The 105,095-nt window shown below is 39.5% G+C and overlaps 9 protein-coding genes across 16 annotated transcripts; 6 read left to right on the top strand and 3 right to left on the bottom strand.

Moving 5' to 3' along the window:
* Positions 1-9,734: 9,734 nt before the first annotated feature.
* On the top strand, positions 9,735-19,734 carry gusb (glucuronidase, beta). The gene is made up of 12 exons (XM_044141396.1): positions 9,735-10,003; positions 10,546-10,731; positions 10,843-11,024; positions 11,158-11,300; positions 12,681-12,868; positions 13,228-13,380; positions 14,129-14,307; positions 15,654-15,800; positions 16,859-16,943; positions 17,946-18,122; positions 18,564-18,699; positions 19,478-19,734. Exons 1-12 carry the CDS (start codon positions 9,812-9,814, stop codon positions 19,627-19,629), a joined length of 1,920 nt encoding a protein of 639 aa, XP_043997331.1. The 5' UTR covers positions 9,735-9,811; the 3' UTR covers positions 19,630-19,734.
* A 10,082-nt stretch (positions 19,735-29,816) lies between these two features.
* vkorc1l1 (vitamin K epoxide reductase complex, subunit 1-like 1) lies at positions 29,817-40,886 on the bottom strand. The gene is made up of 3 exons (XM_044141395.1): positions 40,575-40,886; positions 35,571-35,680; positions 29,817-32,704 (listed from the first exon to the last, which is right to left on the bottom strand). Exons 1-3 carry the CDS (start codon positions 40,763-40,765, stop codon positions 32,478-32,480), a joined length of 528 nt encoding a protein of 175 aa, XP_043997330.1. The 5' UTR covers positions 40,766-40,886; the 3' UTR covers positions 29,817-32,477.
* A 3,243-nt stretch (positions 40,887-44,129) lies between these two features.
* Positions 44,130-45,159, top strand: LOC122845223 (nuclear protein 2-like). The gene is made up of 2 exons (XM_044141393.1): positions 44,130-44,458; positions 44,858-45,159. Exon 1 carries the CDS (start codon positions 44,195-44,197, stop codon positions 44,423-44,425), a length of 231 nt encoding a protein of 76 aa, XP_043997328.1. The 5' UTR covers positions 44,130-44,194; the 3' UTR covers positions 44,426-44,458; positions 44,858-45,159.
* Positions 45,160-45,589: 430 nt separating this feature from the next.
* znhit3 (zinc finger, HIT-type containing 3) lies at positions 45,590-48,001 on the top strand. Of its 2 annotated transcripts, none has more exons than XM_044141392.1 (5): positions 45,590-45,780; positions 46,472-46,503; positions 46,582-46,647; positions 47,527-47,604; positions 47,715-48,001. In XM_044141392.1, the coding sequence occupies exons 1-5, from the start codon at positions 45,686-45,688 to the stop codon at positions 47,903-47,905; spliced, it is 462 nt and encodes a 153-aa protein (XP_043997327.1). In that variant the 5' UTR covers positions 45,590-45,685; the 3' UTR covers positions 47,906-48,001. The 2 variants fall into 2 exon arrangements, with proteins under 2 accessions (XP_043997327.1, XP_043997326.1); XM_044141391.1 differs by having other exon boundaries at positions 45,592-45,780; positions 47,524-47,604.
* Positions 48,002-48,019: 18 nt separating this feature from the next.
* On the bottom strand, positions 48,020-66,438 carry LOC122845219 (unconventional myosin-XIX). 3 transcript variants are annotated; one of them, XM_044141382.1, is made up of 25 exons: positions 62,517-62,596; positions 62,340-62,440; positions 60,832-60,979; positions 60,597-60,745; positions 60,391-60,504; positions 60,085-60,217; positions 59,735-59,804; positions 59,549-59,651; positions 59,373-59,469; positions 59,210-59,286; positions 58,179-58,269; positions 57,895-58,060; positions 57,009-57,082; positions 56,805-56,926; positions 56,586-56,699; positions 56,104-56,280; positions 55,883-56,020; positions 55,231-55,338; positions 55,083-55,153; positions 54,928-55,001; positions 53,060-53,202; positions 51,117-51,246; positions 49,957-50,042; positions 49,540-49,863; positions 48,020-49,460 (listed from the first exon to the last, which is right to left on the bottom strand). In XM_044141382.1, exons 2-25 carry the CDS (start codon positions 62,397-62,399, stop codon positions 49,347-49,349), a joined length of 2,883 nt encoding a protein of 960 aa, XP_043997317.1. In that variant the 5' UTR covers positions 62,400-62,440; positions 62,517-62,596; the 3' UTR covers positions 48,020-49,346. The 3 variants fall into 3 exon arrangements, with proteins under 3 accessions (XP_043997317.1, XP_043997318.1, XP_043997316.1); XM_044141383.1 differs by lacking the exons at positions 62,340-62,440; positions 62,517-62,596 and adding an exon at positions 66,352-66,438; XM_044141381.1 differs by having other exon boundaries at positions 62,340-62,597.
* Positions 62,962-65,273, top strand: pigw (phosphatidylinositol glycan anchor biosynthesis, class W). Of its 2 annotated transcripts, none has more exons than XM_044141390.1 (2): positions 62,962-63,063; positions 63,550-65,273. In XM_044141390.1, exon 2 carries the CDS (start codon positions 63,553-63,555, stop codon positions 65,044-65,046), a length of 1,494 nt encoding a protein of 497 aa, XP_043997325.1. In that variant the 5' UTR covers positions 62,962-63,063; positions 63,550-63,552; the 3' UTR covers positions 65,047-65,273. The 2 variants fall into 2 exon arrangements, with proteins under 2 accessions (XP_043997325.1, XP_043997324.1); XM_044141389.1 differs by having other exon boundaries at positions 62,964-63,102.
* Positions 65,944-73,848, top strand: ggnbp2 (gametogenetin binding protein 2). Of its 4 annotated transcripts, XM_044141386.1 has the most exons (14): positions 66,390-66,481; positions 66,739-66,797; positions 66,907-67,027; positions 67,448-67,528; positions 68,182-68,435; positions 69,662-69,760; positions 70,010-70,123; positions 70,231-70,440; positions 71,439-71,613; positions 71,690-71,878; positions 71,966-72,263; positions 72,360-72,505; positions 72,594-72,806; positions 73,095-73,848. In XM_044141386.1, the coding sequence occupies exons 3-14, from the start codon at positions 66,935-66,937 to the stop codon at positions 73,296-73,298; spliced, it is 2,076 nt and encodes a 691-aa protein (XP_043997321.1). In that variant the 5' UTR covers positions 66,390-66,481; positions 66,739-66,797; positions 66,907-66,934; the 3' UTR covers positions 73,299-73,848. The 4 variants fall into 4 exon arrangements, with proteins under 4 accessions (XP_043997323.1, XP_043997319.1, XP_043997321.1 ...); XM_044141388.1 differs by lacking the exons at positions 66,390-66,481; positions 66,739-66,797 and adding an exon at positions 65,944-66,093 and having other exon boundaries at positions 71,966-72,257; XM_044141384.1 differs by lacking the exons at positions 66,390-66,481; positions 66,739-66,797 and adding an exon at positions 65,945-66,093.
* Positions 73,849-76,533: 2,685 nt separating this feature from the next.
* dhrs11a (dehydrogenase/reductase 11a) lies at positions 76,534-96,781 on the top strand. The gene is made up of 7 exons (XM_044141380.1): positions 76,534-76,985; positions 92,123-92,332; positions 94,203-94,297; positions 95,286-95,415; positions 95,578-95,670; positions 95,762-95,827; positions 95,919-96,781. Exons 1-7 carry the CDS (start codon positions 76,854-76,856, stop codon positions 95,958-95,960), a joined length of 768 nt encoding a protein of 255 aa, XP_043997315.1. The 5' UTR covers positions 76,534-76,853; the 3' UTR covers positions 95,961-96,781.
* A 70-nt stretch (positions 96,782-96,851) lies between these two features.
* si:ch211-283g2.1 (sodium- and chloride-dependent GABA transporter ine) lies at positions 96,852-104,494 on the bottom strand. The gene is made up of 13 exons (XM_044141377.1): positions 104,291-104,494; positions 103,873-104,007; positions 102,542-102,746; positions 100,913-101,045; positions 100,035-100,169; positions 99,839-99,942; positions 99,644-99,768; positions 99,426-99,538; positions 98,737-98,877; positions 98,556-98,655; positions 98,378-98,478; positions 98,114-98,281; positions 96,852-97,863 (listed from the first exon to the last, which is right to left on the bottom strand). Exons 1-13 carry the CDS (start codon positions 104,463-104,465, stop codon positions 97,720-97,722), a joined length of 1,779 nt encoding a protein of 592 aa, XP_043997312.1. The 5' UTR covers positions 104,466-104,494; the 3' UTR covers positions 96,852-97,719.
* Between the last annotated feature and the right edge of the window lie 601 nt (positions 104,495-105,095).

Here is a 105,095-nt window from a genome sequence, read left to right as displayed (position 1 = left end):
GATTTCCACTTGTGATCAGTGATAGAAGATGCAATGAATGCCTCTTCCTTTTTTAAATTTATTTCCTCTTTCCGCTGCTGCCCTTTAGCTCAGGCTTTCATGCAGCATTGTGAGTCTTGCATATATATGGGCTAAACATGAAATAAAAATTGCTCTCCTCCAAAATGTTCCAAGCTTTTTCAGAAACTGACATAAAGATGTGATTTTAGAACATGCTGCTTTTGCGGATGTTGTCTAAAATATTTGCCAAATCCCTTATTGCTACGGCGTGTTCACACCGCTTGAGTGTATTTTATTGGGACTCTGTGATACACTAACACAAAGTAGTGGAATTAACCTATGTGTTATTTTCAAATTGTTTCAAATTCAATGAGGAAAATCGTGGTTTCCATTTGTTTTATATCCTCTTTACTCTGAACACCCAAAACAAGAAGTCGCCTTTGAAGTAATAATCACAGAATCCACTGGTGTGTAAATTTTAAGGTTAGTTTAAATGTAGCAGTTCAATAAAAACTTGAAGGGAAGATGGATGTAGTTAAATTCTGGTCGATCATTGAAAGTTGGATCAAACTTTCTATCCAACTTGACTGAGCTTGAGCCACTTTGCAGGGAAGAATGGGCAAGTGCTGACTCAGCAGGACTAAATATATATATATATATATACACGCACCGGCGACTTCATTAGGTACAACTTGCTAGCACACCTCGTTACCATCCAAAAGTCACAGCAGAAATCGAGACTCTTTCCAATCTTCCGTTGTCCGGTTTTGGTCAGCCTGTTTCCTGTTCTTATCTGACAGTAGTGGGGCCCGGTGTGGCCGTCTGCTGCTGTAGCCCAGGCGCTTCAAGCTTCGACGTGATGCTCTTCTCCACACCTCGCTTGTAACAAGTGGTTATTTGAGTTACTGTTGCCATTCTCCTCTGGCCTCTGGCATCAACAAGACATTTGTGCCCACCGAACTGCCCTTCACTGGATATTTTCTCTTTTTCTGACCATTCTCTGTAAACCCTTGAGATGGCTGTGCATGAAAATCCCAGTAGTTCCCTTAAATCATTCACTGAATGCAAAATATAGGAATCATGGAGTCCAGTCAGGACTGCGGGGGGGTTATTACTTCCTCAGCGGGTTGAAAACACGTCTTACTCCCTCTGCACATTTTCACGGTGCATCTGCAGCCAGCATGACGCCGCCTGCTCTAACCGAGCGCTGCTGCAGGAGAGCAGCCGGGAGTAAAAACCTCAGAGGAACACTCGGCTCTTCTGCAGGCTCCTGATCGCAGCCCGGGCTTTGGCAGCGAGAGCCGCTGGCAGGCGGTGAGACGCAGCAGGAGTAAAGCGAAGACTTCCTGTTCTGTCATCCATGCGCCCACTCAAACTAATCTGCTACCTCCGTGTCTTTGGGCTTACTTTACCCTCCATGTTCCAGAGAAGAGGCTGATTCATGCTATGATGAACAAAAAATAAAAAAAATCTGACAACAGTTTCACATTGTGAGCTTAAGCAAACAGCAATAGAGTGGCTATATTAGACAGCTGCACGGTTCAAACAGACGGTTAGATAAAGACTCGACTCACTTTTACTGTCGTCCAATGCGTGCTTTTCAAACACATGAGGTTTTTCACATAACAGCCACAAACTTCAAAGTTTTTTTTTACTGAGGTCTTCCGGGGAATTAAAAAGAAATTGGAGCATATTTGTAAGGAAGGAGGATGTTTTTTACCTGTAAAAATTAGTATTTGCAAGTCTGCTAGTATATAACCATGCAAATCTGTGAGAGGTATATTAATTATACTAATGCGTTTTGCCCAATCTTTTACAGAAAGTAACTTAAACTCAGTCCGACTGGGTGGAGAACATCTGAGAACAGTAATTTGCAGTCGTGACGGACTTTCAACCTGACTTATGCTCAAGCTTTTCCTGTTCTAAACAAGCGGATGAATCTTCCACACCTCTGGCTGCATAGAGTTGTTGTCCTGCTGGAAGGTGAATGTTCACCTCAGCCTTGAGTCCTTTGCAGCTTCTAACAGGTTTTCTTCCTGGATTTTCCAAAATTCAGCTCCACCTATGTTTCTGACCAGCTTCCAGAATATTCTCACAGCATGACGCTGCCACCACCACATTTCTCTGTCAATGGGATGATTTATTCTGCGTGATTTGTAGTGCTCATTCTCCAAAATAGTGTTTTGTACGCAGGCCAAGTTTTGCTGGACTCCCACATTGCCTTTGACATGCTGGAGACGGGTTTGTTTACAGTTTTATTTCAGGCATGGTTTTCTTCTTGTCACTTTCCACAAAAAAAAAAAAAAAAAAAAACACTGAGGCCTTCACAGTACAGCTGGATTTATATTTAAATAAAAAGATTGCAAACAAGATAGACTAATTATTAATTTGGTATCACAGTGAAGAGGGCATGGAAAGAAATACACACCATACTTTTCAGATTTGTATTAGTAATAGTTTTGAAAATATTGTAGCATTATCGTTTCACTTCCCAGTTGTGCACTGCTTTGTGTTTGCAACATTAAACCCCAATAAAATCCCCAATAACTTTGTGTGTTAAAGTGACAAGATATGAAGACGTTACATGTTTCATGTTGAGACCAGCAGACAGAGGATGAGGAAATGTCCACTTCCACCTTCTAACACATGTTCACCGGGCCCAACTGTCAGAACCACCAGCGAGCCAAAAGAGAGATTTCCTTCCATCTGCTCTGGCTGACACTGGAGAGTGAGACATACTGCGGAGGCATCCATCCAAAAACAAACACACACACACGCACACACACACACACACACACACAGGCAAACACACGCATACAGACTTAAAGCAGCTCACCAAGGCAGCATCGTTCTCTGTGTGCCGTGGAGCAACGCAGGCCGTCCCTTCTGGGTGTTTATCAGAAGTGTCGCCCAGCATCGAATGTTTATCCGAGAAGAGCACGCGATATCGACAGCGAAAAGAAACAGGATGCACAGCTTAGCAGAAACAACCCACAGCTCACTGAATGTAACTAATTAGCTGTCTGCTTCTTCTAATGACACTAGAAAAACGTCTGGGTTGGTATTTTAACCCAAATTCTGGGTTCAGAGGGAAGAACACTTTTATCATTTTGCTGGCAGCATTTTGGGCTCTTTGCAGAAAAATCTTAACTTTATTCACATCTATAAAGAAGATCTGAATAATTTGGGCTATGAAAACACCAGAACCAGCCAACAATCAGTTGCTAAAGTCGGTATCTGCTTTGCTACGTCCAATCAATGATAATTCACAATTTATGGTCTGGGTCGCATTTGGTGAGCTCGAGTTCAAACTTTAATTTGTTTAAAAATAAACTGGATATCTTGACCCTAAATAAAACGTCTTCCTGACATTCACTGATTAAAAAAAAAAAAAAGTTTAATGTCTTTAAATCGCACAAAAAAGTGTTTTTTAATAAATAAATAAGACACCTGGGCATAAAATTTCTAATCTGATTTCAGGTCATTTAAAACACTGAGTAATTCATGAAACCTTTACAATATTTGATAAAAGTGAGATTCTTAGTTTACCCTGAACATATTAGTAACATCTCAACCCGTCTGGCTCTTGTAAACCTGATATCATCTCCCTCATGAGCTGCATATTGTAAATCATTTTCCAGACAGGTAAACATTTTATGCATCATTACATGGAGCGTAGGAATGTTACTATCCAAATGCATCTCAATTTTCTTTCCTAACTACTGCAAATAAAGGTCACCACCACCTTAAAAACATATTAAGAAAATCTAAAGTCTTGTTAAACATCATAAGTTTATTGTTTTTATTCATTTAAACCAAATGGGACCTTGCCTCTTCTTTGGCACCACTTTATTAAATTTAATTCAATCAAAAATAGTAAATTTAATCCAATCATACTCTATTCTAGTCATGAAACAATGCAGTCTAATGCAGTCTTTATTCAAATTGGCAGAAAAACATTATATATATTAATAATAAGTTGAGTTATTAACGTTAAAATGAGTCACTTTAATTCATTCTTTGTGTTGAAAATCCAACACTACTCGGTGAACCTAACTCAGTTAAATTAAATCAGCTCAAGCCTCGGCCCATATTTGACTCAGAACTGGGTCAGCAAGTAATTGGTTTATTTTGAACCCACTGGTTTTTAGAGTGTACTGTTGACTTGTTCATATAACATAAACAGCTCTTGGTTTCCGGGATGTTATCAGTGGATATGCAGCGTCCAGATTTGAACTATGTGGAAAATACAGATTATTAGTCGGGCTGACAGAACCATTTATCTGTCCCAGACTATGTGTGGTACTGGCTGTGCTTGGAGCTCTCCTTCACACTCGGCGTTTCTGTTTTTTTACGTGAACATGAACTTTATTGGAAGAAGTCCCGTATTACTCACCAATCAGAGGATGCCGGATGTGGGAGTCTTGCTATTCTTGAGAAATGAACATGTCAGCGTTTTCCTTCTTTACATACGCGGAGGTAAAAAAAAAAAAAAAAAAAAGGGCCGCTGCAGAGCTGTGAAAAACTTATTAGCAACACATCAGCCGTTTGGGAATTATGTCTTCCTTTATTCTCTGACTGCTGCCTTTTGTGATCCCCCCTCGCCTGGTTATGAATAATAAATGGAAAAATACACTTTCAAGCTATTTTTACCCTCAACTGTATTGATTTTCTAAGGAATGAATTTATTTCTAAAAACATCTACTGGAAGGTCAGCTTTAAAATGTTTTCAAATGATAGTAGAGATAATAATCCATCCATCCATCCATCCATTTTCTTACACCCTTCTTCCCTAATGGGGTCGGGAGGGTTGCTGGTTCCCATCTCCAGCTGCGTTCCGGGCGAGAGGCGGGGTTCACCCTGGACAGGTCGCCAGTCTGTCGCAGGGCAACACAAAGACATACAAGACAAACGACCATGCACATACACACTCACACCTAGGGAGAATTTAGAGAGCCCAATCAACCTGACAGTCATGTTTTTGGACTGTGGGAGGAAGCCGGAGAACCCGGAGAGAACCCACGCATGCACAGGGAGAACATGCAAACTCCATGCAGAAAGACCCCGGCCGGGCATCGAACCCAGGACCTTTTTGCTGCAAGGCAACAGCTCTACCAACTGCTCCACTGTGCAGCCCAGAGATAATAATAATAATTAATAATAAATTTTTAAAAAATCAAATGGAAACTGACACACAAAGCTTCGTGTGTGTGAACCACACATCCAGAACCGCTGGATATGTGTTCCTTTTAAAACACACGACTTTGAACTTCACATGAAATATATGTCGCACGTCGCGAAGTCAGCCACATACACTGACTCAAAACAATAAGCTTTGATGTGATTGTGAGCTCAGTTTTTGCTCCTCCCGTCCATTATGACTTTTTTTAAAATCTCCGTTGCTCTACATTGTGCTTTTTACTCCCCCACCCCACCCCTTCCACCCCCCACACCCCCAAGGGCAACAATGGCGGTAAAGAGAACCAAACAGGCGACGTTTCATGTCTGAAGTGATTAAAAGTTCCTGTAAGTTTATATAGAGACTGATTCCTTTGTGGTGGAGCGATAAGGACGATCTGAGCGAGGCTCAGGTGACGATATCAAGCTGTGTTGTTGTCCTCAAACTTAATACAGACGTGCAAAACCGTTCAAATAAACCTTAGCTTACCTTTACACTAAAATATTCTGAAAAATCCAGCTTGTTATTTTAATAAATTTGTCCAGTGGTGGAAAAATAATACAAAACAGAACAAAAATTACCACATCTACCAATTTTGTCATAAGTCAAGCGCAGCTTAAGCAGCATTTTAAGTTTCTATAGTTTCATCTAGAACTGCAACAAAAAGTGGCGCCATGGGGCCACAGGTTGCTATGGTTATCTCCATAGCAACCATTAGACACAGACTTCATGTCAACCAGAGTTTTGGGAATAAGAAACACGGCTTTTTTTGTTTTTTTTTTGTTTTTTGTCAATTATAAATGTTTTAATTCTACTAAACCCCACAGGGACTTGCACTGCCTGCTTTGGTCAGATGAGACTAAGGTCAAACATTTCAGGAAACAAAAGCTGAACATGTGAAAAACCGTCTCTTGCTCACTCTTTGGACTGTCCACAACGGCTCTTAACAACTCTGACTGAAAATGGTAAACGACTGAAGCTTTATAACTGGATAATAAAACACAAATCCAGCTCTTAGAAATGTTTCAGTCATTTTTTCCAGACCTGTTTTTATTACGATGGAAACTGTACAAATAACATCCCATGTAAGAAAATGTAGCTGTCAGACTTACGTTTCTCTTTATATTAAAACCTAAAAATAAGTATAAAAGCGGTTGCCCTTTAAGAATTACACCAGATTTTCTGTAGTCGATTTTTTTTTTTTTTTCTTCCCCCAAAAGGTCAGGTAATATTTGTGGGACTGAATCTGTTTCCCACAAAGACTGTTGTCTTTGAAATCTGCAGGTTTAGTAGTTTAGCTTCTTCCATTTTTATAATTTATTTAACATCTACCAGGGATAAGTAGAAATTTTAGTAGTATTAGTCTATGTGATTGGGAATGTAGGCTGACTTTTGTTGGATTCTGGGATTGTCTGATAAACCTCTGGGAAAGCTAGATTTTATTGTTCTCCAAGGTTAGGTACGCCGGATATCCAGCTCGGCACAGGAGTGCTGTCAGCCTGGAGGATTTGTTAGACTGCATGGCACCATGAAACAGAAAAATTCTGTTGGCCACTGGGAATAAAGTGAGAATGAATCATCGCTGGGTCTTTCTACTCCATAATGATGCAACACAAATCAGGACAAAAGCAGTTTTCCGGTAGTCAGCCTTTTATTATCGCCTTCTCAGTGTCCAGGTTTAAATCCTATCAGGTTAGCAGAAGAACAGAAGAGGACTCAAAGATCCCTCTCTGTTTTTCTTCTTCCGCTCTTGTGATGCTAAATCTTTCAAACTTTAAAGCAACAATAGTTTCTGTTATGTACTGCCACAGAACGAGTTACTTGATCGTCTTTCTGGTCCAGCCATGCTTAGTAGGACTTTGAATTGAAATGAATTCGTTTAAAATCTGATTGGTCTATGTTGCATCAACACAGCAAACATTGTCTAAAGGCTCTTTACGGGATAAACACGTCCGATTTCATGTGCAGAAATTATTCCAAGCATGGCTAAGCCTGAGTTAAATCCTTTCTGACCCATGTTGGGAACCAAATCATGATAGATGGATCCAGAAGTCAAACTTTTACTTTGAAACATTCCTAATAAATCTGTGGGGAAATGGCTGACAGATATAATGCAGGAAATTAGGCCTGAACTCTCCATTAACCTCACATTCATTTCAGTCAAATGGCAGCATTATGGACTGTTTGGAAGAGCTTGTCACTCTAAACGTTTCTTTATTACAAACATAGGTTTTTTTTATTATTATTATTATTTATTATTATTATTTTAAGGCTTGAAAGAATAAGTTCCCATCCCATGAATTTCACTGGCTTAAATAAATATATCCTGATTTTTTTTTTTTTTTTTTTTTTTTTTTTTTACCAACAAGCTTTTTAAGAAATTTATTAGAGTTTTGTTATTTGAAGGGGAATCTGGGAATCAGGCACTAAAATAAATAAATAACTAATAATAAAGTAGTAAAGTTCATTACTTTCTCAACCTGAAGGACACTATAGAGCTGCTCTCAATCATTAATAAGATATTTGGTTGATATATGCAGCTGTATGTCATTTTTACAGCCAGTCATTTTTACTGTACTTGCAGCATCGCCATGGCAACACAGCCTCTAAAGTATGTGGTTTTCCACTCCAGAACATTAAATAGCTTTTTTCTACGCAATATTTTCCATCACTCATAAGACTTGCATATTTTCATCATGCATGTTATGTTAATATTGAGGTTTAAAGCAGTTATTTAAATCTCCCCCCGCCCCTTTAGGGAGAGCTAATATAGCAAAAAAAAAAAAAAAAAATTAAAAAACAACTGGGATCAAAAGTTTTAATTTATTGTGGGGGTTTTTCTAACCCGCACAAGTCAGAATTGTAGTCATATTCAATGAATTAGAAAACACGTCCAAATGAGTCTCATTTGTCAAATTAAATGTACCTTTGGAAAATAACAACCTCTAAACAGGTATTAAACATATCAAGACCATGTGTCCGACTTCAAAAAAAGTTCTTTCCATTGGTCTGATGTAATATTGTACAATATTGGAACAATGCATACAGCCCTGAACATTTATTTTGTAATTATTGAGAAAGTGTCAGATTTAAACAAGATTTGTTGTTTTTGTCAACTGTAAGTGGGTTTTCAAACATCCATCTGTGTAAATGTAAAATTATGGCTCTCACTGCACATGAAGCCATCCATTGTTCTTAACCTCTTATTAAAAATAGAATGGAAATAAAAAGTTCATTTTCTATGAAATTTCTGCATTCTTCTATAGGACGCATTTGCAACAGTAATGTCATTGAATGCAATTTTTCTTCATAATCATCAATTGTCTATCCAAATCCAATTGACTCTTGAACCCTCAATTCATTGGTGGCAACTCATCTCTGATTACTGATTTCAATACGTCAGCGGATGTGGAGGCGTCATTTGATAAAGTAGAAAATGTGCTAGTGTTTGGCGCCATCTTGTGTAAGTTACACGCAACGGGTGTAAGTCTGTTGTTGAGAGCATCATCTTTTCATCCATCATCTGTTAGGGCAGCAGCATCAGAGCCACAGACCCAAAAAGGCTCAACAACCTGATAAAGAAGGTTGGTTCTGCTCTGGTTCTGTTCTGGGGACATCTGTGCAACCGTGGAGATGATGATCCCAAGAAGGATCCTTCACAAAACCAAGAAAATTATGGACAACACTGACCAACCTCTTCACCAGGGTGTCTTGGGAAAACAGTGTCTTCAGTCAGAGGCTTCAGATTCTTCAGATTCACTACAATACAGACTGCTACGACAGACCTTTCCTGCCAAGAGTCATCACCATCTACAATAACCTTTTGAAGAATCTGAATCAATGAGTTACAACAACATCCCCCACTTCAAAGAGAGAAGTGCAGAGCTGAACCAGCAATGGGAACGTGGCCAGCCGTTTCCTCTGTTGCCATTGCTAAAACTACATGCGGACACATGCCATCGTTCACAACTTCTCTGTCTGTTTGCTGATTGGCCCAGTTAAAATTCTACCGGAGAAATCCATTTCAATGGGGAAAAGCCCAGACGGAGCACAGAAGAGAGATTATAGAAGGAATTGTGTAGGTAGACAATGGACAGGCTACAGACAGACTGCCTTCATGCCCCATTGCTGGAGAACTCAATTATTTATTCCCCCTTTGGGATCAACAAAATATTTTTAAATCTAAATTTAAGCCAAAACAGTCAAATATGGAGAGCTGATATTGCACTGTACTATATTTTTTAGTTTTTGTTTTGAACAAATATGTAGCATACTGCTTTTGTTGGCTTTTTATTAGCATAATCAGCAAACTAGAAATAAAGACTAGAAATATATCACCGTGTGTTTTGAGTCAGTGTAATATTAGCTACTGTTTCTTTTTAACTACTGAAATAAATTAACCTTTCTATTATATAATCATTTCTTTGTTACAAGGTAGGTTGGTGCAGTATAAACAGCTTTATTCCCTGAATCGCATCGGCGTTGATATTTCTGACAGAACGTGAAGGCAACACAACTTACGCAGCTGGGAAGTCACGTGATTCTAGACCAGGTCACGTGACAAAAGGAACTGGGAAACTGTCATTTGAGAAGTTGAAGTTGCCAGCGGTGGATTGACCTGTAAAGCTCAGGATGCTCCGCGTTTTGTGGCTGTTCGCCGCCCTGGACGCGGTGCTACTGCTGGACACAGGCATGCTGTTTCCGCGGGAGTCCTCCTCCAGAGAGCTGAAGGAGCTGAACGGGCTTTGGGCTTTCAGGGCTGACCGATCACCGAACAGGAATCAGGGCTTCGAGAGCGCTTGGTACAAAAGTCGACTAGCAGAGGTGAGTGGGCTTGCAGAAGCGAAGGAAGTCAAACTGACCGTAATAAGGTACTGAAATACTTCGCATACCATAAACTAACTCAACCAATTACAGCTTTTATTACGAATAGTGGTGAATGTTGCACAATTTTTGCATTTAGTTTGGAAAAAGTCGCCTGTTTTCCATGCACCTACAGCAAGCAGGTCTGGGGAAGCATCTAAAGCAAACAAAACTGGTCCAAGTCCAAAACCTTTAGGAACACAAGAGCTGTATTGGTATTTATACAAAAGATGTTGTACACACGAAGAAACTGGAATCTTGTCAAATAAAAATAATAATTTTTAAAAAGTCTTTACGTATTCCTAATAATATGCTTAAAGGACTCACTGGACTTCTACAAAGTTCAGTGAGTGACATATTCCAAGCAGTTTAACTCGCCCACTTCACTAGAGGTGAAAATATTTAATTTTGGCACCAAAATTATTTGAATCTATTTTTGGTTGGTGCAAATGTACTTTTTAGAAATCCACTAAAAGCAACAACTGCCATGTGTGTTGTTCCAGACTGGCCCTGTGATCGACATGCCGGTTCCTGCCAGCTACAATGACGTCACTCAAGACCCCTCACTGAGAGATTTCATTGGCTGGGTGTGGTATGAGCGCGAGGTGACAGTGCCCACCCGCTGGATCACTGATGACGGACTGCGAGTGGTCCTCAGAGTGGGGAGCGCTCACTATTACTCCGTAGTGGTGAGTCTTTCTGAGCGACAAAGAGCCAGGGACTTAGAAAAACTGGGGCAATGAATTTGTATTGGAAGTTTTTAGATCAGTTTTTAACTAGTTTCTTTTTAAATCCACCAGTGGGTGAATGGTGTGAAGGTGACTGAACACGAAGGCGGCCATCTGCCGTTTGAGGCAGAAATAGGCACCTTACTCCGTAAAGACCCAACCATGCCCTGCAGGATCACCATCGCTGTGAACAACACTCTGAATCTGCACACGCTCCCCCCAGGCACCATCCAGTACATGACTGACCGTACGAGGTAAACTCCTCTGTTGTTAACCTCTCATCTCTGCAGTGATCTTTCACATTCAAACCCTTGGTTAATGCCAAACTTCGGCTTCTCTTATGAATCACCTTGAAGGGTTTTGCTAATAAGACTCTTTGATCCACAGGTATCCTGCTGGGTTCTTTGTTCAGAACTACAATTTTGATTTCTTCAACTATGCCGGGATACATCGTCCCGTTCTGTTGTATACCACCCCGAAAGCCTATGTGGATGACATCACCGTTGTTACAGATTTCTTGGACAACACAGGTAAGCTTGGGCTCAAGCGTCTTGGGATTCACTCACACCAACCTTTTTTAGTCCACTTTAATCAAGGTCAAGTTCGTTTGCCTAGAAAGTCTGGTTTATTTGGGGAGACAGAAATGCACAAACTCTGGCCTCCTTTAAAATCTAGATCTTGGTTTGGTTGAAGTGAACTCTGGTGTGGTTTGAATGTGTATTTGAATACCTTTCAGACCAGTGACTACTCCAAAAGCAGGAAGTGAACTACAGCGCAGGGTTTCCTGGGTAAATGCAAACAAAACAAACATAAAAATGATCTCTTACCAAAGACAAAAAGACCAGGGTTTGTACACTGCAAAAACACAAAATCTTATCCAGTATTTATGGTCTAGTTCAGGGGTGGGCACTCCTAGTCCTCGAGAGCCGGTGTCCTGCAACTTTTAGATGCATCTCTACTTCAACACACCTGAGTCAAATAATGATGTCATTAGCAGGACTCTGGAGAACCTGACTGCACTTGGGAGGTGATTCAGGTGTGTTGGAATCCACACACCTGAATCCACATTCAGGTGTGTGGATCCATCCGAATCCAACACACCAGGGTGTGTTGGATTCGGCTGTGTTGGACCAGAGAGACATCTAAGAGTTGCAGGAAGCTGGCCCTCCAGGACCAGGATTGCCCACCCCCTGGTCTAGTTTCTAGTGCAAGTATCTTAATACACTTGAAATGAGACAAAACTAACTGACATGTAACTATTCAGCAAGGTGTTAAAGCTTAAGTAAATAAATCCTTAACATTAATTTTAAAAGTACTAGATCCACTGGTAAAGTTATTCACTTAAAACGAGACATTTTTCTCATGTTGGAAGTTAAAAAAAAAGTCTGTTTGTAGAATTAGTTTTTTTTTATTAATATCAAGCAGCTAATAACTTAAAACAAGCTCCTGTATCTTGGTAAACGCGTGTAAGCTAGTTTTGTCTTCAAGTTCAAGATATTTGCACGAGAAACTATAACAAAAATACTTGGCAAGATTTTGTTTTTGCAGTGTGCAACCGGTAAAATATTGCTACTTCATCTTTGTTTTATACTTTCTGAAGAAGGAAGTTGCTCTCAGTGTCGTCTTCAGAGTTTTTCATGTGGTTTCCTTGGTGGCTCTTGGTGCAGCGCCACCACAGGTGAGGGCGGGGTGGAGCTGGTTTTACACAGTTGAGGTTCTTTTGACGCAGTGCAGCGTGAAAACAAACTGCAGCAGCTGAAAATGTAGCAAGTATTGCAATTTTGGTCCCCAATTGAACCGAGTCCACTTCACTTGTGGTGCTGTGGATATTATCAACATCAAATGACAGAGAGCAGTAATAAAAGCAACAAGCTAATGATGTTATCTCTGTGGTTTCCTCTGGATTCCAGGGTTGGTCAGATATGGTGTGTCAGTTAAAGGAACAACCTCCGCTGCTATGAAGGTGACTTTAATGGACAAAGGAGGCCACTGCCTTGTTTCGTCCAATGAGGCTTCTGGAGTTCTCAAGGTGCCAAATGTCAACCTGTGGTGGCCGTACTTGATGCACCAAAACCCGGGTTATCTTTACTCATTGGAGGTGAGTCATGCTTCGATTTAAATGATTTACCATCACATGAGGGACGCCACCAGGGAAGTGAAACTTAGAAAGTAAGCAGATTAGTAAAGCATCCCTTTTTAAAAAAAAAAATCAGTTGTTACCATGAAGGGCATCTGAGTTGATGCATTGTCCAGTGCTTCCTTCTGAAATGATTAAGAGACTACATGTTTTGTGGTTATTTTAAAACCAGTTTTAGTCCACATGTATACAATAAGGTCAAAGAAGTGCTGTGGAGCACTCCGCTCCTTTTTTAGGAATTAAAATGAAAGATTTTCCTAAAATAAAATCTACAGATTTAAATTTGATGGCAGCCATCTCTGGATCGCTTTCCTGTCCAGGTTCGCCTGAAGGCTACTGATGAGAGCTCAACGTATGAGGATGTTTACACCCTACCGGTTGGCATCCGCACAGTTAACGTCAGCAGCACCCAGTTCTTCATCAACAACAAGCCGTTCTATTTCCATGGAGTCAATAAGCATGAAGATGCCGACGTAAGTACCAGAGAGAAGCTGAATACTGAGACTGAGGACTCATTCTCTTAGTTGGTGCTGAGTTTAAATGCATTGCCTTGAGCTTTCATGTTTGGTAGAAGAACTCATTTTGTATGTGACAGAGCAACAGGATACGGCTCATAACTTTATTTTAGAACAGCAGTGTCAAATACAAGGCCTGTGGGCCAAATCTGGCCCGCCATAGCCATTTCTGTGGCCATCTAGACCTCACAGGAGCTTTAAGAAAACAGTTGGGATTAAATATTGATCAGTCAGATCAGTTTATTTTTATAGGGTCAAATTACTTTTGTCTCATCCAAGATTTTATATCTGCTTAATCTTAAGAAGTACAAATCAAATTCAGAGAAAACTGAGGCCCTTGGAGAACATTAATGATCTTGATGTGGCCCAAAATAAAAACCCCTGTCCAAACTCTGAACATCTCACAGACCCATAGCACTCGACCTATTTCCTCTGTCTTTCATGTCGTAGCTGTTTCTCTGCTGCAGCACATCTGATTATAATGATTGCATTATCTCCTAAGCATGCCATCAAGTTCTATAGATCTGTTTATTGAACTGGTGAGGACGGTGAGCACTGAGGACCGGGAGGGTTGAGCACCGTTCTCTTAGAGCTCTGTTCAGAAGGTTGTGGTTGTAACATTACAGAACATCAAACCTTGCTATATTTTCATGGACTTGGGATGTCGGACCAAATCATTTTGAGCCGGTCCTGCCTTGTGTTGTAGATCCGAGGGAAAGGTTTGGACTGGCCCCTAATAGTCAAGGACTTTAACCTGATGAAGTGGTTGGGGGCCAACTCGTTCCGCACCAGCCACTACCCCTACGCCGAGGAGATTCTGCAGATGTGTGACCGCCATGGCATCGTGGTGATCGATGAGAGCCCAGGGGTCGGCATTAAAGACATGTAAGACCAGGCAGGATGCTGTTTCATCCAATCAAAAGCCAGCTAGTTAGATTTTAGATGCTTGTTCAATGTGTGGGACTTATGTCTTCAAATGGAGGGTTCACCTTTCTAATGGAGATACACAATGATGTGAGCGGGTATTTATGTTGGGTTTAAAGTAGGACTTGGCAATAAATAACTAGAATAGAATAGAAGTACTTTATTCATTCCAGCAGGGAAATTACTTCGCAGTTGCAGCATAAAGACAAGACACAGTAACAACTAGTTGCAGATAAAATAAATATAAAATGCTACAAATTGTAAAGTGCTGTAAAATATAAAATGCAACTTAAGAACAGTCCTTACAGAGAACTATATATAGACACGTGATCAATATGCTTAGATGTCTGATAGAATTTTCAATAATTTCACTGAACTCTGATCCAGAACCACATGGCATTCTGGGGGATGTAGGCAGAGGAAAGGCTTTGGGCGCTCAACCTTTCACAGCTACCTAAGCTGGGTTAGTGGCATCAACCAACTCACTCACTTTCTGGTTGCTTAAAAACAAAAAACTGCGGAAAAGAGAAAAGGTTTCACCACCAGTTTGGCAGCATTTCAGATTTTTTAAACAAAAAATTAATCAATTACTGATATTGACTGATCTGAAACGGTTATATCGTCATGTTTTTCAGCTGTATCGTCCAGCCCCAGTGTAAGGGTCACATTTCACCCCGTTGATGTGAAAGTTGTGACACAGGAAAATGAGTGTGTTGTTTTTCAAACAAAAAATGGTTATGTTTGCATATTAAGATGGCTGATTCATGTAGCAGGAAGTGCAGTTAGCATTAAAACCATAGACTGTCGCCTCCACTGTCCTTTGTTGGGTAGAAGCCCAAATGAACAGCTGACATAATCTTATAGAAAATACTTCTTATTGTCCACAGATTTTGTGCTGCTTCTGATTTTTAATGTCAACTGCCGCAGGTTGCTAAAATGACAAACTTTGACATCACTTCTGTAGAAATGTCTGGTCTAAATGTCTGTTGCTTAAAAATGATCATAATTGATTTCTTCCCTGTCATGTTTTTTTTTTTTTATCATTACAAAATGTGCTTAATCTGACATTCGGGGTTTTTATGTTTTGTCATCTTGCTGTACAAAAGGAGAGGAAGACATTGAATTGCACACTTTAGCAAAGGTTTTCTTGCGAGCACAAAGGAAAAAATGACCTTATTTTATGGAAACATCAAAAATGCAATATTTTTTTATTTTTTTAATTTTTCCCCTGACCTTAGTGGACTTTTGAGAGCTTTGCGCACATTTGTGATCCCTCAAAAGTTGCTCCTATGCTTTTCCCACCACAGTCGCAGTTTTGGAGACGCCTCCCTGACCCACCACCTCGCTGTCATGGATGAACTCGTACGGCGGGACAAGAACCATCCCTCTGTGGTCATGTGGTCTGTAGCCAATGAGCCCGCTGCAGAGATGCCCCCTGCTGAGAACTACTTCAAGTAAGTTATTGTGGCGTTATGGTTTTGTTTTACTCTAAACTTTTACTTCACTTTATTCACTCAATTTTTTTTTTTTTCTTACAAGTTTCAAATTAATTCAGAATGAATTTATTCTCTTAGCACACAAGTGAAAATGAAGCAGGAAGAAGAAAAGAATAAGCAAAAGCTTGTATAATCTTGCCCCTTTAATAACTACAAAATATATGTTCATGGCCATACACATTCGATTAACTGTGAGTTGCAAATAATATATAATTAAAACTGTACTGAAAGAGGGTAAAATGTTTTCCAAAGGGCCGATGGGGAAGCGAGGGCAACAGTGGGTCTTTGGTTTGTAGAGAATATTTACTGCTGCTATGAATAAAAATGTAATATTGCTTCATCTGTATATATTTTCTTTAATATAAGAGTTGTTTGAATTTTGCCTTAACAGATTTCCTTTTTGGTTGCACTACTTCATAGCTCCTTGTGGAGGCGCTAAGTGCACCAGTTAAAGAAACTTGATTTGAAGGCGTGAACCAGAAAAAGAGTTGATGGGGGGGGGGGGGAAATTGATTGAAACATTTACGGATGCCACGTTTTCTCACACTGTGGTTTATTAACTTCTTGATGGAGAGAAGTCCCTGAGTTTGTCAAGAAGTATGAAAAGCATGAAAGATGAAGCAGACTTTGGGATTTATTGGTTTAGCCTCGACTAGTGGAGAACTGTCGGTTTGCCCTTGAGCTGTAATGTGAGGAATCCTGTCAGGCTGGTTACGAAGCCCAAACAGCTGGAGCTCAGAGCTCAGGGCTCACCTGAGACCGCAGAGACCCACCCATCCAATCACTGCTCCCGTCAGACCAACTGTGATGTAGGAAGAACCAAATCGTCTCACGTTTCTCCTGGCACAGGCATGCATGATTACTATAAAGTTTAAAGCTGACTTTAGCAGATTTCTTTCCCTCAGTGTGATGATGTAATCATCCATCTGCGATGTGGCTCAATCCCCTGACGACTCGCTTGCAAAATGGCTCACTGCCGTTTACTTTTTGTTTGTTTTTTTTTTTTTTCCCTGCAGGACGCTGATAATGCACACCAAAGCTCTGGACCCTACCCGTCCCGTAACCTACATCACAGACAGTAACTTCTCACGGGACAAAGGAGTGAGTCCGTCTTCATCTCACTGCTGGCAGTATAAAAAAAAGTTAATACCCTCTGTTTATGTGAAGTCTGGCAACTTTCAGAGCAAAAAGACAAAATCCTACCAAGTATTTTTGGTCTAGTTTCTTATGCAAATATCTGAGTGCACTTGAAATACGACAAAAGTAACTTAAAAGTAACTTTTCAGCATTTAAAGTCAATAATTTCCTAAAGCTTCAGTATTAAAACTGTCACAATGTCTAGAGACAAAAAATTTGTAAAAAATTGAGTTCCTCCGCCTTTTCCCAGAGCTGCTATTGCAGTCTGAAAAATTGCACCGCTCCCGGTTTAAAACCACCAACCAGAGGAACGTCTTGGCGCCGTCAATCAACCTCCTGTACGCTGCGCAAAGTGCTAACGATGGAAATCCAGCTCACCATTACAGGAAGAGGTTTTCTGCCACAATCTGTGGCTATGCTAATTAGCATTAGCATTCTTGGCAGGCTATACTGTGGTGGACCAGCTGTAGCTTAGCTTAACAAGCTAGGGGGATTGACAGCACTAAGACCCTCCTCCTTAGCTGTATACTGCAGCTATAAAATTGATGGAAGAAGTCCTACTTCCACTGGCAGATTATTTCTAAGTATGAGCCAAGTAAGATAATCAGTGATACTAATGCCTTTTTTGTTTTTTTTTTTTGTTTTAATGCAATATTGATTTAAAGAAAATCTTGTATACATTGCTGAAAATTTACTGGCAAGTTAGTTCCGTCTTATTTCGAGTATAAATATGTTTGCATTTGATTATCGTTCATCTCAATAATTTCTGGGACAATTTGTCATCCAGCAAAGTTTATAATTGTGACATTAGATTGGTAACCCTTAGTGCTGTTTATTCCAGAACAATCAACGATTGAATTCTATGGAAGTACGTAGAAAAATATATACTTTTAATTTAAGAATCCTGATTGTGTGTGTGTGTGAGGTTATTTTATTTTATTAGACGTTAATTTGCTCCGCCTCTAGGCTCCCTTTGTGGACGTCATCTGTGTGAACAGCTACTTCTCCTGGTACCACGACCCCGGCCACGTGGAGGTCATCCCTCTCCAGCTCAACACTCAGTTTGAGGACTGGTATGGAAAGTACAAGAAGCCCATCATCCAGAGCGAGTATGGAGCTGATGTGGTGCCAGGGCTTCATAATGTGAGGCGCTACACCCACATGGCATTATGGCATCTTTTCTGGCCTTTTTATTTATGCCTTTTAACACTTTTAGTTGTTTTTTTTGACTGCAACCCTATTAAAAATAATGTGGAATTCTTAAAGGCTTCAGTGCTTGAAAACCAACACATTTAAACATATTTGACCCAGTACAAGTTGGATCCTGTGGATTAGAAACTTCTTCCAGACTTTGTTTTGTTCCCAAGTTTGTTTGTTTTTTTAAATTATTTTAAATTAGGCACAACTAATTTGATCTGATAAACAAGTGTAAGCACATAATTAAAAGCCCAACGGTATTATGCCATTCCTACCCGTTAAATATGTGATCTTTTGTTTGAGACGTCTGCTAAGGATTTGACCTTTTTCATCACCATAGTAACAAGCCATGTGATATTTGAGTCATGCGGTCATATTTCTCTTCAGGATCCCCCGGTGATGTTCACTGAGGAGTATCAGAAAGTGGTCCTGCAGCAGTACCACAGCGTGTTCGACCAGAAAAGGAAGAAGTACGTCATTGGCGAGCTCATCTGGAACTTCGCTGACTTCATGACGACACAAGGTGAACCAGAGCTGCTCACTTTCTCTCTCAGCACTGTTCATATCCTGCTGATCAGAAAAGCCCCAGCCAGAATTATTTGAGGCCACTTTGTTTTTTGTAAAACTTTTACATGCCAATACTGATTTTTTTTTAATTTTTATTTAGCAAAATATAATGGCTTTTAAAACTTTTTTTCCTCTCCTGCCTGCCATGTGTGGCTATTATTTATATTGGGAGCAAAGTGAACATTGTGCAAGAGCAGCTGCTGTAAAACAAGGTTTGTTTGTACTTCCTAGTGTGTGTACTTTAGTTTAGAGACTCCAACTGGTGTCGACATTTCTAAATCCATCCTGTTCTTGAGTGGATGAGTGTTCAGAGCGTTTTTTTTCTGTCCAGCCTTCTTGTTGTCTGCCTGATTGAAGTGCGGACGCGTCTCATCGTGACGTAGACAACCGTTTCAATTTTTGCTTCTTCCTTGGATTTCACCAATACTGAGAGTAGCTAACCTGGAGTCTTCACTCGATAACATCCACACGGAAGAGCGTTACTGTTAATATTACGTTGTAGTTGGAGGGTCCTCTGACGGGTTTTGTTCAGATGAGTCCAAGGTGCATCTCCAATTTTTTTTATTTTTGTCATTTTAAAGATGAATATTACATTTCTTCAAATGAGGATCTGGGCTTCTAGCCTTGATACGGAGGCTCTAGTTAAAGTTTTTATGCCTGCTATTTGCTTCATACACACGAATGCTAATATTTTTATTAATATCTTTTCCGATATTCCTGACCTTTGTTTGCAGGGATCATGCGTGTGGTGGGGAACAAGAAGGGGGTCTTTACTCGGCAAAGGCAACCCAAAGCTGCTGCATTCATCCTCAAGGAGAGATACTGGAGACTGGCAAATGAAACTGGCACCCTGCCCCTCTGGACCAAGTACCCCTGCCCACTGTGAAGCGTTTGGCCCCGCAGGACAACTGGAGCTGTACGGAAAATCATGTCTAATCAAATTGACATCAAGGTCTGCTTCTAATTAAAACATTCTTTGTGTGTTTTTTCACCAGCGTCTATGTGATTATCTAAACTGTTATATTTCTAAATATAAGAAAACAAAACAAGAACAGAGAGAAATGCCAGACACAGTTTTCAGTTCCCCGTATTGGTTGCTGGAATCTCCCACTAGACTGATTTGCAGGCAGGAATTATGAGGGAGAAAAATAAACAGTGACTATAATCACAAAAAAAATTAAAATGTGCTTTAAATAAGGTTCCTAGATGTGATTAGAACATTTTCAGAGGAGAGCAGAACAGGCAAAGCTGCCTTCATGTTTACATTGAAGACACTGGACGGATCCTGCAACATGCTCAGCCAGTAACACTGTTTTCACACAAACCCAGGAAAAATGAATGTCTGTGACTTGATGCAATATTTTATTACATATAAAATATTGTAATGACATTTACATGATGCAATAGGTCAATATTGCATCATATTCACATTGCATCATCCTATGATGTGATATTTTCATAATTATATTCATGTAAATTTGTTGTGATTTGGTGCTGTAGTAAAAAACCTAACAGACAACTTCACGCTTCCAGTCACTGCTTGGGTTTTGTAATATGCAAGCGATGCAGGATTTTTTTTATTTTTTATATAAAACGGAGTTGGCTCAGTTGCAGATGGAAGTAGTCATGGCCTTGGTCCAGATTTACCCCCGTCCGAGTCATCAGTGCTGACATAAGATTTCTCTCAAATTTCAGTACAATAATGTACAAAGCACTTTGTATAAAGTTGAGACTTTGTATAAAACAGAAATAAAGGATTTTCTATATGTAATTTGGGCTGTACAATTAATTTATTTTCTCTACCCAACCACAATTGTGTCTGTCAAATATCAGCTGGAGATAATTTTAGCTTTACAGCGCTAAAACCATTAAACCATCTACAGCATAAAGAAACTACAACTGGCTCTCCACTATTGATGCAAATGATTGACATTTAGACTCAGAAGTTCACTGAAGGCAAGCTGGTCCTCAATGATAATCCATCCATCCATCCATCCATTTTCTAACACCGTTGTCCCTAATGGGGTCGGGAGGGTTGCTGGTTCCCATCTCCAGCTAACGTTCCGGGTGAGAGGCGGGGTTCACCCTGGACAGGTCGCCAGTCTGTTGCAGGGCAACACAGAGACACACAGGACACACAACCATTCACACACACAATTTAGAGAGACCAATTAATCTGACGGTCATGTTTTTGGACTGTGGGAGGAAGCCGGAGAACCCGGAGAGAACCCACCATGCACAGGGAGAACATGCAAACTCCATGCAGAGATAACCAAGGCTGGGAATCGAACCTTGGACCTTCTTGCTGCAAGGCAACAGTGATGATAATGCTGGCTAGTATTTACTCCTCTCAGTGTATAGATTTTTGAAAAGGGTTTTTTTTTCCCTTCTTTTCTGTTTTGGCTTAATTAACTGGGTCTGAGTAAAATACAATAATTGGGGCATTTTCATGCTTTTTCAGCTTAAGGGAGAGATCTGCTTTCTCTCATGTAAACTTTTGTTTTCTGCAGATTGAGGAAACGGAACAAAAGTTTGACAAAACTCCTTAGAAAATTCACATTTAAATCCATCTGAAGCTGCCGCTCCAAGAGCATTTAGGCGTCTCCTCTGATGAGCTTCTGAAAAGAGTGTGTTCACTAATATTACATTTTGCCGGTCATTTTAGCTAATGTAAACTAGAACAAAAACGTATATACAAAGGATGGAGGGGATCAAGAAATTAATCTGAAATTAAATGAACGGGAAAATACCTGGTGTATTTGGTCTAGACTTCTTCCCAGTATTATCATCTGGACTCAAACTATGTTTGCTTTGCAAATCTAAGAAAATGTTGTGAAGTAGCAACGCATCTGGAGAAGCACAAGTCACAGTTGCCTAAGCAAATCAAGGCTGAGTTTAGACATATTACTCTGAATCCTGCAGCCTAGATTCAGTGGGACTAAATTGCTCTTATTAGTTACACTTTAATTTTTTTTTGTAAGGATCTAAGAAAAAATGTCTTCGGCTTTGTTGTTCCAGTTCAATTTGTACTAAAACCTTCTTCAAATTGAGATTCAGTTGTGTGTTTATTTTGTGGGGGGGTTTTTTTCTTCCTATATCAACTGTAGGTCAGTTTCATGATCTGACTGTAGCTTTGCTTATTTTTTCATTTGTCTGTATTCAGGGAATAAACTTAGATCATTTCCATCAATATTTTCTATTCTACTCAGTTTTATTGCTGGACAAATGAATTATTGGTTCCTCTCTGATGTGTAAAGATGATAAAAGTTGGGACATGATTTCTGTTGGAATATGCCAGTCTGACTTTATACAACCAATGTCATGTTACTATGCAAGGGAAAATCTGAATGTAATTTTTTTTTCAACAAATTGAGAGGAAAGAAGTAATTTTATATCTGAATCTCTGCAATAAAGACGATAGAATGACGCTACATTTATCCCTCAGGTTCTGTCCTTCATTTTCTTCTACAGCTAAAATGCTGAAAGTCTGGCTAAATGTTTGCATGATGCTTAAAGGGTTAATAAGAGTGACGTGACTATTGTTGATAGTGGCGTGATCACGGTTGTTATCAGTGCATCTACCCTCATTTGATTTCTGACCTTTGTGTTAAAAGTTCCACCAATGCAGGGAAAATATTATTCCTTTCTAACTTTGACAGCAGTTGTTTGAACTTGCACGTTTTGTTTATGAAACCATTTCCAAATCATTGAATAACTTTTTTTTTTTTTCTAAGTCCACATAATGTTTCACACAGCTGAAGTTTTGCTACATTGCATGAAATAACAGGGGAAACATTTGTTTCTTTCACAAGCCCAATCACAGCCTGAAACGAACTTTAAATGTTTCCAAAGTTGAATTAAAAATAGAAGAAATGAACAAAATCTCAAGTTATGTCAACAAGTAGGAACCTGGTCAAAATAGTGTCATCAATCTTAAAGATATATATTTTTTGAAAGTTTCAAAACATTTTAAATGTTCCATATGTTGATCTTTTGCCAAGTTTTTTTTTTGTTTTTTGTTTTTTTTTTTTTTTTGTTTTTTAAAAAAGAAAATATTTGTTTTTCTCGCCTTCGGAATACAATAATGCAGTGGGATGCCTTTTCTACCTTTTACTACAAACTGCTTGTCAGATGGCTGAAAGTCTATAAATGAGACAACATGCCCCAAACGTCGGATATATAAACTAGCGATATTAAAGACATTTTGTTCGTGGTAACATCAATGAGAGATATATTTACAGATAAACTGAGTTCTGTCTGCATAAAAAAAAACTAAATACCGCGCTATTCATATTTAGCGAGCAAAGGACAAATAAAATCATTTCTCCCTATTCTGGTCACAATCAGAGGAAAATGAAGCTGTAGTTTCCTCTTTCACGGCATTTAACAAACAAAACCTTCAGAAATAATAATAAAAAATATATAACAAAATAAAAAGCAGCGGGTTGAGGCGCTAAAAATAGACCTGACGGCTGCAGACGCCGCAAAGCTGCGGGAGTTGCGCTGGGCGAAGAGAGGCGATCTGCGGTGGCTCCACTGGTAAATGATTTAATTATCCCAACTGTAAAAAGTTTAAATATAGTCTGACATGCGCAGTAAAGTGGCTCCTGACAGATCGTGACTTCATACTGAGGATATGACGCTGCTGTGTGGGCGGTTTGATGTCTATGACGTGTGGACGGACGTCATAGGTCAGGGTCTTTATTTGCTTTTTCCCCCAACTAAACGTCACTTTGCACTCGTTCTTCGCAGAGCCTGTTCTTGCTAGTGTTGCAAAAACCCTGAATATTATCTTCAACCTGACAAATAATGATTAAAAGTAGTCAGAGTTCACCATCCGAGACCCAAAACGTCACCGTGGAAGCCCTGATGGCTGCGGTCGACCCATTTGTCAGAACCCTCACCCCAAAGGAGTGGTTAAGACTGGCAAATGGAAATGCAGAAGCCAGCATCACCTGCGCTCTGCAGGAGAAGTTTGGATCCATCATGGAGATTTTTACCTGGAACATTCTGCTTAGTCAGGAATGTTGCACCATGAGGAACTTGAAGGCGGTTGTGGGGAACAAAGTTCCCGAATGCTTTGCGAAAATCCTGGAGGTCGAAGAAGACATAATTACGGAGAACACACAAAATTTAAACAGGCTGATTGTACAATATCTGCTGGCCAGTGTGAAACACAGCTTGGACTCAGGTGCTACTCCAACAGATAATGTTGAGAAAGCACCTTGCTTGTCAATAGTCAGACTAATGGTTGATGAAACCATCTTGATTATAAAGGACTTTTTGGAACGATCGCCCTCATTTGTTGAAAAAATCAAGGAACCAGCCAACAGTGAATCTTGTGAGCCAAAGTCTAAGACTAAAGGTCTGACAGGAAAGATAAAGAGGTTTTTCAGGAATTTCATTGGTAGACGTTCAGCAAAGGTGGCTCCATTGATCATCCAAGTGGAAGATGTAAAAATGTCAGCAGGAGAGGCTTCTCTTTCTGACATTAAAGGGTGCGTAGCTCAGCCGGCCAAAGACAACGAGGAAACGACGGCCATGGCAGCCGATATTCCTCAAGAAGTCAAGGCAACCGGAGAGCTACAGGAAGAGGAGCCTAATGTTGATCAGATCTCACCTTCTGAGCCAGACAGATTGACAGATTCCCATCCAGGAAAACCTCCAGCAGAAATCTGTGAGAATATGACTCCTGCTGAGGTGGAACTGGAACGATCAGAAACCGAGTCCCTCAGAGAACCAGAGGAAGACCAATCCCTCTGCAAACCTGAGGAAGACCAGTCCCTCAGTGAAGCAGAGGAAGACCAGTCCCTCAGAGAACCAGAGGAAGACCAGTCCGAAGAGGTAAATATGAGAAGAACTGCTGTAAGAAGTCTTGTCAGAGAAGTTATCCAGCAGATTATTGACAAGACAGGAAAGAGCCATTACCCTCTAATACAATATGATTCCATTTGTGATCGACTCTTTGAGAAACTCTGGGTTGAAACAAAACCCAGAGTTCTCAAAATGAGCCCGGAAAAGATTACGCTCCAGGGGAACACCATCTTTAAAGACCTGATGAAGGAGTGCAAGAAGGTAGAGAACATCCTCGTTGTCCTGGAGGCAGGGACCCCGATACTAGAAAGAAACATCCTGGTAACAATGGCAAACCGACTACAGCCGCGGTGGAACCCCTTTAACTCAGTTAGAAAGGCTTTCAGGGAAGTGGTAAAAAACCTGCAAGATAACCTACACAGGCTTTACATTTAGATGTAAATGAGTTACAGCCAAATGTAAAGCCTGAAACTCAGGAAAAATTAGTATAGTTAGGTCATTTTATACTTGTTCATTTTTAGTAGTTAGGTCATTTTATACTTGTTCATATTTAGTAGTTAGATCATTTTATACTTGTTCATTTTTAGTAGTTAGGTTATTTTATACTTGTTCATGTTTAGAAACCCAGAGTAAAGAGTTTGTCTCATTTTACTAAAACATCTTCCTCAACATCTGTGCAGTGAATCCTGTAGGACTGGTTTTTATTTCTGGTCCTCCAGAATTGCAATGCGGCAGCTTTCGTACATTTTGGCTAAAGTAAGTCAAAATGCTCATGTGCTTTTTAGCTTACGTTAGCATTTAGCTAAAATGCTAAATGCAATTTAGCTAAATGCTAAAATTAGCAAATGCTAAAATTAGCATTAGCAATGCTAAATTTAGCTAATCTTATCATTAACAAAAATGAGCTAAATGCTAAATTAGCTAATTAGCACTAAGCTAAAATGCTAATTAGCTCAATTAGCATTTTGACTAATATTTGCCAAAATGCGTAACGGCTTGGCTAATACTAACGTTTAGCAAAAACGTTAGCATTTTTACTAATTTTAGCTCATATGCTCATTTTAGCACGCTGAATGGCGCAAGTCCATGTCAGTCGACGTTCTCGTGATTCTCCTTATGCCGTCGATCGTGCTGCAGCTTTGTATGGCGTCGATGCTAACTTTCAGCGTCGGAACGCCGGGTCCAGACCGACGGGCACACTTTGGCAGGCCCCATTTAAATTTCTTCAGAAATTTTCTAGTTTATAAAATAAAACCTAAAGTTAAAAATGTATTTCCTGAGGGAAATACTGACACAAGAGTTAGAAATTTTGAGATTTTTGAAAATTTGTTGATTTGAAATGTCTCTTTAAAAGGTAAAAAATATTTTAAAATGATCATGTTCAGGGAATTGGGCAGGTTTGCCCCTCCCCACCCCCACCTCATTCTAAAATGCTTCTAAAGCTACATTTGTGGCTTTATTAACGCCATATTTGGTAACCAGCTGACTCTAGGTTGGGCTTCACAGCAGGTAGCCTGACTAGGTAGGCAGCTAATATTCTGCGCAAGAGGTACATTTACTTAAAGCGTCACATCATTCTACATCAAGTCTATTATTAAATGTTATAGAATCACAAAAGTATAAAACCATATGTTGCCAATTGTGGGAATAATTGTTGCTTTCTCTGCTTTTAAATAAACATTAAAGGTTTTTGTTTAGTACTGTGAAACTATTTTGTGCTGAATGATATACTGATAAATTATGTTGCCAATACTGCTATTTGTTTAAATGACTAAAAATGACACTTTCAGAGGGAATGTTTTAATGGTAGATCATTTCAACATAACACTTTACCTGGCCGCCTTAATGTTTTTGGATATATGAATTAGACTTTTTTTTTCCTCCGCACATTTCTACCATTAGTGTAACACTTGTCCATGTAAGAAAATACAACATTTTAAAACATATCTGGCAATACAGAAGCAAACCCAGTAAGTTTTCCTCCACAAAGAATTTTAATAAACAATTTTCACTGACACATGAATTCCAAGCCCTCCAGCCCCTCAACTTTTTTTTTTTTTGTTTGTTGTTTTTTTATATACTAAAATAACTCAATGTTAACAGTCTATACAGCTAAAGGGCAAAATTAATCAAAGAAAATTACAATCTCATTTGAACAGTGTACTGTTTTGAAACAAACCATTCTAATCTAGACAAAAAGAGGAGAATTACATGGTGGGGTTTAGGAACAATAAAACAGTGAACGACAGTGGTTTGACAAGGTCTTCCATCTGGTAATTGGTGAACACATTTCTGCACTGTAACTTTACTGGATGTTAAATCTTTGGGAATTTTCAATTTCTGTGATTCCATCCTTAGGAAGGCAAGCAGAAGTGCCTGGTGCATTTCTTCTTCTTACAAGGCTGTTACTGTTGCTCGTCTTTGGCTCGAGGCCGGGTGATCAAACAGAAGGCACTTTTGTTGGCATTAGTGATGCAACTAACATGGCAGTTATACCTCTAGGCCTAAATAATATTAATAAGAATGGAAAATTGATCGCTCTCACATCAAATAATCCAACAACAAAGTGATCCCTTATGTCCAACATTCCTAACTGTTTTCCTCAAAGTCACTTTTAAGAATTAGTGTAAGTAGGCTTGCATGAGTGGCTACACACTTAGCACAGTCTGGTCTATGTAAACACGACCAGACCCATATTTAGTTCCAGAAAGAACCTGGCAGCTCAATGTCAGTTTGTTTTGCGTTTAGAAAAATAAATAAAAACCCATACTTTTTATAAGTTCATTCCTTATAAAGATGGAAATTGGTTTTACATATAATGTTCCCAAAACGGGCAACGAAAACCAAACGGATGTCAACACAGAATCTTGTCCAAGAGGCTATTGGTTCCCATTCTTTTCTACATGACATAAAAAAGCTACATATTACCCAGACTGGTACAATGCAAAATAAAATAGTCAGAAGCTGAGGCTGGTCATCACTGTTCAGGTTTAAAAAGTCATAATTCCGTTATGTTAAAAATTTGATGTCGCACCATTCCTACATTTTAAATGGTAAATCGTTTACCATCGGTTCCCCTTCCCGCACCTGTTGGGGCGCACCGTTAGTTAGTTTAACCAGCTGTGCTAGATAAAAACGAAAGAGAAGATAAAAGATAAATTTGTCAGTTTGAAACAGTTTCCAGTTGCAAAATAACACAAGCACTCATGTAGAAACGTACAATTCTTCTTAAAGACTTTAAAACAGTTGGCGTAGTATGTCTGTTCAGCAGCTAACGTCAGGCTAGCTAGCAGAGCAGCTAGCCTGACTAGAAAACCAGCTAATAACTTGTTTTACTTCCAATGTATATATTTGATTAAGTACTTTTACTTGAGTTTGTATCGAAATACTTGCTCAGGGTTCCCATGACATTTACATTTACAGATTTTTCACATCATCATCCCTTAGAAGTTCACTTATATACTCCGTTTTTATCCCTCAGCGATCATGAAACACGGTGAATTGGCAGTGTGGTAAAGGGCTATTTCACAATTTTTATGGCATCTAGACAGCTTAAAATGCATAACACTGAAAAGTCTGGACTGAAGGATCCTGAATTTAAATCTTTAAAATCTGTTTGTGACTGGAAATATCGTAATTTCAGAAAAATCTTGGAAAAAATGAAGCATTTTCAATTCTAAGATTAACATAAATCATAAATGTTGGTCTAGTAAGCTGGCAAAGGCCAAGAAAATACGGTGAAATTGCTCTTTTTATATTTGAATGAGTTTCATCTGGCAATAAGAAAAAGAAAAAAAAAACTCAAGTTGTCACAAACCCGATGTCATATAAAAGTAAATCCATGTAACTTTATTTTTCCAGAATTTCCAATAACTTTAAAAATGGAATAAGCAATAAAATCCAGAAATTCCCAACATTAAATACTTAAATATTCATCCTTACTTGGAGAAAGAATTAAAATCCTTCCATACTTGTCAAAACGGCACAAGACAACTGATAAAATTATATTAAAACTAATAATCATTGCTTTTCTGTTTAAAATTGTTACATATTGTTTGTGAAAATCTTGGTATAAGTACTGATACTGTGGCCTTTTTACATCAGCTTATACCAGTGACGTGCGGTCAGGGGAGGCAGGTGAGGCAGTGCCTCACCAGCCATCATGGAAAGAAAGAAAATATATAATCATAAAGTAATTTAAATTGTTATATTCATCCGGTGGTTTGTACTAAAAAATATTTATTTTTCATGTAGCTTCACCAATTTCGATTTTTATTTGTTCAAAATCGCTGAATTTTCTTATTTTCCCATTCAAATGCTTGGAAGCGATGCCGGTGAGGCAGCAGCGAGCTCTGCCTCACCTTGGATTGCGCAACCCCTGGCTCTGCGCTGGCTGCTAAGCGGAGAGAGCATGTTGCTGTACGGCGTCAATAAAATGGTTTAAACAAATTTAATATGTGAACTTATTTCCAATAATTTAGCTTATGTATATAATGTACAGTGCTTTTTGTCACCAACTGTGTTTGTGTAACGTGTTTCGTGTAATGAGCGATTATAAACGGCAGAGAACAGGTTCGAGGTGAGGCAGGCAGTTCTCTTGCCTCATGGCAGGGGGCGCTCAAGATCCCAGACGTTCGTCTTGTTCACTCCTCAACTGCCGAGTAAGTGACAGCGAGCTAGGCTAAACGATTCGGGAAGCAAGTCAAGTGCAGCGATAGATTATAATAGAGATAGTGATTTTTTAGGTAAGGTAAGACAGTAATAACATTTATTTTGTTTTGTTTTTTAAGGAAATGTGTGTTTTGTGAGCTACAGTTTGTATGTGTAAGGATGCAGAAGTGAAACATAACCTGTAAACTGCTGTCAATCTATGCATCTATTTGCAAATCTGATTCTGATGACGTCAGTGCCTCACCAGCTATGAACCTCACCGCACGTCACTGGCTTATACCATGAGAAATCCAGAGCAACCCATGCCTTTTTCATAAGTAATGACAGGATTATGGTCTGCAGAGAAAAGAATGTGTGCCTGGAATGTAAAGGGGGAAAATAATTCAGGCTAAAACACGGTGTTGGCCTCGGAAAATGGTCAACAGTAAACTGAAACAAGCAGTGGGACAAGTTACAATATGCCAGAATAGATTAATTACTTCCAATGGTTTCACAATTCGCCTCTAGAAGCACGTCACTGAAAGCACAGCTAGACATTAATCAGCACCTCAACACTCCCTTCATTTACAACAGGAAGGATGCAAATCGTACTAAGGGAACCACAGGCGAGATGGTTTATTACCACAGATGAATCACACCATTACATTTATTACAGTGACTGTTACAGATCTTTGAAAGTGTAAGACTGTGTTATGGCCATGTGAAGGAAAAGGAAAAGAAAAAAACGATAACCTCTGGATGGAAGAAAAATGAATCTCTAGAAGCTACATCTGCTTTCTCCGTAGAGAGGTCTAGTTCTGCTTTCAGCTATGTTAGATCTAAAACTTGGTGCCATTTAAAACAACAGTGAGGGACTTGGTTGTCTTATCAGAACAAAAAAACCCAAAAACAATCCACATATGGCTTAAACGCAACATTTAGTTCTTTAGTAAATCTAACTCCTTGGTTCACATGTGCAGTTCACATCAACAGTGCACTAGTTTTCGTTTTTCATGGGACCGTTCAACCAACACCCCACCAACCGTATGCGAAAGCCAGGCAATTTTAGTGTAACCGCGAGGCCAAAGACGCCTCCGTCAGTGGGCCACTTCGTCTCATACGCAGACGGTCACAGTGTAGCAGCCTATTGCTACCTCGTGAGACGACGAGAGGGACAAACACTTCAGTGGCATCTTCCAGGCATGGACCGATTATCGTGATCAAAGTATACCAAGGTTTAAAAAAATAAAAAATAAAAAAAAATAAAAATTTCTTGTTACAGTGTTCCTGATTTAGATCATTTTAATGAGATGGCAAAGAAAGAAAGTCAAAGCTATTCTTTGTCTTTGACTCCATGGAGCGTAAAAAAAAGAAAAAAAAAATGCAACGCTTCCCCTCTCACTTATGCTGCTGATCAAAGCCAGTCAGCTACCTTAACCCTAACACGGTCATAAGAGACTGGATCCAATTATTTTTTTATACCGCAGGGTGCATTTTTACCAGTTTTGTGTGTGGTTTCGGGAACTGATGGCCTGACAGGCCCCCCTCACCACTTGCCCACTGTCCAGTCATTTGGCACACTCCTCCTGAGTGTTGCATGGAGGGTTAAAAAGACAAATTGGGTTGTTTGGAACTTTTTCAAAGGAGAAATTGGTGAGCTGCCTGAGCAGGTAGCCTGACTAACCAGCTAATGCTAGCCCACCTTAACTCAAACCAAAGAAAGTGTTTTGTTGACCAGTTTTCCTTGGTGTGTAGCAACAGTTGCTACACACCAACAGCCAGCAGGCTGAAAGAAGTGTACTAAAGTAGCTCTGTCCATAAACTACTGCTTAACACTGCTTATTCCTTACAAGTTGGCAAACTACAAGTGGCTTTTTGGAAGCTAACTGGAGATAGGCTGACTGATTCCCCAGCTAGCACCAGCTTGTTTAGTAGCATTGTTACTCTATAAAAAAACAGAACTGCAAAAAAGGGATTATATTCTGCTTCACAAACACTGAAATTTGTGATACTGTAGTTTTACCGGGAGAGTCCCACACCGGCCCATGCCATTGCTCTTCATTTACAAGAACAAAATGTCCCCTGTGACGATAAAACAATGAGGAAAAATTGGTGTCGACATCAACTCCCTCCCGATTTTCCCCAAAACTAAAATATTCAACAAAAAGTTAATTCACATTAACACTCCTTTAGGCACATAAGTCTCAAAGAATCCCACTTGTGTGGTGGTCAGGAATGCTTTACACACGACGAAAATAAGAGTGAGGGTGCTTTTGAGCAAAGGGTGACAAACCCGCAGATCTGTTTCTGATGCAATTACTTCCACTTCTAAAAACAAAGAGAGCCTTCCGGACCGCAAGCCCGACCAGGCTGTTACGGAGCAGGAAGACGTCCCGAGCGCATCCTGGGACTCATCCACCCAGACGCGACCCTACAGATCTTCTGTCATCCTTTTACCGGTTAAGCTTTGTTGGTTGGGGTTTTGTGTCGTTTATGCCATGATGTAGCCCATTGTATTGCTCGGCAGCTATTTACAGAATTGCAAAAAACATCTGACTGGTCTACACACAGTATCTCACATTGTCCCATGTTTTATTTAGTGGTCCTCATCAAAAAACAAAAAGTACTACAAAGTGTAAACATGGAAGAAAAAAGAAAAAAAAAACAAATCATCGTTTATAAATGGTAATTGTTGCATCGTCCTCTTCTCAACCTGCTGTAAAAACCCTATCTGCAGACTTACACGGTAATCAAATGGGCGTTTTGTTTTGGGGACTTTTTCTCAGCTCCGAGTACAGATGATCTCTATCAATTTCACCGTTTAATGTCCCGTCTCCTCTTCTTCCAGTCTGCGATCCGTTTTTTTTTTTGTTCAGACCAGAGCTGTCCACTATCTCTGCATCTTGTGCAGGTACTTCCACCTCAGCAGCGTTGTGTTTCCCGCCCAAACCCGCAGGCAGCTGGGCCCATGAGTGAGAGGTTAAATGGAGGGGAGGGGGGGAGATCAAATGGAACAAAAGCCATCTTTCACTTACAAATCCTTCAGAGTTTGCAATCAATATTGAGATGTCAGGCCCAACATTTAAGTTAAATTTCTTCATTTTTTAACACACAGCAGAATAAACATTGTTTGGAAGCAAGGTCTCCTGGTGGCAAGTCAAATGTTCAGAGGTTGCGTTACTTTTTCCTCTTTTTTTCATTTAATATTTTGTTATCAGGTTGCTTTTCTTTTTTCTTTTTGACTTTGAAGTCGCGCCCCCTCTCGGAAGCTCAGTCCTGTTTGACCTGAAGCTGCTGCTTCCAGGCTTCATTCAAGTAAACCAGTCGCTTGTAGTTGAGGATAAACAGAATGAAGTTCAGCGCGTATGTGGTGATGCAGATGACGCAGAAGTCCTTTAGGACAAAGTAGAGGATGTAGCCCAGGTAGAGCGAACCCACCACCGACAAGATGGACGTCGTCATGAGGAAAAGGGCGGCCATTGCGCTGACGGTCATTCCTGCGGCAACAAACACAAACGGAGGCTTAGCTGAGCAGAGAGGGACAAAAAGAAAAGAAGCCAAAGCTGATGAGTCTGCGCTTTCCGCCGAGGCGTCGAGACTCAGACAGTTCTCCTTTTGTACCGAGCGCCTCCTCGTGATGACATTCACCTTTAAAAGCTCAGCTGACTGGTCGTTTTGTGTTGTCACATGAACGTGTGGTCACAGACTTTGAAGTCCGGGTTTCCTCAGTGCATTGCAACAGTTGGGAATTATTGTTTTTGTTCAATTCACATTTACAAGAATCCACCAAAACCTGGAGGGTCCATGTTGGGGCTGAAGCAATTCATCAGATTATTCATAATTCCTCGGTTGCTGAAATGATCGTCAACTAATTTAGCTATCAATTGTTAATTGGAACTTAAAAAAAAAGGCTATTTGCTGAGTAGTACTTAAGCCAAAACTGTACAAAAATATATATAAACATTTTGCAATTTAAGGTAAAAACCCTTTTGTCTGTAAATAGGCTTTAGCAAAAACTCCAACGGGCATAGATTTAGCTTTACTTTCTTAATTCAATTCCTTTTTTTTTTTTTTTTTTTTTTTTTAGAATTTGTTTATGTGAATATTTTAATGCATTTATATTGTATAAAGGATTAAATGAAAAATTTGTTGTCATTTTTTTTTAGATGATTACCTATGTGGATTAGAGCTGCAGTTAACGTTTATTTTAGTAATCGAATAAACAGGTTGAGTAGGAGGACAACACATTATCAGGTATGAACAAAGTAAGCCTTAATAATTATAGAATAAAAATGAGCGGACATTTAGTGGATTTTGCTACTTATCCCTGAAATAACCACCATTTGTTGTATGTTCTGACCAACACTGAGGCCCATAACTGTTTGGAGCAGCACAATGTCTCATTCACTGACACGATCCGCGTTTAAAGCTGCGCTTTGCATATTCTGGATTCACAACGTTTAACATGCAAACATATTCGCAGCCCTTGACCAATGAGGATTATCGGAAGCTTATATGATGAGCTTACCGTAATTGTGAATTTTAAAAGTGTGGTGTGCCTTTCTATTCACTTTAATTGGATTCCCCTAAATAAAATCCAGAACAACCAAATAGATGTGACATAACTTCAGTATAAAACCAGCTGTTCTACAGAGGCCTCAAAACCTGGCTAGGCTACGCTCAAACAGCCGATCTTGATGCAAATCAGTTTCTTTTTTTTTTTTTTTGGCATGGTCGTTCAGACTTCTGTTTGAACGGTTTACGTCCCCACTGCGATATGCATGTGCAGAAGAAGAACGGCGACGTCACACAGCATCGCACTGTTTACAGAAGTGATAACGGACTGAGCCTTTATGGATTGTCTTGAAAGCGTTGTCACAAGGTCATAACGACACAAAGGAAGCCAATAAAAAGAAAGCAAAACGAATAGTGACAGACTTTTGTGGAGTATCGACTGCAACTTCTGTGCAGAGGTCTGTAAGGCTGCGAAGTCAGAGCCAATAGGATGAGGCCAGACTTAAAGGTTTTTGGCAACATGCAGATTCCCTCTATCTGACGTAGAAAACCGAGTACATGAAGGAGTGACGCTTTTTGTTCAGCAGGGACAGGGAAGCAGGTCAGGGTTTGTGGGAAAATGGCTGAAGCTAAAACAGGGCAACACCAGAGGAAAACATGTCAACAGGGCTACAATGGAAGGGTTTATTAGCACATTCCTTTGTAATAATGGTGTAGTCAAAGCCCAGACATCCATTTAATTAGAACCGTTTTAAAATGCTCTCCTTTTCAATATTTTTGCAGTAAACACAAAAATGTGTTTTTACTGCAGAGGTAAAAAAAACAACATATCCCACAAGACTTTCAGATTAATATTTGCTTACAAAAGCTGTGCGCCATTTTCTCCAAACATCACAAGAATGCATTTATGGTGAAAAATGTATTTTTATGATGAGAATTTTTGTTTTTTATTGTGTCACTATAAACTCCAGTTAATGTTTAAAGAAAAACAGACGTTATTTTTACTATTTTTTGCACGGTTTTTGCAACAAGAACACCAATAAATAGCAGAAAATTCAAAAATATGCGTGTCATTTAATGATTTCAATCACACTTATTTAACCAAATGCCATCCTGAAGAGGCTTCTTTTAAATAGGAATGTTTTTCAAGATCCAAAACAAGAATAAATCTCAATAGTCATTTTTATTGTTTTTATAATTGCCCACCCTTACCCACTGCTGCAGCGGGGGAAAAAAAGTGAAGTTTACAGTCGTTACATGACAAACAGTTTAAAATTTAGAGGGGTGCTAACTTTTGGACAGGTCAAAGAAAATGGGAGTAATCAAAGTTTTCAAAGCAGCCTCCAGTGTTTCCCACGTTTCTTGGTTGAACTCAGCTGCTGTCGTTTCAGTCACATATGCAGCAACTGATGTGGCTTTAAAAAGAAGCTCTTGTTCGGCATCGAGTCCAGGTTGCCGAGCGAGTTTACCAGCCTAACTCCCATCAACACACCGTGTGTGTTAACGGGAAGACAAGGTGTCTGTGACAAAGAGGCTTTCAAGTTCAAACAAGCTGCACATGAGGAGGAATGTGCAGAATTATTGCTCAGCAACAGCAATGTTTACCTCTAGGGGTCAACCCACTTGATGCTGCTTTCATTTCATTAGATACCCTAGATTTAAAAGGACAAATATCATTTCCATATGGTGGTCTGATATTATTCCAGGGGGCATCTGGGTCAAGTTTGGTCAAATTTAGCTGCAACATAAGAGGGGAGATTTAGCAGAGGCAGTGCCTGAAGTGAGAGGAAACGTCTCCCGAATCTGCGTTGCTCACAACAGGTTGCGTCAACTAAAATTGCATCTTACCTAGTAAGAGCTGAAAAGCATAAAAGAGTATCCCGTAGACACTGTTGGGTTGGTTCAGCGCACTATCGTTCCCAAAAATTGAGCCCAGGAGTCCAAATCCTCGACCCCACCTAGACCAGGAAAAAAAACAAAAACAAAGAGGAGAATTTTATTTCAGGAAATCCAACAAAACAAATCCGAGTAATGTAGGTAACGATGATAAAACATGTCTTTGCAGTGGGGGAATGATGCAACTTCCTGGAATTCTCAGAGAGCAAAATTGACAGAATTAGTGGTTTGTTAACCAGTGGTTCACCCATTATTGATGCTGCAGTAAAAAAAACAAAAAAAACAACAAAAAAAAAACAAAAAAAAACTTGTTTTCTTCTTTAAGGGGGGGGGTTTCCACCTCCTTTTCAAGGAATTTCAGATAGACATCATTTCCTGGAAAACTGGGAATACTACCTTTGAGCAACAATGTGCTTTTCAAGGTGGAGCTGTGCTAAAACATGCTTCCAACTTGAGCCTGGAAAGCTTCACAATCTTTAAAACATCAGCCACGACTATTTGATCACCGTCATGTTTGTCACACCACGAATTAAAACTTAAGCATTAGAGTTCACCAGGTCCATTTGTGACAGATTTGAATTAGGTCTGAAACAATTCATTGGATAAATCGCAATTAATCAATTGCTTAAATTATGGCCCACTAATTTAGTAATTGATTAATCATTAACATGGAGACACGGACTCAAAAAAGGGGTATTTTGTGAAAAGGGAAACTTCAGCGCAGTAATTAAGCCAAAAAAATAAATAAATAAATAAAAAATGCATTTTGCATTTGAGAAAGAAACACCTCAGTCAGTTTTAGCTTCACTAAAATTTTGTTCCAATTTACAAAGCTGCAGTCAGAAAATGTTTCTAGAAAAAAAAAAAAAAAAGAGAAAGACAGCAGGCATCCAGAAAGAGTGTGTGTACTCTCATAAGGACTCCATTAACAGCCAATTTAAAACGTCAGGCACAGAGGTCAGGGTTCGACTCAGTGAAGATGTTCAATAGTAAACACATGGTGACATCGTGTCCTTCACACAGCACAGAAAGTTACTCAAACTACAAAACCTTCTGCATGCGCTAATTTCCTCCAACACCCAAGTTTAACGAGGCGGATAGAATCTTAATGACTGTCCTGAACCAGAAATTATCTTCAAAAGCAACATCTTTGGTGATAAAAGGCTCCTTAAGTAGAAGCGTAACTGGTTGAAACATCCAACTACCCCAGTTATCCTCAACCTAAATCTACCGTTTATAAATTAGAAATAACTTAAATCAAGTTTTCCATCTCCCTTCCGTTGCTCTCAGGTTCTACAGAGGCGTTTGCTGAAGTCACAAACACTTGATTTCAAATTCACAGTTTCCACAGGGGGGTTTTCGAAATATTCTCCATTACATTTCTCTTCTGACGTTTCCATCTGAATCCAAGATCAGAAGTAGCTAGAATCAGTTCAACTGCAAGAGCCAGCTTCAGATCACAGAAACCAGAAAGTTTTGCTAGTTGTTGGGATTACCTACGATACTATTTACGATTAGTCAGTAATGGAATTCAATCAGAGGCTGTAGATACTGATTTATTGAAATAAATAAATTTATTAAATTTTTTTTTGCATTTTATTGAAATAAAAAAAAACCCACTAGTGGCATTAGCTTCAACCTTAAAGTCAGAAATTTGACTTCAAAGGGTTAAAACTCTTAACTTTGCCTTTCATTGGTACTCAGAGGTCAAACATTCAATCCTATTTTGCTTAATAAATATTCAGACCGAGTACCATTAATGTGACGTGTAACAGTTTAAAAAGCCAAATCCTCCTCAAAGCACTTTTTTTATTGCTAAACAACGCCTGTATTTTATCTCATCAGTTTATCAGCTATTTCAGTTTCATCTGTTACATTCTTTGTGACAGGTGTTTCAATGATTGGCCGATAAGTATTTCCTTGACAGCCAAGCTTTTAATAAACCCTTAGCTGACAAGGAAATGCTTACAAAATGAAAGTGTATTTAAAACCTGCAATTTAAAATGCATAAAATAAACTACAGTGAAACGAGTTTGCCAGTTTTAATCCTGTTTAGCTGCGGCCATCGGTTGAGGCAGACCACTTGTTGGTCGTGGCAAATGGTTGCTTGTAATGAGTCAGGTTCTGGTTCTGCAGGAGATTTCTTCCTGTTAACAGCTGTTTCTCCTTTCCACTGCTGCTACACGCATGATCATTACAAGGGATGGCTGTAAAGTCAACAACATAAGTCCAGGAGGAGTGAATTCTGTAAGTCAGTGCAATCTGCTGAGTTTCCTTAGATAAAAACTTTTTAAGCTACTTTGAATAATTAATTGAGCTTACTGTACAGTTTGATAACCAAGATCAAAATGAATGCATGCGTAATCGAACTGAAATTATTTTTTGTAAAGTGCTTTGATGACATTTGTTGTAAACTGGCGCTATATGAATAAACTGAACTGAAAGACGGAAGAAAGATTTCTTCCATTAAAAGAAAAATAACCTGTTATTGTGAATACAAAACATTCATCACCTGATGTGTAGTTGCTTTATTAATACAAACACTGATAACATCACGAGATTCCCTTATGTAAATTACTGAGATTCACGGGCAGGCTTCCAGAACCAACAAATACTGCCAACTTTAAAAATATTCAAATTTTCAATCATAGCATTCCTATGAAAGTCCTGGAGAAACCAGAAGTTTTTGCAGGATTTTAGGGGAGTTCGACTGCATAGTGTTGGCTGTCTGAAATAAGGCTATAACACTTACCCTTTGCTTACAAAAAAAAAAACCATTACATTTTGCTATTTGTTAGGGACAGTCAAGGGAATGTCCCTAAAAACCCATCACTTTATTGAAGGTAAACATTATATTTTTTTTTAAAAACTACATGCAATGAATGTAGGCAACAATTTCATAGGCCAATGTCAGCTTATCAGACTTCTACTGCTATTCTATAAAGTGTAAAATGACAAAAAGTCATAATATTCCATCTCATAAGCACCTGGAAAGTACAGCAAATGCTTGTATATATTATAGGCAGGTCTAGGTATCAACATTTTTATATTCATTAATTTGAGGTAACAATGCCATGGGAACAACACATTTATACTGAAAGTTTTTAATAAATGTTTGGCTAAAGAGGAAATACCTATAGCTGGTTTTTTTTCTTCAGGTTTGAAGAGGGCAGGACTAACTCGACTCATCATCAAACAAATATGCAACAAGTCTTCAACAGTCTGCATTCCAGAGACATTGTGGCCTTTTATTCTGCCATGATGGGTTTTGTCATTTGTGTGTGCTCTGTACAACAACTGAGAAGGCAGGGACTAAATCTGGCTTTTAAATGGGGGATTGTTTCCCTGCAAATCTGGATTGCATTATCCTGAATTAAACAGTGATACTTGGTGTACGGCAGTGGTGTCAAACTCCAGTCCTCGAGGGCCGCTGTCCTGCAGTTTTTAGATGTGCCACAGGTACAAAACACCAGAACCAAATGGCTTAATCACCTCCTCCCTTTGTAGATCAGCTCTCCAGAGCCTTTCTAATGACCTAATTGTTCTATTCAGGTGTGGTGCAGCAGAGGCACATCTAAAAGTTGCAGGACAGCGGCCCTCCAGGACTGGAGTTTGACACCTTCACCATACCATAGTATGTGAAAATGTGGTCTTGGTTGACGACAAAACAAACAAACAAAAACACGTTTTGCACTTAAACTCTTAAATCAATCAGTGAATATAGGTTACTTCAGAAACTGAAATCATTCATTAGTGACAAAAATTACAGTGACGTGCTAAGTCAGAAACCGAGCCCTGGCGCTAAAATAATGGGTTTACTTTTGTCCCCACCAGGCTAAGCATTACTTACTTATTTAAGTATTTTTAAAATGTTTGCTTTTTTTAATAATAATTATCAAGTAATATTTTCAAATTTCCTGCCAACATTAAACATTTTTTAAACACAAAAACAGAACTGACTGCTGGATGAATGACTGCACTAGCACCCAAACACAGGGCTTAGCAAGTTTTCTGGGGGAAACCTTGTATCAGTGATATGCTACAATCAATATTTTACTGTCTTAACTATTCCATCGAAAACTGCCTTTTATTCCCCCCCCCCCCCCCTCCCCTCCCCTCCCCACCGAGTTGCATTTCTTTTAGAATTTGGACAAAAACCCCTTCATGTTGAACCTGAAGACTGCAATCCTTAATATGACAATGGATCAAACGTTTAAAGTCAAAAAGTCTTAAACGAATCAGAAACGACACAAAGTCCAGTCGCAGCAGCAGACCATCAGCTGAGTTGCGGCTGTATGTGTAACTGGCACCAGAGCCTGATTATGCTCAGAAACTGCCCTTCGTTTCTGTAGTTGTCCAAGGTGAACGCTTTCACCCGTGTCAGACTGAAAGCTGGGGACGAACGATAAACGAACAACTGAGCGCCGTCTATTTAACGAAATGCAGCGATAATAAAAAGCCTGAACCACAAGAAATTCTAGTTTTAGTCAAGGGTCTTCCCACAATACAAACATTTCAATAAGCTCAAACTACCTCTTCTTTACTCTCACTAAGCAGATAAAGTTTGGGTTAAATATGTTGGAAAACTACAATTCATAAGTTATTTATCCGTCGTTATTCACTTAAAAGAAAGCCGGCTAAAAGTAACTTACGGTAGCCTGTTTGCTAGCGGTTAGCAACGTTAGCTTTGCCAAGCTAAATAGCTAATGTTGTGCTTGTTAACTACAGGCAGAGAGCTTCTTTATGGAGGTTTTCTGCCTAGCAAATATCTTTCAGCATCCCTGCAGTAAAAAAAAGACAGTTTTACAGTCAAGCCTCTGCGGTCCAAGACAGCAGTCAAACATTAGCAGAATGCATTTGACAGTTTAAAGCGCGCAACCCTTCCCCAGATTGCCACAATAGCAGCCAGCTTTCATTGAGCGCCACAGAAGGCGCTCTTTGCTGAATTCAAATTACCTGGAGCTGAACACTTTCGAGCAGCTGATGGAGGTGCTGACGTCGCACATGGCCTCATAAGTCGGGTCCCGGGCCTTTTCCCTCTCGACGTGAAACGCATACAGAGAAAGGAGAATGCCCAGCAGGCAGACAAGGAGCCGGGCTATTCTTTCCCACCGAGGGGTGGACACTCTCAAGACGGGCGCCGCCATCACTCTCTGGCCTAGCTGGAGACACGCATACACACGCAGCTGGTTCGCCTATGAAGCAGAGCGGCGACGTGGAAAAGCGTCAGGACGCGCCACACCGTGAGGGGCGGGCCGCTACCAAACAGCTATCTGGCGGTTTATTATGGCAAGCAACACGGCTCAGAGTAGTTTTGATTTTTGTAAATGCCGCTTTCAGTACCTCAAAGCTCTCCGGGTGCCACCACTTTGGGAGCCGTTTCGAAATAGTATCCAATGGGACTTTTTCTTCTTTGTTTAATTATGTCATAAAATAAAACAAAAGTAAAAGTCTTATTTCCATTGTTGGAAAAACAAAACAGAAAGGATCTTAGAGTTCAGAACTTAATAATTAAGGCCTCAAAATCCAATATGGCTGCCTTGCATATGAATCTAATCTACTAAGGAATATGGGGATTTTTTTTCTTTTGCGTTACAATAAGCTTACTGCAATATTTGCTGGTCTACTTTGTATACAGTCACATGTCAATTTCAAATATATACACATATAAAGAGCCTCAGTGAAAATGTGTTTATTATTATTAACTCTTTGGTCCAAAAAAACTGATTGAAAATCGATTTATTCACTGCATGTTTACGTCTGTTTGTGTAAGGTTGAGATGGAACTGCACATGAAAACAGCCCTTTAAACCATACCGACTACCAACACAAAAAATACACAATCAAAACTCTCAGATGATTTATTAACCCATGATAATGATTCAGAAACAGTCCAATAGTTTCGATGTATTTTTTCTTTCTTATGGAAAGTTTCTGTTTATATCATAGGTTTGCGATGCATTTCTATCCTAAAGAAAAAGATATAAAACTTCAGATATTTCACAATGAGATAGTAATATACATGGAAAATCTTTATGATAACCTTAAATAATAATAGAAAGTACAATGGTCCCCGTAAGAAAGGCTTACGGTATTCATTTATGTCCCATGAACTGGTTAGTACATTATTGAGAGGGAACGCAAAAGAAAAACAATTTTCCATGTCTCCTAGAGGGTTCCGTACTAATCACATCAGAGGAAAAATATGTATGTATGTTTCTGCACTTCAGACAATTTTTCTCTAATTTAACAATATAGCTACCACAATATTTTTTAAAAAAGACAAAGAAATACATAGTATTGCTAATAATGCTTCCCTTAACAGTGTAACCATTATAGCTAGCCTGATAAGTAAGCACATCAATTAGTGGACAGTCTTCTTTTGAAACTTGAAATTTCATCACAGTTCATTTTTTCAGGTTTATCTCTTTAATATTAAACTTCCCAATGAGTCCGACTAAAGCAGGGGTGCTACCATCCTGCAACTTTCAGACGCTTCCCTGCTCCAGCACACCTGACTCAAACGAATGGCTTGTTAGCAGCTCTGTTCAGAGCTGATCCTGGTCTGTCGGGGTAAGGATGCTTCTAAAAGTTGCAGGATGATAGCTCTCGAGGACTGGACTTGAGCACCCCTGGACTAAAGGCAACAGACGTGCCACCACTGGTAGCACCATAGCTTGAGAACCATGAACATAGAGGTGTGGCTTTAGAACACGTTGTAATAAGTGCTGTAAATCCTATGTGTTTTTTTTGGAGTGTCACAATATCAACCCAGCTTGGTGCAACAGAATTTGGACTTTGTTAGACCCTCACTCACCCAGTCACACTCACTATACTCACCCTTTCATTTAAGGACATATTGACATACGAAGGCCTTCTGAAAACGCTTGTATTTGTACTGAGATTATAAAACAAAATTCAGCTATTTTAGCTTTATTGCTCTGTATTACAAATGTTCTTTAATTAAAATTATTTTTTGCATGAAGACTACTAAAATTAAAAATAACCTTTATTTCCCTATTATTTCTTGCAACTCAAGATACTTTTTGTCAGTTCAAAGCATGTGCAGGACATACAATGAAATCGAAATTGTGTTTGTCTCTCTTCATGATAAATTAAAATACTTTGTACATAAATAAATAAATGAATTTCACAATTCATTAATTTACTTATGTACAAAGTATTTTAATCAAATAATTACACTTTGTTTTATTTATGAGTGTTATTTCCTTCTTGTCGTTTCCTCTACCTTAAAATCACCTTGCGTTGTGAATTTCCTCTTTACATTCCTGTGTCTGCTTCTCAGAGCGACTTAAGCCGCCTTCCTGCGTGCTTCATCATCCAAACAATGGCGGCTGCTGTGAAATGTAAGAAAAAGACAAGTAGGAATAAGCTGAGAGTTTCAATTCAAAGAAAGATGCAGTAAAGGAAAACAAGATAATAACACTATGTAGAAAAGGTATTCCAGAGAAAATTAGGAAAGTCCAAGACTTCTTGGATGCATTTGTACAGAAAGCCATTTGCGTATTTCGTTTTACTATGACAGCTTATGTTGTGTCCCTAAGCAAGTTTGTATTTCAATCATGTTAATGGACTGCTTCACCACTTGAACTTAAATATATTTCATTAGGATTTTAGATAATAAACCAACACAAAATAGTGAACATTTGCGAAATGGAAGGTAACAGTTTTATAAATGTAAATGATAAAAGTGTGCTGTGAATTTGTATTCTGCCTTCTTTACTCGGATTCCCCTAAACTGGCTTCAGGTGTGAGCCAAAGAGTAAAAAGAGTCCAGGTGAGTTTCCATTAATCTAGGGTAAATTTAAAAACAAAGATAGCTCACTAGTCAAAGAGGACGTTGTAGAGCAGGGATTGATAATAAAACATTATCCCTCCCTACTGAAGAAATAACAATTCTGCTTTTCTTCAGTAGGGGAGAGGAAAGCTGGTCAGAACTGATGAGAAGCACGACAACGGCACTAAGCATACAGTCAGAGGTCCAACAAAATAAACCAGATCAAAACATTTGAACATGAGAAAAAAAAATGTCAGTCAAAATTTAGAAACTGTAAGACTTGAAGTTTGATGTTCACAAACACTCTACGTTCAACATGACGTGCTTTCAGCAATTTTGCAAAGAAAAAGTCCTCAGATTTGCAAAACTCTAGAAGACATAAAACACTACTAAAGGTGGACTACACTTTTCTCATTTTACTTGTGAATAAAATCCCAATTATGTTAGTTTATAACTGCTATTAAATCACATTGAATTTTAAACTTAATAATTACAAACTATGAAACAAGTATAACTACGTTTTGCAATGCACTAGGTGCAACTGTAGCTCTCAAACTTTAACAGTGTTGTTTTTTTTTTGCTTTTTTTTTTAACTAATTCAATAAAAAATGATATCCGATATCACATTAGCACACACCAGTAATAACAGCATAATAATAACTACCAAAGAGAAGGTGGCGCTATCACGTGACTTTGCGAATATAAACAAAGAGTGACATCATCTGTTTACTTCCCAGACTCGACTGCAAGGATAAACAGCCGCTATTCCGCGTTTCCAAATGGCGACAGATATGGAAAGACTGGCTTCTTTCGAGGAGGCCTACTACGATCAGTACGACTACTACAACCTGCACGAATACTCCTGCCACGCCGGCGGCAAGGGCAGAACCAAGAGGGAGATCGAGCTGAACACGAACCGCCATTGTCCCGCTGGACACGAGAGGAAGATCGCTGAAAAATATCACAACAGCGAAATGAAGCGCAGAAGAACCAAGAGCGCGTCCTCGTGATGCCATTGGGTTTTTTCCCCTGGATGTTTATAGGTGAGAATCATTGTGGAAATGATTCTAGCGATCTAAACGGGGAGGCGATGTGTATTATTTATTCAATTTTTTTCTCCATGCAGAGATTTTGCTGACTAGTCAAGCTGCACAGGCCGCATGTCTGAGCTGATCTCTGGCAGAACACAGCTGGCCTTGTTTGATCATATTTTGCCACTTTAGATTTGAACATTTGTTATTATGTTGGCGCTATTTTATGACGAGGCTTGTTGGTTAAATGTAGTCCTTGTATGTTAAATGTGAAACATCTGCAGATGTATAAATTCAGGCAATTCAACAGCTTGAAAAATACAAATACCTTGTGTTTATAATGCACAAACTCGACCTATCGCTGAATTGGACGTCTAATTCAAACACCTGTTTATCACTGTTTTCCTGCAGATCAGCTGGATTTCTCATGTTGACCATGGCCACCAGTCTCTGCCTTTCCTGATCTAGCAAATGGAGGTTGTGACATTGAGGGCAATAGCCATTCATCAGTCAGGAGACAGCGCTTCACTCCTAACCTGCCCTGCAACAGGAGCCACCGCTCTCATGTTACAGCTGTGCAACAATATTTAGTGTTGAGCTATATAGGTCAGTTGTGTGTGCTTGATTAACTTTGCTGTATAAATATGGCCATGCGTGTGGGTGAAGATGGTACTACACTGTATTTAAATTAAATAAAATGTCTCAGTTTTAAACTTTTTGTTCTGGATTGTTTATTTGATCTTTTTTGTTTAAAGGTGCTGTAAAAGGCTTAGCGAGAGCTTCTGTGAACGTCAATTTTAAGTGTTGTCAAAGTCTTAATCAAAAGTAAAACATAATTAATTAAGTAAATAATTAAATGTACAACAAAATAATGGAATGTTTAAGCAGCATTGATTGCATGGGTCAAAAAAAACCCACCACCACTGAATACAGTCATTAATGAACAAAGTTTGGTTATTAGCATGATTCTAACGGAAACTGAAAAATAATTTCTTCTTACAGCCCTAGACTGGCTCTGGTGTTAATCCTCAGTGATTAAAATGAAACAAAATGCCTAAATATGAATAATAAGAAGCTCAAGTGTTGTCAGAGAATCAGTAACGCTTTAAATTATCATGATTTCTTTCGCCAACGGAAGTTAATGCTTTTATTGCGAAAAATAATCTTGTCAACCGGAACTACTACTTACTCCGTTACCCTGGTCAACTAAAAGCAATAAAACTAGTATTTTTTTGTTATATGTTCAGCTCTATATCTGCCGGGAAAATGCAAATATGCAGTGTGTGCAGCGAACAGACTCCAAAATACAGATGTCCAACCTGCAACATACGATAGTAAGTAAACGCATCTACATACTTGCGGGACAACTTATCACGTGTTAGCTGATTTTGTTAGCATAAGTAGAAACACCGAAGCATAGTTTATTATTATAATCTGTGTTATAAATGTTCATATATTTCTTTTAATACAACTTTATATTTTTCTGTTAAATAAAAATAGAGGCACATATGTAAGAATACTGTGGCTAAAAACAAGGCAAAACCTAAACAGTTCGTGACTTAAAGCATGTAGATAATCAAACCTGTCGGTGTTTACATATTATGTCACCGTCGTTTCTGTTATTTTCCCCGATAACTAATGTATTATCGCTATAATACATTAAAAAAAGAACACAAAAATTCAACACATGGTACAGGAGCCGGTTTGGGTCAAACTTAGTTGCGATTAGTCTACCTACTGGCTACTATTGAACTGGAAAAATAAGTGTGAATGGGCCAGTTTAAAAAAAACCAAACTTTTAATATTCGTTCACAATTATAAGTTTGGGAATAATTCGGAATAACATGTTTCAAATATCTCATAATTTACCACAATTATATCATAATTAACTATTTATCTTTTCCTCCCTCTCCTTCCCTTTTTTCTATTTTTTATCGTTACTCTGGACTTGGATACTGCGTCTTTGTTAAAGTTTCGCTTGAATTTAATTGAATTGCTTCCTTTTTGTGTTTATAATCTTTGCAGTTGTTCGCTTGGCTGTTACAAGAAACACAAAGGTATGGGAGTTTAAATCCTGTAAGTTTTTATTCGGACCGTGTATTTACAACTGATATTGACAGTTATCTTGTGTTCAGATTCCTGCCTTCCTGTTGAGAAACCTGCTTCGTCAAATCCTGAATCTATAGATGCTACTGGATCTGGTAACGATTCCAAATCGCTAATATTGTTCTTATTCTTTAAAATGCCTATTAAGCATTTGTTTTGCTGTAAAAAAAAAAAAAAATGCTATTTTGGAAAGTTGATTTACACTAAATCATAACAAATGTGCTACATTAACGTTTTCATCCACTAGTACTTTCTTAAAATATTTCCAAAAAGATTAATTTTCTTCCTTGTAAGAGAGGGATTTGTAGTCACCTTCATTCTTTCTCACTAATGAAAACCCATATTTTTCACCAATTGTGTTTGATTTATCTTACAGTAGCTGCAGCGTTTTTTGTTTTTTTTTAACTTTCACCATAAATTTTTAGCTAGATTGGATCTATATTGCTGATCCTTTCATTAAACTTATTTGTCTTTACTAAGGAAAAGATTTAGTGCACTTTTCTTTCATGCCTCTTAACCTTTTGGTGTTCATTTTCTATTTTTAAGCCATATTGCTTTGAGTTTTCCATCCTGGTGTTTTGCCTTCTTTGGTCAACCTCAGATATCTCAAACCTTTGGCTCTTTCAGCTCCTTCAGAGGCTCCATCAAATTTTGCCAGAACTGCTTAAGATTAGATATTGTGTTTTTAAGTATAAAGGTAATTTAAACAGCTGCTTTTATTGATTTTTTTTTTTCAGGCAGAACTGCAAATTACATTGTGATTCCAGAATTTTCTGATATACTTTTGTGAAGGAAAAGCTATTCCATCAAACAGAACAGTGTATCTATTCAGGCCTGGTTCTCAATGCCTTAAAAGTGAAACCACTGAACATCTTTCCAGAATAACAATAATGTATATATATATTTTTGCACCAGTTAATAATAATGTCAAATTTCTATATGTTTTATGTTTTGTTTGCTTAACTTCTCAGCAGAGCCTTTGAGTTTGGACGATCTCCTGCATGAGGACGACGTCATTGACAAAGTGCCACCGCAGAGGCTCCAGTTATTGGGTATCAAACCACTTTTACGTTTCTCTGTAAATGTTAACACGGTTTGAGGGGCGGGGAGAGCGACGATAATATGTCAGCGTTTTTATTTCAATCGTGTTGCTTTCCTACAGGTCAGTCACCAGAGCTCAGAGATCTTCTCTCCAACCCCCACCTGAGGCAGTTACTGCGCTCCATTGACGACGCAGAGAGCAAAGCGTCCGCCATGAAGGCCGCCATGCAGGAACCTCTGTTTGTTGAGTTTGCAGATCAGTGTTTAAAAGTTGTTGAAGGCGAAGGCAACGCATTATTTTCTAATGACTGATTTATAAAAATTAGATGTGCGGCTAGTTTAGCAATACTTACCTCTAGAGACGCTGTATGTAAATAATGTTCAAATAAAGGCTCAAGTTTTCATAGATTATTGATTAAACACATATGCACAAATAATTTATTGACATTTAACAGTTATATAAAATATGTTTTTACAAATTAACATTAAACTGTGACTGTGTGATTCAAGTTTGTATACATGGATCCCTTTGTACCTGAGAAAAACGGCTGATTGAACTAAATTATAAATGACATTTTCATGAATCTGCATCTGAATGAAATGAAAAGGAATTTATTTTTTTTACATATACTGAGTCAAAGCTGTTTATCAGTGCTTTATGGAGGCTAAAAACTGGAAAGTTTAGAACAGACCAGCTACCTTTTCCAGACAAAAAAACTCTTTGGTATATTGTATTTTACATTTACAGGCATTTCGTTGATCTAGTATATGAAAGACTTTGTTTCCAAGAGCAGCAACATTACCACAAATGGTAAATCTATTTCATGCATGCAGTGAATCGGAAGAACATAACTTTTCTGCATGTTGCCACAAAGTTCTGTGGATTTCATAAATTTTCTAAGGCAGACCAGCACTATATGCTCATAGACGTTTGTGGCGTTAATGTGACAAACTGCACTAAGCTATATAGTAAATATGTAAGTCCCTATTTTCTGAGCCAAAGCTGTCAGTTAATGTTATGTAATGGAAAATATGCTGGAGATAAAGCATATAAATATATTGCACTTCTTTTATTAAAACTGAATTTCATAATGCCTAACAGTTACACTGTCAGACGAATGAAGCTGTCGCATGCGCATAAATGCACAAAAAAAAGACTTTGGTCCAAGTGAATTTCATGCAAGTGTCTCCTTGTAAGTCATCTGTCAATGTTTTTAATTTGAAACACAAATTTTAAAAAATTCCAAGCGTTTTATTCCCAACATGACTGCTTATTCTTTTGGAATGTAATTTCTTAAATGAATCAAATGTAGCTTTTCCGTAAGGCCTAATGGGCTCAGACATAATCTCATGCAGGCAGCGGCGCTTTGACTCTATACGGTGCTAAAATTGTGCCATCTTCAGGACATTGTAGGAACTGCAACCAGATTGGTTTTTATGGTTTTGATTAAAAAAAATGCTACAATTAAAATAATCATAATTTATATATTTTAGATATGAATCACATATAAATATTGCTCCAAAAACAATCTCAAATGTGTATAATATTTTTGTGAATTGATGCTGTGTTTATCCATCTGGACCACTTAACTTTTACAAATATTGGTATTTTGGCAAAAAAAATTGTTTGATTTAGTGTTCCACAAAAGATGCAGAGGAGCATAAAATATATATATATATATATATATATATATATATATATATATATATATATATATGTCTTTTTTTAAGTAAACCGTTTCAACTGAAGTTACTATAAAGTCTTCTCCAGCAGGATCTCGTTGAACCCCGTCACGTTGCTCTTCAGGTCCGGCTGCATGTCAGCATACAGAAGGGGCGAACGCTGATAGTGCAGTTTCACAGATCCCTGTTGGGAGAAGAAAAACAAAACTTAAATTAAAGAATCACACTGAAATCCATTTGTAAAGAAGGAATGGTGTCCTCACCCTGGGCCGAGCCCGAATGGAGGCGAGCCCCTGCTTGTACTGGTTGGTCTCCACCTTGTACTCTCCTCTCCTGGACGGCAGGTTGAGGGAGGTCATCACGGAAATCATCTTCTGGAAGCCCGTGGCCGTCAGGGAAACGGTGATGGAGGGTGCCGAGGCCAGAGCCAGGCCCATGGGCCAGCCGCGCACCGGAACGGGCTCCTGGAAGCTGGAGAGCTGCACGGAGCCCCGCTGCCTGACGACAGCGCTCAGCGCCGGGCTGTCGTCCGCCGCCAGGTCCGCCGCATCGTCAAGCTCTGCTTCAGCCAAGGACTTCAACAACGCCTGCCCGAGAAGTTGCACCGTAAAGTCACGTCCCGTGTCCAAGAAAAAAGACAAATGAAAGGAAAAGGGAAAAACGGTGGCGCTCGGTCTCACCCTCCATTTCTTCCAGGTGTTTTGGATCACTGAGGCCGCTCCGTTCCACCTCCGGATCTGCTTCCTGACCAGCCAGGACCTCACAGCTGCACACAGTCCCAAACGTCCAACCGTAAACGGCCGGATCGCTCACGAGTCACTTTGAGGTTAGGGGCGCAGCTAATGACTGTTTCAGTAATCGATTCATCTATTAATTATTCTAAAAGTCACAGATGTTTTATTCAATACTTTTAAAAAAATATAATATTAGAAACGAATCTAGAGATGCAAACAAAGATTTTTTTTTAAATATATTTTACTGCCTAAAATGCAATAACTGTATTCTTTTAGCGTACGCTCGATAATTTATAGCAAGTCTACAATGGAGCATTTGGGCCATGCTGAGGAAAAAAAAAGATAAGAATGAAATCATAATATTATGAGAATAACGGTGTACAAGAATAAAGTCGAAGTATTATGAGAATAAAGCGTAAACAATAAGAGAATACAGTTTTAGTTTTATGAGAACGAAGTCATGATGTTGAAATTTTTTTCTGGTAATACTGTGGTTTTATTCCAGTAATATTGCAACATTATTCTCATAATATTATGACGTTTTTGGATTAACTGATTAATAATTAGGCAGCAAAAAGTGCTTAATAGAATTGCTTTTTTTTTTTACAGAATTTGAACCAGATGAACTATGCTACTTGTGGGATTCTGGGTAAAACTTACTTATTTAAAAAAAAAATTTATTCTTAAATGTAAATATATATATTTTTTGGACAGTTTTGGCTCAATTACTGCTCTGAATGTGTTATTCTTTCAGCAAACGGACTCCAGTTAACAAGTAATCGATTACTAAGTTAAGTGACAAGTATTTCAATAATCGATTAATCACAATTAATCACAATTAATCCAATTAATCGTTTCAGCCCTAGTTGAGATTCATGAAATGACAGAAATGCTAGACGTACTTATCTCAGACTAGCACCGGAAGAACATCAGAAAGTAAGACGACATGTGGCATGTCCTGCTTCTCAGAGGACAACCTGTCTGGACCTCCGTGTGCCGACACCGCATATTCCCAACTCACCGGGTCAGAGTCAGCACTCACAGTGGAATCGAGGCCAGGCGGCTCTGCCTAATTCCTGCCTAGTTCGGAGCGGCAACCAGTTTACCTGCTTGGATTAACGTGGCAGACTGCCGGCGGGCGAGGCGTCGGCGCCGCTGGTGTCGCAGCCAGCAGCACTGAATGGTGAAGGCACACCGAGACAGCATCTTCCCTCTGCGATCCTCCAGCAGGTCGAGCTGTGGAGAGTTTGAAAGATCCGACTGAGTCCAAACGTCACGGCGACAAACTCCTGGCAGTAGTTTGGGGGTCAGTTCATCTCCCGTGTTTATCGTCCCGTGTTTGTGCCTTAAAAATAGTTTCCCCACCACTTACAATTTTTTTTATTAATACATCTCGTTTTGGGATTTCATGCGACAGACGCAAACAAAGTAATGCATAATTGGAAAGTTTAAGGAAATGAAAATCTGAATAATGTGGCATGCACTTTTATTCCGTCTGCTCGACTGTCATTCACCTCAATAAAATCGGCTGCAAACATTTGATTTAAGAAGTCAGCGTTTTTGCATTCGGGTGTCTACAGATGAATATAGATTAGAGCTGCAACTAATTATTTTAGTATTCAATTATTCAAATGATTAATCAAATAATTTATTTGCCTCATTCTGCATTTTTTTTTTCACTTAACCACTAAAATATTAGAAACAGCACACTTATTTCTAATATCACAGTAGTAGTACAGTCTATTTTCTGAAACAAGAAATACGAAAAATATTTTCTTTTTTTTTTTAAATACAAAAGTAAACAGTTATTGCCTAAAATGCAATACCACAGCATTCCTTTGCAGTATCATTTGTGCAGAAATTAATAAATTTTTGCATTAACCGATAAATACTTGGCCTGCAAAAGGTGCTTAATATGACTTTTTTTTTTTTTTTTTTTTTTTACAGAATTTAAACTTTGTCAAGCTAAAACAGCCATTTGAGGAGTTCAGGTAAAACATGTTCATAGTTTTCTTTTTATCTCAAATGTAAAATGTATATATTTTTTGTACCATTTTTGCTTTATTACTGCTCTGATTACGTTGTTCTTTCAGCAAATAACTTTTGTCAGAGCCTTTTCTAGCTAAAGATAAATCAAATACTAAATTTGATTTAGTACTTAGTATTTGCTCTGCATCCCCAGAACCAGAACCAAACGAGGAGAAGCAGCATTCAGCATCTATGCACCACAAATCTGGAACAAACTTCCAGAAAACTGTAAAACAGCTGAAACACTGACTTCCTTTAAATCTCAACTAAAAACCCACTTGTTTAGAGTTGTATTTGAAACGTAATAAATTACAAATTTATTGACGGAACCTGACTTGATGTTGTGTTTTGATTGTTGATTCTGTGTTGCATTGTGTTTTTGTGTTTGATTTGGTGTAAAGCATTTTGAAATGCCTTGCTGCTGAAATTTGCTATACAAATAAAGTTTGATTGATTGATTGATTAAATTACTTGACGATTATTACAATAATTAATTAACCACAATCAATCGTTTCAGCCCTAACATAGAAATATTGGGCTGTGGTAATAGCTAAATACATCTTGTATTAATTAGGACTGTAGACTTATTACTGTTGTTGTTGTTGTGGTTATACATGTTGTTTGTTTCTGTGGTTTCTCGGTTCTCCTTTTGCAGGTGTTCAGACTTCCAGGGTGCTTTCTTGTTTTTCTTTTTATCCTTCTTCCTGTCCTCTGGTCCTACCTCCCTCTTCACTGACCCATCTCACTCCCATTTTTCTCTTTCCGTTTCCTCCTTGTGTCCTCAGTCATTTCTAATAAAGTTATATATCTGGCCTTAATGAAAGAGCAACCAGAAGACAGAAGGGAAGATATAAGAAGTTGTTGCAGGACATTCAGCAAAAAAAGTAAAAGATTTTATTTACGTGTTGCAGCATAAAGGTGGACACAATACACTTCAGGCTTTTTGTTGGTCTGTTGCAGAAAATCCCAATAAAATAGGTAAAATAAATACTTTTGCACAACACTGTAGTTACCCACTCACCATTGGCTGGGTGAGGAAGACCCTTGTCTTCCCGCAGTGCACCAACGACCTGCGTCCGTCACACGACACATTATGCTGGAGCGCCACCCGGAGGAGCTTCTCCACCTCCTGCTGAAGAACGTCGGCGCCGTCGGCGTCGGGATCTGAAACACAGGAATGAGGATGAATAAAGGCTAAATCAGCCCAACAACCCAACAGCGTCTGTGTCAGTGTGAGGAATACTCAGAGCTAATGGAAAACGTTAAAGTGCTTCAAACTCAGAGATGAAGAGTTGTGGCTTCATTAGAGGTGATTTAGGGCTCCGATTAACGGTTATTTTAGTAATTGATTATTCTATCAATTAGTTTGATGTTTAACCCGACGAGGAAAAAATGGGCACATTCTTCAGATTTTTCATTTAACCACTCAATATTATTAGAAATACTTTTTTTTTTTTTTAAACAAACTATTTAATATCAAAGTAGGAGGTGTGGAGCATGTGAAGTAAAAATTGTTTATTTTGTCTCTTAACAATTTTATTTAATTCTTTTACTCATTTGACCACATTAGTTTTGTTCAACCTGTTAGAGTAAGAGGGCTGGAGAGTCTCTGCAGAACCAGTTAGATAAGGTTTCCTGTTGACCAGCAGGCTGATGGTGACAATGCCTCACCATACAGACCACAGCCAGGCGCCAGTATTTGTTAATAGAAAAGAACAGATAGTTTAGATAGACACAGTGTGATGGAATAAGCCTTGAGTCATAAGAAGTTCCTCTATGGAAAATCACCAGCTCAGAGTTTTAAGAAATTGGTGCACCTGCTGGATATTCTGGTTTGACGATGCTCTTGTTATGCAAAAATGTTCCATTAGTAAACCTGATTTTTGGAAACTCTCATATTTGAACAAGAAGATGTTTATCATCCAAGGAGTTAATTGACCCTCCAGTGTGGTTACGTGGCTTATATATTGATCAACTGAAACTGGAGTGACCACATTGTGGAACATGAGATCTATATATTGTGAGGGCTTGCAGCTCGCTGCTGCTGTTTGTTCTCCGTCTGCAGACGAAATAAAGCTTTGCTCTTTGCCAGAGTCTCAGCCTGATCTGTCATCATACAGATTTTTGTCCACAAGCAATGAAAAATGAAAAAGAAAAAAGAATAAAGAGAAAAGAAATCACATTTTTAAAAAGGCAAATAATTTTTTCCATTGCTTTAAAAAAAATTTTTTCTAAAAGTGCAACAACACAGCATTCCTCATTGAACACTTGATAATTTATAGCAAAAAATAAATAAACTCCAGATTAATTGATTACTAAATTAATTGACGGTTAGTTCAATAATCGATTCGTCACAATTAATCAGATTAATCATTTCAGCTTTAAAGGTGAGTGAGTAACGTCAACAAACAAAATATCCAAAATAAAATACAACCAAAAACAATAAGATGGGAATAAAAACATATACATATGAAAAACTATAAACAAAATTTCCCTTCAAACAATATTAATCAACAGAATGGAAATTATTGAGCTTGTGTCAATTTATCATTAATTGACTCACTGCTTATGGCAACAGGCTTAGATGTGAAGCACAGAAATAAGGTGGTGCTGCGAGAACATTAGAGGAAAACAAAAGCTTTAAATAAAAGTTCACAACCCAAAGACAGAGTGGTGAGGCATGCAGAGATGGCGTTTACCTGTAAAGTTCAGAAGATGCTAAAAAGTCTTTCAAACTGAAAAGTCCCAAAAAAATAAGTAGAGAAGTGATTTTACTGAGAAGACAAATAAAAGCTAAGAAGGATAAACCTGCAGATCCAGGTGGAGGAAATAAAATCATTAGGCCTCCCTGATCGACCAGGAACCGATTCAATAATAACATAAACTCACCAGCATCCAGTGGACTTGACGTTGAACATTTCCCGATCGGTCCATAACGCTGAACGAAGCTTTTCAAAGGAATTCTGTGCAACAAAAATTAAATTAGATCCCCCTAAAGCTTAGAAAAATATTGCACTACTAGAGCGTGAGGAGGAAAGCTGCACCTTATTGGAAAGCCTGCAGCGCTGATGTGAATGGTCTCCACGATCCCACAGGCCTCCAGCTGCGAAATAACCTGACGGAGAAGCATCAGACATGTCCCTTTGGTGGACGGCGATGAGACGATGCAGACGTGTGAGCCGGTCACTATACCTCTCTGTTCTTAAAGGTGAGCGGCCTGCAGTCGGAGTTGGGTTTGATGCAGCGGGTGTAGTGAGGAGCCGTGGTGAGGAGGAGCTTCATCAGGTTCTCCAGCGAGTTCTGCATGCAAATCACATCATTTTAGAATCTGTTCATCTCTAATCTCCATTGTTTTTATATCAGATTAAATTTTAATAATTTTTTTCTAACTTTCTTTTTGAAAAAAATTAAATAAAATAAATTCTACATACTCTTTATTTTGTTGGTGTCACTGCTAATTTTATCATACATATATTTTTTTTTGATCAAACTTAATTTTATGTCTTATTATTTTGCTTATCTGTGATGTTGTAATTATTGGGAAGCCCTTCAGTCAGCTGAGGTTGTTTTACAGAAATAAATTGTAATCTTTATATTACAATCAGTAATTGATTAAACGATTAACCAATTACTGAATTAGCTGATGATTATTTCCTGCAATCACAATTAATCTGACTAATTGTTTCAGCCTTGATTGCTACCGGCGTACCATGCTGAGATGCACTGTGTTAACACACACACACACACACACACACACACACATCGGGACTATGGTTAAACCTTTCCAGGAGAAACAGCACAACCCACAGCAAGCATGTTGGTGATAAATGCTTTCGTCGTTTACCTTAAACTTGGAGATCACTGTGACTCTACCGAGTCCCTTGCTATGAGGAATCTCAGTTTCCTTGTCGGAGAAGATCTCACGAAGAAGGAGATTGTCAGATTTCTGAAGCAGGCCAATGAGCTCTGGTGGCACCGGGTCCTGAGAGAGAAAACCTTCGTGAACACGACCGGATGGAGGTTTGGTCACTCTGTTTGAACGAGCGCTAACAGACGGCCTCTTACCTTGTTTTTCTCCACCATGCCTTCTAACTGGTACCTAACTTTGCCCGCGTAATGGGTCACAGTGAAGTGCGGCACCGTGCTGAACTTGTCCCAGCAGATGTTGTCGTTGCCGCCCAGCTCCTTCTCCAGGCGACCCCTCAGCGCTGTCGAGTCCGAGGCTCGGTTCAGACGACTCTCCTTTCATAGCAATGTCAACTTTTTTGTAAGATCATGCAATTGCAAAGATAAAGCTTAAAAATTAAGCTTCATCGGTTAAAAATGAATCAATCTCCTGCGACGTTATTTTGTGAAACCAAAAAAAAACATGGCAACATTCTGGAGGAACTGAATGATGGAGGCAAAACTCCGTTCAGACAATATTAATGAACTGGGAAGAACATCCCAATTTTTCAAGATTTTATCTAGTGGTTAAATTAATTGTTTGTAATCTCTAATTACAAACAATGGAAGTCTCTATAGAGTAAAAATAATTAAACGTTTACCTCATTAAGAAGAGAAAACACACTGACAGGGCTTCCCTCTAAAAGGTCGAGACAACTCTGGTTGTCTTGGTATTTAATGAAGGACCACTCCAAGCCTTCTGACACGTACTCTTCCTGAGGAAAGGCAACAAATAGCACTGATGTTTAAATACCTAAACGTACATCCAAATGTATCCCTACTGACATGTGGTAAAAAAAAAAAAAACTGAACGTCTCTACCTGCTGAGCTCGGAGGTAATGGGCCACAAAGTGCTGCTGCAGTTTCTCATTGGCGTAGTTGATGCACAGCTGCTCCAAGTTGTTGATGTGAAAACACTCGAAGCCGTGCACATCCAGCACGCCTGCAGATTACAGACGACTGTCAGAGCTGGCATGGAGAAGCTGGGGGTCATTCCCACTCTGACGGAGGGAATAAAGCTTTACCTATGAAGTTGCACCATTTGGACTGGTCGGCGCATATGCAGCTGTTGATGAACGTCACTAACCACTCGAATAATCTGGTGGGAAAAGAAAAAAAGTTTAAATATAGGATTAAATATGTTAAAATGGGGATGAGAATTGAGCCATACCACTTCTCCTATTTTACGTTTCGTCACTTATAATCACTAAGTTTAGAGTGGGACTTTATGTGGTACAACAATACTTACTTTTTAAGTGAATTTTTTTTTTTCGCACACTAATCTAAAAAGTGTGATAACATGTACTCGTGTTCAGAATTTAACACCTGAAATTGGGCCTCTGTCTCTTTAAGAAACTCCTGCTCTTTCTGAAACTCCACCTTCAGGAAGTCATCACAACATGCCTCCTCTATTAACCCTTTAACAACAATTTTATCAGTGTTGCACTGAAGAGGAAGCTCCTATAACGAGCTCAGCAGAGGCCCAGTTCCACAAGGTGTTTGCTAACGGCTGCTGGCTAGTCTGAAGGAGCTGAGTGGGGGATTCGCAAGAAAGGGAAGAAGTTAGGTCACTTGAAAACTGCATCTGCGACTTGAAGGCGGTGCTAGGTCTACCAGGGGTTTTGTACAGCTGAATGGTTGCCACGGGAGATAAAAGGATTTCTCAACCAATAAAAGCAACACTCCAGGTATGTTTTTGATGAGGGAATAACATTATATCATGACATAAAGCTCAAAAAAGTAGATTCTTCATAATACTGCCCCTTTAAATTTCTCCTCACAGACTCTCAGCGTCCAGTCTGACAGTTACGTCCAACTTTATGCTGCTCTAAAATCCTAAGGTGACCAATTTCAAATAATACTTTGCTGACTACTTGCTGAGCTACTTAATGATCAACTTGCAGCTCTTACTGGCCGTAGATGACCTTGGCCAGGCAGTCCCGCCTCACTCCACACTCTGCTTGGGAACAGGGCTTCAGAACATTTTGCTTCCCCGCCTTCAGCGTCCTCACTCTCAGACACCTACAGAGCTCCTCCGCTGGGACGCCCAGCAGCTCGCCGGCTCTCTGCAAGAAGTCTGGAAAGTCGTGCTTCATGATGATCAACGCACGAGCAAGCTTTAACTTTCCAACTTTGTAGCTTTTTCTTTTGAGTATTTGTACGATTTGCTGATCGACCTGTGGAATCAAAGCTACCTTCAGAGTCTTGGTGAAGGTCGCAGGGTTGGGATTCATTTGTTGAAGAGCAGAAACTCACATTCCCCAATTGCAGAATCCCCGCTAAAATCTGTGATGAAAAAACATTATACAATATTATTATTATTATTATTATTATTATTATTATTATTATTAATAATTGTGAGCCTGCAGATTCCAATTTTGGCTGATGCTGATTTTTTTTGACTGAAAAGTGGCTACATATAGTGTCAACGTCACTAAGTTGGCAACAGTGGGATGGCCATCAGCTGCACGAACCTGATGGGTGAGTCTGTCAGTCTCACATTAGAACAGCGGCGGTCAAACATTTTGTCACATCGGCCAAAACTGTCAAGTCAAAACATCCTGAGGGCCAAAAAATGTAATATTCTTAACAAAAACGTTTACTCGTGTGATTTGGTTTTCTTACCAACTTAAGAATGTAAAAGTGGAATTAAACAAAAGAAGTAGTCAGGATTTGTTTGAATGAAAGGTGATGTGTAAACATGTTTAGTAGATTTGTCTTATTAAAATAAATATTTATCAAGCGTTTTATTGGAAATATTGTGAAAATGTAGTCAGTTAAAAAAGCTGGATTTAGGTCACTTTGTCTTTGGAACTGGATAGATTTTGTCTCTGCACAAGAATGCAAAGCATATGGTTATTTAAAGACGAATACTTTGTTTTTTAAATAAGATTTTAAATTATCTGCAATCTTTCTGCCACAATTAAAAATAAAAAAGCTTCCATCTGCATCAACCACCTGTGCTGGGTCACTCTTTGGACACCCGTGCATTAGACCGAAAGGGGAGCAGTGGCTGATTTTCAAACCTTTGTGGAGTTAGACAGAATCAGTGGATAACATCAGTTTCACATCTACGTATCAGCCAATCGCCGATCTCCCAAAGTTAAGGAAATTGGGACCAATTTATTGATGCATCACTAATTAATGTGCAGCTAAAGTAGCTTCTATAAAAAGAAGTTACTAGACATTGAATCTTATTCAAATGATTAATTGGCGTTACTCTTACCCTAAATATCTGTCTTTGCCTTTCTGCATCAATTCCGAGGTGAACCATCGCCTCAGTGGTTTCAAGAAAACCATCCTCTGTAAAACAAAAAAACAAAAAACAATTAAGTTATTTGTACAGACGTTATTAGGAGGCCAAAATAGATGTGAAAACAAACACCAACCCTCAATTTGTTTTTCACAATTCGGCAGCCACACAAAACACTGATCGTGTGGCATCTTCCAGTCTGTTCTCTGCTCATCTGTGGCTCCTTTCATCATCTATAAAAACAGCACAAAGCTTTGTAAACTCACCAATTTAGTGCATAAATCACACGGCCATCAGGTGTCGGGGGCTCACCTGGTAGAAGATGTGGAAGTTCCTCTCATTGGCTGGCTGACAGGCCACCCTGGTCTTCTCCAACAAGTACGTTTGCACTGAAGCGCCGACCAGCAGCTGAGTTCTGGATGTGAGGTGAGTCGGACAGGGTGAGCTAACCCGCTGACAGGATGTGAGGTCATGAAAAGCGGAAGGTGCCACTGGTACCTGTTCATCTGCAGCTGGATGTACTTTCCAAAGCGGCTGCTGTTACTGTTGCGCAGCGTGCAAGCGTTGCCTGGAGACAAGAGCGCGCCGATGAATGACTCGTCACACCAGTAAATCTCACTTTAGTGAACTATTGTGAAGTGGATGAAAAATTTTAAATAGGGTTTTTATTTTATTTATTTTTTTCTGAAAAGTGTGCTGTGCATTTATGCTCAACATCTCAATAAAATACATTAAAGTTGGTGGGAGCATGACAACATAAAAAAAAATAAATAAATTAGAGCTATGAAAGAGCAACGTACGAATACTTTTGTGAAGGGAGTGAAAATACATATAGTTTATTGTCGTACCAAAAGCTTCCATCAGAGGATTGGAGTCCAACACTCTCCTCTCGATCCTCTCCACCGCGTCCTGACTGCTGACGGCCTGGGCAGAGGCTGCCACAGTGGCGTAGTATTTCATCAGGCAGCGAGACGTCCATGTCTAGAACAAAGGGAATCATTGACAGGCCAACAGGGACTCAAAAAAATATTTAAGAAATCTGAGTAACAGCAGGGGAACTCCACAGACCTATAATAAAATCAAAAAGGAAAAGCTACACTGATATTTTAAACATCTGTTTGACATGACGGCATTATTGTTATTTGTGAATTTACCTTCCCGGCTCCGCTCTCACCGCTAACAACCAGCGACTGGTTCACTGGCTCCAGCTGACCCTGAATGTTCCTGTAAGCCTCCTCCGCCACAATAAAGATGTGAGGTTTGAACTCCTGGAATCAAAAAGAACCCGGAAAGTCCATATTTAAATAAGAGCCAACAGGTCGGTGACGGCATGGCGCTTTAGCAGCGAGGACAGGAATACCTGAGGCTGAGTAGCGCAGTGATACTCCTTCATCACCTCCACAGAGTACAGGTCTGGAATGGGCTGGAAAGGGTTGAGAGCCACCAAGGTGCAGCCGGCGTGGGTGTAAAACACCTTCGAATTGTACCTGGCCTGCAGGCATTTTAGCACTGGCAGAAAACGCGACGCTTGTTAAGCATTAAACGGAAAAAGTTTTGAATTCTGCTGGAGGATTTGAACATTTTCCACTTGGTACCTGTTGCTGGAGTCACAGGGTTCACTTTGGTGAGGTCATCAAAAGTGTGCAGCTGGTCCTCGTCAATAAGAAAGGCCTGGACGTCGTCCTCCAATGGGTCATTTTGGCTCTGGTCAGGTGAGCGGACTCTCTGGGTATCTCCCTTCACCTGAGAAAATGTTAAAAGATTGATGCAGTTGAAGCCAAATGGATGATGATGATGATAGTGGTTTTGTACATATTATGCTTGTTGTTCCCACAACATGAGGGACATATTTAAAAAACAAACACCTCTCTGCAGAAATAAAACGACTCATGACATTAAGGGTTATTCAGGGTTCCTTCAAATTTTCCATTTTAAAATCCAGGCATTTCAGACCATATTAGGGGACTTTTTATCAATTATTTATGACACTACAAAGTTCATTTAATTGGATTTTAATCATCTTTTTCTTGTAGAAATCTGTATAGGAAACTGGGTTGTTGTTTGCTTTATGCTAAAAGAGAAGGTTGGTTTTTTTTTACATCAGGATGAATCTAAAGTTAATACTATCTAAAATAACTAGAAAGAAACCATTTTAAATATCAAAAATAGTGGGATCTCGTTTTAAAACTAGACGTAAAATACTCTAGAGGTCAAAAAAGCATTTGAGGCAATTTAACATCCTACCTTTTACTTGATTTTTAAGTAAAAAAATTATCAAATACTGTACATGTGGATGCTGATATGTTTATAATCTAAACATGGTGGCAGGGCTTAGTTTGGATGAATTTAATTTAATTAACAGGAAAATAAGACTTGTATTCTTCTGCATTTGAGCTGCTGATCACTGCTTAACCCAACCTGTGATTGATTGATTCATGAATCTCTAATGCGATGTGATTACTACATTTGCACACTCTGTAACCTCGTCTTTTTTTTAAGAGTAAGAAGGCCAGTAAAAAATGCATTACTTAGTCACAAACAATTTGCCCTGACTAATGGACGCCTGCCATATGACCTGAATCTGCTGCCCTTCTTGAAGACTGCCACCTGTTCAAGGTGTTCAGAGACACTTAATCCACTAGTAGGTAGCCTACATCCCATAATACCGCCATTTTAAAACCATGAAGTCATTTATTTAGGAAAGAGAACAGAACAGGTTGTAATTATCAGCATACATAACATGGGATGTTTCAAGGTTTGAAATGTCTATTATAAATTAGTAGTAAGTGTGAACAGTACAAAGAAAGTAACTTTACATTTGCTGTGACACACTGTTTGACAGCTAGAGCTGCAACGTAAAGCAGTGTACATTTATTTTCACCGGGGCAGTTATTATTAATCAGGCGCAGATCGGTCACAGGTATACACGTCCTTCAATTAAATAAAAAAAAAAACGTTATGACTGTCAGTCTGGCGTTCATAAGCAAGAGAAAGTACGGATTTCTGTTGTTTAGGTTAAACATAACATATTATAAGTGTATATACTCAGAAAAATCTCTAAATAAACTCCCGGTGAAAAACTTGTGTTCGGGTCCTAACTTACCGTTGCCCCTCCATTCCTGGGTCCCACAGCAATGTTCCGCCGGTCGGTGGAAGAACGCATTTATTTGATACCTTTGCTTTTCCTGTATCTGGCGTGAAACTCTACCGAGAAAATAAAACCTCTGAGCCTTATTTATGATTCAAATGAGTTGATATTCTATGATAAATAAAACGTTACTTCAATTATTCCTCTGCAGTCAGCAACAACTCAAGGACGACTTCTACTGGTTGTCCCGCTGCCTTCCAGACCAGACTCCCAAACCACACGTCATTCCCGCCCTCTTCCCAGCCATTCAGGGACCGCTCGTTTGAAGCAAAATCAAACCTGAATGCTGTACAACTTCATAAATATTTAATCATTCTAATTGAATACGGGTTCAGTTTGGAACTGTATTTTAAATTTAACATCCAAAGAAGGCCTTTTAAACTTCCACAGCGTGACATTTTTATTTTTTATTTTCCATGTATAAAGTTTTCCACGGGATTTACTATGTAAAAGTAGGTTGCTTTTAGTATTATTATACATTTCTGCATATTTTATGAAATTGTAAGGAAGAGAAATGCGTTTAACTTTCTTTTACGACAGTAAAAATCCAACACTCAAAAAGTGCCAGAAAACTCAGTGTTCATGAATGCATCACGGGTCGCGAATACGGAAGTGAGTGAACGTCCCATCACTGAACAGGTTCTGCACAGCCAGCAAAAATAATAATGCTGTTAAACAGGTATTTATTCATCTTCCGTCTTTAACAGACGAAGTCGTGGTAAGTGCTGGTCAATAAACACCTTGCTGTTTCTGACGTTTCCAAAAAACATGAAACTAATAATTTTGTTGACTTGTCGCTTGCATGTAGGACGCTGCTTTAGGGACCAGAGCATTATTTGCGCCTATTTTATACTTGAAAACTTACGCATTGACTGCTCTTTGCATATGTTTCTTAGCGAATAAGCTAAGGTTTGTGTACAGAGAAGTGTAAATCAGCAAATTAAGATATGTACAGATCATCTTAGCAGGCGACGCTGCGTGATTTCAAGTATTGCACCAATTTCTATAATATTTCAGGATCCCTTTCTGACTACATCTAAGGTTCTCTGAGGGATTTATAGTGAAAGGACAGTTCCTTGACGTTTTCAATAAAGTCTTGATGTTTTCTGGATACACTGCCCCTTGCGTCCTGAAATATAAACTGCTTGTGTTTAAATGTTTGCAGGTTATGGCTCAAAAGGAAGTAAAGGAGGCGTTTGTGAGTAATCTCAACGGGACCAGTTTGGGAGAGGTGACTCTTGGATCGTTTCTCGCTCCGGTTTGTCTGATCCACCGGGCGTTCATCTTAGTCCTCTACTACCAAGCCAAAGGGACTCTACCGCTACCACTTCCACTGATTTCCCATCTACTCCTTGATTTTTCTCTACTCGTCCTTCCCCTCGTATTATCATGCACAATTCTCAGCGATGTTCTTCTCCAGGTCATCGTGTGCCTAACTTTTATTTCAGCTTGCGTGCTCTGCTACATCTATCGTTCCAGCTTCCAATCCTCTGCTCTGCAGCCACAGAAGATCGTCAGCAACTTTCTTCAGTGCAGCGTTCAGTTTCACCAGGTCCCCTTCGTGACTCTCTTCAGAGTGTTTGTAAACGTGAAAACAGCCATCAGCATCCTCGCCGTTGACTTCAGCGTCTTTCCGAGGCGATATGCGAAGACGGAGACCTACGGGACAGGAGTTATGGACTTTGGAGTTGGGGCGTTTGTTTTTGCAAATGCACTTGTCAGTCCTGAGGCACGGAGGAGGGGAGTCACGGGATCCAAGATGAGCCATGTTGCAAAGCAGATCCTGTCTGTCTGGCCTCTGCTTGCTCTCGGTGTGGGGCGGCTGGCGAGCATCAAAATGACCGGCTATCACGAACACGTGACAGAATATGGCATCCATTGGAACTTCTTCTTCACGCTGGCCATCGTCAGAGTTCTAGCTTCTGTTCTTTTGGTTGTTTTACCAGCTGGAAAGTCGTGGCTCTTTGCCCTTCTGATCAGTGGATGTTATCAGTTTGCCCTAGAAACATCCAAACTAAAGACCTTCCTGATGCACAACAGGGACAGAGGAAAGGATTTTGTGCACGCTAACAAGGAGGGCATATTCTCCATACCCGGCTATGTTGCCATCTATCTAGCAGGAGTTCAGGTAGGACTCTACATCATGCAACAAAGACATCAAGTCAAAGATTGCCTCAAGATGCTTTTCACCCTCTCCCTAGGAAGTTTGCTGTCATACAGCGCTTTGTTCGCATGTCAGACACTCGTGGAGCCTGTCTCTCGTCGCTCAGCAAATTTGCCCTTCGTCATCTGGAGTGTTGCTCAGTCGTTGTTTTTCATGTCCTGCCTGTGTCTGGCTGACATGGTCATACTGTTCTCCAAAGGAGCGTCCGCCTGTCGTTTTCTACCGTCGTCCATGAACTTTCTGGAGAAGAAGACGGATTCTCCGGTTTCCAGAAGCAGAGTTGAAGTGGAGAGACTCTGCCTCATCCAGGCCGTCAGCAGGAATCAGCTGCTGTTTTTTCTGCTCTCCAACATCATGACCGGAGCGACCAACTCTGTCGTGGACACGTTCAACTGTAGCAGCTCATTTTCAGTGTGTGTTTTACTGTCATACATGCTTGTGAACTGCCTTGTTATATATGTTTTGCACGTCTGTGAAATTACAGTGAAATTTTGGTAATGTTTGTAAGCGCACCATTTTGCTTGGGTTTGTTTTTTAGAGTTCATTTGAAGCACCAGTTACTCACACTGAAATTCAGAACAATGGCAAACATTGAAGATAGAAGAAAATATTGTCTGTATTTAGTTAGTTTTGTATTTATGCTTGTTTATGGTGATATTGTCTTAAATGTTTTGTGTTTGTATATTTGGGGGACTTACAAAAATAAAGCCTCGTGAGAAAAAGAACTCTGTTATTCTTTTGTGGACAAAACAAAATGACCCTGAAATGTAACAATAACTGAAGCTTGGGATATTTTTATACCTTACCCAGCTTTAAACATCTCCAAAACTGATTTGCGTGTCTGGTGTGTTCCTTGGTCTCCGTAAAACTGTTTGTTTACTAATATTTTAACAAATGTCTACATTTATACTGAAAATAAATTTTGTTCAGGTGGAGTCTATTTGCTTATTAGCTGGCTTCGGAAGGCAATGGTAACACTATTTAGGGGTATCAAAATAAAGAGTGGTAAACACTTGTCATGTTTTCTTTCTATAAATTTATCATTTTCCTTCCATTTTGACATTTTCCACTACTCAGCACCACAAGCAGAAAGAAAAGGGCCCTGAAAACCTAAACTGAAGCTTTTGCTAGTGATGTGACAAAATGTAGAACATGTCCAGTGAGAATGTGTTTATGAAAAACAATAAAATATCTTAGGTTAAAATTGTGTTTTATCATATATTTATAATTTGCATTTTATTGGCCATTTTTGATATATACAATTAAATACTGCACTTAGTATATGATATTTTTACTGGCAAAAACAGTAGAGGGCTATGAATCACAACAATGTCAAAATACATCTTGCAATAAAATTCGGCAACAAATTAAATAGAAGTTCTTCTTTCCTCGCCTGCGCCCCCTGGAGGCAGTGCGTACCACTTCATTCGTATTACGTACCAGTGTAGGGGGGGCAAAGGTGAAATCAGTAATGAAGATTCCGCCACCGCACCAGCCTCACTAACTGTCGCACTTGTTTATTTTTAAGATAAGTTCCAGACGACGGTATGTAGAAATTGTTCAAAAGTTCAACTATGCATATTTGTTCTTTACGAAGACACCATTCTGTTGTCAGTATTTTCGGCATATTTTTTAAAGAAACTCACGGTTGTCGCTAAGTAGCTACTCATAGTTCCAACTTTCTATTAGCTTATATTAGCTCGCTAATGCTAGCTGTGGGGAGCAGCGATGTTAACAAGCAGGTTAGCCAGGTTTGCTATCACCGACAGGGCGAAGTCAAACTGGAATAATACTCCAACCTACCTTGGATGGCGAAAAGGACACCATTTGTGATAAACAACAGTTCGCCCAAATTCAACCGAACGGCATATTTGATTTCGGAAGTTGTATTGTGAAGTGCAGTTAGCTAGAAGGCTAACTTGGAAATCAGTAGGTAATTGTTTAAAAGGCAACAGATGCAGGTGAACGTTCCAAACGCGGCTTTGTAAGCTGAACAATGCTAGAAATACATTTTGTAAAGCTAATTATTTAGAAATTTCCCAGAGCTTTCTTTTGCCAGGTTGTTTGCTAGCTTAGCAGGGCAAATCTGGGTCAAGATAACCATGCTAGCTACTTTAGGAGTGGCTATAACAGTAGTTTGTAACGTTTGGTGATTTTGTTTATATTTTAATGCATACTCTTGTGATGAAGAACCCCAAAGACAAATTCTTAGTTCCAGGATTATATCAAACCCGAATGACCTGGAGCAGGTAGGGTAGCATTAGCCTGGTGGAGCTTGTGCTCAGGGTTTGATGTAGTCATTCTGTCTCATTCCCTGCACATCATTCTGTCTTTTGTGCGTGTGTGTGTGACCTGCAGGTGAGCTGATCTACAGCGCAGAGAAGACATGGCACGCCTGGTAGCAGTTTGCAGGGAAGGCGAGGAGGATTACCCGTTTTTGGCGAGACAGATTCCCCTGTATATCGATGACACACTCACGGTAGGTCCTCATAATCACAGAGAACACATAAAATAGCAATTAGGAAGATGGATCCTTATGAGTCACCCTTTAAAGTACATGCAGAAATGGAGCTGAATCAGCATTGTTTCTGCCCAACACAACTCTGATTATTTTTCCTGACTTTCTGAAATAAATGGGTATGGTTTCAGTTTTGTGGTTTCTTTTTTTTTTCATTTTCACGTATGTTCAGGCAGTGCTTGAAAGGATGTTGATGTCGGAAAGCCAAGATCGGATTGTGTTCTTCACAAAGACACAGCCGTACCCCCGAGTACGAACAGTCTGAAACTAAACTGCTGATCTGAATACCAAACTAATTACTTGTGCCTCTGTCAGTATGGGTGAATCGTGGCCGTGGAGTTTCTGACGCCTCATTATCTGTTGTGTTTTAATGGTTGTCAGATGGTGATGGAGTTTCCTGACAGTTTCATGGACGCCGAAGGCACTGACATAGTCCTTGCTCATTGGAAGCAATTTTCTGAGGTAATTTCACACACTGTGTCACAGAATTTCTTCTAATCTGACAGACATGCACACACAAAAATCGAAGCCTAAAGGATGTTGTTTGTGTGTATTTAGTAAAGATGCATTCAACTGATACTAATATATGTATCGGTCCCGATTATTAAAATTTTTAGATCGGGTATCGGTGACAATGGGCAGATCTATTAAGTCTAATTCTGTGCTTTGAGTGATGTCATGTTTTATTTTTACATTATAATTATAATTTCTAATTGCACCGTCTGAGCCACTTGAAAGAAAGTTTGCTTCAGTTTATTTTTACGTTTGATCAACGTAGTCAACTTTTTGTTGACTTTCAGTTTCTTTGTTATTTATTGTACATTTGCCGTTATCCTGCTAATTGCGCTGACTGAACAAATTAAGGTTGTGTTGTTTTATCTGTGTCTTCCACTTGCATACAATTATCAATTTGCTATTCAGTACTTTTATGTATATGTTTAGAAAAAAGAAAAATTATAAGTTAATTCAACGACGGGTTTTTTGTATCGAATCGGCCGTTAGTAGACCTTAGATATCAGTATCGGTATCAGAAGTGAGGAAAAATGGATCTGTGCGTTCCTAGGATTTAGTGTGGCGAACAAATAGATGACAGTATTATTAAATTTTTTCCATAGTATTATTCCAAGCTGAAGCAGCAGGACCTGAATATCGCCTTCATGGTGTCGTCCAGAGAGGTGTACAGCGCGCTATCCCAGTTGGTGCCGTGCGTGGGCTGCAGACGAAGTGTGGAGCACCTCTTTTCTCACTCAGTGGAGACGGGGAACCCAGCGCTGGAGCCCCTCACAGTGAAACCCAAGGGCATGCTCACTGTCACCAAGGCTTGTTTGGCAGACATGAAGAAGCTTTATACCCTGTTCTACATCCAGGGGTGAGAGGAAAATACTTTTCTCTTTATTTTTACATTGATAGTAGTACAGCAGAAAACATAATGTTCACTGTTCTCCCCTTTATTTTTATTGTGATGACATTGATTATTTTTTAATAACTGTTAGAAAACATTTATATTTAGACTTAAAAAAACATAGGTCTGATATTAAAGGGCCTTGCTTAAGTGTTTGTTTTTTGTTTTTTCAAGCACTATAGAATTGCCCTTTGCTGCAGTTACAGCTGCAAATACTAGTGTTTAGCAACCGTGACTATAAAACTTATTCTCCCCCTTGGATGTTTTACCCTTTTATTACTTCTGTAAGTCAATCCTGAGCAGCAAGATTAGCTTTTTTTAGCTATTTTTTAAAATCCTTGAATGCCATAGTGAAAGCTAATTTCTGCAAAATGGCAAATAAAAATGTTTAGTATAACATAAGTAATTGCATAAATGTTTGCTCCATTCAAGTCCATATTTAATAAATGCACCTGGATGCATGGAGTCTGTGTGACTAAGTCTTTATCAGGCTTCACATCTGGATGCAGCAGTTGTCCATTCTTCGTTGCAAAACTGTTCAAAGTTTGTCAGGTTTCCTGGGGATCAGCTATGAACAGCTCTTTTGAAGTTCTACCACAAATTCTCTATCAGACATAGGTCTGGGCTTTGACTAGGCCACTCCAGAACCTTGTTGTCTTCAAACAATTTCTGTGTAGCTTGAGCTGGATGCTAAACATGTTTCTCAGTGCGGATGGTGTTTTTGTTGTGATGTGCAGAGCTTGGTGTATCCCAAACATGGCGTCTTTCGTGATGGCCAAAAAGCTCCATCTTGGTCTCAACAAACCCATTAACTTTCTTTGACTTGACCATGGAGTCTCCTTGAGATGGTGGATTGCCACTCTTTCATTAAGCTTTGATTGGTGAATGCATTGAGCAAGTTTTCAAGGAAAATGTAAGACTACAAGATGTCGGGATGCGTTTCTAACCCTAGAAACACATTCCAACAGAGAGGTGTTTGTCATTGCAACATGAGGTGATTCTAGGAAGTACTGAGTACAAATGCTTACCACATATTTAAATAAAGAGAACCATGTTTTCTATCACTTCAAGTTCACAATTATGTACCAATTTGTTTCTGCCTTGCATAGAAAGTCAATGAAATCAAATAGATTTAAAGAATGTGAAAAAAAGTTCAATTATTACAACAATTGTATTTTCTTTTTCTTTTGCAGGCCAAAGTTAAATGACATGATTGACGCCATTCCAAAAAGTAAAAAGAATAAGCGTTGCCAGCTGCACTCCTTAGACACTCACAAGCCTAAACCCCTGGGGTAAGTAATGTTCTTATTGTCACATTTTTGGTTTTAGAAGTTTTACTTACTTCTGTCTTTATGAAGAATGCGGTAAATATGTCTAGCAATTTACAAAAATGTTGTTTGTCTTATTATTTAAAGTAGTTACTTCAGTGGAAAACAAACAGGTTTTTGGTTGGATATTTGGTTGGATACCGAGGGTGTACTTTACTTTGTAGCTGTCACAGCTGTGCATTACATGTTATAACACTGCTATAAATGCTCCAGGGGAAGTTGGATGGATGTGTGGGAGCTGATGTCTCAAGAATGCAGGGACGAGGTGGTCCTCATCGACAGTGCCTGTCTGCTTGAAACGCTGGAGACGTACTTGCGGAAACACAGGTACTCTGTCGTTACCAGACCATTTACTCACCAAATACTTAATCATCCGCCGTAAAACGGTGCTTTTGTGATTGGAGAGAAACCGACTGGCTTTCGACTTCCATCAGGTTTTGCACAGACTGTAAGAATAAAGTGATCAGAGCATACAACATCCTGGTTGGAGAGGTGGACTCCAGTGAGGAGAAGGGATACTGTGCCGCTCTGTACGAGGGTCTCTGTTGTTGCCCCCATGAGCGGCACATCCACGTGTGCTGTGAAACGGACTTCATCGCTCACTTACTCGGCAGGGCAGAGCCTGAGTTCTCAGGAGGTTACGAGTAAGTTGGATTTATGTTTGCGTTTATCGTTTGGTGAATGCATTATGATTGGGGATGCAAGTTATCGATGAATGATCTTATTGATCCATTTTTTTGGAAAAACTTGAGTTTCTCTTGTATCAAGAGGTCCAACCTTCTTTCCTTAACGTAGACGGCAACATTTCTCATAAGATTCTAAAGTAAAAACATTTAAAAATCTTACAATTTTATCGTTATTTTGTGCCAGCTGTATTAAATACTGGCTGAAAAAACAGAAAATTGTGGTTCTCACACGTTATCATCCTTAAATATAGAAAGTATAACAAAACAGGTACCTCTTAGGTTGCTAGATATAAAAATAAAAGATGAAAAGTGTAAAATGTGTGAAACACTTAATTTTCTATGAACGGAGAGATGTTCCCACAGAAGCACCGTCTGTAGTTGTTCTTCAAGGAACGCTTTGAGGTGCGTTAACTCACGACAGCCTTAAAAATCAACCTTTCTTTTTGGCATCATGTTTTTTTTCATCATGTTACAATTTTTTTGCGTTTTGCTCTCCGCTTCAGTCTTCAAATCCTTGCCTTCGTAGCACATCAGTAACTTTTGGTCGTGATTTTGTTTGGACCGCTTCTCGTTTCTCGTTCCGTTACGGCTCGGCCATCTTTGATTGATTTATTTATTTATTTTCTTCTTCTTTTGTTTTTATTAGAATTTTTATGCAACCAACTTATCTTTGATTTTGTATCAACTGGCTCCACTTAAGGATGACCAGCGACGCCCTCTGCTGGGTGGCGGCCAAACTACAACACTAAAAGAAGGTCTAAGTGGACAGTATTAGTTAATCAGTTGGAACTAATTTTTGTCTAATGCAGCATTAATTGGAAATTGATGGATTATTTGTTTACACCCTTAATTATGAGTAAATAAAAGGTGTGTTATACTTTAATCCTGTCAGGATTTTTAGGAAATGAGCTAATATATATTGTTTTGGCTTGTGCTGTTTTTTTCACCCCCACAAGGCGCAGAGAGAGACACGCGAAAACGATTGATATTGCACAAGAGGAAGTTCTGACCTGTCTGGGCATTCATCTCTACGAGCGGCTGCACAGAATCTGGCAGAAACTACGAGCTGAGGAACAGACATGGCAGATATTGTTCCATCTGGGTATCGATGCACTACGAAAAAACTTTGAGGTATTCCTTGTTCACTTTGAGCACGCCGCACAGTTTTGCCGCTCTGCGTTTACCCGAGTGTTTTTCTGGCCTCCAGATGGCAGTGGAGAAGATGCAGGGCATCAGTCGGCTCGAGCAGTTTGTGGAGGAACTGTCAGAGGAGGAGAGAGCCAAAGAACTGAAGCTGGAGAAGAAAAGACAGAAACGGAAAAACCGGCGCAAAAACAAGTGTGGTTTTGATATTTCTGAACAGGAGGCAGAGAACAAGGAGAAAATCCTGAATGAGGTGAAAATTCTGAGTTCACACAGCGGTGATGGGCTTTAATATAAACCGACAGTCCTGCATTTCAGTGTTATTGTTTTGGTGTTACAGGGTTCCTTTGATTCAGTTGAGGGCAGCTGTAAGGCCTGTGGGAGCCACGATGAGGAAGAGGAAGAGGCTGGGTGTGAAGAGACAGTGACCACCAGCAGAAACGCCTCCTGTAACTGCTCAGATAACACCAAGCGAGGTATAATCATTCGGGACACAACATTGTCCTCAGATTTGTCCCACAACAGTAATGGCAGCGACTGCGGCTACTCATCAAGTATGGAGGGCAGCGAGATGGGATCACGAGAAGGCTCCGACGTCGCCTGCTCTGAGGGCATGTGCAACCACGAAGCAGGTCCAGGTTAAACGCACACAGATATTCATCACAGATATTTTACCCTGTATGTGAAATGTTGTCCCTCTGATCTCACAGTCTGCTCTCACTTATCCTCTGAAGGGGATTACCCAAACGTCCACCACTGTGTGGAAGACAAAGAGGAGGACGGGACAGACAGCTGTGTGGACTGCTGGCCGCACTCTGAGGAAAACAGTCAGTGCAAGAGTAAAAAGAAGAAGAAAAAGGGCAAGAGCTGCAATGATCAGGTGAGGCGACAAACCGAGGACGTGCCAGTTTGTCGAATGCAGAGTATTTAGCCACATGTTCGCGGTAAAACTCTTAATGTGCCCTCAGGAGCCAAAAACCGAAGGTTGTACGTCGGACGGGAACACCACAGGCCACAGTCTGACATCAGCAAACACTTGTCGAACCAAAGGCATTTTGTCCTCCTTATGTGGCGATAAGCTTGCTAACATTGCACTACGGTCGCCATGGGCAGTCCATCAAAGCAACCTCAGCCTTCACATGAGGCCTACAAAGGGAGATTTAAGTTTGGTGGAACTCCTGGTGAGATTATTATTATTTTGCCCTGTTCTGATCATCATCAGTAGAAAAGTAGTATTGAACTTTATATTTAACATCAGAAGAACTAGTTATGAATCTACTGTTCAGATTGCACAACAGGATTATTAGGGCCATATAAATAAAAAATAAAATTCCAAGAATAAAGTCATATTATGTGAATGAAGTCGTAATATTCTCACTTTATTTTCTTGGCGTGGCTTTAATACTCCATAAGATTTGGATCATCCATGACCATCTTTTCTTCTGTTTTATTTTTTCTTCCTCGATCAGGACGATTCCGAGGTAACTTCCGATGAAGAGAACGGTCTGACGCAGGATGAAATCCAGGCATTTCTAGAACAGAACCAGTCCTTCTACAGCAACCGCCACCAGTACCGACAGCTCCTCAGGGAGAAATTCACCAACTACTGCCGTGCCACTGAGCGGAGCAAGCGAGTCTGTGGAAAGTGGTTCGCCACGACCAGCGTCAAGTAACGTCATCGTCCCGTGGGAAATTTAAAAGCACTCGTGACCACTGCTGCAAGGTTGTTATAAAAAGATACATTTCAGATGTATCCTTCGGTGTCTTGTTGGGTCATTTCTTTAAAATCAACGTGATTTATTAATTTTCTTTCTCCTTGACATCTTTGATTCTTTTGCACTTGTACACTGATGCAGTTGTTCATCTCTATTTGCCACACTCATACATGTTAGTTGTTCTCTTTGACCAAGCCTAGCTATTTATTGTTGGTCTTGTGTAGGGTTTCGGGGTTAGAGCACAGTGGAATAAGAAATCAAGTTTTGCAAGCTGTGATATTGGGGAAGAATTTTTGTCGTCTTATTTTTATTTTTTTTCCATTCTTTTCTTTCTCTCTCTTCTTTATGGTGACACTTCAGTGTAGCGCTTACAGGTTGCACCATGAAATGTGTACAGAAGTATAAATATAAAAATTTTACAGAGAATAAACATCCATTTGTAATTAATTTGGGGTGTGTTAAGAGCGCAATGTTAAGAAAAATTTACTAAATAAAGAGTATTTATTAATATGGGTTATAAATGTGTTTTTTTATCCCCCTCTAAATATGAATTTTTCTTCACAATATACATAACTCATATACAGTTTTGCAAACCAATTTTTATAGCCAAAAACCTGATTTTCTATTTTTTATAAGTACAGTTGTGTCCAAAATGCTACCAGTTGGTATAAAGAAATGGCTCAAAATTTCTCTGCAAACCCATTTATTGTATAAACTCCAACTGGAAAGACGACAGTCAGCATCTACGACTCTGAAAAACATTGAATATAGAGCTACAGCAACATTTAGCTTCTCTTTGGGATCAATAAAGTATTTTTAAAATGAACTTAAGCACAAAATACTTGGGGAAAATGTAGCTTTCCTGTAAATGACTGAATTAAAGCTTTGGTAAACAAATGATGTTTGAGGGCTGCATCAGCTCTGGAGTCGACCATTTTCTGGCACCTGTAAGCAGGTGTTCCAGCCCAGGACAATTTGGTACCTTTCCAGTTACTCTGCATTTCCAGGTTTTGCCTCGGAGAGCTGACTGTTTCCTATTGGTCTTATCTAAGGCGTGAGATTTGTGAAACTTGTTTTAACTGTAAACCATACCCTGTTGGTTAGTACTGCTTTTGGAGTGGTTCCTTTCAAGGACAGAAAAGTCAAAGTTCCTATTTTATTGTATTGTTCAGTCTTCAAATTTTACACAGTGGCTTAGTTGGCATGTCCCATGTAGCAGGAATCTGAAGCTCCAGTACTTGCAGGCTGCTTCAACAAACCTGAATGAAATACTTTAGTCATTAGCAGGACTCTGTAGAACTTGATTTCATTCAGGAAAGGCAATTCAATAGTTTATTTTTAAAGGTATTGTGTATTTTCCAGGCACATGGTTTTATACTACAATCAAACAACTGTTAAGTTCAGTTGTTATAAAAAGACTGTATAGATCTGATATGACTTAAAATAAATGTAACTTCTTCAAATTGGTCCTCTGTCTCTTTAAAACTCCTGCTTTTTCTGAAACTCAGGAAGTCATCATGACATCACTCCCCTATTAACCTTTTAACACAGTTTTTACCGGCGTTAGACAGAGAAGTGGCTCATATAATGACCTCAGTAGATGCGCAATTCCACCAGGTGTTAGCTAATTGCTGCCACTAGTCTGAAGGAACTGAATGAGGGAGGAGCTGCGCCTCGAAGGCGGAGCTAGGTCCAACCAGGTGTTTTGAATGGTTGCCATGGGAGATTAAAGCAGTTCTCAAACTGTGAAAGAATCAAAGCAACATTCCAGATGTTTTTTGATGATGGAATAACCTGATGTAAATCTCAAAATGTCCATTTTACATAATACTGCCCCTTTAGGTGTGTTCAGACAAGGGTGCATTGAGAGGCTGCAGAACACCAAACCTTGAGGACAGAAGTTTGAAACTTGTGCCTGACAGAAAAAAAAAATCCCCTTCAGGACTTTATTCATACATTTGAGCCTTTTACTAATTCTGTCAAAACAGCTGTGCGGATTACAGTTAAAAACATATTGGCAGCATTGTGGATCTCCACTTTAGAAATGCATTAAGAGAGGGATAAACAGAATTAGTGATCTGACATAAATCCAGTTTCAGATTAAAATGACAGAAAAAATGTAATACAATCCAGTGCCAAACGTCCCTCTGTTGGAGAGCGCCACGCCTACAGGGAACAACTTGGTAAATAAAGTAACTTTTTAATATTTCAGCTAACTCTATAGACCAGTTTATGAATCTATGCACCAACTCACTCTTTGTGAGCAAACTTCAGAAAGTTTCTATTGGGTTTCTAAAGCATAAAATGTTGAACTTCACAGACCATCATGTCATCAGAGACCAGTGTTAGATTAATACCTAATAAAGCAGATGGTTAATTTGTCAGACGATTCTACTCCCACATCTTTGAATGTTTGATTTTTGGTTAAAGAAATAAAACTGACTGTCCAGGAATGTGAACAGTAGCTCACATTCCTGGACAGTCTGTACTGATGTTAGTACCTGGCGCTTCCTCACAGTGCACCGGATTTAAGCAGACTGAGCATTTTTTTTCCTGTTACATTTCATTTTAGTAGAAATTTTAGGATTTTGGGTGGGAGAAACTAGTAATCAGAAAATTTTATGTTAATTAAATATTCTTACTTTGGTTTTGACGAGCAGGATTATCTTGAAAAAAGTATTTTAAGCCATGATGTGAAGGATGTTGTGCCCCATCTTCTCTGTAATAGACTAAGTACACATGAACTAAAATATGGATTTTTTAAATTTTATTTTAAGATTTAAAGGAATTGGCAAATATGCTATAAGAATGCAAATAGTAATCTTTTTTATATGATATGTTAATAGCGTTATAATCTGATGCAATGACTTTAATCTTTGTGCATTTCAACTCAGTTTGTTCACAAAACACATTTTAGCAGATAACTAATTATCAGATTGCTTTTAAAGTGGATCCGCCTTCCTGCATCCACTAAATTTGTATACAAGTTTAGGGCCCCAAATGAAATTCTGCTTAGGACCCCATACAACCTTCGGGCAACCCACTTTATAAGTTTAAAGACTTTCTGGGGGCATCTCTGGAGTTCCCCTGAAAGCACAGCCAGCCCCACAAGCGGTATTTATGCCATAGTTTCACCTTTGACTTTTACTATTCCATCCTCTCCACTAGGTGGTGCTAATAAGCTACTCTCAACACTTCCCAGTCCAGTGCGGTGGCTCGAAATGAAAGTGGGAGGTGAAGTGAGTCGAACATTTCAACGCAGCCGGACTCTTCGTATTTCGGTCCGAGAGGCGCATGGATCGATCTTTACGACCTCTTATTGCCGCCGCCGTCCTGGATGCTGCGCAGACTGATACGGGACTCTGGAACGGGTGCATCCCATATTTCGAATACCGTACGTAACCCCCGCGACATCCTCAACCGCGGCAGCCTGATTTTAGGGCTTGGCAGAAGCGCAACACGGGGAGCTGTAGGCTCGCGTCAGAAACGGTCCCGGTGAAGACGCTGGTGGAGATGGAGCGGTGGAAAGGCAGAGTGGCCCTGGTGACCGGAGCCTCGGTGGGGATTGGAGCGGCTGTAACCCGGGCTCTGGTCCAGCAGGGCATGCGGGTTGTCGGCTGTGCCAGGAATGTCGACAAAATTGAGGTAAGCGGTGTCGTTTAGAGGAATGTTATTAAGAAGAAAAAAAAAATGAAAGAAATAAAAATTGAGTGTTGTCAGAGCAACAACATTCCTGCTAACTAACGTTAACGGCTAGCTAACATTAGCTTTACTGTTGAAGCTACAGACCTTTAGCCCCCGTGTTACAAAGTCGTTATCCAGGTGGTGAAACGCGGTGAAGCAGACGCCGTAGGTTTGTTTGGAAGTATACCCTGTTAAGTTTAGCAAAGTAATGAAAAATAAATAAAGCCGCTAGTTTATAATTACATATGCCATTTCACATATTAACAGTTAAATCATGGGAGACAGAGATAATTCATGTCCTGTAGAGTTCTGTCTACATAGTGATGATGGCGTATGTCGCACATTTCTACACGGAGGGAGCAATAATAATCCGTCTGTATTCATATCACTGACAGCTGCCCGCCCCATCCATATAATCACCTCTAATCTCAGTGTCTTCCCTTCAGTTGCTAGAAATCAAGAGTTAGCAGCAACAACTAAGTTCCTACATTTTACTGAAATGTACACACTGAACAAAATGAGTCAAATTGTAATTTTTGTTTCAAGATCATTCTATTCAAGTTGATTCATTTAATCACTCAAATAGATCGAGTTTGTCAAATAATGGCACACTTTAGACACAACAGGCACTATTTGGCAACTTCTGTTTTATTAATCTTATACATATCTGCACAATCAAGGGTCAATCATTCATGAAGAATGATTGATGTAAATAAGGCGTTCATTTAACATGTCTCAATCCAGAACCATCTCCCTAAATATACATTTAAGAATGACAAGCTCAGATGAATCAATACCAAATAAATCTCAAGGATACAGTTTCACAGACACTGCCATTAGTGCACGCCAGCAAGTTTTACGTCTGAAGTTGATCCAGTTTATCACAACTGAGTCTTTTGCAGGCGAATCATGACTTGTAAGAACCTTTGCTGTTTCTTTCATGAAGTTGTTCCATTTTAGAAAGAAAGGAAAACAAAACAGAGGTATGCGATTAAAGCAGAGACATCACTGAAATAATATTGTATACTTTTAAAATCCTTTCTAAGATGGTATGTAAACCATTTACGGCTGAAATCACTAGCAACAGCAACTCTATGAAACTATTGTTGGGCTAGAATTGAAATTCTTACAGTTTTGAACTTTTATTATATGGATATGTATTCATAATACAACTCTAATTAGCTTTTTTTTTTTTTTTTTTAATCCGGCTTAATGTTCTCTGACTGAATTAACATTTTCTGTTCAATTATAACCAACATTTTCAGGTAGGATTTGTTACCAAAAAAGGTGTTCTAACGATACACACTTGTACTAACTAATATGCCTGACTAAAATAATTGCAATGGCTAATATTTAATCCATGCCTAGATTTCTTTTTATTGGTAAACTATATGGCCAAATTAGTTTCATTTCTGACCGACACATTTGTGTATAAAGATCACAGTTGATTTGTTGGTATTATAAACTTGAAAAAAGATATTTGTAGTCAATATTCAGGTTCCGCATAATAAAATCAGGTTGGATCACTCTGTCAGTGTCAGCTGGAGGACAGAAGACTCTTTCAAGACAGGTTTCTGCTGCCCTGCCCCTTTAAGTCTTGCTTAACCGTAAGCCTGAAGGTTCTGCGCCTTGCTTGTCTTTTCTGCGAATATTTGGGCCTCGCCCGTGTCGCCTCATTGATTCAAGGACTTTTTAAATGCTTACCTTTATACCCCTATTGGGAGGAATGCTGTTATCGACAGGGTTTCCCCCGGAAAACTTGTTAAGCCTGGTGCTCAGGGCAGTAGGGCAGTCATCTAGCGATTTGCTGGGTTTTTGAGTTAAAAAATGTTTAAAGTTGACAGGAAATTTGGAAATATCATCAGCTATAATTTCTTTAAAAATGGGAATCATTAAAAAAAACTAAAGTATACAAACATTGTTTAGCCTGGTGGGGGCACAAGTAAAGCCTGGTGGCCCACCAGGCGCATAATAGAACCAGGGAAACCCTGATCACAGTTGGATTTGAATGCAATAGCTTCATCTAGCTGCACAGACGATCAGCACGAGCTCAGAAGCTCAGTAAACTGGAGTAAAAACACAGCAGAACCACAAATGCTTCTCAAGCACTTTGCCGGCCAGATTGTTTTCTGAAGAAGTCGTGGTAACTTTATGTAATGCAATTAGCAGACCAGAGATTTAACCGCACCATTAAGTTGGTGTTTTGTGGGAGCATGGGGAAAAATGACTGCTGACCGGCAGTGTGCAGTAACAAGTAGAAGAGGGGGGGGGGGAAGCAGCGGTACCTGTAGCTTTTTAAAACCCTGCTGCACCTGCCATTAGCCGTGTTTCCGTTAATGTTTTTCTGTATGCGCATTTTGATTTATCGCATTAAAAAAGGTCGTTGACGGTAGTGGGAAAATTTGAAATAACTTCCTCGGTTTTGCAAAAATTGTTTTTATGCTCGCTTGAGGAGTTTTTTTGATTTATTTTTTTAATTATTATTATTTTTCCAAAAAGAGTTGAGACGCTGAAGGGGAGAGGGAAACACATTTCCACATAAGTTCTGACTTGGCAAACATTTACCTCACATACTTCTTACTTATTACAGCAATGCGTATCGTCAACATCTGACGAAATTATGCTTTATGTAACCTAATTGATTCGCTCCAAACTAGTTAAGTAATACACTTAATTGACTTTTTCTCTACTTATTTTTTCATTTTGTTTTGGTGATGTTTTTAAAAGCTTTTTCAACCTTTGGATGATAACTTCTCATGCGACAAGCTACTTTTTGATAGCTTGTTTGTAACCAGGTTACGAGCCTTCCTGTCTCCTCCAGGGTAGATTCCTGTGATACTACGTTGTGACATAAGGTGTGGAGTGGAGTATGGCTAGTTTGCATCATTCCCTTTTCTTCAAAATACAATCAGATATGTTGTAAATGTAACTCCACCAGATTCTGCGTCCTCGCCCTTTACACTTTGCAGTAAATATAGGAACGACTTCACGGTTTCAAAAACTGCTCAAATTTCCCATCATGCTGTTCTTTGATTTTAAAGAAAATGTCAGAGAAACCCAGCAAAGTCCACTTTCTGAACTCCTAGTGCTCCTTGTTGAAGAACGGAAGTGGGGAGAGAGTAATAAACGCAATATTCTGTGCTTTTATCCTGTGCAATAAACGCACAGAATATTACCAAAATTTGAGGAGTTTTCATCCCATATTCTTTTCTGGCCTAGCTATTGTATTTAAATCTATTTTAAATTAAAGCAGCTACATCATTTAACTAAAATTTTAGTTTAGTTTTTTGGAAAAGTAGCCTTAAACTGTGTATGCTTATCATAATGTTAAACTTAAATAGGTAGCTGAAGTGTTGATCGGGTTGATTCTGTTTATTTTCGTACTTAGATTGCTTCGGAAAAAAAATCCAATGTTTCTATCGTGTGTTTTTATCGCGGCAAACCTTTCCTCCTACCCTGACTATAAACACACACCCTTACCCACAGCAGCTGAGAGTGAGTGTGAATTGTGCAACAGCCATCCTCCCTCCATTCATACTCCAGTCACATGGCCGCATCCTGTCAATAGTTAACTGTGACAGCCTGTGTCGGCTTAAACAAGGTCAAAAATGTAAGCTCTACTGTACTTGGTTCTTCCTTTTTGTAAGAGTTCCATAGTTTACTCCTTTATGGGTTGAGCAGACTTCATTTTAGGGAGGGGAAAAAAACAAAATCACAATATAGAATGGTTTTACTTTCAATACTTTTTCTTTATAGTGTGTCTGTTCAAAGAGTGGGACTGAGTCAGTGATGTGCTAATCCTGCTTTAAAAGCTTTTCCTTGGAGTTGTGCCAAACCTGGCATGCTGTTCGCCGGGTAACGTATGTACCCAATGCATCACCAAGCAAATTGTCACCAACTTCCTCCCTCCGGCTTTTATTGCCTTCACCTCGGGAAGCGAACCTCCTGACTTCAAAGTTCCCTCTGAGCAACAGAGCAGATGAAGCGACGGTGGGAGCATCAGAAACGCAACCCCGAGCTCCACCGTCGTCTGTTTTCTGTACAAACAGGACTCTCGAGAAAAGCGGATCGGAGAGTCGTGGCGGCAGCATTGTTTTGTTGTCAGTGAGAATAGAGAGCGGTCGGGCGGGTTTTTTTTTTTTTTTGGAGGGCGATGTGTGGTCACCATGGGCTTCCGCGCAGGAATGGACAGGACGGGAGCCAAGGCGGCGGAGACTCGGCTTCTCATTAACGCTTGCGAAATCCTCTCCGGAGTGGAGAAATAAGCCTGGCTGTGGAAACGAATATTGATTCTCGTGCCATATGAGATCCCCTCTCAAGTCTTTCTCAGGCCTTTTAAACCATCGCTTCCCACATAGCCCACATGGTTCTCTCGTTTTTCCGCTCACCCAGCACATTGTGAAGCTCTAATGCAATCACACTTATGAGGATGTGAACGTGAACGCTTACAAAGTGCAAGCCTTTATCTTCTACCATGCAGGTGTTCAAAAGGTTTTTACAATTTTGGAAGATTTTATTGCAATATTTTTGCGGTGGTAGCAATTAAGGATTAAAACAAAGATGAAGAGAAAAACATATTTACGTATTTTTTTTAGGTAATGCATAGTCTTGCAGGGTGTTGACTGCATGGCACAGCATTCAAAGGGCCACCAACACAAATATTCTTGAAAAACACTCAGGAGAAATAGGCTTTTTCAGGATAAAAGTGTGATTTATATCACTGAACTGCACACACTAACTGTATTTAATGATATTTTTGGAACTCACTGATATTGAACGATGTTCTCGTGGGAACATGTTTTGTTTTTTTAGTTAACATCGATAACTGAAATGTATAGATGAATTTGTCTTGGTAAACGATACAATAAACGCCCACAAAGTGATAGACTTTGTTTTTGGTTTTTCACTTAAATTTCCTATAAAATACTTCCAAAATTCATGTTTTCTTGTGTCACTAAAAACAAAACAAAAAAACCAAAAACTCAATGGGTTATAGATCATTTTGTCCTGCACAAATCCGAAGACTTTCGCATGTTTACGCCTCGTCAGATTTTCAATAACACCTTAAGCGGTTTTGTGTGTTGCTTTTAATCTAAAATAATCACAATGTTTGTTGTTGAGTTTCGAGTACTTACCTGCAGGTCAGGGCTCGTGTTGAGGAGATCGGCCAGGCCTTTGAGAGGAGCTGCCGAAGGTGGAGGCAGGGTGGAGTCGGCCACATAATCAAATCCGGCGGTCGTGCTTCGGTGTGGAATGTAGCGCTTTGCTTCCCTGCCTGAGCACGCTTTCAGGAGCCACGCGAAATGACGGCAAACCGAAGGAAGTTTGTGCCTTTTGGCGTACGATGATGCTCTTCGACGGACAGAGCGGCGTTTTGTTAATAGATGGAAGTGGTGAGCACGTTTGTTTTAACCCAGACCAAATGTAAAAAATAACTTTTCCCTCTCTGTAAAGATGCAACTTTTTTTAGAGCTGGTATTTGAAGCTTTGATGAAAATTAAAGATCCAAGAATCAGAGCTGTCACTGCTGCAGTTTGAGATTAAATAAATTTAGCACGCATAATTCTGGGCGTCTGTTTGTCATTATGCAGAATGACTCGGCATAAAGCATTCCCAAAGAAGACGAGCTCAGAAAGGGAATACGGAAAATCAGATGATCTTTCTGTTCGTTAGTGCACATTTCTCTGTCTAGTCTTTGTTGGCTTTAAAGCTTCAACCTGCTGTGTGTGGCTCTTAAGGGCCTCTATTATAACTTTGGCTAGATAGTTATAATAGATATGGTTTTAAATATAAAGCAAAGGAAAATGACTTTTTTGGCAGTGTTTTTTGTGTGCGTTTCTAGGTAATTTCTGTTTGGAAACTTCAAAAATAATCAAAAGAATAAATTAATCGGATAAGGAAATTGGCACATTTTTCTGATTTTTTTTTCTTATTTTCATTTAACCAATTAATTGTTTTTAATACAATATTAATTTCCCCCAGAAAATTTGCTAAGCCTGTTGGTTGGGCGCTAGTTCAGTCATTCATCCAGCACCCCGTCGTGTTTTTGAGTTAAAAAAATGTTTAAAGTTGAAAGGAAATTTGAAAATATCACTTGATAATTATGTGTTATTGAAAGATTTTAAGCTTAATATCTGAACACCAACTGTAAAGTCTTAAAACATTCAAACATAACAAAACCTTAAATAAATAAGCAATACTAAGCCTGGTGGGGCCACAAATAAAACCTGGTGGCCCACCAGGCTTATAATACACTGGAGGAAACCCTGGTTACAAATACACCCAAAAAAAAAAAGAAATTAAAAAGTTGTGATTTTATTATTATTTTGGACTTGCCAAGCAGAATTTGCTCTCTGGATAGTAAAGATTGTTGACCTCAGACGTTTATGTGTCCAACTCGCTCTATAGTTGGTTACCAATGAAAACACGACATGGTCAGTTTTTCTACCTGTTTTCTTCTAGATTTGTATTTAATCAAGATTAAATCTTCCTCTCTAAAGAAACTTTCATGCTCGCATCCCAATGGTGACACAAGGCAGCTGGCCAGAGTTTTTTGAATATTTCTATTTATTGTTTTTGTTGTCGTTTTGTGTGTTTTCATCAAATCTCTCCTGTAAAGAGGTTCTATACAGCTGCAGCAAAATGTTTAATATATATAGAGAAATCGCTGAATTTAAGTGAAAGCCATTAAATTTGTTAGTGAAGAAACCGGGGCAGACTGGAAAGGCTAAATTTGATTATTAATAGTATTTAGCAGTCATTTTCATTTTATTACTTAAAAAACACACACATGATTCCATTGAGCTTTTCCATGAAGTTGATTTCAAAGTCCCACAATGTTTCCACTAAAACGTTCTGAGACATAATGAAGCCTGTCGGCCCTAAAACCTGCAGCACAGCCTATGCAGGATTAGTCACATTCTTACTCAGACATGTCATATTGAAACATTTTGTAGCTAAAATGTTTCAGAATTTTTCTCAATCTTTTCTCAATTTTTTTCCCCCAAAATTTCTTTCGCCATTATGTTTACCAATCCAAATGACCTGTGGTAATCATAAATGTTTAGGAGACACCTGACAAAAACAGAACAAGGCAGAATATTTTTTTCTTTTTCTTTTGAGACTACATTTGTTTGAGGAGAAATGCAGAAAAGTACAATATCTTTACAAGTTTTTTCATGCCTCCCCACTTCATTTCAACATACTTGTGACTCTGGGCCTCTTTGCAGCTCTGCAGGCGTTTGGTCTCTCGCTGGTTTCTCTGCCTAAGCATCCTTATTTTGCCTGGAGTTAATCTTGACTTAAGCCTGAAAGCTCTTGGCAGGTGAGTTAGAAGCTTGATGGGAGACCTCGGCTGATCTGGCTCCACTCTGCGCCCGTTCTGAGGGAGGCAGGAGAAGCTGCTCAGTCATGCTTCAGAATCTGAGGTGGCACACTAAGTATCTCCGTTTTCAGACACATACACTGCCTCAGTCATTTCCTGTGGGTTGTGTCTAGACAGCCTGTCTTCTAGTGTCACGGTGACCAATACGTCCCGCTGGAGAGGAATGAAAGTGGGTCAAATGAGACAGCTGTACTTCCTTTGTTTCATACCTTTAAGCCTTATTTATTTATTAAATTAAATGTAATTTTGGTTACATCAGCATCATAATTCTATTTAATTGCTGCTGTTTCAGGTTGCTTTCTTTATTTCTTTATAATATTTCAAATTTTCCAGTTCTATAGTTGAATGTTCTGTAGTAATTAAGTTTTTTTTATGTTTCAGAGGGTTTATTTGGCTTAATATGTCATTATTATTATCATTTTATTAGTTGAAAATGGTCTCAAAATGACAGTGTTTTTGTTTACCGCAATACCCACAGGGGGCAATTTATACTCCAACAAAATTTGTTATTGTGACAGGGCTATATTGAGTTTGTAAAAAAAAAAAAAAAAGTTTGTTACAATTTCAGCTTTTTCCTGCTGTTTTGTTTTTTTTTTTGTTTTTTTTTTACCTGACAATGTTTCTGAACTCGTCAGGTTACCTTGCGGTGTCGTCACCTCGTCAGTTTCACCCATGCAGAAAGCCTTCCCACTGACAGCACATTTTCCGCTTCGACTGGAAGAACAACATATACCTGAATAATCCGTTTTGTTTCCATGGGTTCGGCTCTTGTGGGACATTTCAGTTGCATCAGCACAATTCAAAAAAACAAAACAAGCATAATTTCTCATATCCTGATGAATAAAATTAAGTATTGTATATAGAGAGCTGTTTTAAATCACATATGGCCTCTCCACTGTTTTTTCTCTTTTCAAGATTTACGCTCAGATATGTTCTCTTTGAGCCTCCAGCAATCGTATATGGAAACACTTCCTGTCTGTTGCTGCACGCTCAGTCATGTGATTTGTGAGATGCCAGCAGCACGTGCGATGTTTCAAGAAGCTGCTCTGATGTGTGAGGCTGAAATATATTGCAGGAATGTTAATTTGTTCAGTGCAACTATAGGAGCAGGTCAGCACTTGTAATGGAACGAATATGTGTGAGGGAGCGAGAGGAGTGAATGGAAACCTTTAGGATTCATTTAAGGATTCATTTTTTGTTTTAAATATCTGAATTACTGCTAAACTGGTGGCGTGACCTTTCCTGTCTTATCCACAGTTTACTCTTGACATGTTTCACTCATTTTCTCCCTTTACTCCACTTTGTTTTTTATTTATAAGCAGTTATGAGGCACGGTGGCAAAACATGAAACTACTGCTGCGCAAGTTACTCACCAGGGTGTTGCTAGGTAACCAAAGAGTGAGTGAGTTAGTTAGTTAGTAGATGCCACCAGCCTTGCTTAGCTGATCATGAGAGGTTAAGTTCTGTGAAATTATTGGAGATTCTATCGGACAAATTTTCTGTTTCTGTTCATTTTGATCAGAAAATGAACAGAAATATGATATATAATGTATGCAATATATGATGTAAATATACATCATATATGTATATATACATATATGATGTATATGTATATCTGTCACTGTACAAATATACAAATACTGAGACAGTAGAGTTCATCAAGTTCAGTGTTCAGAGAAACAAGACATGAATGCAAATGGATGCTATTTTTCTCTGCACCAGCAGCCAAATTGTCGTCGTTAGCGAGTGTTTGTCTGATTTTGGAAGGCTTTTTATATCTACTAGAAGCTCTGAGGCTGAATACACTGAGCCCCCTTTAGTTGGCCGCGTTTGAAAGGCGTTCCAGTTTGGACTGTGTCAGATCAACTTTGTCTCCATGGGGTCCTCCTGGGTCTGTTTTCCTTGTTTTCTCCCATCTCAGCATGCGCTGTGCCGCGACTCACTTCTGGTATCCAGGCTGCAGAGTCTGTCGATTGAATGGCATGAATGAGGAGCACAGGCCGCCTATCGCTTGAGAGAGTAGTGTTGCAGGATTACTGTCGGTTTGGTAGCAGGAGAGTATTTGCTTCAGAAGGTTAGAACTGGAACTTGAAACTTATATAAATAGTAGTACTATAAACACAACCAGCTTTTGTCAAGGCAAGTTTATTTGCGTAGCACATTTCAGAAACAACAAAGACATAGTAAAGGTAATTTTATTTATATAGCACATTGTCAGCAACAAGGCAATAGAAAGTGCTTTACGGGGTTTAAAAGGAAATACGAACAAAGTAACAAACCAAAGGAAAGAACAAAAGAAGAAAAAGAATCTAATGTTGATCTAAAGTATGTAAGCTAGCTAATTATGACACAAGCAATAAAAACATTAGATTTTGTATCACCAAGAAAATAAATATACATCAAATATATTGATCAATGTTCCAGTTATTATGAATCACAGGCAGATGTAAGCAGGTGGTTTTTAGCTTTGTTTTAAAGGAATTTGTTTATTAGTTTTCTGAAAGTTTGTTCCAGATTAGAGGAGCATAAATACTGAATGCTGCCTCTTCATTTTGGGTTCTGTTTTTTTGTCTATTACATCTAAAACTTCAGTGTGTTTTATGAGGATAGTATGTGAAAGACTAACATAAAGTAGAAGGAAAAGGACGGTACGCCATGTCTTATTAGTTTTGCAGTTTCCATTTAGCTGAGAATGGATTGGACACAATTCTGTAAAACGTTCAAAATGTTTGACATTATTTTATGACTTAATCTTACTCTAAACTTTTTCATAACTTTCTCCATGACCCATCTGTTGTGTTCCTCGGTCTTCTTGACCAGACAATATTTGTTCACGATAAATATTACTCTTAACCTTTGAGTTGCCTTTTGAAAACAGTTCCTTTAGATTTCATTTAGGGATCTCAGAGTACAGAGGGACTGACCATAAATCATTGCTACTTTTTCAGATCACCTTTTTCTTTCCAGAGTGCTCAGATTGTCTGTAAAGTGCCCTTGTATTTTTGGTGACATGTGACTGCAATAGTTTTTTTTATTTTCTTATTTGAACATTAAGCTAAAAGTTCTTCATGAAAACCGCTACTTTTGATGTAAAGTCACACAGTTTCACAGGTCTGTTAGACTTTTGACTTTGCTCCACTGATGGGAGGGAACTCCGATTTATCACGGAGTTTAGTTACTAACAGATATTGTGAACAACTCCCCTTATCTCCTTGGATGATTGCACAGTCTTAAAGGGAGTGTCGTAAACCCACCCTGTTCAACCTTTAGACCTTTTAGCTTAGTGTTGCAGTTTGGGAAAGAGATAAGTGCACAACTGTCCCATCCACTCTCCTGCCTTTCTGATTACACAGCCTGGTGTCACCCGTAGCCTCCCTGATTGTGTCTCTCTGTCAATAAATGAGTATTTTCTCTACATTTTCAGTGAATAAACTTGTTTAGAGGAATTCAGGCTTAAATAAGTGATGATTTTATGATTAGTTTGGTGTTATTTTGAGCTTCTCCTGCTTTCATATGTCCAGTCTCAGAGCTAAAGCAGCCTGGAAACTGCTTGGTCTTTATGCGCTATACCTTTTAGGCCTAGTCCACATGTAGCCAAATATCTGGAAAACCAGTACATATTTGTGTTTTGGCCTTCTGTATACACAAAAATGCTGTTTGAAATCCACCGATTGTTTATAAAAACTCTGACCAAAGTCTAGCTTAGAGAAAACTGTATATTTGTGTTTGCGTGTGAAAATGTTAAAACGGAAATGTAGGATTCCACTCATTATAGTCTGCTACAAATAGTGTATATAAATACATGCTTGCTTTGACACAATTGATGTCTTTTGTTCTATTAACGTTATATTCTAATGTGCTAGGGCTGAAATGATTGAAATACTCAACTAATTTAGTAATTGATTAGACGTTAACTGGAGTATACAGACTCAAAACAATGACATTTGTTGAAATGTATAAAAAAGGCTGAAGTGGTTAAATGTAAAAGTGCCATTTTTTTATATATTAATCATCAGAATAATCAATAGATTAATCGATTACTACAATAATCATTAGTTGCAGACAGTCCTATAATATGCTACTTAAAATTAGTACAACTTGTATATCTGTACACACCAAGGAACCTTCTGGCACCATGTTTAATTCCTAACAGGAAGTCAAGGTTGTTTTGAAGCAATCTGATTGGCTGACAGGTTTTAGCTTTGTGCTACACTGCCCCCTATGTGTTGGCATGTTTAAAGCAACGCTCCGGGACGTAGTTGCGCGCGTTCATGTGAATTAAATCTTTTTCGAAAACGATCCCGTGTGTAAAACATGATCTTTTATAGCGTCGTGGCAGAGATATTTGTTTTTTTCCTAAAGATCGGCTACATGTGGACAAGTCCTTAGTCTCTATTCTTTTTCTCATGCTCTCATTCTGGTTCACTTTTTGATATCAGCGCTCCCTCCCTTCCTCTCGTCCTTCCTCCATAATGAGGATGAAGATGTAATATGGCAGCATAATTGTTTTATGTGGCACATTTGCTTAAAATGTGGTCTTTGGAAACAGAACGGAAGAACTGTTGCCTATGTAGCTGTGCGGCTAGTGGCTACATGTTTTCTTTTTGCCATTTTAATCACTTTTGGACACCCACCCGTCTTTGCAGGGAGCGAAGAGGAGACACTGTGTCTGATAACACAATCCCTCATTTGTTCGAGAGAGCTACTCAGCCATCCCGAGTCAAATCTAATTTCTCAGTTATCTGTGCTCGTCGCTGCTGCCTTGAGGTATCGATCAGTCTCGCAGCGCTTCGTTATCCCTATTTTTATCTCTTTTCACCACTCAGAGAGGGTGTTTAGTTCATCCATTGACACCTGTCCAACCTGGAAGGACGAATGATTGATGGTCATGATGCAGAACTTGATGGTGTGGAACATGCGCTTCACCTTGCCGGGATTACAGGCTAGGGATTTAATTTCAGTGTTTTGCAAAAATATCCTGCATACCACTGAAACTTTTACACATCCAAAAGCTTCAATGAATTGGATTTTGTGGGTTCATTGGCTATAATTCACTCATTAAATTCTATTTCGTTTGCTCAGAAAGTCCAGTTTGTTCATTGCAGAATAAATGCGCAATCAAACTCTGATGCAGACCAAAAAAAGCTAACTCTGGTCCGCCTAAAGACCTAGGTCATTGTTCGGTTGAAGCGGACTCTGTTGCGGTTCAAATGAATATGTGAAGGCCAAGCAAACAAAGACTCGTGATCCTTTACCAAAAAAAATCCTACACCAACTAAAATCTCAGTTTTTGTTTACATTTCACGTAGAAGGAAGTTGCGCTCATTTCTTCTTGAGAGGTTTTTATATCGTTTCATTCAGTGTTTGTTGGTGCAGCGCCACCACAGGTGAAGGGGGGAACTGGTTTTTCAAAGGGTTTGGTTAATTTGACGCAGTGCAGCGTGTCAAATTAACCGCACCAGACAGGAAATGTAACAAATGTTCTAACTTTGGTCCCCAAACAAACTGAGTCTACCGTACTATCGAGTTTGAAATCATCCTGTGTTAACAATTAAAAAATGACTACAACATCTCATGGTGAAATTCAGCCACCTGGGATTCATACGCTCTCTGCTGTTTGAGCTTTCAGGCCTGGTTGCATATCTGTGGCTGGTACTGACCACAGCAGAGCAGCCATTGCCAGAACACACCCACATCCCCAACCACGCAGAGATTCGCAGCTTGAGACTTCCTGTAAGTTGGACTCTGATCACAGCCTGTTTGCTCTGCTGCTCCCTCTTCAGCCTCAGTAACACAACTAAATCTTCCTCTCCAACAAAAGTCTGGCCTCGCTTCCCCATCGCTTTAACCTCCGCTCTCAATAAAACCCGAGCTCCTCAACCAGGCAGCGTCCGGCCTGAGGGCCGGTCCCTGCGTGGATTCACTGACGCGTGTCGCTACCAGCTTTTCTCTAACCGCTACTCGGATATTTAACTTCTCTGGACGTTTTCTGCTGCTGAACACATCCGTTGTCGCACATGACAAGTAGAAGTGAGCGAGGCGACCACCCATCAACCCAGCGCTAGTTGATGCGTAGCGCTTTATGTCGGGCTCTCCATTTACAGTGTTTTGACCTTTTAACAGCTTTGTTCAGATAATGATTTCTCGGTGGATAATCTGAGTTAAAGAGCTTACAGGAAGAAGGGAAACTGGTGCACACTAAGAGATAGATGGGATGTACACACCATCACACGTTTTGTTGAAGGAACCGAAATGATTCTTTAATTCTGTCCCGTCCTGATTATAAATACAGAATTTTTATAAGAATAAAGTAACTGTAGTTATTAACGATCACTATTGGAAAAAAAAATGTCCCTAACGGCGCAATAGATTAGTAAACATTAGTCTTGGATCAAATGTTTAACAGAAAGTCAAAGCCACATGTAAGCATGCTATCAATTTAATCTTATTATTAGATGTTATAAAGTTCAAAGCATACTGGAAACATTTTCTGATTTATTACAATATAGAACCATTGCCAAGAGCTATCTTTACAACATGCTCAATCTGTCGATTCAAACATGTTACCATTAAAAACAAAGGGTGTAGTTACACCAAGAACAAAGGGCCTGTGAGCACCATATGTACATCAAGAAAATATCACAGCTTTAGATTTTCTATAAAAACCCATCCTTATTGCAACTTACATGGTACAATAAGCAATAAATCCCTTAATGGCAAGATAAGTTGAAATGAGCATGATAATTTTCATTTGGATAACAGTTGTTACAGATATGCTCCTCTTTTAATGTCGTTGAATATCAGCTGTTTTGAGAAACAGTGCAAACTTTTGACATCCGGTGCAAAGTAGTTAGTTTGCCTGTTTTCTGTTTTCTGATTAATTATTTTTTTTAAATGCAGTTTTGGTCAGAGAGACTTGATAATCTTTCTTAAATGCAGTTGTTTTAATTGTTTGTTAATTTTGGATATAAAAAATGTTCTACAGTGTTAAGTGTTCTTTAGAAATTAAAGATTTTTTTTTTAATCTTTATGTTAGTGGATGGACTTGCATTTATCTGCCATTATTACAATTATTAGTCGAAAATGGTCTCAAAATGATACAATGATCTTTTATCGCAATCATTCCGGGGCATTTTATCGTCCAGTAAAATTTGTTGTGGTGACAGGCCTAAATGGACTGTAAGAATTTTTCCTGGAGATTATTTTTCTGAATTGATCAATTCAGGCGGTTTGGCGAGCCGCTGCACATCATTTCTGTGGACCAGCAGCTCCACCTTCGTCAGCCACGCTGCCTCCTGTCGAACCGACTCGCAGCGCCAGATGCCTGCGCCTCGCTCGAGGATCTGCGTCGGGTTTTATCACGGTCCGCCGTGATGGTGACCTAAACGGAAAGCTGCCTGACCCCTTCTGCTTCCTAGTCATACTCCCCAATGAGTTTCACTCAACTGTTAGTATGACTCTGGGTCTAATAAAATGGGTTTTATTAGAAGCGATATCAGGTTTATTGATGTGGTGCTGGTGTGATGTTGATTTTTGTTTTTATCTTTTTATCCTCTCTCAGTTTCCTCGGCGCCTAAAAGGGTGTGGCGTCTTTTTGTTTTTATCGTGCCGTCATAAGTTAATCATTCCTAGCTCTTCCCTCGATCCTGTTTCGCTTTGTTTTCTTGTCCTCGATCGCGGAGCTTAACCTGAATCCAAACCTTGTGTGTTTCAGAAACTGGCAGCCGAATGTCAGAGCGCGGGCTACAGCGGCACACTCATCCCTTACAAATGTGACCTGTCCAACGAAGAGGAGATCCTGTCCATGTTCTCGGCCATCAAAACGCTTCACAAAGGGGTGGATGTGTGCATCAACAATGCCGGCCTGGCGCACAATGAACCCTTGCTGTCCGGGAAAACGGAGGGCTGGAGGAACATGATTGATGTAAGTGAGCGTAAGAGATGAAGCCGAAAATGCGGCTTCCGCAGCGGAAGAGTCGGAAATCGTTTTCATGTTGGTTCTTAAGCAGGCAGACAGAGAGGGGAGGAGCCGAAACGCTCAGCCAATGTGAGCGAAAGAGTTGTGTTTGTAGACTTTGTGCTGTGAAAGAAACGGGAGTTGAAGCCTCGTCGTGTGGACACCCACGGCTTCTCTCCACACACACACACACACACACACACAGGCAGCTTCACTGGCTCTCCCACAGCGGAGGCAAACTAATGAAAGCCGCCACTATTTCTCCTGGCCAATTTGATTCATCGAGCTCTTGACCACCGAAGACCCCCCTCCGGCTCTAATTCTTTGTCTCCGCGGTCCAGCATTCGTGACGCTCTCCCATCTGTTGTCATGGCAGCCCGCACGAATGTGTACAGTGGTGTATTTTTAGCTCGTGTTTAATCTGTACGCTGACCTTGTTTGATCACCTCCCCCTATGTTACAACCACGCTGGCGATAAACTGATGTCAGTCAGTGTCACCGTGGGACAAAAGCTTAGAGGACAGAAGCTGGACAGGCGCAGCCGGTTCACAGGGTTTAACGCCGCGGCCATTACCTCAACACGAGTCGCCTGAGGATGTTTCAGCGCCTTGGAAAAGTTTTCACACCTCGTCGTAGCCACAGTCGGGGTCCACCGATAAATCGGGTGATTGCCAGTCGACCGAAACTAACATGTGAAATCAGTCATGGTCTTCTTTTGGATTGAACAACCAATATTTATTTCCACTTTGTTGCCATTTGTTTCTGGATGAGGTTGGTCATGTGGTATTTGTTTGGTCATGTGACAAAGACAGGGACGCAGCACGGGATTGTGGGTAATTTAAATGAAGCAGTGGTGAAATCAGCAGTGTGGCTGTTTTTTTTTTGTTTTTTTTCAAAGTGTTAAAACAACAGTGAATTAAAGATGTATACAAGAAATATTATTAGTCATAATGGCGCCGTAAAATTGAATATTGATATTGATATTTTCATATTGGTGCATCCCTAATATTTAGCAAATTTCCGGACAAAAATAAATCACCAATGGAATCGGCAGGTCAGGCTTTTTAAATATCGGTGATTGGCCAGAAAACTGCAATTGGTGCACCCCTAATTTTATGTAATGACCAACATAAGAACATAAACCAGGAAAAAGAAAGTTTGACACAATGTTCTATTTTTTTATTATCTTCTTTTTTTTTTTTTTTTCAATTTTTTTCTCCAAAGAGTTTTTGCGGCGCTAGTGGCTCGTATTTTTGCGACAGTAGGCAGACAGGAAGGAGGAAGACATCCGGCAAGGGTCATCGGGACCGGGAGTCGAACCCGCGACGTCCGCGTTGAGGACTAAGGCCTCCAAGCGTGGGGCGTGCTAACCCCATTATCTTCTTAATAAAAATCTGAAAAGTTTATCTGAAAAAAATGTATATTCTCGATAGTTACAAGAAGTCAAACTGAATATTTCACATAAGGAACCATTTCCTTAGGTCAATTGAGACCAAAATTGACCTTTTTGGCCTAGATGCAAAGTATAACCGTACATCAGCATGAACACACCTTCCCCTGAAACATGGCGGCGGTGGCGGCGTCATCCAAAAGGGAGACTTTTCCTCAGCAATATTGATTGAGCTAAATTATCCTGAAAGAAAATGTATGTTGTCCTGCTGGAGGATCAACCACCAGCAGGACAACAACCCCAGACATACAACCAGAGATCTGATCAAAGCATGTTTGTGTTAAATCTAGTCCTTTTAATTGCATATTGCGTACCAATGCATTACATCACCACTTCACATGCAGGTTTAGAACAAGTAGCTGAAGAAGGTGTTCACTTTGTCTGCAGGTGAACGTCTTAGCCTTGTCCATCTGCACCCGCGAGGCTTACAAATCAATGAAAGAGAGGGACGTGGATGACGGCCACATCATCAATATTAACAGGTAAGCTGTTCACTCAATCTGGGGACAAAAGGACAGTTTGCTCATGGTGGATTTTTAACTATGGAATAACAAAGGTAAAGTCTGGCAGAAATCAATGGGAGGGACAGATATCAATTCAAAATGTTCCCTTCTTACAATGATTTGCAAAAGTATTTGACCCCTTATAGATTTGTTTTGTTTTTACTTTGTTAACCAGCTTTTGATTCCAGATTAAGTTAACCTGAGCAAATCTAAAATGCAGTCTCCAGATAATTTAATTGATTAAAGGGACAGTGTTATCTCTAATAGATTTTTGAGCTTCACATCATGTTATAATTTTATTCCCTCATCAAAAACATACCAGGAGTGTTGCTTTGATTCCTTCATGCAAATCCAGTCTCCCATGGCAACCATTCAGCTGTGCAAAACGCCTGGGTGGACCAAGCTCCACCTTCAAGATGCAACTCCTCCTTAGAGTTGCAGCATCCAGGCTTCAGAGCTTCCCGCATTACAGAGCAGCCCTCACCACTCGGCTCCTGTAGACTAGCCAGCAGGAATTAGCGAACACTTGGTGGAGCTGAGCCTCTGCTGAGCTCATTATACAAGCAACTTCTCAGTAAAACACTGGTAAAAACATTGTTAAAGGGTTAATAATGGAGGAGCGAGGTCGTGATGACTTCCTGAAGGCGGAGTTTCAGAAAGTAACTCAAGGTTTTTAGAGACAAAGTCCTAATCAATGTATGTGGGGGGAATAAGGTTTGCACAACACTGCTTGTACCTTTATTTATAAATAAACCTTTATTTAATCTCAAGATTAAGCTTCTTTTAGTGTCTTTATTGAATTAAAGTTGATATACGGAGCAGTGAGCTGCTTTTAAAATATTAGCTATTCATGTGGCTAATTGGTTCCTGAACTTATGCGAAGCTGTGAGATATCATTATTCACCTGTTTCTTCTTTCTTTTCTCTCTCTCTCTCTCTCTCTCTCTCTCTCTTTCGACCTGTTAAAGCATGGGCGGCCACCGACTTATACCGAGTGCCGATGAGCATTTCTACTGTGCCACTAAATACGCTGTGACTGCGCTGACCGAGGGGATACGGCAAGAGCTCCGGGAAAAAAAGACACACATAAAAGCCACGGTGAGTGAGCGGCCATCACAACGCCACTAAGATGGGGGGCAAAAGGGGGAGGGGGGGTCGCCGTTAGTATCAAATGAAGATCATAACTCTCACTGTAGGCAGCCTGGGTGGAGTAGAAAGAGGAGTGAACCTTGAGCAGTAATGTTTTATCTGTCCCTGCAGTGTATATCTCCTGGCATAGTGGAGACCGAGTTTGCCTTCCGACATCACAACAGTGATCCAGAGAAAGCAGCAGCTGTCTATGAGAGTATAAAGGTAAGCGTTTGTGTATGTTTCTCGCAACACTTTGACTTGGTAATGTCATCTATTGTTGCAACAGGGATGCTTCTCTATTTTTCTTTTTTAGTGCTTGAAAGCAGAGGATGTAGCCAGTGCAGTCACGTTTGTCCTCGGTACCCCTCCTCATGTTCAGGTATGTTTCTCTGTCATTTGTTCATATTTTGATCTGGAAGTGGTAAAGTTAATTTCTCCATTTTTTTCTTTTTTCCTTTTTCTTCTGTCAGATTGGAGATGTGCAGATGAGACCAGTGGAGCAGGTATTATAGCAGTGACACTGGAAGGCAGCCACCATGACTCCTTAGCGGCCTCTGCTGGCCATGTGGGAGGGAAAGAAGGGAGGGAGGTGTGTGGGGTATATAGGAGCTGAACCAAGAAGAGCTGGAGCCTTAAAGAGGCTGTGCCAGGAATAACGTGCATGGACTCTGTAAACCACTACAAAAAAATAAAAATACTACTGAACAGCATCGTTGTCAGCTGCTGGTCTCAGTCCTGAGCTGAGCCGACTTTAAAGTGAAGTAGGAACAAATTGGGACAGAGTTGCTGCTGCGCTGTGTGGTCATCTGCACGGCTGTCACCTCAGAGGGAATACGTCATTGATTGCACATTTTGTTTCGTTTTGTTTTTGTAGGTTACATGACATATCTTTTGGAAATTTAATTGAAATAATTGCTGTTTATAGAAAAACTTTCTTTTTCTTTTTTTTTTTAAATAAATACTCTGACGTCTAATTGCAGATATAGCGGTGGTCTTACACAAACTAATCCTAGACAATGCTATGTCATACCTACTGTGAGTAACCAGAAACAGTTTGTACATCCCACTCTGTTATTAACTCATCTCACAAACACATTCAGTTGCCCTGGTTTTGGATCTGGTGACTTTACAAATGATCAGGGTGCATTTAGGGAGACATGTCTGTTGTTTTACGCACACTGGGTTTGAATACTGTCCACCTATTTGCCTGTGAAGAGTCTGTTCTGCACTATGGAGTTCAGAAAAGGAAACTAGCTGTGCAACATGTTATCTTTCTTTTGGAATTTTCTCATGTACTTAAACAAAATAAATAGCTACTGTTCCTCTCATGGTATTTGTGCGTTGTGTAATGTGTGTGTTTTTAAGAAAATCTTAGTATTGAAACAACACTACACAAGGTGGACTTTGGTCAAATATGTTTTTATTATATCTTACATGACGGGGTTACATGACCGATTAGTGTTATCTGCAGTTCCCTGTCGTGTTTGACCTAATAAATGAGTCAGCAGCAATAAGAAAATGGCAGTACCACAGTGGATTGCAAATCAGAGTGTCCGCGCATCTTTAAGAATTCTAATATACATGTATCAAAAATTAAATAAAATTTTAATAAGTATATTAAATTAGATTGTCTTCTACATGTAAGATAGCCTTAAATATGTTAATTTGACTTTTTAATCTTTTCTGTTAGCCAAAAGTAGGAGTCACGTGCAGACGTCTGACTCGAAGCTACCTGTAACTAGCAGCTAAAATATATTTGCTAGCTAGCGAATTAGCTTTTTTTGCGTATGTTATGGGTAAACAACGTTCCTTGTCATTGAATCTCTTCTGTTGATTAACAAGTTGCATTCTGTGAGGGGAGAAAACAACTTTTAAGTTGTAGAGAGCCATAGGCAGTGTAAGAAACACAAACATGCCCCAGAAATGTCGCCGATTTTGCTATTCTTGTCTGTAATACAGTACGGATTGCCCCACCAACGTCTGTATATATTTTTAGATCTCAAAATTCATTCAAGTTTTTAATTTACGGCATTAAAAAGTCGTAAATTTGACTTGCTGAAACAAGCAGACACGCTGGCAAATGTTAAACAGTTATATTGTCCTATTTTCTAATACAGAAATGAAGCTTTAAAAATTATCCAATACAATGTGTTGCATAGATTTAACCAAAAGATGGCGCACTCGTTCAAAGTAGTCAATAATGACTGGCTGGAGTTTCTCAGAGTTTGCTTCTGATGGGAGCAGAGTGTTTTAAGCAAAACACTAAATGTCTCAGAAGTATGTCTCAACGGACTTTTTGTCAGGTAGACTGGTGCTGATGACGGATATGTCCGGTTCTCCTGCTCCTCCTCCCCTCTCGTTATATAGACCTTTAGTGGCATTCAGGGCATACGGTGTAATCGATAGTTTCAGTTTCTGTAACAGATATGCAGCAAAAATTTGACCTTGCTTTTTATGACACACAGATTGCAGTAAATAATTTTTTTTTCTTTAAAAATTGCACAGATATTGGTACTCCTATATATTCCTATTGAATATAGGCATCTGAAGCTTCTGTCATTCTTACACACTTTTTTGTGTAAGATTGTATCAGTGTAATCAAAGCTGAATTTATTTTAGCTGTCACTACAATGAGGCGCTAAATTTCAGTTGGGGTAGAACTCACCTTCATGAGCGAACCAGGAAGCACCCACAAAGTGTGAACTGCACCCAGAGGAATCCAGATAATGGAGCCCAGAGCAATGACCCAGCCAACGCCCTGAGCCCAGGGAGGGAAGACGTAGTCCCCATAGCGAGCCGGTTTGAACTGGAGGATGGAGAAAATCAGAATGACCTGGCACAAAGAGATAGGGGTAAAGAAAAAAATTGTGAAACTCGGTGCAAGGTGATAACGTTGATATTTTCTCTCTTTTTTATGCGATAGACCTACAGTGATGAGCACAGGATCAACTACGAGCCAGCAAAACCTGAAGAAGATGTTTGGCTTTCGTCCAGTCATCTCTTCCATGTTGCTCGAAAGTCTCTTTACACCTGAGCAAAGAAAATATACGACATCTCTATGGTTGGATATGAATGCATATAAGCGGCAAGAACCAAATTTCGCTCACCGTAACTCCAACAGATGGCTATAATCTCAAAAAATGCAAGGAACATGATGGAGACGATGGCAGTGTAGTGGTCCATCAGCTGGAAGACGTAAATTCCTACCTGAAAGCACAAAAACCAGTTAAGGAGGTCGTCCTTCGTCATTTTTTAGTTAAGAACTGCCTGATAGGTTATGAGGTTCACCTGCATCACACACGGGATCCCTAACAGAAAGGCCACACCGCAGACTGCAAGAACAAACAGTTCCTTCCTTTTGAAAATTCGGATCAGCTGTTGGTAGAATTCGTCTATGAAACTGGTCACCATCACCTCAACCATCGCAAACTGTCACAAAACAAAGGGTACACTGGAACAAACAGCATCACGAACACAGCAGGACAGGCCAGGAGAAAGTATAAAGTAGTTAGTATCAACTCTCCAGACTTCTCAGGTCATCCCCAGAATAAGAACCAAACACGGAGAAGAAGCAGCATTCAGCTTCTACGCACCACAAATCTGGAGCAAACTTCCAGAAAACTGAAAAGATGCTGAAACACAGACTTCCTTTAAATCAAGACATCTGTTACCTTTGATTAGTGCTCACTGGAACACTGGTCAACATATTTGATGTGTACTGATGATGGCATTTGAAAAGTTATGTTTATAACTTGTTTCATATTTGGTGACTGTATTATGATTTTATGTTGTGAGCACTTTGATCTTCGAATTGTTGGTGAAATGAGATATACAAATAAACTCAACTTAGTCTGAATACCACCTCACTTTACCAGTTTGTTTGTTTTTTTTAAGTGTGAGAACTTTGTGGATGTTGTTGTGATAGAATGTGAAAAGCTTGCAGTGGTATGAACACAGCAAATTTCCAGTTTGTCTACCTCACTGTCCAGCCCCAGGCACAGCAGCATGAAGAAAAACAGGACAGCCCAGAGCTGGGACACCGGCATGTTGGCGAAGGCTTGTGGGTAAACAACGTAAACCAGTCCTGGACCTGCCAAGACCCAGGAAGATCGACGATGACAGTTGTAGTGACTGCGTAAAAGTACAATAGTTTTATTATGAGAGGTTTTTAAAGACGCAGCCAATATTGTCTCACCATCCACCGCCAGCTGGCTGACGGGAATGCCCTGCAGATAGGACATGTAGCCAAAGGCAGAGAAAATGACGAAGCCTGCCAGGATGCTGGTCAGGGAGTTGGTGATGGATATGAACAACGTGTCCCTGTAGAGGCAGGAAAATATCCCTCAGCTTGCTTTCTAAGCATTTCCACCATTCATTTGGGTCTCCTCACTTCAGAACGTTGTTGTTGAAGGAGTTGTAGCTGGACATGGCCAGCAGGGAGCCAAAGCCAATCCCAATGGAGTTGAAGATTTGAGCCGCAGCGTTCACCCACACCTGAAAAACACGCCTTCGTCTGTTACACCATCTCAAGTATTTTCTCCACTAGCTGGCGCTCCAGCCGGATCCTCGTACTTCGCCGCTCTGACCTCCACGGACCGCAGCTTGTCCCAGTCGGGCACGATGAAGAAAGCTATCCCGTCCGAAGCCCCCGGAAGTTGCACGTTATTGATCAGCAGGGCGACGAGGATGACGTATGGGAACAGAGCAGTGAAGTACACCACCTGCATACATAGCAGCACCAACAGAGAGCAGGTTCATTTCTTCAGCTCTCACCCAAGACTGTGGTTGCGTAAAAAATATCTAATTATTATTTTCTTTCTCATCTAAGTTAAACATTTTAACGTGTGCTTGTGTTATTTTCCTCGTAAAACACAACTCGTTTTATAATTATATATAGAGTAAATAAAAAAATAAAAAATCCTATCTCGTGACAAGAAATGAACTTGCATGCCTATTTTCACTTCCGGTAAACAATTGAAAGGAGCGCAAAATGGGAAAATGGATTGTTTTCTACGACTGAAATTTTCAAGTTCAACCGGAAACTGTGGATGAAACAGAAAAGGTCACATCACTAATTTGGCAGTACTTCAGATATTTAAAACAAAAAACCGAATCAATAATTATCGGTATCGACAGATATGAAACACTTATATCGTGATATTTTTAAATATATATATTAACATTAAATTATGCAAACTAAATGATACTTAGTTTGTATAACCCAAATAATTGTTTTACTTTACTTCCTGTAAAGTTAAAATTAATATCTACAATGAGACTGGTATGATATAAGCTAATTACAAATGATGCTAACGCTATGTCCTGTTGCACACTTAGAGCAGCCTAGGGATGAAGCATCTGGTGTTGACCTGTTGGTATTGGGGTGCCCCACATAAAAGGCAACTCAGGGCCCCAAACAGGTTTGGGCCGGCCCTGAGGTCCAGTCACCTCTAGGTTAACCCACCTTGCCTGTTGACTTCACTCCTTTAAAGATGCACAGATATATGAGAATCCAAGCCAGGATGAGGATGAGGAAAAGTTCCCACCGCAGGGTTCCTGTTTCCTCCACTCCGCTAGTCTGGCCCAGCATTTTATACCTTCACATGTAAGGAAATAGAAGTGGTTGTTAACAATTTGCGATTGATAACTTTCGTTCCTGTTTTTACTTTAATATACCATCAAAACCAAAAAAGTCAGTCAGAGACTCCGTCAGAGCCACTGTAAAATAAGCCGCTACAGGAGAGCCTTCTACTTTTCCACAGCCATTAGCATTTACAATAAATCTTTGAATAAAAGAATAAATTCCCTCTGGGATTAAGTGTATCGTTTTCTCTGGTGGCAGAGCTACCCTATAGGCACCATATTGGAGTCTGTACAGCTAATTGTTGGATCACTTTATTTACATTTTCTTTATCAATTAAACCAGACTACAGATACGTTTGTTTTTTAAAACGTCTTGATGAGCTGCAAATAAGAACACGGAGTCCTGTTGAAAAATATTAAGCTAACCTAATATATTTCTATTTGCCATTTCCAGTTCTCCAGTCTTTCTGAAATTTTTCTTAGACTTTATGGCTGGCTTTTCTGTCGCCTACTGTTCGGTTCCTGTCACTGATTGTGACAGCTGCGTGGACTTCAAAGGAGCAACGGGGGGGAAACAATGACGGACAGAAAAAAGAGTCAAGCACAAAAACTATGAAACACACTTTAAAAAAGTCGCGTCTTAAGAAACAAGGTCATCCTTCAGTGCTTCATCCACTCTTTGCAAGGTTTTCAGCTAATATCTCTTTGGGATACATCCTGCTGGAAGTGAATGCAGGTTTGTGTATATCAAAATAAATTCTCACAATTTAGTGGCTTTCTTTTTCTTTCTTTTTTTTTTTTGCAGTTTCAACTCAGAAAATGGGGCGCTACTCAAGACCTCTTTTCATAAAACAAAAGCCAACTCCTCCGATGCAAAAACACAAAGAAATGAGGTATGACTCATGATGTTTGCAGAGCACTAAGTACCTTACAGTCATAATCTGTATATGAAAGCTAATCTTTTCTGCATGGCAGCCTTTACAGGAAAGCATTGCGTTTACGTTTCCATAAGCCTTGTTTCTGCACAGAGAGATCCTGGGGTTAATAAGTCAACGAGTACACAAAAACAGCACCAGATCTCCATTTGCTGTCTCTTTTCCAAGTGACATACAAAGATCAGCGGTGGAGCATGCCTTTTGCTCTAAATTCCCAATGAGAGAGCTGAAACGTTTTAGAGTCGGTGCTAAGGGTTAATTCTCACTCAACATTTCACACACTTCCACTGCTATATTTTATCTCGTAGCTCCTTATCGCTGACCTTCACTTTAACCGATACCGCTCACATGACTCGGATAACTCGGTTTTTAATCAGCCTTCTATCTCATTTCAATTTTTCCCCTAATGATTGCTGTAATGTTTTTATACTTTTGTGACACTTTTGCAGGAGCGTTAACTTGTGAGAGCCTCCTGAAAGCGGCAGGTTATTCAGTAATGCGGCTGCACACTAATCATTAGCGAGGTTTGGTTGGATCACTGTGGGGAGCAGCGACCGACGCCTTCTCATACGCACTTGAAGAACTCCTGGCTGGCTGTGGACGAGTAGCTGCTGTTGGTGGCGTGGTCCGTGCAGTTGGGCGTGTTCCAGGTGTTGTTGCAGCTCTGCCACGGAAGAGGCGCCTGGAAGGAGTTGAAGAGGTAATACAGGGCCCAGGTGATGACGATGTTGTAGTAGGTGCACATGATGAAGGAGATGGCCACAGATGCTATGCCCACCCCTGAGGTTAGACAAAAGAGGGAAATAAAAGGTCAGATGTAGTCTTTTTTTCTTTTTTCAGTGTACGGTAGGGGAGTCAAAACCTTTGGTGACATGAGTCGTCATACAAATTTATGTTTTTGTTTTTCATATTTATTAAAACTGTCATTGTGTCCTCTGGCTTCTCCCCGAGTTGCTATTGCAGTCGGAAAAAAATGCACAGCTCCTGGTCAAGAACAACCAATTACACACAGGAGGAGGGTCTTAGCGCTGTCAATCATCCTCCTGTATGCTGCTCAATGTGCTAATGGTGGAAAAACAACTCACTGTTACAGGTAAACCATCTATCCACCGTCATTGATGGAGATCCTAACTAGCCTTAGCAGCTGTAGCTTAGCAATAAGAAAGCGGGAGGGTGTGAGCACAAAAGTGATTGACGTCGCTATAGCCCTCCCCCTGGCTCCGATTGGTTGTTACTCACTTAGTTGAGTATTTCTGCAGTAAACACACTGAGAGAAGGCAGAGGAGCTCGATTTTTTTCACCAATCTTATTGTCTACTGTAACGACATGATGATCATTTAAAAAAATATAAATGACATTTTTTTCAATAAAAGATAGTTGTAATTGAAGTGATTAAAGTATGTAATTAAACTAGTCAGATTTGTTGTTAGAAAGGGTTGTGTAAATCATTATAGATACAAAATGTCTGAAAAAGTTTACCTCATTAAAAACAATAGCACATTTTCTATCAAATTGATTTATTTATTCTTGTTATTTCTGAGCAATGAAGTCAGGATTTATGTCACTCTTTCTTTGAAAACACTTGCTTTTGCCAAGTTCAACAAACAAATCAAAGACACATTTGGATGTAGTCAGATTTTGAATAAAAGTCACTGGATACATTTGGCCCTTGAAAGAGAATACAAAAAGTATGGCTGTTTAAAGACTAATAATTAGTGTTGCTTCCAGCGTTTCCTGTCTTAAAAAGATCTGTGATAACTTTCCCATAATTAAAAATAGAAAGTCAAAATTTATATCAAATTTATATCTGTGCTAAGGTGACGGGGTCAAATTTTCATAAACAAAATCAGTAGAGTTTTTCTGTTTGTTTACAGACTGGGGATATAGGGGAACGAGAGCAAAGTACCTTTTAAGAGTGGGCAAACAGTGGCCAGAGCATGAACCGGGCCTCTCCGGGTGTACTGGCCCAGAGTCAGCTCCATGTAGAGCAGAGGGATCCCCAACACCACCAACATGAGCAGGTAGGGAACCAGAAAGGCACCTGGCGGACAGGTATGGTGAGTCATCGCTTCAATCTTTAGCTTTTGTGAAGTAATAGTCAGGTCAGGTTTAGCTCTATGAAATATATTTTTATGACTATAAAACAACCAACTCCTACTCCAGGTGGCATTAAAGGGCTTCAAATGAATTTACAAAACACATTCCAGCACACACAGAGCTCATTTCACCAGAAAACCAAAGTGTTTGGTTAAACTTTGCCCCCTAATTTCAAGACCTCTAAACATTATGGAGAAGGCTGTTCTGTGTGCAGCCTGCTTTCTCACCTCCTCCACTCCTGTAGCAGAGATAAGGGAACCTCCAAACATTCCCCAAACCCACAGCGCAGCCGATCCCTGCCAGGGTGAACTCTATCTGCCTGCTCCATGTCGGTCTGCTGGGCTGCTGGTCCGTGGCTTCCTCCTTGCTCATCGCGGCTGCTGGACTGGACCCAAACTCCATGGAGAGCTTGACGGCGATTTAAGCAGCTCTGGGGTGATATAACCTGCCTTTTTTATTATCCTTAATGATTAGCCTACCACAGACACTCCAGTATGTGGCAGCTCCAAGACTCGCATCGAGGAAGAAGTTGGTCAAAGTTAAGAGGTGGCATGAAGAAGTTTTGTGGATTGTTGTCACAAATTGCGAATGATAGAAACATTTTTTGTTCTGATAAAGTTTTTTACCTGCTTTTCCAGAGATTCGACCAGCATGTGAGCCACTCTAAGTACAATAAAACACTTAACACAGAGGAATGCTGTTCAATATCTGTTGCTGTACAGTAGCTCTCAAAAGTGTGAAAACCCCAGTTTAAAAGCTGATCCACTGAGAATCATTTTAGGAATCTTTTTTTTTTTTTTTTTTTTTTTTGACAATTATATGCAATTCAACCTAAAAACAAACTAATCTGTCAAAATAAATTTGAACTAAAATCTAAAATGTCTTTAAACATTCAAAAGGTCTCAAAATCTCTTAAATTATGAGGACATCTCTTGTCCACATCTCTCTTCTCCATAAATGTAGTTTTAAAATTTAACCAGATCAAAACGTTTCCAAATCGTTTTCTTTTGGTGAAGCCATTGTTTGTTTGTT

This window comes from Gambusia affinis, linkage group LG15 (genome assembly GCF_019740435.1).
Source record: "Gambusia affinis linkage group LG15, SWU_Gaff_1.0, whole genome shotgun sequence".
NCBI classification, from domain to species: Eukaryota; Metazoa; Chordata; class Actinopteri; order Cyprinodontiformes; family Poeciliidae; genus Gambusia; species Gambusia affinis.
This window is presented reverse-complemented; position numbering and strand designations above follow the sequence as displayed.

Bases quoted from the DNA above. Each gene is read 5' to 3' on its own strand.
- LOC122845219 (XM_044141381.1), bottom strand. From the start codon at position 62,399: ATGCGTTCTTCCACCGACCGGCGGAACATTGCTGTGGGACCCAGGAAT. The intron at 55,339-55,882 runs GTAAACGACGAA...ATTTGCATGCAG, and splicing joins CAGTGATCTCCAAGTTTAAG to AACTCGCTGGAGAACCTGAT. The intron at 49,461-49,539 runs GTGAGGACACCA...TTCTCCCAACAG, and splicing joins CCATTCGGGCTCGGCCCAGG to GGATCTGTGAAACTGCACTA.
- dhrs11a (XM_044141380.1), top strand. From the start codon at position 76,854: ATGGAGCGGTGGAAAGGCAGAGTGGCCCTGGTGACCGGAGCCTCGGTG. The intron at 94,298-95,285 runs GTAAGCTGTTCA...GACCTGTTAAAG, and splicing joins CACATCATCAATATTAACAG to CATGGGCGGCCACCGACTTA. The intron at 95,416-95,577 runs GTGAGTGAGCGG...CTGTCCCTGCAG, and splicing joins AGACACACATAAAAGCCACG to TGTATATCTCCTGGCATAGT.
- gusb (XM_044141396.1), top strand. From the start codon at position 9,812: ATGCTCCGCGTTTTGTGGCTGTTCGCCGCCCTGGACGCGGTGCTACTG. The intron at 16,944-17,945 runs GTGAGTCCGTCT...CTCCGCCTCTAG, and splicing joins ACTTCTCACGGGACAAAGGA to GCTCCCTTTGTGGACGTCAT. The intron at 18,700-19,477 runs GTGAACCAGAGC...CTTTGTTTGCAG, and splicing joins TGACTTCATGACGACACAAG to GGATCATGCGTGTGGTGGGG.
- ggnbp2 (XM_044141384.1), top strand. From the start codon at position 66,935: ATGGCACGCCTGGTAGCAGTTTGCAGGGAAGGCGAGGAGGATTACCCG. The intron at 71,614-71,689 runs GTATTCCTTGTT...TCTGGCCTCCAG, and splicing joins CACTACGAAAAAACTTTGAG to ATGGCAGTGGAGAAGATGCA. The intron at 72,807-73,094 runs GTGAGATTATTA...TTCCTCGATCAG, and splicing joins TAAGTTTGGTGGAACTCCTG to GACGATTCCGAGGTAACTTC.
- si:ch211-283g2.1 (XM_044141377.1), bottom strand. From the start codon at position 104,465: ATGGAGTTTGGGTCCAGTCCAGCAGCCGCGATGAGCAAGGAGGAAGCC. The intron at 99,769-99,838 runs GTGAGGAGACCC...CTGCCTCTACAG, and splicing joins TTCAACAACAACGTTCTGAA to GGACACGTTGTTCATATCCA. The intron at 98,479-98,555 runs GTGAGCGAAATT...TTCTTTGCTCAG, and splicing joins AGCCATCTGTTGGAGTTACG to GTGTAAAGAGACTTTCGAGC.
- pigw (XM_044141390.1), top strand. From the start codon at position 63,553: ATGGCTCAAAAGGAAGTAAAGGAGGCGTTTGTGAGTAATCTCAACGGG.
- znhit3 (XM_044141391.1), top strand. From the start codon at position 45,686: ATGTTCAGCTCTATATCTGCCGGGAAAATGCAAATATGCAGTGTGTGC. The intron at 46,504-46,581 runs GTATGGGAGTTT...TCTTGTGTTCAG, and splicing joins CTGTTACAAGAAACACAAAG to ATTCCTGCCTTCCTGTTGAG. The intron at 47,605-47,714 runs GTATCAAACCAC...GCTTTCCTACAG, and splicing joins GCAGAGGCTCCAGTTATTGG to GTCAGTCACCAGAGCTCAGA.
- vkorc1l1 (XM_044141395.1), bottom strand. From the start codon at position 40,765: ATGGCGGCGCCCGTCTTGAGAGTGTCCACCCCTCGGTGGGAAAGAATA. The intron at 35,681-40,574 runs GTAATTTGAATT...TTCCTGGTCTAG, and splicing joins TCGAAAGTGTTCAGCTCCAG to GTGGGGTCGAGGATTTGGAC. The intron at 32,705-35,570 runs GTAAGATGCAAT...TTGTTGCCGCAG, and splicing joins TGCTTTTCAGCTCTTACTAG to GAATGACCGTCAGCGCAATG.
- LOC122845223 (XM_044141393.1), top strand. From the start codon at position 44,195: ATGGCGACAGATATGGAAAGACTGGCTTCTTTCGAGGAGGCCTACTAC.